At 40.1% G+C, this 126,771-nt stretch overlaps 9 protein-coding genes across 11 annotated transcripts; 2 read left to right on the top strand and 7 right to left on the bottom strand.

Moving 5' to 3' along the window:
- Positions 1–8,001: 8,001 nt before the first annotated feature.
- Positions 8,002–17,884, bottom strand: LOC133952371 (solute carrier family 13 member 2-like). Its single transcript, XM_062386784.1, has 13 exons — positions 17,706–17,884; positions 15,865–15,993; positions 15,605–15,741; positions 14,844–15,088; positions 14,678–14,740; positions 14,185–14,353; positions 13,478–13,600; positions 13,163–13,372; positions 12,892–12,980; positions 11,752–11,867; positions 11,495–11,656; positions 11,109–11,246; positions 8,002–10,778 (listed from the first exon to the last, which is right to left on the bottom strand). Exons 1-13 carry the CDS (start codon positions 17,805–17,807, stop codon positions 10,650–10,652), a joined length of 1,812 nt encoding a protein of 603 aa, XP_062242768.1. The 5' UTR covers positions 17,808–17,884; the 3' UTR covers positions 8,002–10,649.
- Positions 17,885–20,919: 3,035 nt separating this feature from the next.
- slc46a1 (solute carrier family 46 member 1) lies at positions 20,920–26,169 on the top strand. Its single transcript, XM_062386169.1, has 6 exons — positions 20,920–21,426; positions 22,258–22,649; positions 22,724–23,202; positions 23,729–23,812; positions 24,056–24,212; positions 24,373–26,169. The coding sequence occupies exons 1-6, from the start codon at positions 21,124–21,126 to the stop codon at positions 24,425–24,427; spliced, it is 1,470 nt and encodes a 489-aa protein (XP_062242153.1). The 5' UTR covers positions 20,920–21,123; the 3' UTR covers positions 24,428–26,169.
- A 362-nt stretch (positions 26,170–26,531) lies between these two features.
- sarm1 (sterile alpha and TIR motif containing 1) lies at positions 26,532–32,240 on the bottom strand. 2 transcript variants are annotated; one of them, XM_062386168.1, is made up of 9 exons: positions 31,850–32,240; positions 30,828–31,301; positions 29,357–29,975; positions 29,049–29,261; positions 28,868–28,959; positions 28,454–28,780; positions 28,133–28,322; positions 27,817–27,938; positions 26,532–27,550 (listed from the first exon to the last, which is right to left on the bottom strand). In XM_062386168.1, the coding sequence occupies exons 2-9, from the start codon at positions 31,292–31,294 to the stop codon at positions 27,442–27,444; spliced, it is 2,139 nt and encodes a 712-aa protein (XP_062242152.1). In that variant the 5' UTR covers positions 31,295–31,301; positions 31,850–32,240; the 3' UTR covers positions 26,532–27,441. The 2 variants fall into 2 exon arrangements, with proteins under 2 accessions (XP_062242152.1, XP_062242151.1); XM_062386167.1 differs by lacking the exon at positions 31,850–32,240 and having other exon boundaries at positions 30,828–31,840.
- A 530-nt stretch (positions 32,241–32,770) lies between these two features.
- vtna (vitronectin a) lies at positions 32,771–37,349 on the top strand. Its single transcript, XM_062386166.1, has 8 exons — positions 32,771–32,895; positions 33,098–33,217; positions 33,345–33,788; positions 33,896–34,035; positions 34,125–34,281; positions 34,401–34,553; positions 34,644–35,195; positions 36,435–37,349. The coding sequence occupies exons 1-8, from the start codon at positions 32,841–32,843 to the stop codon at positions 36,551–36,553; spliced, it is 1,740 nt and encodes a 579-aa protein (XP_062242150.1). The 5' UTR covers positions 32,771–32,840; the 3' UTR covers positions 36,554–37,349.
- scarf1 (scavenger receptor class F, member 1) lies at positions 36,750–47,420 on the bottom strand. The gene is made up of 11 exons (XM_062386165.1): positions 47,187–47,420; positions 46,377–46,438; positions 46,155–46,256; positions 44,977–45,517; positions 44,673–44,891; positions 42,281–42,409; positions 41,337–41,443; positions 40,596–40,707; positions 40,185–40,309; positions 39,816–39,953; positions 36,750–39,710 (listed from the first exon to the last, which is right to left on the bottom strand). Exons 1-11 carry the CDS (start codon positions 47,285–47,287, stop codon positions 38,611–38,613), a joined length of 2,736 nt encoding a protein of 911 aa, XP_062242149.1. The 5' UTR covers positions 47,288–47,420; the 3' UTR covers positions 36,750–38,610.
- A 734-nt stretch (positions 47,421–48,154) lies between these two features.
- rilp (Rab interacting lysosomal protein) lies at positions 48,155–58,522 on the bottom strand. 2 transcript variants are annotated; one of them, XM_062386101.1, is made up of 8 exons: positions 57,859–58,522; positions 55,765–55,894; positions 54,201–54,322; positions 51,399–51,584; positions 50,853–51,022; positions 50,651–50,776; positions 50,465–50,566; positions 48,155–49,484 (listed from the first exon to the last, which is right to left on the bottom strand). In XM_062386101.1, exons 1-8 carry the CDS (start codon positions 58,210–58,212, stop codon positions 49,355–49,357), a joined length of 1,320 nt encoding a protein of 439 aa, XP_062242085.1. In that variant the 5' UTR covers positions 58,213–58,522; the 3' UTR covers positions 48,155–49,354. The 2 variants fall into 2 exon arrangements, with proteins under 2 accessions (XP_062242085.1, XP_062242084.1); XM_062386100.1 differs by having other exon boundaries at positions 57,853–58,519.
- A 601-nt stretch (positions 58,523–59,123) lies between these two features.
- On the bottom strand, positions 59,124–74,944 carry prpf8 (pre-mRNA processing factor 8). The gene is made up of 43 exons (XM_062385495.1): positions 74,778–74,944; positions 74,032–74,152; positions 73,762–73,930; positions 73,399–73,563; positions 73,063–73,281; positions 72,766–72,978; positions 72,414–72,539; positions 72,170–72,275; positions 71,668–71,858; positions 71,462–71,581; positions 71,192–71,381; positions 70,867–70,986; positions 70,526–70,660; positions 70,242–70,371; positions 69,935–70,131; positions 69,533–69,739; positions 68,922–69,085; positions 68,681–68,807; positions 68,161–68,353; positions 67,767–67,954; positions 67,359–67,597; positions 67,114–67,260; positions 66,756–66,966; positions 66,526–66,642; positions 66,169–66,416; positions 65,878–66,057; positions 65,609–65,744; positions 65,054–65,223; positions 64,738–64,867; positions 64,485–64,631; positions 64,190–64,350; positions 63,836–64,027; positions 63,053–63,290; positions 62,823–62,951; positions 62,444–62,557; positions 62,153–62,326; positions 61,659–61,852; positions 61,279–61,518; positions 61,015–61,156; positions 60,757–60,897; positions 60,525–60,664; positions 60,150–60,352; positions 59,124–59,765 (listed from the first exon to the last, which is right to left on the bottom strand). Exons 2-43 carry the CDS (start codon positions 74,138–74,140, stop codon positions 59,611–59,613), a joined length of 7,017 nt encoding a protein of 2,338 aa, XP_062241479.1. The 5' UTR covers positions 74,141–74,152; positions 74,778–74,944; the 3' UTR covers positions 59,124–59,610.
- Positions 74,945–76,804: 1,860 nt separating this feature from the next.
- Positions 76,805–98,626, bottom strand: LOC133951321 (alpha-2-macroglobulin-like). The gene is made up of 36 exons (XM_062385196.1): positions 98,509–98,626; positions 98,163–98,343; positions 97,908–98,061; positions 97,346–97,398; positions 95,694–95,714; positions 94,071–94,236; positions 93,910–93,994; positions 93,679–93,805; positions 92,295–92,412; positions 92,057–92,166; positions 91,789–91,967; positions 91,340–91,559; positions 90,726–90,789; positions 90,440–90,585; positions 89,134–89,283; positions 88,573–88,713; positions 88,393–88,486; positions 86,704–86,848; positions 86,101–86,326; positions 85,425–85,551; positions 85,154–85,275; positions 84,999–85,050; positions 84,601–84,684; positions 83,946–84,122; positions 83,783–83,858; positions 82,810–82,966; positions 82,486–82,560; positions 79,696–79,858; positions 79,411–79,598; positions 78,856–79,068; positions 78,268–78,380; positions 77,988–78,078; positions 77,841–77,909; positions 77,647–77,752; positions 77,485–77,526; positions 76,805–76,945 (listed from the first exon to the last, which is right to left on the bottom strand). The coding sequence occupies exons 1-36, from the start codon at positions 98,592–98,594 to the stop codon at positions 76,941–76,943; spliced, it is 4,326 nt and encodes a 1,441-aa protein (XP_062241180.1). The 5' UTR covers positions 98,595–98,626; the 3' UTR covers positions 76,805–76,940.
- Positions 98,627–101,911: 3,285 nt separating this feature from the next.
- LOC133951320 (alpha-2-macroglobulin-like) lies at positions 101,912–120,079 on the bottom strand. Its single transcript, XM_062385195.1, has 36 exons — positions 119,957–120,079; positions 119,615–119,795; positions 119,360–119,513; positions 118,912–118,964; positions 118,402–118,422; positions 117,162–117,327; positions 116,993–117,077; positions 116,741–116,885; positions 115,872–115,989; positions 115,633–115,742; positions 115,376–115,543; positions 114,915–115,142; positions 114,288–114,351; positions 114,002–114,147; positions 113,476–113,625; positions 112,840–112,980; positions 112,654–112,753; positions 111,237–111,387; positions 110,647–110,872; positions 109,871–109,997; positions 109,563–109,684; positions 109,402–109,453; positions 109,004–109,087; positions 108,228–108,404; positions 108,065–108,140; positions 107,282–107,438; positions 106,978–107,052; positions 105,854–106,016; positions 105,569–105,756; positions 104,951–105,163; positions 104,360–104,472; positions 104,080–104,170; positions 102,835–102,903; positions 102,641–102,746; positions 102,479–102,520; positions 101,912–102,055 (listed from the first exon to the last, which is right to left on the bottom strand). Exons 1-36 carry the CDS (start codon positions 120,040–120,042, stop codon positions 102,051–102,053), a joined length of 4,353 nt encoding a protein of 1,450 aa, XP_062241179.1. The 5' UTR covers positions 120,043–120,079; the 3' UTR covers positions 101,912–102,050.
- Positions 120,080–126,771: the final 6,692 nt, after the last annotated feature.

The raw sequence follows: 126,771 nt of genomic DNA, 5'->3' as shown, positions 1-126,771 counted from the left end.
AAGTTTTCCAAAATATGTTTTCGGTCATTTAGGGTAGTTCTGGGCTAAGTTTGGTTTTAATTAGTTATTTTATGCTATAAGAAGAGGGCGAAACATCATGGTTGGCAGCTAAGACTGACTCTTGATCGCATATATTAGCAGGACCTCGTCACCACGGCTCCATCCCCCGATAGGTACTCCACAGGCTCCACATTACATCAATTCCTTCATATCCAGGATATTTTATTGTGATTTCTGGACTGTGTGAGTAGGTCGAGATACGTTTTCAGTCTTTATTAACAGTCTATGATTGAATTTGTGTAAAAACCAGAGATTGACAATAACAGTTTTACTGGAGGTTATAATGATGTCTTAAACGGATGTGTTGAGAGGAAAATACAGCTGTCAAAAAGAGTTCCCCTCAACTCTTTATATTGTGTTTTTGATTTATACTTCTGTTGTCACATAACAGGAAGCAAAAGCAATGAGACGGAGTCACTGATCCTTTGAGATCTAAATCTCTGACAGTATAAAAGCTGGCGTGGGAACAGGAGATAATTTTTCTGTACAAACTCCACCATTTGACGTACAGTACATGGGACAGGGGCTTATCTGGAGTGTGAAGAAGTGTTATCTGATCCCAGAGGAGGTGAGAGACACGTGGCACAGGCTCCATTAAATGTAACTTCAACCCCCAACGTACACCAAGCTCATTAAAACTGCCAACAAACCATGGCTGTTGGGTCACACAAAGCCATATAAAGCTGAGGGAGACAAACCTCGTCTGTGATGTGTGTGCATAGGTGAGAGAGAGAGAGAGAGTGTGTGTGTGTGTGTGTGTGTGTGTGTGTGTGTTTGTTTGTTTGTTTGTAAAGAGTTAGTGCCAGATTGTTTGTGTTTCATGTCTGAACATTGGATTTTAAGCAACATAGCATAGCATCGGATATTCTAAAACTGAATTACCTCCAGTTAACTCCATTCATCTAACAACACTTATAACCATTGAGATGAAATAACACATCATCCAAACACATGTTTCTGCCTTTTTATATACAGTCTATGGTTCCTGCTCAAGTTTCGTTCCAATATTTTCATACAATTAACATGTTAATTATTTTTAGAGCAGGGATACCCTGGACCTGAAACTTAGTTAAAAAAACATTTGGGCATTTGGATGCATACAGCTTCATAAAAAATATCAACTGTATCTCTTAATCCATCCTTAAAATTAACTATTTTTGTGCTGTCCACTGCCCTCTTCATGTCGCCCCACAGATTTTCCACTGGGTTCAAGTCTGAGAGCGGGTTGAGACATTACAAAACTTTGATCATCTTTTGTTGATGATTAATATTTCGCGTTAGATTCAGGGTTACTGTCATATTGAAAAGTGGAGATCATCTTTACCCGAGTTTTCTAACGTTTTGCTGACAAGTCGAGTGGTGATTCGAAATATTGATGATTCACTTAGCCTCCTTAGTTCCAGCCGAAGACAAGCATACACCAAAAGAAGAGGCTGCCACTGCCATGCTTCACTGTGAGTTTGGTGTTTGTACAGTGATGTGCTGTGTTGTTTTTGTGTTCCATTTAGGAATTATATAGATATAGATTACGCCAAAGAAGTTCAACGGAAATTTTATTTAGCAAAATTCTGCTTTTTTTCCTTGACAATATTCTTCTGCGTTGCCTACTGCATACTGGCTACCCCACAGCCCAGGTTACCTGTGTGAAGATTAAAGGAGATTGTTGTCACATGTAGGGATCCTCCTGTACTTGCCAGAAATTCCTGCAGCTCCTACAAAGTAGCTGTCGGCCTTTTGGCAGCTTCCATGATCAGTTTTCACCTTTTCTTTTTAATACATTTTCTGAGGAACATCCTGTTCTTATGTCACTACTGAACCATATTCTGTCCACTTGTAAATCTGCTCTTCAGTCTGTTCCTCAGTGGTATATCCAGTGCCCTGCAGCTCTCACCTGATCGATACCTTTCAACAACGAGATCCCATTCATGCGTGGAAACCTCTTTTTGAATATTTGAATGCAACTAAAACGTTGAATGTGATTGATTGATTCTGAACACACCCACATCCCTAATTATGAGAAGTCTAAAGGATATTTTCGCTTCTATAAATCTTTGGATATTTAGGTAGTTTTATGGAGTGTGTTGACTTGTTACTCACGCGTCCCTCACTGACAGCTCGGTCACTTACGAGAGAAACAAGGTTGTGAATATGATTATCTAAGCCTGTGTCTGAAGTGGTTAACACCCACAACAAACATCTCAATTCTCAGGTAAACTAGTAGAACAGGCATACCCAGTGGTTAGATGTTTTCAGATTTAATACAATATAGAAAAGAGAATAACCCAACTCAGACATGTGTTTAGTATGAAATACTGCTAATTTATCTTCTCCTTGATAGATCAAGCTTAACTATTTCCTTTTAAGATATCCTGGTACCTCAAAAACCTTCTATTTGCTCACAAGATTTACATCACAAGAGGGTATGCAAACTTTAGATCAATCTATTGTCCCTTTAGTTAATTGTTTCAATTGAATTTTCACTTACATTTTATAGGTTAATGGTGGAAAAGTTAAAACTTTCAATTTGAATAGGCCTGTTTGGACTATTCATATCCCCTGAGGCTGCACAGTATAAGCAGCAGACAACATAAGCCCATTACAGCTCTCTCAGTGACTTCCGTCTATTCAATCAAGTTCGTCCATTGTCTAAAAAAGATAGAAAAAGGTTTTAACGTAAGAAGATCAATGTGTCAAAGTGTCAACCTGACAGTGTTGGTAGCTGTCAAGTGTTTATAGTTTACAGTGTCTGGGCTCATCTTCATGGCTTAGAGCTAATAACTGATAACTTATAAAGAGCCCAAAAGAAAAACAGTTGAGGTTTACAGTATCAGAAATCTTCCTGACACGTAGCATTTATATGAATGAATAGGTAATTATATATGAATCAGTCACATGTTACATGTAGTGCATATAAATATTGTTAGGAAATTATTTAGATCAACAGACATTTCCCACCTTCTGAAAAGTGTCATACAACTATAAAATTAGCACAGTTTGGATTGAGCATGTCTATATTGTGGATCCAAATTCTTATAAGGAACACTTATTCAGGGGACTTTTTACCCTTGCTAAATTGAATGCATTATTGTGATGTAAACATTTTAATCCAGGGAATTAGACTTTCAATTTAATACATCATTTTAATTGGTAGTATTTCCCAATAAGCAGTATTTACCAGTACTATTGTGTCACTACCATAATACTGGGAATTACTACTATTTACCAGTCAATTTAACTCTAGTTTCTTTGTTGGTTGACAGAATAATGACATTCAATTTTGGTAATTTGACATTTGTTTCAGGAATTGATTTTACTCAGTCTTTATTTTAAAAGAGTCCCCTTAAAGTTAACATACAGAGGAAAATAATAAATGACAGTGCACATATACAGCATATACTTAGCATATATAATACACTAAAGATGTTTTTCAAACCATGTCCTAAAATCTTTTTTATATCATTTGACATGATTTTTTTGACAGTATGAGTACAGCTCTAAAGTTGATAACACAAATATATCAACACATGTCCACATAAGTTTGAATTTGTTTGTGTATCTGTTAATTCTCTAAACTTCCCTTGAATGAGTTCTACAAGGTGAGAGTTTGACGGGGCCATACTTGGAGACTGACTCGCACATGGTCAAAAACTGCAGCTGATAGCACCAGAGGGATCAAACATACCGACATGTTTATTTTAGTTGATGAGCGTATTCCTCTGAATCTGAGCTACTCCAATGAACTGAAATGCACCAGTTATATTTGTGAAATTCTTTAAAGGCTTTTAAAAAATGTCTCTCTTTCAATCACTGTATTTTATGGAGATTCAGAACATCATCAAATTTGTGGAGATTTTAAATATTACATTAATAAACTATTAAGTTATCCTCTAGTTGTAAGTGTTGTTTGTATTTAATGATGGTTCTACATATGTTTTAGTTTCATTTTCAGACCCATCAATTTCCATTATAAGTTAGTAAAAAGTATTTTGATTAGAAATATTGAGTTAAGGTATGAGGTGCTGAGAGTTCACCGAACTCATTAAATTATTATCCAGAGTCTACACTCATTATGGTCTGATGAGAAGTTGCTTTTATATCTTCAAACTATGTTAAATTAAGTTATGTATTTTTCTTCATACTAATAAATAAAAGGTTGTCTGTGATTGGGACTGATAGAACTGACTTCTAAAATTTGTCATAATTTTTCTCAATTTGTTTAATCAATTTCTATCAACTTTCCTCAGTTAGCTTTTTCAGACACTTTATGTTTTTTAGGAATACAATTATTTAAAGTCTTATTCAGCACTTTACAGTAGTATATAAACACATTGCGCCCTTATTTCAGATAAAACATTTTAACGACTAAAGTTCAACTTTAAAAAATCCATATTGAAACTATGATAATTAGTGTATAATTAGAAGAGAAAAGTCAATTAATCTCACTTAAATTGGTCCTGAGTTGGTTCAACGTAAATGACCAGAGGTTGTCAAAACTCAAATCATTCTCAAAAATAAAGGGAGCAGCTTCTGAATATTTTAGAAAGGTATTTTATGCAGTATCATAATACTGGAGATAAAAGCTTGATAAAATACAACAGATTACTTCTAAGTTCATTTAATTTCTTAACAGATTTTATTTGTATAAAGTGTAGAGCTGAACAGATGTCATAATCCTAGCCCCATGTTTCGCACAACAAACTCAGTTTAAGAAAAATGTTAATGAAGTTGCTGATGATCTTTTATGGCTTCAGTTATCAGGAAATGAGAACAGGTTTATATGCTCACTTTAGCATAACTATATACTGACAGTGACATGAGAAGGCTGCCACTCCAACATTCTCAGAGGTGAACCAGCTGTCAGCTCCTGTAGCAGTGCCAACAGCTTCAGAACGGAACAGTACACTGCTGCATGTGTCTCAATGTTCATACGTAAACACGAGGCAAAAAGTTTGAATCATATAGTCAAGTTTATAGCAGAACACAACCAGCTAAAGGAACTCACCTAACTTTGACTCTGCCCTCTCTCTCTTATTGTGGGTTTGTAGTTTCAGCTTGTCACCTCTGTCAACATCTTCAGCTCGTGGACGTGTGCTCCTCAAGCCTCCCTCGCCCTGACAGTGAGCCACTTCGATTAGATTGACTGTCTAAATATGTACAGAGCTGGTTGATGGGCTGGATTCACATTTTGGCAGGTCGGCATATCATCCTAATTCTGTGTGTGTGTGTGTGTGTGTGTGTGTGTGTGTGTGTCTGTTCGTGTGTGTGTTTGTGTGTGTGTGCATGTGTGTGTGTATGTGTGTGTGTATGTGTGTATGTGTGTGTCTGTGGCACTCGTCCAGACTAGCCCAGCAATAAGATATACAGAAAGAAAAACCTGTTCCAGCAGGTTCCAAAAAAGATCTGCCGGTGCAGTCAGTGGCAGCTGGCAGCGCTCCCTTCATTTCCCTTCCTCCTTCCATCACTCTTTCTTTGCCTCACTGAATGGTTACTTGTCTGAGTGGGACATAAGATACACTACTGATTACAGCCCGTGGCAGAGAGCGGTCGGGCACCGTGCCCTAGTTTCTGAGCTCGCCCATGGCAGTGGCAGTCTCAAATGTGATCTAGCTCCACTTAACTGATGGACATTCAAACAAACAGTTGCACATGTAAACACAGACGGGAGCATGTGAGCATTTGGAGCATGCAAAAATGCACCATTTACACTGAAGAGAAGCTGTAGTTAATGTCACAATTGATGGACGTACCTATCATCAGGTTGCTGTGGTCAGCAGGCCGTGGAGTAAACTATAATCTCCACGGCAATGTCTCTCAATGAATTTCTTCTTTTGTGATAAATTCAAACTTGCATTCTTCTCTGAAACGCTCACAGCCAAGGTTCGAAGCTCGAAAGGCAGAGAATTAAGAGGCAAGCGAGAGAGGGAGAGGGGGTAGAGGTATGTCAATACAGGTAGATTCCTATCCTATCCTCCCGATGAACCAGAAAAACATCAGAACCCTTCGCTCGTAGCTATACCTTGAACAAACCCTGTCCTCAGTGAGAGGGCGAGGCAGAATGACAGAGAGACGGAGGATTAATTACAGATTGAATAAACTCTTGTGTTACAGTGCAAGGCCTCTGCAGAGCGAGGCTCCTGCCGAAGGCTTTTTCTGCCAAAGACGGAGTTCTTGAGGAGGGTGTAATGTGGGAAGAGATTCCAGGGGGCACTTAGGTGAAAGTCTCATTGTCTTCTGGGAAATAATTGCTCCAATGCTCGGGCATTCTCAGTTGCAATATCATGTTGTGCGGCGCTTGAACACGTTATGAAACCTTTTATAATTCATAAGTAGTAACGGTGAGTTTACAGTCAGTGTTAACTGTAAAATGGATGAATCTTAATTTGAGAAACTGGCCTTGACATGTAGTTTTGAGACCCCACAGTAAAAACAAAGAACAGATATATGACACAGTGACAGTTTATGTCAGTTGATGATGTTATCATGATGACTCACACATATCCGAGCACGCACTTTATATTCTGACATATGCAAGTGATCTAGACATGTTGACTTGGGCACGCATTGGTTTTTCATGCATATAAGAGTATTTTCATCTATAGACTAAATTCAAAATTAACAGCGGTGACTCTAATTTGTCCGAAGGGGAGAATGTAAATGTGAATGGGTGTTTGTCTCTGTATGTTTGTCCTGTGATACGCTGGTGAGCTGTCAAGGGTGATCCCCCTAACCCTCCTACAACCCTTAGAGCATAAGCAGTATAAATAGGGGAGGGATGGATTATCAGCGATCAAAGTTATCAATAAATTGTATTGGCAATGTTGATCTCTATGTTCTGTCCACCCCGTTTTCCCAAATCACATGACTGCCATTATGATGCTGCATATTTCATGATGTGATGTTCTGTGTACCGATAACAAAATCCACCGTTTGCTTTGTGTCCATCAAGTTGAATTAAATTTAACTGTATTGACATATGAGGAGGACAAATTTGCTGATTTACAAATTTCGGACCTTCCCCCGCAGATACTCCACCTATCACCAGCCACTGTCACCTGGAATTGGCTCCAACCGCCCTGTGACCGTCAAAGGACGAGCGGTGCAGATGTATTGATTTTCTCTAATAAAATTATTCATAAAGCCATGGGTGTAATATCCAATTTTATGTTATTAGAAAGACTGATTTATGAATGTCTTTTGAATACTCTGAGGAAAACACACCTCTGTCCCTGAGGCAGTGAGAGGCTGAGATTTATCACTTCATACCTCAATGTTTGGCTCAGAGTGAGGTAGCCTATGCCTTGGCAATAAACAGAGAAATATGTCGGTCTCTCTGTCCATCATCTCTGTCTTTACCTCTCTTTCAACCGCTCATCCAGTCAACTCCAAACTCTGTGGTTGGGTGTTAACTTTAATGATGCATTTGATCAGTGAGGGAGAGAAAGGATCAAGGTGACTTTGTTTGGCCGGATTGTAGGTGACCAATGTGTGTGCCCATGTGGTGTGAGACCTAACCATTCAGCCATAAGGATTTCTAGGTAGGTGTGTTTCTGAGGAACTATGCCAGAGCAGTGTTGACTCTGAAGATGAGACCATTACTGTCAATCTCTCTTGAATTGCACCTCTTGTTTGCTGCCATGGTAACCATGTTTAATCTAATCTTTGAGGATAGGATGACATGATCAGCAAAATCATGAAACTTTGCTTTGTGAGTTTGTAAATAGCAACTATATGACCACAATCTGACTTTTTCCTTCACAATGCTCCAACAGTTACCAGTGTCAGAGTATAGAGGAAAATTATCGAGGCCAAGGAAGTTCAACACACTGATCTTTAGAACACGCACGCAATGATACAAAACACAACAAATTAAGAAAACATCTTCATCCGCACACGTGCTTCAAACATACACAACACCACCAAGAAGACAAAGCACTGCAGATATAGACACACACAATGTATTTTTGATATACAACAGTCCAAAGTGTGGTAAATAACGACATTAGATACAACTATACAACAAAAAGCACAATTGAAAAATGACAAAAAACACAAAATACTACATTTATCAACTCTTGTTTTGTTTTGGGGTTTCACATCTAAGGGCCACCTCGATAGAATCATTTCTGCCTGATCAATGACTTTTGCTTTGATCAATTATCAAGAACTGTCACGATAACTGTCGGTGGGATGCTGCCGTGTTCACAGAGCAACATTTTGATTGACAAACGCATTATTTACAACCAAAGAATGTCATTAGAATCTTTAGTATTTTAAACCTTGGGTCACAGTCTAGATAATCCCCTCATAGGACAAACAAATCAAAACAGGCTTCATCACAGCAACATACCAAACAATCACAGTACTGTATACTAGTTCTGTATAGAGTCATTACTTTTTCCTTTTTCGGGGTATGTCATCCCATGTAGGTGTTTTCAGTATGATATATTCACAATACCCAGTTATTCAATTGATTCAGGTCCCTTGTTTAAAATACAGGTACAGTTCAAGTGGAATAGCCTTCCAGAGAGTACGATAATTACAGATGCATCACATTAATTCAAATCTTAATACTTCTTACAAAAGGTCCTTAAATTAGAGTACTGACAATCCCCCTGAGGTTTTGAGCTGAAAATGTACTGCTGCATCATAACATTACAAGTGGGACACGTACAAATACAGAAAAATACAGTGGTCAAAAGTAAAACAGTAGATGTCTTACCTCTGATAGCGGACGTCCAACACACTTCCATCCACCTCCCTCACTGTGACAACCAATTTACCAAAAGAGAGAGTGATAGTTTTAAGGTTTTTACATTGCGTGATTCTTTCTTTCAGTCTCCACCAGAGGAGTGGTCACTAGATTAACCCAAAATGTTTTTGGATTTCATGGCTGCTAACCCTTCAACCTCTGTGTGCTGTAGATTCATGAATTTAAAATCCCCTCACATATACCAAATATACAGACCCCTGCCAAGGAGCTCAATCAAATGTTTTCAGTCAGTTTTGGATTTCTGCGACCTCCCATCATCATTTTTACATTTCTCCCACATTGAGCTTTGAAAGGATTTGCCTGCCCTCCTCTTGGATCTCTTTAAATCAATCCGCGACCCCTGTAGTCCTAATCCTATGGAAGGCAATGAGATTTGAGGCCATCATTAACTTTTAATGTTTCAGCCAAAAGAACAGTGTACCACTGGACCTCTAGCAGCAAATATATATTTTCTTCTGACATTGACAAACATCAAAAGATAGTTTAGGTGATTACAATTCAACAAGGTAAAGTGTTAGTAAGTTGCTTTAAGCATCCAATTGAAGTATTAGCAATGTTTATGTTCTCTGTAGCGTCAAGACTCTTCAGCCTACATAGAGTATAAAGGCTGCAGATTTTCCTCACTCAAAAGACAATAATTGTATATGAGGCAATTTGTTGATTTTGTTAATTTTTAAATCTTTTTTGCTATTATTAACTTTGGGAGCTGATCAGTAGGGGCTGGGGGTGTGGATGTGATGCCCCTGATGTAGAGAAATGTAGGTTTGGTGTGGAAAGTGCACAGAAAGTCAGTCAGTGTGTTTGTGTGGGAGAGAAAGAGGGAGAGTGAGGCAAAGAGCTCTGTCTTCCTGTTCTATTCGATACCATTCAGTTTCAAGTCTTAAAAAGTAAACTGCGAAACAGCATTAACTATAGGATTTTTTACATTTGCACACACACATTCTGTGCAAAGGAACACTCTTTCTCTCATAGGGGATGGGGGGATGGCTGAGACATGGTGGCAGTATTGGCAGGTTATTAAGGTGGTGTTTTTTGGTTATTTGGTTTAAAGGGGATGTCATCCCGTGTTTAATAACAAGAAACCATAGACAAATCTTTTTCAAAAGATCTTAAAGTCATTAATATGCCCAAGCTCTGTTAATGCTTTTTACTGTACTCTGTATGATTTTCCTATGTATATTATCTGTTTTAGTAATCCATACTAGAAAAGTGCTATATAAATACAGACCATTGAACATTTATGTATGAACCTGTACAACTCAGATTTAAAAATGTTATCTCCCTGTAAAGCACTTTGTGACTCTTGTGAAATACTTAAAAAAAAAGATTGTAAATGATTGCAAATTATAATTTTTTTAACTTAAGTTTATTATATTAGGATAGTGAAACACTTTATTACACATGCAATGAACTCACAATATAAACATTTGCCCTCAATACATATCTTTTCAGAAATCTCCTTGTTTTTATCCAAGAACACTGCATTTTAAAAAATGATGTCTTGTATGTAAAATACAGAAAGTCAATCTTGGATATGAATTATATTAACTTCTGATCAGTTTTTTTGTCTGTCCAGAAGATAAATTATCCAACTGAACTGAACTCACTTCAGTCAAAACATGAACAAAAAGATTCCCAGGTGTTTCCTACTGTTTCTGAACACACAGTCCACAGTGTGAGTCAGGATGTGAGACAGAAAGCTGCAGAGAGGAACCTGTATCAGCCTTCAGGGACAGGCCTCAGGGCACATCGGGCTGTTCTGATATTGTTCATCTCCCCCTCTTTTTTCTCCCCTGTTTTCGTTTTCCTGAGCTCATGTTCAAGGGGTTTCGGTGACATTAGCCCATGAGGGGAATGTATTCAGATCGAACATGGCCACACCCCACGTGTTAATGGCTATGTTGATGGTTATGACACCAACAAAGTTCAGGATGAATCCAGTCTTAGCCTGATATGAAGAGAAAAACACAAAAAACATTATATTTGGACCTCTGTGCAATGTATTGTCAACACAATCAGAATGGGTCTTACAGAATAATAATTGATAATATTAATAACATCTAGCAACATATACATAGCATTTGTTGCTCAGTCCACTTGAGCTGTTTCCATGGAAATACTCAGAATACTGTCTAAATACAAATACATAATAATGATCAGATACAGGGATTAATATAAGCTTCTTATCTAGAAATTGGATATGAGCCGTTATCCAAAACAGTGCGTGTATGTCAACACACACATTTTCAGGTTTTCTATCTTTTCTGAACAGTCTTACCATGTCCATAACTCTGAGGTTCCCGTAGGAGAAGGCAATGGCGTTGGGTGGCGTGGCTACGGGCAGCATGAAAGCCAGCGAGGCAGAGATGGTGCAGGGTAACATGACGTACAGCGGGTGTATCTTAATGGCAGTTGCCTGGAAAATAAAGAATTCACTCTGATAAGAATTGGCAAGTACACATATTTTGAAATCAGTTTTGATACAATGTCTTGGCTTTATATTTGTTATAATCAATCTTTAAACAAAAGATCCCCATATTTTTCTGTGTCTGTTTAGTTTTCCAGTCTGAAGACTGTGTTTCCATATCTGTCCCTGCTTGTATTTATTATTTGTTTTTGTAGGGTAAGTGTTGAAAAATAGGTTTCTATGTTCTTCTCTCTCACCATGGAGGCCAGTATTGGCAGAAAGAGTGTAGTGGTGGCTGTGTTGCTGGAGCACTCGGTGAACATGGCCACCAGCAGACACAGCAGGATAGAGATGGCGAAAGGAGGAATGCTCTGCAGCGGAACAAGAGTTTCTCCCAGCCACTCAGAGAGTCCAGATACCTTAATCCAGGGGGAGAAAACACATGTCAGCATCCAAACATTTACGAAATATTTATATTCAGAAAAAAAAATGTGGACTTGATCAACTGTTATACCTCACTTCCATGGGCCAACGCAAAACCTCCGCCAAGAAGTAAGAGGATGTTCCATGGCATCTTTTCATGGACGACGTCCCATGTTAGCAGTGGAGAGGGGGCTTCAGCCGGAGCTCCTAGAAGAAGAAGATAAAGAAGCTCACAGTTTACCTTCAGCCATTGGTTAGGAAGGTCATAAATTATGACATATGTGTATCCTTATTGTAGAAAAGCTAAACTTTTATAGTCCACAGATAAGATACTTAGACTTTAAAGGCGCTCTGTGAAGATAAGAAACATGATGCAGTGGTACGCAATGAAAATCATAATAACATCTGGTGCTGTAACTGGAGTCATACTTTTTAACTGATTTTCTCTTGTCCAACGTGACAAATTGACTTTGGCACCTTAAAGTCTGGATGACACCATTTGATGTAAGCTTGCGTCAATCATTGTCGCCTCTCTGTTTACAAAACACTCTTATACACTTTGAGGAGGAACAAAGAGCTTGTTGCTTATGGAAGAGGGTCACGCTCAGCTTAAGTTACAAAGAGAGAAAAAGGTTATCGATGATACAGAAGTGGTTTGTGGAAGGAGTAGCACAGCATGTGCTGTTGCACAGGCTTGACCTTGAGGCTATCGGGCTACAAGAAGGGGAAGGAGCTCGGATAACATTTATTAGAAAGCACTGAATCAGCAAGATGAGTTGCCAGAGGCAGTAAACTTTAATGACTGGACAGACGAGATTATAAAGCTGCGCTCCTATCTTCATATGACAGACCTAACATGCTCCAAACATAAAACTGTGGTGCAACAGTGGATGAACTCTTCCCATCGTGTTTTCCAGACACACACTGTAAAGCCGATGAGAGAATAAGCTCGTGCTCCTTTTTCCTTAAACGTATACTTATATTTCAATTAAAAACTGTGTTCTTTTAATCCCAATTGTATCAATGTTGCTCAAGAAATAGAAAAATAACTGATATAGAAATTCTGATTAAAACGAGATGTCAGTCCTTATAGACTCAGATTTCCCCACCTTAAAAATTTGATTCTAAAAAAAAAGCTGCATCACTACTTTGTTTACATGTCGTTTTATTGTAATGGTGATAACATCAGTGCACCTGTTGTACATGTGTAGTAATCACAAACTTGACCTACCATTATTAGACCAACATCTTGGCAGATTGGACGGGATGCAGAAGAAGAGCGAGGACATTAATATGGCCACAGTGCCGTCTGTGACGTACCTGATGAAGAGAAGATTTAAAATACCTGGTCCACATAATAACTTGTAATTAAGATTTTGAATAACCAAATCAAACAAGTGACACTGGACCAGCACTTAATGATACAACAGGCCGCCTATAATCTACTGATTCCCTGGTTGACTTTATCTTTGGAGTGGAGATAATCTGTTGACTGTACTCACGGCTTCTCTTTGTTGAACAGGACAGTGGCCCAGCCCGGGATGAACCCAGGCTCCCTCGTAAACCACATGACAACCAGCAGAATGAAGATAGAAAGCACACAGCCCTCCGCGAAGCTCATACGGCCCAGCTTTTTGTACTCATCTTTGATCACCTGGTACGCTTCGCTGTCACCAGCTTTGTGTTTGCCGCATCCAAAGGACTTTTTGAAGCTGGAATAACACAATGTGAAAATAAATGATGTATTCATACTTTTCAGGCTTTGGTTGAAATAAAAATCTCTGAAACAGAGAATGACTCCACTTTACTGAACTTACTTGAAACCCAAAAACACAAATTGCAGCCAAAACCAAGAGATAACAAGCATGAGCAACATGTTGGGGAACGAGAAGCCGAACCAACTCGCAAAGGTGATTATACCTCCATTATCTGGAAAGAGTCTGTTTAGGAGAGAGAAAAAAATTATTTCATAAAGTGACAGACCTTAAACACCTTCTGGATAATAAACAAGGACATCTACAACTCCTGTTAAATTGTTGTTTAAGCCAGTGGTTCTTTACATTTTCAAGTCACGACCCACCAGTATAACCAGGCTGGTGTGCATAGACATTCTCTGCTGTGAACAATCAGCAGTGGTAATTTGTAATGTATTGAATGATTTTTCTCTCTACGACCATCAGGCTGCAAAAACTATGCAAAAACAACCGCTCCATATCCCATGCAAGATTGTGCATTAAGAATTAGGGTGCCTTTATCATATAGACGCCCTATCTTATCTTATCCTTTGTTGAGTTTCATAGATAAATCTACTTGGCGTGGCTTTCAAATTGAGAGAACTGGTTCCAGTAGTGAAGCGCAGACAAAATAGAATGTACACTCCAAAGTACCTAATTTTAGTAATCACTTTATGTAAACCACCTCTGTGGGAGTAATCTTTTTTTTGATTTGTTCTTTTTTACAAACTAATACCTTTTGCGTAGACTGAGTCTGTGTGTTTATTTTCATGAGCACAGGTCCTACTCACTTATCAATCTGACCCTTCAAGATGACGTTGGGCGTGGTTCCAGTGAGGGTGGCTGTGCCTCCGATGCTGGCGGCGTAGCACACACTGAGGCTCATGCCTTTCGACATCTTCTTGTACCACTCCTCCCTCTTCAGTCTTCGCACCTTGGCCTCTGGACTCTCATTAACACCTAGAGGGACAGAGCTCAGACATTCAGCATGGAAAAGATATATTTGTTGTGTCCAGTGCTGTGTGTGACATGAATTTACTTCTTGATCTTACAGGCTTTACCATTATCTGTATCGGTTTTACTTATTAAAGACAAAGTCACTTCTAGATTGGTGTTAAACTTTATAAACAGAGCCATCACTTTGATGAATTAAGATTTGTATTCAAAAACACTATAATCATTTATTTGGCATGCACTTTTATTCCTCTTCTTCAGAGGAATGTACTTTACTTAATTTTTTTCTAAAGCAGGAAGTTACTTTAAAGTCAAAGTTAGAAAACATACTTGAATTGACATTGTTTTCTTTGATTTCCATTTTGTCTTTGGTGTCATCATCATCCTCTGAATCTGCAAAAACATAAGGACAACAGTCAACATAACAAGTGACAGGTACATGTACAGTTTACAAAGAATCAAATAAATACTGACACAATCATAAACAAGCACACACCGAAGTGGATTTTGTTTTCCTTTAGTCTGAGCTCCTTGTCATGGCCTTCTTCGCTCATCTCAAATGCCTGATTGTCCTTACTCCTATCCTTTTCATTAGCATATTCTCTCGCTTCAGCATTGGCCTCTGTGTCAGACAGCTGCTGCAGCACAGCGTTTGCAATGGGCAGCATCATGGCTGTTGAGGCCGTGTTACTGATCCACATGGACAGGAAGGCTGTGGTGCTCATGAAACCAATCATCAGACTGGAGAGGACACAGAACAAGTGGTTAGATGATAAGGTGAAGGTCGAAGAAAACGTGAATATTAGGAGTGTAAAACAAAGTTTTGTTTCAATACAATTGAAAATGTCTTCACTGGAGTAAATCTAGTTTATACTACAGTCAAATTTCATTGTTTACCAAAAAATTCCCAAAACAGGTCATTTGAAGGTCATTTTTAAAGATGAGCTGAGGAACAACCAACAAATGAGAATGATTTGTTAAGAATTCAAATGTGTAACTGAAATTAGTAGGAAAAATATTTCTTTTAAACTATTTAATACCTCCCTACCCTTTACCATGATTTTTAAGAGTCGACAGTTTGTCAAACTGATTAGTTTGTTAATGTCAGGCTTCATTCTATTCTGAAAATTCCTGCCAGCAGCAGCCTGAGCCACACATTCACAGAGAGGAGAGACCTCATGCTTCTATGTATTGTAGCTGCAGTATGTTAATGTGTGTGCACATGTTGGTTTGTATAGACACTACAAAGTCTCTTACAGAGAAGGCTTCACTCCTACAACGAGCAGGACTTGAAGGGCGATCCTCCTGTGCAGGTTCCAGTTCTCGACAGCGATGGCCACCAGCAGCCCCCCCAAAAAGAGCATGTTGGAGTCTTGTAGGTACTGGATACAAACCTGAGTGAGAGAAGAAAATAAATAATATCCTGAACTAGTTCTTGGAAATTAAAAAAACAGCCAGTCAAATAAATTCTCAGAAATATTCAAATTTTGTGAATCACAGAAAACAGTTAGAAATACCTCTCCTGACTCCATGATGCCCATCATGGGGAACAGAATGACCGGTAGCAGGGCGGTCACCGCCAGGGGGATACACTCTGTACACCAGTACAGCGCCATGAGGATTATCGCATAGCCACATTTTGCTTCCTGTAACAACCAACAAAGACTTTGCTACTTAAATTCAGACACACGTGACTACAAATGCTCTGGTGTTGATGTCTAGTCGAGAAGGAGAAAACACATCAAACTATAACAACAGGCGAGAGACTCACAAAACTCTGTTAACCTGCTGAGTCATCCTGGTTCAACATTCTCTGATCTCTGATCAGCTGAAAATAGTAGAGATTGTGGACTTTGATTTTGGATTATTGGGACTGAATGATCTCTTAAACATGATCCTAGTTTTGAGTTTATCATGTTCAAAGATTACATGGTACAAAGGGTCAGTGACCGAGGCCTTCCCTCAACGTGTTACAGCTGAGAAACAGTGTAAAGCAATAAACACACATCCGGACGGACGTCTTCCATCTTTTTTGATTACCAAGGCTTACCACTTTACATTTTTAATGCAGTGGTCTTACAAAATTTGGATACAGATTTGGACACAATACCACTTGATATACTGTATATCTTTGTTTAAAATAGACTTTGTGGATTAAGGAAATCAAGAAAAAGATCCTACATTTAATTAAAAATACCAAGTATATTCATTTCTGAAATTAACCTACAATATCCCCTCTGAAGCAAGTAACAGTGTATTAGAAAACAATGGAATATAATAGTATATGATATTCTGTAATAATCTCCCTTTGCCGAATGTTTTACTACTTATGCTTGAACAACTGGTGTCTCCACCCTGAACCCGTGTTATGTTTGACTCTGAATGACATTTTAAATCACTTTCATTACTGCGGCCATGACAGCAGAATCAGCCTTTACTTGCCTCATTAACTTCTAAACACAACTCATCTTTGTATGCGCTGTTGAAATATCACCTCTCATCTCTATTACTGCTTTCCTTATGTTTTACTGAGTTTAATGAAATGTACAGTCAGGGCACCAGGACCTTGACAATGCTTTTTTTCTAGTCATCACATTAGGTTTGAATTATAATCTTTAACACTATTGTTACAGAAAGTATACCTTGCTAAATTCCTAGTTTAGTGGGGGTTTTTTGTGAGTCCTTTGTACAGCACACATTCATATTATAATAACTGATGAAAATAAAGATATTTAGTTTTGTTGACATCAATTTTTAAGCAAAGTGATGTCGTATACTTTTATAACATTTGTTGAAGGTTGGAGTTGAAAGTTGAGCTAAATCTTTCCTACGTTGTTGAGAATCAAGGGCACTGCGCACCATGTATAGATACTGGTTAGTTATCAACATTGCTATAGTTTAGAGTCTCTGGGCTTGAGGGAGAATCGACAGCACTGATAAACTTAACACCTCACATTAGCTGTAGTAGTCAGTCTAGAGTTGACTGATGCTTTGGTGAGCATCTGTGGTTATTTGAGTCATAATCAGCTCTGTGTTTATGTATGCTTATGTTCTCTTTTCAACCCTGTCTGAACTTATCTATGTGCGTGTGAAATTTTGTGCAGCTTGATTGAATGTAAGGGGACTGCTTGCCCTTGGTGGAGGAATGCGATCTACCGCGGAGACACTTATTTAAATCTACATATTCAGCAACATTTAAAGGCTGAGAGTTTCATAGTGGTGGCTTAATATAGTGCATGATTTTTAACTACATAATCCAATCAAAGAAGGGATCATCATACAACACATCCGAGTCAAATATGGTCTGCAGATGACCTCTTTTACAGAAAAGTGCACATATACATGTTCATGTTCTTACTGGAGTCGGACTGATGAGTGGCAGAGGAAGAAGCAGAAGAGGCGTCAGGACGATCACGATGTAATTCCTCCATCGCCACAGCCATGTTAGAAATCCAGGCATGATCGACGAGGTGTGATGCACATCCACGGTATTGAGTCAAAGAGAGAAGAAATATTAGTGATCCCACGGTACAATGTAGAAGACGGTTACATATGAAGTCGGTTTATATACTCGAAAAAGATTAACGATTAACTTTAGAGTGAGGGGCCTGCAATTTGATGGTGTTTTTCCATGTGTTTAGCATTGGGTAGATAACGTAAGAAACCTCGACCAATGATCAACAGAATCAAGATAATCTCTTTGATCTCAACTGTAAAATGCGGTAGCTGCTTCGTCTGTGTCAGCTGTAAAGGATTAATAAAAACAAAACAATGATTTTTATTATCATGACCTATCACGGGGTTGGCGCATCCAGTCAAACACATTCATGCAGACAAACCTTCAGACAATTTATGTAGTAATGGGACATAACAGCTAGGCTGCTTGATTTATAAAGCTCATTTCATACACAGCAGTAAGTTCATGGTGCTGGACAGAGACAGAGAGTCTATTTAAAGTTTAAAACAATTTCCAAGTAAAATGAAAGCAATTAAGAATATCAAAATAAAAGAGGTAAAGTGTTTAAAGAGTATAAAGAGTATAAAGAAATGAAAATAGATAAATTGGTATAAACATTTCAGAATAAGTTTATAGTTATGGGAGAGTAAGGTCAGATTTAATCAGACTTAATCAATTAATATCAAAGTGAGCAAGATTCATTGAATCAAGTACAGATATTTCAAGATAAAGCAGAGAAAACCTCGACCCCTGTATATGAACTACAAAGTGACGATTGTGTTGTTGTGCATGTCTTGCAGGAGGAGCAGGAGAGGAAAAAAAAACAAAGTGCCATCAGATAACAGAGTTAAAGTGTTGTACATAACCCGGATTGGGTGTAACTAATGAATAACAATGTGTTTCCAATGAAACGTCTCCCACAGTGGCTGATATGCAGACAAACCAGATTGTTCTCTTGCTGTGTTGTGTTGTGTTGTGTGTGTGTGTGTATGTGCGTGTGCGTGTGTAAAGGTGAAAAGAGTATTGTGGTATTGATATTTTATCACTTGAGACAACCTTGAGTTTGTATTTTATTGCTGCACTGGCAAAAGTCCCGGACAGTTACTGCACCAGGAAAAGATTCGCTTCTGGGAAAAAACATATAACATTTGTAATTCAAGTTTTGACCTACAAAGGATTTTTTGGGTGAGGTGTGCTGGTCTCATTGGTCAGGTGGAATCAAGTGCATTTATATCATGAAGCAGCAGAAAGGTACTGACCAACCTAACAGAGGTGAAGTGTTCCACTGTTATCTTAAGAGTGTATGTTCTAAATAGTAATATGCACCTATATACTGTAGATGGATAAACAACATGTGACCATGCACACATGTGTTTCCTCTGCCAAATGTTCTCTTTTACGACCATGTAAAACTTATAAGAGCAGTCTTACAATCGTATAACCAATGTCCAAACTCACCTAGCTTTTAGTGTGAAAGCGAGATAGCTCTCTGATTGGTGTATTGCACATTTCACCATCAACCCTTAAAAAAAACAAAAAACCAGTATGAAACTAGTCCACACACTGCGATTAACACAATTTAGTTAAATCCATCAATCATTTTGATCTTTGGCTGACATTGAGTATTTACTCTCTTAATTATTGATTGGTATATTTTGGGTTCACATGCAAGAAAAGAAATTGGAGTGCCACCTCTCATTTCCTTTAAAAAAAATATGGAAATTAAGTCGAGAGAATTAGACAGACTTACCTGAGTCTGTAACTTTTTGCCCATTAAAGTGTCAAAAAAATTATTTAGCTGTTCATCTTGTTAACGCACATCCACAGAAATGAAGCCGAGAGACGTTTTAAAGTGTTTTTTATTGTCAGAAGAGGATTTCATCATTTTAAAAATAATTTCAGTTTGTAACCTTAATCTACCTCATAAACATGGAATTATTATGATTATTATTGCTCCTTAGTCCTCCAGCTTTCTAATTTTGATCTGAATAATAAAATAAGTGATTGACAATTTACAAACTCTGATAGGGTAAATTTCCTATTACACTGTTCTATCACAAATATATAATTGATAACCGCATAAACAAGGATCACATATCCATATCCCCTTTTTGTGTTATCATAAATTAGAACTAATTAATGTTGCAATACTGAATTATGTCTTCCAATGCACACAAATGAAGTTGCAATTTTTCAAACATTTCTTATGATGAGAAGAGAGTTGTATGTTAATGTTTTTACAAGCTGATTCTTTTTTATTAGAGAAAACAAACTATTGGTCTCTAACTGAAGGATAAGTATAGACACACAAAACTCCTGTCTAAATGCAGTGACTGACTGAAAAAACAAAACTCTTTGTCAAGCATCCTAAGTGACTGCTGGGTGTTTTCATTTTAATCACTGCTCTGTAATTATTTTTATTAAACCGAAACTGAAAGGGTGTGTTCATGTTAGCTGCTCAAGTTACCATCATGTGATTCAGAAGAGAAACGCGAAACTACAGACGTTAATAATAAGCCTTCTAGGTAAACTCTGGCTCAGTGACAATGTTTTCTATATATGTTTGAGTTGATCAATTGTATTTAAATAATAATAATAATTTTAAAATGCATAAATCTTGATTTGTGTTTCTGGTATGAAAGAAGGCAATTGGATAACAAATTGATTTATAAGGTGACCTAAAAAACTAAAGTAAGTTCAGACCATACACTCAAATAATTAAGGTATGGAAAAAAATACTTCTTAGTTTTATTCTGCGGTGAAATGACACGTGTGTGTGCATGAGTATCAGACATGATCTCAGTTTCTGTGATGTGCCAGGGTGTCCACACTTTTGCCTCAAGTTGTGTAGATCGTGGTAAATCTATGAGACACTTCTGTAACTTTTTCACATAATGAAGAAAGAGTGTCAAAATCAGGCTATGTCCAATTATTCCTATAGACATATATGAGGGGTTTCTGGATTTAAAAAAATATATATATTCATATATGATCATTTGGGGCCTTAACCCAGAATAAACCACTGACATAAACAAGTGCTTGTGTTTAATTAAGTGTAGTTCACCTCTTTGACCAGATGGTGTCGCTGAGTCCACGCTTTAAAGTGTATTACTTCCTTCATGGAGCGGAGCTGCTTGATAAGTTAACACCTCTAGCTTAAAGTAAACTCAAACTCCGACAGCGCTAACTCTTCTAGCATTAGTATGGTTATCTAGTTAGAAGTTAGAGAATGACAAACTAATTGGTTAGTGCGTGAATCCTCAGGGGAGACTGAGTCCGAGAAGTTCACAGTTCATGTTTACAGTTCCAGCAGCTCGACATGGAGGAGTCGGACACCGCAGCCATTCTTCCCGCTGATGTCCTCAACTCTACATCCGAAGCGGAGGAAGCTGACGTACCAACCACCGCCGGGAGCTGCGACCCCCGTCCCCGGTTCTCATGGCCGCGGCTGCCGCCGGTGTCCGTGGAGCCGGTGCTGTTCCTGTCCATGTTCTCTCTGGCCCTGCAGGCGCCTCTGTCCACTCAGTATCTGTGGGACCGACTCAGCGAGGACCTCGGCTACAACGGCTCCAAGAGGTCGGAGTGCACCAACGGCTCCGTGCCCCCCGACCCCCTGCAGAAGGTGACCCCACCATAGACCCCACACCGCCGTCTGATAACGGCTATTTATCATCGTATTGTCTCGTAGGGCTGCTACAGGGCTGATCGATATGGCTATTCGATAGTTGATTAGTCGAGACTGATAATCATCACGATAGGTGCAACCATAGCTCTATGGGTGCAACAGTAAACAACCGATTTCTGCTGCTGAGTGAGTGTTGTGGTTTTAGTCTCTTATTTGTGTCAATATCAATATCCAGTGTCACATTCACATGTCAGTGTGACCCCAGTACAAGACACTCTGCTGACACATATACAATTTAACATTCAGCCAAACCTCAAACTACTTTATGTGAACGGTTACACTCAGAGTTTTCCACTTGTGTTCAGATCACAAACACCACATGTTAATAACAGGTGTGCACAGGGCCTTAGGTGGTTTAGCAGTGCTTTTGGTCTCCACCTGTTTTCATGTGATCTGAGGGCTGTTATTTTTTAGAGTAAAACATTACCACAAGGTCCAAGGGTGAAAAGGCAGAGGCACATCATGGAAGCACTTAATACCTGTGGCTATCCAAAGAGGGCCTTCATCAAAAACTCCAAAAGAATATAAATTGTCTGACAAGAAAACAACAATCAGAACATTGTGATTCTGCATATTTGTGGCTTGATATGTTCCATGATTATTAAGTCTTAAGTTTAATGGTTTGGGGAAAAATGCATGAAACCTGTTATCAGTTATATCCTATAAGTTTTAACAAAACTAAGACTGTGTTTTTCAACAATCTGTTAAGTCTCCCTGACGAAAATGATGACGATGACCTCCACCCGGCCTTCTGTTTTTTTCCATCAGGAGGTGGAAACCCTAACAGCCCATTGGAACCTGTACATCAGTCTGGCAGGCTTGTCCGTAGGCCTGTTGGTGGTGCCTCTCCTGGGCTCATGGAGTGACCTCGCGGGTCGCAGGCCAGTCCTCATCCTCCCTAACCTTGGCCTGGCACTGCAGGCGTTAGTTTACCTCATAGTGATGTACCTGAAGCTGCCGGTGGTCTATTTTCTACTGGGCAGAATGCTGAGTGGCCTTTCAGGGGATTTCAATGCCATCCTGGCAGGCTGCTTTGCATATGTGGCTGATACCAGTGACAGGAGGTCCCGCACCTTCAGGGTGGCCGTGCTGGAGGCCTGTCTGGGTCTGTCAGGGATGCTGGCCAGCATTATCGGGGGGCAGTGGCGGCGTGCACAAGGGTAAGAAATGTCAGTCAAGTTAGTGCACTTTGCTTTGACTCAAATCCTTACTATATGTTAATTCTTGCATTTAGATACATCAACCCATTTTGGCTGGCCTTGGCCACCAACTTGGCCTCAGCTCTGTACGCCTACCTGTTTGTCCGAGAGTCTGTCCTGCCCGACCCAAGTGCGAAGCTCCTCACCCCTCGCCACCACAAGGCTGTCTGGCGCCTCTACTCATCAGGAGGGAGGAGCAGTGAGGATGGTGGAGGGTTTCATAGATACAAGCTATGGTTTTACACACTCAGCTTCTTCCTGGTGGTGATGGTACATTCCGGCTGCAGGGAGCTGTATGTGCTGTACGAGTTAAGCTCGCCGCTGTGCTGGGGTCCCGCCCTCATTGGCTACGGGTCAGCAGCTCAGCACCTGGCCTACCTGAGCAGTCTGCTGGGGCTGAAGATCATGCAGCGCTGCCTGGAGGACTCCTGGGTGGCTCTTGTGGGTCTGGCCTCCAACATTACAGGGCTAGTGGTGTTCTCTGTAGCTGACACCATTCAACTCATGTTCACAGGTGAGAGGCTCAGATGTGAGTTAATGATCCAGATGTTTTGTAAACAGCTTTCCTTGTAAAGTATTATGGTGGTCGAAAATAAGGTTTTCTAACCAAAAGATGTTCTATTCATAAACAAGAAATCTGGACAATACAGGTGAGATCCATTCAAAATAAAATCACTCTCAGAACAGAAATCAGTGTTTATGTTCTGCTTTATTAAGCATATTTCGCTTCGGCATTTTCAGCTATCTGGTTTTATCCATTGCAGCAAAATTGCACATTACACAGAGATACATTTTTCTTTTCACTCTCTGTTATTAGAGCTTTCCCACCATTACAAGAAAAGTTTTGAAAACAAGCAAACTTCTTCTGGTGGTCAGGTGAAACTGGTCTAACATTATCAGCCCAAAGCATCTGACAGACTGACCAAGCTTTGAACTGAGAATGTAAACGTGACGACCAGGCAAACAAAAAACTCCCTTGTAACCCCAGATCAGTTTACTTGAGCATCAAAGTAAAAACATAATTTTTTGTGTGTCACCAGGTTATGGCCTGTGTTTCCTCTTCATGGCCGTGACACCTGTTCTCAGGTCGAAGCTGTCAAAGTTGGTGGACCCATCAGAGCAAGGTCAGCTGCCATCACATTTAAACACTGCGCATGTTTAAAACAATTGTTTTTATGACACAGAAAACTGTATGGATGACATTAAACCAGTTAATTGTGGGGTAGCACAGCTGTGTTGTTTGAATTAGTCGGTGAACCAAATGTAGGGCAGTGTTGCACCACTTGTTGTTTCATTTGAAGCACATGTCCCTTGATCTAGAGGGACAGCTTGTGTAGTTAACTGTGTGTGCGTTTGTTTTGTTGCAGGTGCCCTGTTTGCCTCTGTTGCCTGTGTGGAGAGCTTATGTTTTTTGGTGGGTAGTGGAGTCTTCAACTCACTGTACCCAGCCACCCTGCACTTTATGAAGGGCTTCTCCTTCCTTTTTGCTGCCATCATCCTCATCATGCCCGCTGGAATAATAGGGTGAGTCTGCTTGTGTCTATGTAACTTGTCTTTTCTTTATTTGACTACTGTGCTCTTGTTATAAGAGGTAGAAATTCTCAACAAATACCTGTGAGATATCAGAAAATCTATATCCACTCCTTAAAAATGTTGTGCTACTTTTTATCATCTGTCTTTCAAGGACTCTGCAATGTTTAGACCAGAGGAGAGCCCCCAGAGAATCCACAGTATCCTGACCTGAAAAGATGCAGCGGATGGAACCTGTCATGTGGTTTAAGTTCCTCCTGGTGTCGGTGTGTGTCCGCTGAGCAGCTCTGGCACAGAGACATCCATCATGTCCGTCTGTGATCCTCAGGGAAACGATTTTAAGAGTGTTTAGTCACATCAAGTGATAAAGAGCAGAGGAAGAAGAATCAAACTTCTGTCTGACTTCGCTGACAATGTCTTAATGATAAGATGTTGGACACTGGAGTTCTTTTTTACATTTGCGGGTCCCAAAATCTCAAATTTGTACTCAGGTTGCGGTGTAATGAAGAAGATTTTATTCATGCTTTTTTTTTTGTGACTTGACACGTTTTCAGTATCAATGCAATGAGTGCCAAAGAATTTTCGGCACATTTCCATGTTTTGTATATGGACTTCAATAGCTTGAATTGTATGCAGCAGAGGAGAGTGCTAGGGGAAGGTAAAGTGCAAGAGGACTCCGACTAACAGTACGTTTTCAATTATGTCATAAAGCAGACTCAAACCACACTAACCTCTTTTGGCACCTACACAAGAATTATATCAAACAGTACAGAGATGAATTAGTGCCATAAAAGAAAACGCAGACACAGATGTTGTAAAAGACTTTTATCTGAAACAGAACATATAAAGAATCATGAAGAAGGAAGGAGATAATTGCTGCTGTTGTTACCGAACATCTGCAAAGACATTTACATAGTCAATAAAAGATACGATTGGCAGTTAACGAAGAGTGATGTGTATCGTTATCTGGATATGAAATGAGGATATGAGATTGGTCACACACTTTTTGTTCCTTCTGGGAAAGCTCTTCACCCAGGTTATCTTACACATCTAATTGTTTCCTGTATGCCTTTTTTTCACACCAATATCCTGTCAATTAACTTCTTACAGATCATTTTTTGCTGATTCTTCACTTATTACAAATCAGAAGGGTTCTTTGGACACATATCATCTGCTTTGAGTGAAAACACTGCATTCTCCGAAACTGGGGACTAGTCAGCAGTATATAAAGTGGTTAAATTGAGCTCCACCTGCATCACTTATTATAGTCAGATAATATACCATTCATTAGTCTTGGTACTTGATGTATGATTATATTACTTTGGTACTTTTGATTGCAAGATTTTATTCACAACAGAGAATTTGTACAAACATATCCAACCGCAACTACGATTAAAACTGCAGCAGCAGCCTGGGATTACTGAGTTACACCTTGACCCTCCTCCCTCCCTCCCTCCTTTCCCCATAAAGCGGAGTGCACAGTCCAAACTCCCTGACCAACACTGGATAGTCCCAGAGCTCAGGCCCATGGCACAACATGCGCACAGGGGTCACAACAAGGTTCCACATTGAGGGAACAAGAGCTGCCAAACAGCTTTAAAATGCACAAAGGGAAGTCATAATGTTAAGTGAAGCATTAACCGGACGACTGTGAATTGATCTGCATGAAGATTGTTTTTGACACGGGGCAGCAGTTTGGTCGGATCATGTGATCAAAGCCATTCTTCAGACAAACTGAGCGACAAAACTGACCAATGAGGCTGTTTGTACTTCATCATAATCAATATGTGCAGTATTCATTTTATTTATTGGAATAGAAGTGTTTTGTTTATTTTGCGATTAAGATTATGACAGCTGTTCACATTTCACATGTATGTAAGTGAAAGATCTTTTCACTGTTTTTAACACATTTTATTGGTTTTCATGTTTCAAATAAAGGGACCAAATCACATTTGTCTTACACTGAAATCCATAAAAACGATTGAGAGTTAAAAAATAAAATAAAGTCCTGTACAACTAGTTGAAAAAATGTAAACAACCGTTTTTAACAGATGCTATGAGGACATTGAAGGCAAATAATATTAAGGCATAACCGGATGAAATCCCTTCAGAACATAAGCTAAAGAAATCAAATCAATTATCAAACATGTGACCATGAACACATCTTAACAAATGCTTTGGTTAATTTGCAAATATTTCATCATGTCTTTATTTCAGCATCAATAAAGAAGGATGCATTTGTCTCTGTTTTGATGTTCGATCGTCACCGGTGTACAGCTACAGCAGTTATGCACCGCTTCTCTTTTATATTTTCACAAACCCTGGTGTTTGTGTCCTATTTCTGGATTTCTTCTATTGAATACACTTACATACTTGCAAGGATGAAATATCAACTGCAAAAGCAGATAGGTAATTACTCAACAGACTTAACACTGGCAGATAAAACCTCAAGTCAACTGAATTAATTACAGTGTTAGGTATTAGGTTACTGTGTTGCAACAAGTGAAGAAAACACTGTAAAACAAATGAAGTCATCATTTTCCAGGAGTTACCATTGCATGATTGCTTGTGATCTTATCTACTTGTACAGAGGAAAGGAAGCAATTAATACTATACGCTTGTATTTCATTGCCTGTACACTCATTACATCTGTTTGGTTAAATTAGGCGTGCACTTATAGCTTGTTACTCATATGTTTTCAAAAATGCTTCCATCGGACTTTTAATCGATCGTAGAGACTGATCATGAAATCACTTCAATGAAAGGACAGGTTCTGTTCTGCCACAACTCAAACTCAAGAACAAAACACACACGTCATATGAGTGTTGTATGAGACTTGATCAGAAGATGAATCTCTATACTTTTATAAGGAAGTCAGTGTCAGTGGAAGCCTCAGAGATTGCTAATAATGATGTTGCTGGGTGTCAGTGACAGCAGATCTATCACAGTTGTTTTCCTGAGAAACAGAAGGCGTACCTGAATATACATATACGGCAGTATGATACTAACATTAAAGGCTTTGAGCTTATTATATACAATGTGAACTACCTTTTTCAATTCCGTGTATTGTTTGCAATATATTTAGTCGAATTATATTAGCACATCAAAAATCGCTTCACATGCATTTGGGCAGAGCAAGGGGAAGCTGCCGACCAGTTCACCATTGGCCATGTAGAATTTGGCATCATTGAAATTTATTATAGCTGCGTTTATGTCAGTTTATTTATTGATCCTGCTCTTTGGGGGTGTCTGGGCCCTCGATTTGGTCCGTGCATTTTTTCAGAAAGCGAAGGATCTTCTCAACGGAGGCCTCCTGATACTCGTGGGACCATCTGTGTCAAAAGAAGGTAACAGGCATTTGATGATTTGAAGATGAATCAGTTGTCTCTGATGGATTTAGAGGATTTACAAATCTTCTAAACATCAATCACAAACAATAGAAAGTTAAAACTTGGCTTGATAAAATATTCATTGAGGAATCTGAGGCTTTGAAAAATTAACATCATATCTATTAGATAAGTTGCACTTAACATGGTGAACATTATGTGGTGAACACCAGAAAGTACCGCCCCAAATAGACAGTAAATCTCTTACTCACTTGACACCGTTGAATTTGAGAACCGATCTCATGTCCTCTGGCAGAGACATAGCATCTGGCCATGCAAAATTATCTATGACAGGGATTATGGTCTTCTTTCCAGCCAAGGCCGTGACTATCTCCTGCAAAGTAAATGATCCTTTTACAGAGTCTATGAGCTACTGAATTTGAAGACATGTAAAAGCACCTTTCACAAATCTGATGTGGTTTATTCCAACTAATACTATTCAGATGTGATATCAAGATAAATGCGGATTATTTTGATTGAGATAAATATAATGAGTCCCAACATTTAGAGAATGAAAAAACTACTGACCTTATGCACCCAATCCTTCATGTCAGTATCACCCATGCACTTGTCGAGTGCGTTGGCCGACAGGACCAGGATGAAGTTGCTAGCTCGCTGGACGCTCTGGATCAGTTTGTCGTCAAATTTCCCGGCCTCCAGTTTCTCCACATCTATGAAGACGCTGTATCCCCGAACCTGCAGGTGAACCTTCAGAAGGCTTGGACCAGGGAAGGAGGAAAAGATCAATGAATACTCACTGAATTTTCAATCCCCACCCTTTTAAACTGGCTTCAATTGAGCTATTTTCACCTCCTGAATCCCCTCCTTTAGTCCTGATTCAGTTCTTACCTGGCCAGCTGGGAGCCGGTGGTCCGACGGTAGCTTATGAACACGTCGGGTCCTGCAGGCTGGGCGTCTGTGAGGCAGGGCTCTGAAGGCTGGCGAATGGCAGACAGTACCTTGGCTCTGTGTACTCCGTTGTTGATGTTGCAGTCATACTGTAGCTGCTGATCGGTCAGTTTCTGGAAGTTATTGCGATCCACGCCTGACTGGACCAGACCATAGGTGTACTGACGGAAGCGAGGGTCCACCTCAACTAACCAGTCAGCCATGTTGTTTGGGTCACATGTGGAGTAGTTGGCATAGGTTTTCAACACACGCAGATCCCTCAGAAATCTGGAGAGGGTAATAGAAAAGGTGAAGAAGAAGTAGAAGAAGACAGGTTTTGGTCCGAGTGTGTGTTAAAGAGGTTTCACCACTTGCCTTTTTCGAGTGAGGCCTGCAGTCATTCCCAGGTCACTGCTCAGATCCTGGTCTGTGATGTTCAGCAGGAGGTCTCCGTCCACTTGCATCTCCTACATGACAAGATCGTGAACTATGTTATGTAGGACAGATGTTGGTGGAAAGGATGAATGGATTTACGACTCCTCAATGTCCGACTCACCTTGAAACGGTCACAGTAGGCACTGAACCCAACCTGCTGTAGCCACTTCTGCACCTCACAGTTTTTCCAGTTTGGAACACATGGCAGGATGCGATATGGAACTTCCTCGTTCATCATTCTCAGTGCCCGTTTGGCGAGGGAACAGGCTGTACCATTACTGGAGTACATGACGATTCTTTTTAGGCCCTGCACTGCTCCGATCTCTTGAAATATCTCGGAACAGAAGACAAAACTTATTCACAACAAAGTTACCAGACAGTACAAACAAAAATATGTTGAGTTCTACGGAAAGTCGACTTCGGCTGTACCTTAGTGTTGCGCTGACGAGACTTGATGCTGGTCTCAACACAAAAGTAAAAGGCTGCGATACACTTTCCCTCCACTCTTGTGCCATCCAGTAAAGGCAGAAAGTGCTGCAGATCAGATGCTGTCCTGCCCTGCATGCAGTCTGCTCTGTCCAATAAATTGCGGGCAAAGTCATCCGGATCCAAGGAAGCAATGAACGGCTCCACCAGATCCAAAGTGCCAGATTTCACCACCTCCTTCTCAATTTCTTTGTTTGCGGCCAATACAGTCACAGCCAGGCATGCATGGAACCGAATTAGTTCGTCCTCTTTGGAGAAAGCCAGAGGGAAAAGCCATTCAGCCGCCTGTTTTTCAATCATCAGTCGCTGGCAGCGGTGGCCCCCGTACATGGCACAGTTAGCCAGGGCCACAGCACAGTGTCTCAGCACTGTGGGATCCGTGCCCCGGCACCAGAAGAGAAGGGCATCCAGGGCGCCATTGGAGATGAGGTGGACAGACGTCTCCTCGGTGTGTTTGAACATGTGCTCCAGGATCCCAGAGACGCTGCGAGCAAGCTGGGCATCTTCATGCTGTCGAGTCAGGTTTAGGATGACCCCCAGTCCGATACGAGCAACGTAATCTCTGTCGACAGAAATGTGTACATGATGGCAGGTGTGTGTAGAAGGACATCAATTCGTAATGGTCATTAGATGGAACAGGTGTTGAGTTAAAAACCAACGGATGGAGAAACAGTTAGTGATGTGATTTGTTGATCATAAGACTATTTTGACAATTTGACAATATCAGAATTTGTAATGTTGCTTTTCTGTTTTGTGTTCATTGTTAATTGCATATATTAAGTTTTGGGATGCAGGTTTGAGAAAATAAACTACAAGATGCCAGTATTTCCTTCTAGGGACATTTTGAAAACTAAACAAAGATTAACTAAAAGAGAATAGAACTAAAACTTAAGATCAATTGAGAGATAAAATGAGCTGTAAAGCCAACATAGCAGGTTTGCACGAAAAAAATTACTTCCTAAATTATTGTATTATTGAACGCTCCCCTTCATCATCACTCCCAGGCTTTTTGCTTTAGAGGAATTGAAAGAGGAAATGAAAGATGCCACTACCTGGATTTATTGCTAACATTTGATAACATGAGCTTACTTTCCTTCTTGTATATAGTTTTACCTTGTTAGTTTTTGTATCTCTCAAATTTGTGATCACAAAACAAAATACTGCCTGAAACACAATGTCAAACATTTGTTGCAACATTGTCGAGAGGTTAATTTTTAGTTGCATATACAAAAAAATATTTACTTCTGCGGAGTAGCACCTAGTATGTTATAGTATTGCATTATATTTGAGTGTTTTTGATTTATTCATGTGCAAACATAGCATGTGTCTGACAAAATAAAATTAAACATTATTGTAATATTTATAAGATATAGCTAGTAGAGAGATAACAGGTTACATCGCAGAGTTGTTGTACCTGTTGTCTGAGATCAGTATCTGCTCCAGCAGTTTTGCAGACTCATAGATGATCTCCACAGAAGGTGTCTGGTGGAGTTGAAGCAGCAGCTCTAGGCCTCCCACCAGCCGGACCCTGTTGCAGATCTCCTCGGCCACCTGACGGCCCACGGTGGGCAGGACCCAGGCCTCCTCCACCAGCTGGAAGATCTCCGCGATGCCCCGGCGGGTCTCCTCCGTATCGCACGAGTCTTTGGCCGACTTCAGCCTCCCGACGGCGGCTCGCAGGGCGGGGAGCGAGACGCTCAGCGCCTCCTGCATGTCGGCGCTGATGCCCGGGGATACCGGTCTTTGGTGGTCGGAGCCAGAGCCTCTCCTCCCTCTCTGCAGCCGGTTGACATAATCCGGCACCGTGAGTCTTTCCGAGCTGAACATGATGCAGAAATATCGCTGGAGCCTCCACAGGAGTAGCGTCAGGGAGAGGAGCATCTACCGGCTGAAACAAGGGAGATCAGTGTCTCTGTATGATGGTGGATCCAAGAACCTCTTCAATACAATACGATACAGTGCTGCAGCTTGTTTGTTTACAGAGATGAGTTGTAAAGCTCCTGTCAGTGAGATCCAGTAAACAGCCCCCTCCCAAAGGCCTCGGATGTAAGTCACAGCTGACCCATCTCATCACGCTGCATCACTTCTCTGTGGATGTCATCCCTCACACCTAAGCAGCTCAAAGGATGTACACAGTCACAGCTGCTGTTGTTTTTCCCTCGTACCAACGATCATTAGACATGAACGTAAACACATCCGTTTAAAGAAATGTGGTTAAAGAGGCCAGATCTCAGCACACTCAAACTGCAGAGACAGGAAGGGTAGCCCTGCTTGTTTACCGGAAATAAAGCCTCTGTCGTTTGTTTCTGTTGAGAGGTTAAACGGACAAAGACCGTCTCTTCATCACATGTAGGCTTTTCATTCCACCGCATTAGAGGAAGCGCCGCAGCGTCTGCTTCACGTAAATTATACGAAATATAGCAGCACCTGACCTACCGCATCTTTAGGTCAGCATCCGCATCTTCTTCAGGGGTCTGCTCCGCCCATTGGCTCTTCACACTGCCGGCTATGTACAAGAAAAGAAGCGCACCATCCTCCCCTGCAGCAAGGCCGGTCAGAACAGGCTCATTGTGAGGACTGCCCCCTGCTGGAGGACCTAGGAAATAGCCCATGAATGAGGTTGGAACCATAGATTGTTTACGGTTGGAACGTGTGAGGAGAGGAAGCTAGAATGGCACTAAGTAGAGTGCACATAATTCCACCAAAGAACAAAACAGGCCTCTTGTGAAACCAGATATAAAGTCAATAGATCTGGGTTACCATTTGCATCCGCTCAAATTTGCACACACTTGTAAAAACCTGTCCCCTGAACTTTTTTGTATTTTCATCAAGATCCCAAGTGTTCTCAGGAAAGGCAAGTATTCCGGGATCCACCTCCCGATCCAGATCCATGCCAAAGTTTTGTGGTAATTCGTCAGCAGTTTATGATTAAACAAACAAACAGGGGGGAAAACATTACCTCATACCATACCTTGGTAAAAGGTTTTTACCGACTAAAAAAACGATTTAGTTGGTAGCACATAAATGAATTAAGTTTGCACTCAGTAAAGTTAACAATTAATAGGCCTACTATCACAATTAAAATTAATTTTATTTGAATAAGTTTTATTAATTTGTGTGAAGCAAGTATTTGTAATATTTGATATACGAAAACATTCACCTAGTTGATCTTAAGATGAAAATGCAGTGATTCCCCAGTATGAATTCAAAAGTTGAGCGTTCAAAGTTCAACAGACGATCATGTGGCTCAAACCTTTGTTTCCTGCTGAGCTCTTTTTTTCTGCGCCTGTTTACTCAGTGGAAAAAGAGGTTTGCCAATGAGGTTAGTAAACAAGGATGCGGGGTGACTGACACATGTTTCCAATGATTGGGAGCACACAGTCCATCGTTACGTTCTCATTCTGTCCTCACACACAGCAGAGGCAACATGAGGCTGCAGGTCGTCCTGCTCGTTCTGCTCGCTCACCCCTTTGCTGCTGAAGGTAAGTACAACATTTTTGATCTGATTTATACTTAACAAAGTACTTCCAGTTGCAAACACTTTTTTTAATTAAGAGCAACATTCCTATGACCTTTATTAGCCAAAGAATGAAGTTCATTACCTCAGAAGAACAGTACGGAAGATGCAGTATAAACACACAGCAAGTAGGAAACAGTTTTCTTCTACTTTCATCTTGTCTTCAGAGTCGTGTATGGATCGCTGTGAGAATGGTTTCGACTCTGAGCGGAAGTGTCAGTGTGACTCGATGTGCAAGTATTACAGGAGCTGCTGCTCTGACTTCGAGGTGACCTGTGGGATGATGAGTAAGAAACCTCTTGGCTTTGTTGGTTCAAAATGCATTACATTACAGTACTACAAAAAAAATACAGTCATTGGTCAAAACTTTGCAACAAACGATGGTCAGTGATGTCATTTTCCCTCTCCCTTCAGCTCGTGGAGACACGTTTTCGTCTCCGGAGGATGCTGATGAAGATGAGGTCTTGGAAGGCACTACTTCTTCCCCCGGACGCTCAACACAGTCTTTTACCACAGCTGGTCATCAGCTGAAGCCCACGCGTCCGCCCATCTCTGACTTCAGACCACAGCTGTCTCCAGAATCCACACTAGACATGACCAAACCACCACGACTGATGGACACCATGTTTCAGAGAGTCCCTGTCAGACAGCAGACACCCGCCTCAAACACTGTCCTCCCTAAACAGAAGGTCTCCTTAACAACGGAACCCCCTAACATTGATACAACAACTCAGATGACCACTGTACCCGTCACTACGCGCACCACTGCAGCCCCCGACCCAGATGCTGAGGTCTGCAGTGGGAGGCCTTTTGACTCTTTCATGCAGCTTAAAAATGGCTCCATCTTTGCCTTCAGAGGTGAGTGACTGGCAATATAACCCTCTCATACTCAAATGCAGTAATCTGATATTTGAAGAGCAAACCTGCCTTTTAATGTAGGATTCTTAACCATGTGTGTTTTCTAGGGGACTACTTTTTTGAACTGAACCAGCAGTCGGTTGTGCCTGGTTATCCAAAGCTCATTAGGGACGTGTGGGGCATCGACGGGCCAATCGATGCTGCTTTCACCCGCATCAACTGTCAAGGGAAGACCTACTTCTTCAAGGTGGGGACGCAGAAAATTATCTTTTCACTTTCCATCAGTGTATCAGACTACCAAATATTTATGTTTTAATACATGAAAACCCTAAACAGGGTAACAAGTACTGGAGGTTTGACAGTGGCGTACTGGAAGAAGACTATCCTCGAGATATCAGCGTGGGCTTTGACAAAATTCCCGATCACGTGGACGCAGCGTTTTCCCTCCCTGCCTCTGGTCATCACGGACGAGAGAGAGTCTATTTTTTCAAAGGTACGGCCGCATATTCCACAATTTGGTGGATGAACACATGATACTGTTGAAAATCAAACATAACATACATGTAAAAAGGGCTCAAAGATGTACATATGGTCTCTTGTTGGTTTCTCCAGCGGATCAGTACTACATGTATGAGTTCTTGCACCAGCCGTCTCACGGGGAGTGTATCACCATGTCTGAGAGCTCTCCGTCCACGGTGTTCAGACGCTACACTGACATTTACTCCGACGTCTATGAAAGTTTCTTCAGCGACCTCTTCTCTGACTGTGAGTTGTGATGTTGTGAATCACTTGTGTGTGTCTGGATGTGAGGCACGTGTCATGTTCACAGCTTTATGTTCTTCCAACCTTCTGTAGTGCCTCAGCATCATAGCAATCACCACTTTATTGACAAAGACTGGAAGGGCCTCAAGTCTCCGGTGGATGCCGCCATGGCAGGAAGGATCTATGTGACTCCCTTGACGTCGTCACGCCGCGACCGCTATGGCCAGGACCGGCAGTGGGATCAGCAGTACAGACAACAGTGGGATCAGCAGTACAGACAACAGTGGGATCAGCAGAACAGACAACAGTGGGATCAGCAGTACAGACAACAGTGGGATCAGCAGAACAGACGACAGTGGGGTCGCGGGAGGCAAAGCCGTTCAACCGGCTGGGGCTCCATGGCTGAGCAGGGCATGAACATGGGTCAGGACTCTGCTGCCAAGGGGATGGAAATGGGTCTGAAGTTGGCAGAGAGAAGGATGGAAATGGAGGAGCGGCTTGGACGAGGCAGGGACAGAGGGTGGGAACAGGAGGGGGACCGATACCAGCAGAACAACAGACGAAATTCCGACTCGAGAAGTGAGAGGGGGCACTTGGAGAGAGCGAGGACAATTCCCATTCAGAGCGTCTTCTTCTTTAAAGGAGGTAAGTCCGCAGAGGAAATGACCATTAACAGAGAAATTACGTTTAGGAATAATCAGACAGAACAGTTCAACAAACTATTTAGTGTCCAAAACCCAGATATTAAATTTATCAATGCTATAACAACTGAGAGTACCAATTAAACGACACATATGAGCAACTTTACTATTTTTACCTTCTGCCAAGAAGATTGTTTTCACCTCTGTCCTATTGTTAGTTTGTTTGTTTTGATCAAGATTACGCAAAACTACTGCAACGATTAACACGAGACCCAGTGGAAGAATGGGGTACGGGTCAGAGAGGAACCCATAAAATGTTGGGGCAGTTTCAAGAATTTCTGTTGCACTTTCTCCAACTGTGCGATATACTGTAGGGCATTTTCAACCTTTTGTTGATTTGTCTGAGAATAATTACTGGATCTTGATTAAAAATATCATGCATGTTTAATGGGCTGATATTTGAGTTTTTGCATGGGGTTCCATAAGGGGACCGTTGGGCCTTGGCAGAGTGTCTGAGTGCCATTCTAATTGTTTAATAAATGACTTTTGTTTATACAAACAGGATATGATAAGCTGTCCACAACATGTCCCATGAGTATTTGCCACTGGCGTGCAATTAAAGCCTCATGGGATCTGTAATCAAATCAAATCGTAATCTTACTTTATTTGTTGAATGAGGGTATTAATTTGGTCAGAGGTGCATGGAAACCTTGCAGGGAAAGTTACCAAAGCAAAATGTTTATGTTGTCATAACATCACCCTCCCTCCATACCAACAAAACTAAAACGCCTCTTTCTGAGGCCCCGTGCACAAAGTTCTGTAGCTTTAACCAAAAATAGTAGGTAAAAGGTGAATTAATGGACATAGTACGTATGGTTAATATTGCCAAAAAGTAACCACTGTGTTATCTCTGTGTATGTTCAAAGTGCAAGGTGATCGAATCAATATAAGGTTCCCATGTAACCTCAAGAACATTATTTAAGTTTTGTTCAATTAGAACCACAGGCGACAGCTGACAGACAAGACAGGAACTCAGTAAATTTAATAAAAAGTTCATCCAGAAACTTTCCCCGGCTCTGTCTCACCACACCAAAGTAATTATAACAGGTTTCACATGTTGTGTATTAGTCCACCAAAAAAAATAAACAGATGCTTGAAATCACTCTACACTGGTTTGACTCTTGAAACCAGTTATAGCTCCAGACAGAATGAATGATTGTCTTGTTTTGTGTGCTTTCTATAGATAAATACTACAGAGTGGACCTCAGCACCAAGAGAGTTGACCCCGCTGTTCCTCCGTATCCCAGATCCATCGCCCAGTACTGGCTCGGCTGCTCAAAAACCAGTAGATCAGAGAAGTAGCTGTTTCAAATGTCTATAATATTGATACATTTGTGTACAGCAGGATCCAGATGAGCGGTGTTCACTGTGATGTCTGTGTCAGTGTGTTCAGTGTTACAAATAACCAGCTGCTCATTAACTTTAGAAAATATTGATCTTTGAAAGTCCATATGCTCCTTGTTGTGGCCAAAGGTCAGGCGGTGGGTTTTCTGTACGCTGCAGGTCATCAGTTCACCTACTTCATCAACACAACCGCTCTGATATAAAAAAAACTATGTTTATATGTAACAGTTAAAGGTTTAATGTTTTATACATTTACAGCTTTTCATTTAAGTCTCCAGTGTGGTAACAATTGAGGAGATCGTAACACTGCCTCCATTCAAAAGCTCACAAAGAATCACAAAGATGTTTTCTAAATCATGTATCTACAGAAAGAGATTCATTATTTCATTCTTTGGTTATTAATTGTAAACATATATACAGTGGTGAAATATAATAAAACAATAAGGGGCGGGGCAGGAGGGGTCATATAATTTGAGAAGAAGAAAAGTGATTATGTTTTCACACAGCAGAAATGTGACATCACATCAGAGGTCAGAGTTCATTGACAGCTGGGCTCATGCTCGAGGACACTAAAACAGTTTTACAATTCCAGTTTTATCACATTACTGATTAGTGCAACAGAGCAAAATTGAACACTATAATGTATTGACAGAATGAAGCAGGTAAATGTAACTGTTTTTTGTCTACTGCACATTCTGTGTACGGAGTCAAGTTTGTTCTTATTTGTGTTTCAATAAAACATCAGCAAATCTCATTCATTGTGCTCACTTCCATTTAACAGCATAGAATTCTCCACAGCTTATTTTTGGATCATTTGTTTGAGATGGCTGGGGCTCAGTAGGTAAAGCAGGTCATCTACTAACCAGTGTTGTGCAAGTTCACACCACTCATGAACTAGTTCAAAGTTCAGTTCATACAAATAAACATGAATAGTTCACGTTCATAGTTCACCATTTAAATTCTGAACTAGTTCATAGTTCAGCTCTTATCCATCACTACCTCTTGCCTTTACTGTCGGAATCTAAAACATCCTCCTGGATGGCTCGCTGTGTGAACAGTCAGGCGGCGGCTCGCACAGAATTTGCGCTTCCGCCTCAGGTGTGTCCCTGACATACACGCTGCGGTGATAGACTGCGGTTAGAGTCAAAGATTAATCAAAAAAAGATTAAATTATCAGGTGCACAATTCAGAAAGCACCGCAAAGTAGTGGAGGAGAAGAAAGAACAATATAGAGGTAAGAATCACCCCGATTGTGGACATCATTAATGTTTATTTCTGTCGACATGGCATGATATGCTATCACTACAGGACTCTTTTGATATTTTTTATTATATATTTGTATTGTTTTTTATAGCTTACAAATTTGTCTGCCTGTGTTCGCATCTGTTCTTTCATGCACAACACTGCTACTAACCAGAAGGTTAATGGTTTCATCCCTGGCTCCTCCGATCTGCATGCTTGAATGTCATCGGGCAACACACTGGATCCTACATTACCCTTTAATTGTTAGCCATGTGTGATAGAAAAACTGTTGTCTATTGAAGCATGTTAATATGACTTTTGATATGAAAAACTCTCTATAAATAAAACCCATTTGTTCTCATCATTCTGTTACAATCCAGAGAGTAGGTGTTTGACATTCTCTACTTTCTAGGTTAAATGTTTTACAGTACTTGTTTGTATACACTTAACAAAACACTGGTGCAAACAAAAGCAAAAAATATCCATATTAAAATAGAGGTGATAAATGCAACAAGTGGTTATCTTGAAATGATCCAAATACCACACCTGATACTCTTTAGTATTTGTGTTCTACCCTAACTATATATTTGTTAATGTTCATTCTATATTGTCTATGCATGAATATCCTGATGTAAGCTGCACTTTTAGATAACCGCTAAACAGGATTACACCATAATTCAAAAATCCATGGTCTGCTAGCCGATATCTACAGTAGTAAAAATAAATATGCATCTGTTGGAATCATACCTGCTGATGACGTGGTTCGTCAGAGGTCACAAGTTGTTGATCATGACATTTTCATAGCAGGGTTCATCAGTCACACTGCCCACCGCTCCTTCGTTGGTGATGACCACTGTGAGACTCGCAGTGTCTCCTGCCGGTCCCACAGTAAAGTAGTTGCTCTCAGTCTTTCCTGAACTGGAATCCTCATCCACAGCCCTCAGACCTGGGTCAGATGCAGCCAGCTCTGGCACGCTCTTCAAAATGGACAACGGTCGTTTGGGGGTGCCATTTTCTGATTGTGAAACTTCACTAAGGGCCACTGTGTCAGAGGAGTTGTGGGAAGCATGCTTTCGCCTGATAGGTTTACAAATGGCGACCTCCCCTCCCGACGGCCCTCCCTCCTCCCACACACTCGCCCGAACTCCAAGCTTCCGTCTGGGTGGTTTGGTGATCCCCTCACCTCCCTTCGATTTGGACTTGCCAGACTCCTGCTCTTTTTGTCTCTGAAGGCTGCCAAGTCTTCGCAGCATGGCCTGAACAGGGCCATCAGAGCTCGTATCGGAGACGGGTCGCCCTGCTTTACCCACTGTCACGTACACTGTGGTGACTTTATTTAAAACCCCGGCCGGAGCATCACAGCCGGATGTTTGCGGCAGGTTCCCCTTATGTGCAGCTGGGTTGGACATAGTCCGTCTTCTTCCCCCTGAGCTTGGGACCTGTGAGGTGGCTCGGGATGAGGTTCTGTCTACTTCCTGGTTCCCTGCCTCACAGCCAGACTCCTGGTTGTCTGTAGCCTGCTCATCCAGTTCCTCCTCTTCCTTTTCCTCGCCCCCTGCTGCATCCTCGTCCCCAGGTCTAGCAGCACCTCCCTGGCTTTGAAGGGCAGAGAGCATCAAAACTCCCCAGGTGGATTTGGGTTTGTTGCGAAGGAGAGCGCCAGGGTCCTGAGCGGATCCTCGGCGCTCTTTGGGGCTGAAGCGAGTGCCCTCTGCGAAAGAGACAGACGGCCGCTTGTACTTGGCGATGCTGGAGGTGCGAGGGATGTTGAAGGGTGAGGTGATGTCCTCGCTGCTGAAGCCTGATGGGTCCAGGAACATGTTACACTTTGAGCTCATCTCCTGGAACTCGCCGCCTGCCAAGGCTGGGATGTCTGTCAAAGTGACATCCAGAACGATGGGAAGTATATTAGATGTCAGTCCTTTTCGCCACAAAAGAAGGCAATATAAAGTTTAGTGAAAAGTATCCCTCCTCCTACCTTCTCTTGGAGGGACGCAGTAGAGAGCTTCACCCTCCTCCTCATCACTGTCGAAGGACGACCCATCAGTCACCCAGCCAGAGGACGGAGGCTCAATGAAGCTGTGGTTGAAGGTCAGCTCTGGGTCATGGTGAGATACTGTGTGTGTGGCATGAAAATAGATTAAATTATATAGCAGGTAATGTAGTCAAATCCAGACAGGGCTTATCTAAGTACTATGTGTCTCACCTCTTTGTGTTAGCCTTCACTGACAATGCACACTCTTCATGATAATAAGAGGTTAATGGTGATTTGTAACATGGCCTGTCCTGTGCTATGGGGTTAGGGATTCTGTGTATGTACAGCTTTGAATGAAGGTGTATTACTTACCGGTGACACGAGGCAGACCTGAGGACCAGTTAGAGATACATGGCAGAGCAGCACTCATGTTTGCCAGGACGCTGTAGACGTGATATTTCATCCGAACAGACAAACCTCCGTCAGCCACAGCCGCCCTAAGAGAAAGGTTTATAAAGTGAGAGTCTCACACTACAGCACAGTGCAACAGCAACATTTGTGTTGATTGTAATAATACAGTAACAATGCGTTTTTACACATATTACACATATGTTACACAAAATACAAAGCTTACTAATCTGCTGTCGCTGAACACCTGTATAGTAAACCTGCATCCTTGGTTATTTGTATGTGCTACTCAAGTAGAATCAGCAGAGCCTGGAGCGGAGGATTGTGTATAGAAATCTGTGATGGAATTATTTTAAAAGTGAGTGAGGTACAGACCTGTCTTTGCTGTCAACAGGGCCTCCTCCACAACACAAACAGCAGCAGAGCACAGCTAACAGCAGCAGCAGCAAAGGGACCAACACTCCTGCAAGTACAGCACTCCTGCCACCTGACGCACACATACACACACACACACACACAATATATGACACATGGATGGACGGATAGACATATTTTAAAATGGATGGATGGATAGACATCCATTATAGTCACACCTTCTCCAGTGACTATAATTCCCCCCTCCACCCTGGCTTGGACTGCCACACACCCTCCTCCAACCACTGAACATTTGAACATTTGAACATTTGAACATTTGAACATTTGCACTACACTGTTACTTTTTTTACTACTGTATTATCCCGCCTATAGAATATTCATATTTATATATTTGTATATATTTATCTTGCTCATAGTTCTTATATTAAACAATACCTGTTAATACTGTACTATTCCATATATATTTATTACTGCTCATAGTTCTTATATCATACAATACCTGTTAATACTGTACTATTCCATATATATTTCTTACTGTACATATCTTATTTATTTACATGCCACTTTAAATACGCACAATACTTGCCTTTTTTTTGCAGTTCTGGCTAGATGCTAAACTGCATTTCGTTGTATAAGTACTTGTACTGTGCAATGTCAATAAAGTTGAATCTAATCTAATATGTTCAAATGGATGGATGGATGGATGGATGGATGGATGGATGGATGGATGGATGGACATACTGTTGGGGCAGACTCCACTGACTGGGTGGCAGTGGACCTCCTCACCACAGTCACACACAGAGGAGCAGTTGAGGCCGAACTGCACAGCAGAGCAGCTGCTGTTACAGCTGGAATCAACAGAGAATCACATCATTACATGTAATCACCACAGCAATCAAAGCAAAAACCCTGCAAACGCAACTCGCTTAAAATACTGTGATGACTCTTAAACACTGTGACCTCATAGAGAGAAAAATTAAAGGAACCATTGCAGAAGGTTCTGTGTGTTTTAACCTAGTAACCTCAAATGGTATACTCCTAACAATAACATTACTGCCAACTACTATGTTTAAGTTACTTAGATTATACCACTGGTTGGTTTGAAAATTCCCCTCGTTCAGGTTTGAGAAAAGTATTTCACATTTGTTTACAGTCTCTCCTCTGGGTTTGAGTTTATGCTTCTAACTGTAATACCATGAGACAGTACCCTGCATTAAGCTGCCATACAAATGGAATTATAGTGGTTAATGGGTTAAATCAAGTATGTCTCACTGAGGGTTAACCTGTCTAGACTAGACCAACTAACAAGGGCGACTACAGAAATCTGGAGTTGAGAGATAAATTAAAGTTTGAAACCTTATTTTTTGTAACATCTGTATGTGTAGAAAAATCTTCACGTTGTGCTTTAAAGTGGATTATCCTGCTGGCAAGATAGCTTAGCTTTTGGTCGTTCATAGGACTAGTTTGCCTGGTGCTTTTCCTCCCCACTACAGTTACATTTCATGACTACTTTATTTATGTTATGTAACTAACCTAAATATCTGAGCTGTTGGAGGAACAAAACTTAAAGTCAGCTAACTGGGTGTGTGTGTGTGTGTGTGTGTGTCGCTCTGTGTGTTTGGGCATGTTGGAAGTGACACCCTAGCCCTGTCCCAAACGAACACAAACACTTCTGTAACTCTCACCTCTCTCCCTGAAAGCCTGGCTGACAGACACATCTTCCTGTCACGTGACTGCAGTTACCATGGAAGCAAGGGCTGCACGGGAAGCGGCAGGATTCTCCAAACATCCTGTCGGGGCAGGCCTCCTCACACCTGGGCAACAGAGAACAGTCACCGAAGACACTTACAATCAACTGACTCACCTTTGGTAGATATTGTTCCACACGTTGAGGACACACACTTTCTACTGGCTGCGTTTGAAATGTGAAGATGCATGCAAAGACATAAATAATACATACAAAATCAAACAAGAGTCGTGGCCTTGTTTTTTTCATAAACAAAAGTACAATAAATATATAAGATGGAAAAGTTTCTTCTCTTCACAATCCACCTCACAGGAAGTTATTCGCATTGACATTATCAAATTAAAACTTCCACAGGGAGATAATCAAATCCATTAATCACATGTGATCAATAAATAGAAAGCCAGTTATGAGGAGCTAGAGGTTGGTTTGTTTTAACCGTAACTACACAATAACTATAACTTCAAAAACTTTCATTAATAATTAGTACCAAATCACATTAGCCTTTCTTGGAAATAGCCAAGTAGTTTGTATTTGGGGAATTATTCCAAAGGTTTCAAGGAAATAAGTTGAAAAATACTGGAACTTTACCAGTATCTGTGATTTGTTGGTCTGAAACATGTAACAATCCACTATATAACCTGCAGTGTAACTTACACACAGTCTGGTCACACATGCTCAGATATGCTTTAAACCTACAGTGCCTTGCATAAGTATTCACCCCCTTTGGACTTTTCTACATTTTGTCATGGTATAACCACAGATTAAAGTTTATTTCATCGTGAGTTTATGTAATGGACCAACACAAAATAGTGCATCATTTGGAAGTGGGGGGAAATATTACTTGGATTTCACAATTATTTACAAATAAAAATCTGAAAAGTGTTGAGTGCATATGTATTCACCCCCTTTACTGTGAAACCCCTAAAAACAATCTGGTGCGACCAATTGCCTTCACAAGTCACATTTGCAAGTCACATACTTAGTAAATAGGGTCCACATGTCTGCAATTTAATCTCAGTATAAATATACCTGTTCTGTGAAGGACTCAGAGTTTGTTAGAGATCATTTCTGAACAAACAGCATCATGAAGACTAAGGAGCTCACCAAACAGGTCAGAGATAAAGTTGTGGAGAAATATGAAGCAGGGTTAGGTTATAAAAAAATATCCAGAGCTTTGAACATCTCTCTGAGCACCATAAAATCCATCATAAGAAAATGGAAAGAATATGGCACAACCGCAAACCTACCAAGAGGAGGCCGTCCACCCAAACTGAAGAGTCGGAAAAGGAGAAAATTATTCAGAGAAGCAACCAGGAAGCCCATGGTTACTCTGGAGGAGTTGCAGAGATCCACAGCTGAGGTGGGAGAATCTGTCCACAGGAAAACTATTAGTCGTCTACTCCACAAATCTGGCCTTTATGGAAGGGTGGCAAGAAGAAAGCCATTGTTGAAAGGGATCCATAAAAAATCCCGTTTGGAGTTTGCCAGTCTCCATGGGAGACACAGCAAACATGTGGAAGAAGGTGCTCTGGTCAGATGAGACCAAAATTGAACTTTTTGGCCTCAATGCAAAACGCTATGTGTGGCGAAAACCCAACACTGCCCATCACCCTGAGCACACCATCCCAACAGTGAAACATGGTGGTGGTAGCATCATGCTGTGGGGATGCTTCTCTTCAGCAGGTACAGGGAAACTGGTCAGAATAGAGGGAAAGATGGATGGAGCCAAATACAGGGAAATCCTTGAAGAAAATCTGGTGCAGTTTGCAAAAGACTTGAGACTGGGGCGGAGGTTCATCTTCCAGCTGGACAATGACCCTAAACATACAGCCAGAGCTACAAAGGAATGGTTTGGATTAAAGAATGTTAATGTCTTAAAATGGCCCAGTCAAAGCCCAGACCTCAATCCAATAGAGAATCTATGGCAAGACTTGAAGATTGCGGTTCACAGACGGTCTCCATCCAATCTGACTGAGCTTCATCTTTTTTGCTAAGAAGAATGGACAAACCTTTCCATCTCTAGATGTGCAAAGCTGGTAGAGACATACCCCAAAAGACTTGCAGCTGTAATTGCAGCGAAAGGGGGTTCTACCAAGTATTGACACAGGGGGGTGAATACTTAAGCACCCAACAGATGTCAACTTTCTTGTTCTCATTATTGTTTGTGTCACAATCAAATTTATTTTGCACCTCCAAAGTACTATGCATGTTTTGTTGAGCAAACGGGAAAAAGTTAATTTAAGTCTATTTGAATTCCAGTTAGTAACAGTACATAATGGGAAAAAGTCCAAGGGGGGTGAATACTTATGCAAGGCACTGTATGTGCACACCTTGGTCCTGTCCATCCGGGGTCACACGTCCAACATTCCCCTGTCTTTGGGTCACATGGCTCGTCGTTCCTGCAATGTGGACACTTCTCCTGGCAGCCGTCCCCGTAAAAAGCAGACGGGCACGGGCGGTCGCACTGTGTACCGTTCCAGCCGGGCTCACAGGCGGCGCAGGCCCCGTCAGTGGCAGAGCAGGGCTGGTTGTCTTTACAGTAACCACAGCTGAGGACAGACCAGACCGAGTCTATCAGTATGTCCCGCAAGCTCAAGATAATAGAAACACACATAATCTAACTTTTACACCTACCTCATTTTACACCCACTGCCATACTTTCCAGATTCACAGGGCTGGTTACAGTAGCCACCCTGGTACCCCGGTTGGCACAGGCACTGCCCGTTACCAGGGTCACAGCTGCTGTGTGTGAGGTCACAGTTACATCGCCGGTCACAGCTGGGTCCCCACCAGCCTGCCTCACACTCACACACACCAGTCCTCTTATTACACAGCGACAGGTAGCAGTTGCAGGTGACGGGGCATTTAAGCCCCCAGTGACCTCTCAGGCACTCGCAGCGACCTGTGAGCTGGTCGCACCCGGGGCCCACTGAGCCGTTGCTGACGCACTGGCACGGTTTGGAGCAGGTCGGCGTCCACCAGCCCTGGTCGCAGGTGCAGTTCCCGTAGCTGGGGTGGCAGTGGCCATGGCGGGTGCACTTGCAGGGGTACTGGCAGAGCGGACCCCAGCGATTGGGGTTGCAGGTGCACTCACCTGTGACAGGGTTACATCGGCCGTGTGGGTGGCACCGACAGACCTGGCGACAGTCTGACGCCCAGAAATCAGGAGGACAGCCTGATAACAAACAAACAAAAACAAAAGCAGCAAACAATTAATAATAAAATACTAATAATTACTGTTAATACACTCTCATACTGTACATACTCACTAGAAATGTACATACACACTAATACTGTGAATATATGCTTGAACTATAAATACACTAAAACTGTGTAACCACTGTATGAAGTGGGAGGATCTAACTAAGTACATTTAAATTACAACATTTACAGTGCATAAGGAGACATTTTCCCTCAACCTCACGATTGGTTTCTCCTTTAATGATGAATGGTACAGGTGTTATAATAATATTTTTATTTTCATTACATACATTTACCTTTGAAACTTTAAGTACATCAAGCTGATAATAGCTTTGTACTTTTCAAAGGGAAGGATTTTCAATTTACTTCTACTTGTAATTGAGTAATTTTTCATTTGTTGTTTATGTAATTTCAATCTATAAGTACCTATAAGAAACCTATAAGAAACTAACAATATTAGTATATAACCACTGGACCATCAACAGCAATGTCTTTTTTACACAATTAAACTTAAACCTATTGTGCAGTTTAATAAAAAAACGTTTTAAACACATGCATTATTCAAATGATGCGGAACATCATGCTAACATCTGCTGTTTAATGTAACTCACGTGTTTTGCAGTGAGCTCCGTAGTAGCCAGGTGGGCAGCGACACACTCCAGGATACACACAGATCTCATCCTTTAGACAGGCCTGCTCACCCTCACACACAGCTATACACACACACACACACACACACATTTATTTATAGAGCAAGTAAAATAAAGCCAAAATAGAGGCAGTGAAATTATTATTTCTCCAGACTGCTTTCCATCAGAACAGTTAAAACTCACGTATAGTGCACTCGCTTCCTTCTTGACGCCATCCAGTGCAACAGACAAGGGAGGAGGGGTCTCTTGAAATATAGGAAATAACTGAATCAGTCTGACAAATATGATACTGTATTGGAAAAATTAACTAAGTATGGTTTAAACCTATGTTGTAGTTGAAAAGTACGTTTTATGACCTATATCTACGTACATATACAACCTTTCCAAATACTTTATCACCTGAACTGTTTTAGGGTCTGAACTGTGTAGGACCTGAAAACTGTCAAACCCTTTTTATCTCTTATTTACTCTCCAAAGAACTGAATGTATGTCTACTCATCTCCCAAAAAAACATATTTAGATTTGTTTTCGGTGTTTAGATTCCTCTCTCAACCTGCGCCTACAGAACCAGTCTGAACTGGTTCTGAGAGATGGCCTTTAGTCCTCCTATATAAGATCCTTGCATTTGACTGTCCTTCATCTTCACTCTGAGACCCTTAACTCCCTGTGTGGATCCTTTCTGCAGAAAGCCCCTATTAAATACACAAAGACAAATCTGGGGTTTACAGCCTCTTGTATTTCCAGATTTCCATCACAATAGGCCAAAGAAAACCCTGTAATAAAACACAGGTCAAAGTCAAACACATCCTTTAGTGAGAAAAACGTTGACGGCAGTAAAGTGTGTGACAGGAACAGCACTTATATTCCCGTTTCTAGGGATGTCAACCTATTTTGGTCACAAGCTTCTGTAAGCGACAGGTTCCTGCTGTCAACACTAAACCAAAAAGTAGTCTAGAGTCTACAGGTGTGAGTGAGGGTGAAGTTTGACTGCACCTGAGACTGTGGCAGACGTTCTTCCCAGTAGGGTCCAGTGTGTGTGAGGATGACGACCAGCAGCAGAGCAGAACACTCAGAGCTGAGAGGACAAACTTCATCTCCACGCCAGACCGCAACCAGAACCTGGAGCCGAATATCTTCCTCGTCTGAAAGTCCAGTCTGTTCCGAATTTCTGTCTTTCCTCTCAGTTTGTTCTCCTTCCAGTCAGGGCACAATAAGAGGCAGCTGTATCTCTCTGTCCCCCCACACCCTTCCCTCCTTCCCTCGCTCCCTCTCTTTCTCGCCTGTGAGTCGTCTTGCGGCTCCAGTGCAGCCAGAGAGGTCGAAGCCCCCAGGTTTCCTCTTCCCATTTCCTGGGGAAGTCAGAGCCACTTCCTTCTATTCAGCCAGACTCAGAGCTTTTTAAAGATGGTTGAACACTAACGAACAAAACACGTCCTACACAGACACACACACACACACCCTTGATTTTTCCCCAGAATCTGATGTTTACAGTCTTCTTGGAGATGATGAAGAAAGTCTCTGTGCTCCTTAAAAGTCATGAAAGTACAAAGATGGTCACATGATCAAACTAGAATGACACTCAATAGAGTTCATACCTCTGTCAAGTACTAACAGTCGCATGAGAACTCAAGGAATATGTTGAAAAACGCCCTGTCTCTCGATGTTAAAGAAAGTATATCTGTTTCCATCCCCTTGATTCAAATCCAGTCCATGATTCGAAGGATTCCTTCCCGGGTCAAGCCTCACCTCACCAATGCATTTTATGTTTATCGGTTGAGTGGTTTATTCATAATCCTGCTAACTAAAAAACATACAAGCTCAGACCAAAAACCTAACCACCTTGGTGGAGGTAAAAATGTGTATTGAAAAAATTGTATAACATGTGCTGCACAGAACCATTTCTGAATCTGATACTGCGTCTGATTTTCAAAGAATCTTGAGGAAAAAATGGAATGACACTATTTTTCTTTTCAATACCAGTGTGTTAAATGGATTTTATTTAAGTTTGAGATTTCAACATCACAGAAAATCCACATTTCAATTGTTTTTGTCACATTTTCAATAAAGTGGCAATTTATATCTTAAATATTTTTGATCAGCATATAATTTCATTATAAAGATGCTTACAAAAATAGATTGCAAACAGAAATGAATAAAAACATGGTGTGATTTGCAGGTCATACATTATCTATGTATAAACACATCACCACTGGTCTGTTACCGGTGTTCTGTCTATTCAGACATTAACACAGGTGTCAGATTAGAGTGTTCAGATATGTTATGTTGCTTTGTCAGTTAATGTTGGAGAGAAAGAAAATTCCCAAGTCCCCTCTCATTTCCCAAAGGAAGTGCACAACTTCCTTAAACAGTAACCGGTCAACAGAGGCTGGTACCCCAGCCTACACACGTGTGCGTAGACGCACACTTATGGCAACAGCATCACATACACACAAGCAGGATGCTTTGGAGCCAAAAAGGAGCTGATGACTGAAAATTAAGAAAATATACTATAACATATTAAGGCTTATTCAAAATGCACCCACTGCTTGAAGAGTCAAGTACTGCAACTACAAAGTGCTTCAAGTCATGAAAAATACATGAGTAAATATTATTATTAGTTATCAAATGAAACAATGCCCTCTTGTGGATTAGAGGTGAACTTAAAATACGGGTTTCCAGATTAAATATTGGGGATAGTTTAATTTCACAATATATATTTTTATAATCTTGTGTCTTTGGTTTTTTGTTGAACCCGAAACAATATTTATTTGTGTTAATTAAAAAATCTCTGACAATAAGACAAAGAAGAAAAATACTATTATTTGTATTAATACTTATCCATATAAAAGGAAGCTGTGGTGAGTTACAAGGTTTCCCTTAATACTGTGGTACACTGAGCGTTTTATACTGAAGTCAAACAGTGTGACTCATATTTATGACCTCTGTGAAAATCAGAGGTCAAGGGTAAATTATTAAAAATATATCTGAAGGGTTTCATTAAAACATTCAGTCTTCATGCTCACATAGTGCTTTTTGTGTTACATACATTGCTACTCAACAACCTCCTGACCTCTCTACTGAGCAAAGACCAATAGAAGATGATGCGACCGAAAGGAGAAAACGGTGTCAGGACTCGTAGGATCTCAGGTTCAGTACCGGGCTCAGGACTTCGGTCGCTGCGCCGTCTCATCATCAGCGGCCTCTGAGTCTCCGATGATCTCCCAGCCAGAGGCGGAGTTGCTCATGTGGGTGGGGCTACGGCCGTTGCCCGACCGCGTCAGAAAGCCAAAGCTGCAGAGTAGAAAAAACAGGCCTGAGGTCAGATCTGTAGACGGGGATTACAGCTAAATATAGAGCAGGACTGATGAGGATCCCTGCAATGTGACAGCAGACAGCGATAAATGCAACGCTTTGATTCACAGATGATGTCTGTTTTATTTCTGATTCACCTTTAACTCAAGCTGAAGAGTGATTCAGTTGTTAAGAGTTTAACTAATCATCATCTATAATATCTAATCTGTACTTGTGTCTCAGAGTTTTGGTAATAAAGTGATAACTCTATTTCAGATGACTTATTCATAGATACTGTGGGATCACGAATCAATCTTAGCTACAACCCAGGTCCTGTTCTTCATCAGCTCAAACTGTCTAATGTCCTCAGTCCAAACAATTGAACATTTCTAAAAAGACACACTAAATCTAATCCAAGAAACATGAACACGTGTTAACACATCAAATCTACTTAGTTGAGTTGCTGAATTACAGAATTCAAATTATCTCTCCATGTCCATGTCCCCTCCCACCCCTGTGCCAAATGTTGTTTATGTTGCAAATAATTGATGCCGGGAAGCAGATAAATATCAAGATTATATAAATTCGAATCAAATCAAGACATTGTGAAACAAAGGGGACTGACAGCAGCCAGGTGCACAGGATACAATGTTCCGCGAGCAGGTAAAAGGGACAGATTACAGGCTCTGTGACTCTGTTTACAGCTGGACGCATTTTGCAACATGGGAAAGTCCTTCAGGCTGAGTTTGAGAACCTACTCTCTCTCTCTCTGCTCAAACACTTGTTTTGGAACTCATTCAGCGACATTGTGTAAATACTGACGAACAAATTGTAAGCACATACAGCAAAGTTTGACCGAGATCACCAATACCTTTGTGTCCAAATGAGAATAACACTTTCTCGATTGAGATGAAAAGCATGACTTGATGCATCATCACATATTTGTATTTTTGTGCCCTGCAGGTCCAAGTTGTACTCACAGATTTCGTATGCGTGACTCAGCTGGTCTGTCAGTGTCCGTGTCCACTTGTGGACCGTCTACTTCTGTCTGTCCAAAGAGAGATCTCCTCTCCTCCTCATCACTGGAGAGAGAAAATAACAACCGTGAACAAACCGTACTCTTCTCTTCTGAACACCTAGACTGACCCATTATTGTGTGTTGAGACCTGCTGCTGCACTCGTTCGCAGAAATTCCGAGCATCTTGGCCTTGATGAGCTTTCTCCTTTTTTTGATGGCTGAGCGGACAGCTTCTAAGAGGAATCCCGGACACCTCTCCTCATTCAGGATCTCCCTGCAGAGACAGCAATCACATGTCAAATCATAAGAAACACTATTTGGTCCACACACACTGCGACAGGCGGACCTACCTCTGATAGTAGTTGAGCTCCTCCTGCACCAGGAACAGGTTGGTTTTGAGCTCGTTCCTCTCGAAAATGATGTCACGCACCTCCTTCTTGGTGAAGCACGGCCGATCGGGATCTTTCTGATCACCGGTCGTCTTTTTCTTTGACTCATGAGCTGTTTGACTTGGACTGGACTGAGGAGCAAACAAAGAGTCAGGTTGTCTTTATAAACTGGAGGAACCATGTTGAATCTTGAGTTTGTTGGGGGGAGAACCAAGCAGAAATACTTTTGTTGTGATTGATTGAAAGAAAATGTTACGTTGACACATGTCAATATTAGATTTGACACATTTAGCTCTTTGTAGTATGAATCCTGAGAAGCTATAACATAATATATTTCAACTCTTCAATTAACCGTGTCCTTTATTATATCCTATATTCCTAATACGAACAGGTCTTTAAATAATCTACATTGACCCTGTTAATAATGTCTTTGAATTTGAGAAGCAAACCCACACAAGAACAGTGTTGTAAATTACAGTGTTGGCAGTTTAAATGACAGAAACCTACAGGGCTGTTGCTGTTGGTTCTGTCCAGCTGTGCTTGGAGGTTTTCTATCTCATTGCTCTTCTCTTTCAGATCGGCCTCCATGTCGGCCTTCCTCTCCACGGTGCTCTTCAGCTGAGCCTGCAGCACTTCCTGTTTGTGTCGCAGCTCTGCGTTCATCTTCATGAAGCGGTCCAGCTGCTCCTGGAGCTACACACACACACACAGATATACACAGATACATATTAAATTTTGTTTCATTTTGAATTTGTCTTAAATTTTCGGTCTATCTGGTGTTTTTATTTTGACCTGGGAACCCTTAAATAAATATTCTTATTATCAAGTGGATTTATCTGGTTAAATAAAGGAAGTCCCAGCATGTAGACCAATTTTAAATAGGTTTAAAACACACCCAGTTATGGCTGCTATTTAAATCATGTGGTATACATGCCTTGACACAAATAAAGACACGTGCAAACACTCATACCAGAGCACACACACACACACACACACACACACGTACGTGCACACACAGACACACACACACACACACTATGCAGCCGTGTAGGGGAGCAAACTCCGCTCAGACCCTAACCCTAACCCTAACCCTAAAGTGCAGCTTAACCAGTAACTATGTGGATAATCCCTGCACTCTCTACCTGACTGTTAACTTTCTGGTTGTTTACAGCAGTGGTTTACAAGATGGAACTTCTCTTTGACATCACATGTGATGCAGTAAAGTGTGCATGTGAAGAAGTCTATATATCTTCAAATAATACAAAATGTATAATCATAGCATGATAAGAGATATAAAAGAGGTAATTTTATCTGTTTGGAAAGTAAAAAAGCCTTTAAGGAGAAATAAACCTTTGAAGCCACAATCATACACATCACGTTGTTTGTGTGTCTACGTGTGAAAGGTGCAGCAGCTCTATATCTCACTGTCTCTCTCTCAAGTCTAAAACCTAGTGCTAACCAACTGTTTCATCAAGTAAATGACAAGATGCTTGGTGTGAAGATTTTGCCTTTTTACTAGCACCACGGAGGTTGTCTTTTCATAGGACTAAGACTACAAAACGGATTACCACAAAACTTGATTCAAGGATATGTTCCAGGTCCGGAGAGATCTGGATCAGAGGGCGGATCCAGGAAATACTTTAACTTTCTTAAACATTGCTGGATAGGGTTTGTTGTGACTTTCTCGTTGATGAAAAATCAGATAAAGGGGAGAGCGGGGTAATGTGGGACATCGGGTAATGTGAGATACCCCCTGTATCTAGGCAACGGAACACATTTGTGGTCATTTGACCATTATGTTTTCAAGCCCCTCCCATTCCCCCCTTGCCATGAAGGAGAAGTTGATGCTGGTGCTGTGGAAAGTTTTTTTTTTTTTTTAACAAAAATGTGTTTTTTGCATGTAAAGGTACATTTTCTTGCTTTGAACTTAATCAACTGTTGTGTCAGAAATTGAATCAGGTAGAAAAACTTATATAGTACATGTGATTGATGCTAGCTGAAGATTAGCCTGAATTGCTAAGAGATGTTGTTTTTTCTAAAACGGTGGCACCCTGAAGCACAAGTCAAGTTTAGTCTTAAACATATTTTAGTGTTATATAACATTATATATGTTTTATTTTTTATGTCATAAACATTGTAGAAAAGCCATCATGCTAAGAAACTACACCAGGATGACAACCTGGGGCCAAACACCCCTCGCAGAGATGTAGAGTGCAGCCGCTGAGGTCATGCAAGGAAAGAAATCCTTAAGAAAAGCTGGAAGGGATAGAAATATTGATAAGACAACCCTCAAAAGATTAATAAAGAAAAAATGAGAAAGGGAAAGTAAAATAAGTAGCCTGGGGTGCAGTAGCTGAGGTAAAGAGAATGTTCACAGATGAGATGGAGGAGGAGCCAAACACTTGAAACAACTAGCTGACCAGTTCCATGGCCTTGCTCCAGTTGGGTGCCATGAACTGGCATTTGAATACACAGAGAAATACAATATCCCTGTCCCTGCCAATTGGACAGAGAAACAATGTGCAGGTAAGCTAGGGTGTGCAAGAGATCACATGAATCATAATATTCATAAATGTGCTTAATTGACCAATCCCCATGATTCTGTTACTAGTCCGATATTAGTGGTTGTCAATCTAGCTGTCGGGATTTTAACTATTACAACATGTGTTGTTATGGTAGTTTGAAAGTGGAAAAAGTAAGTGGACCACTTTACCCCGTAGCTGGGGTAAAGTAAGACACAAGACCACTTTTTTTAAAACAATCATATTTTCACTGCCCTTTGTCCTGAAGACATTCTGATCATTTCCATTGATAGAAAACATCCTGAATTTATGGGAAATGTGTAAATTTGACTGATATATCATTTTAGTTCGCCTAGAGGGGAGCTAATGTAAAAGATGTCCCACATTACCCCGCTCTCCCCTACTCATGGTGTGATATCGATGAGTGTTTTGCAATTTCTTGTGGATCCAAATTCAAATCTGGAACAGGTGCATTTAAATGTGGTTTAAGATTAAGATGCATGTATTAGTCCAAAACACATGCACAGACATGCAAAGGCACACTCATGCAGTAAGGTTAATAAGGTTGTAGTCTTTTTTCAGTTACTGTATTGTGACAAATAGGTCAAGAAATCTGAAACTACCAGCATCCTGTCACTGAGCAACATAATGCAGCCTCAGCTGTGAGGATTGTGGTTGGGCCTTGGTGGAGATATGCGCTCTACTGAGTGGCATTCTAGTTATGAGAATGTGTCCACGTGCAAAGGCAGAGGAAGCATCACACACACAAGCGTCTGTGTCTCCTTACCGCCTCCACCTCTTTGGAGATGGTGGTGATCTCCTGAACCTTGGCCCTCAGCTCGTCCCTCTGCTTGTCCACCACCTGCTTCAGCTTCAGCATCACCTCTCGCTCCTGCCGCTGCACACGGTCTGATCATGGGAGAGAAAAAAGTGCCTTGACTCGTATGTGTTATGAAAGCACTTGGCAGGTTATTTTCATCTCGAGCCAAAGGTAAGATCATAGCAACTCTGTAGCTTCGGAGAAAATATCAGTGGAGAGAGTTTTTTATAATAAAAAATACGACATAAACATGCTTCATCTATCAACAAATAGTCTTTACATAAAAGGTTGTTACCAAATTTCCTCAAAACAACTCGATAAGTGACAGAAGATACTGACTTAAAGGATCAGGTCACCCAAATGCTAAAACACATGGTATACTCAGGAGCATGTAATATTCCCATGCCGGTTATTTTAGTTTTTGTTGTTAAAATTAGGATAGTTGTAGGAACTGTTTTTTCTTTAAAAGGTTCAACACATCACAGTGAAAATCTTATCTACAGTAGCAACAGAAACTGAGATGTTTTCTTTTGTATTTTGTTTCATGCAAACATGCCACAGATTCCACACATTCCACTCTCCTCTGTTGTATTAGTGAGGAGTAACAAATCTTGGATTTCTCAAAACTTGGGCAAATAGAATCTAAGCTATCCACAGCTTGATGCCACACATGCCAAGATGTTTTTCATGATCTGCATACATGAAAAAAAAAAACAGATGTGTCATGTTCCGTAGTCCCAAAACTAAATTCTTCTACACAAACAAAAAGGCAGCACATGAGAACTCAGCCAGTTGAAGCACTGGAGCCCTTTTCCAATTCACCTGCCACATGACCTTCTGTCAAATAACTCCAGTTGCATGTTTTTCCTGTCAGCACAAGAAAACAAGAGCCCCAAAAGTGATCCCCCCCCCCCCTTCATCTGGCTCACATTACTGTTATGAGGCTTCTACATGCTGAAATACGTCAGTCCACTTTATCTAGCGTCCTCTTTGCGTTTGCAGAGTAAGCACAGCCTCTTGTCTGAGTCCTCTCTAAGAACATCTGCTGCTTAATCTTAAAAAAATGTACCGCACAACTGAAAGTGCAGCAACCAGTTTGACTACTATCAGTGTCCCTGTACATGACTGTTTAACCACCACTTTGAATCTGTATTTTAATTGGTTGAGATGAAAACCATATAATCAAATGACCTTTAGGGTGATTTGGCTTGGATAGGGGCCAGGGGTTTTCTAGGGACCAGGAGGGCAAAATTCCTTAATCTATTTAGAAAATCTATATGTCTGCCCATAAGACTATGATAGCCACATTTATTAATTTTATGTTACGGCTCTCACTTATGTTATAAGTGAGAGCACTCCTGAAAATAGGGGAGCCCCTAACATTTCCCCTTTCGTCCACTCCTTTCATGATTCCCACAGGGTTTTAAAAAGTGCAAGTTCATTTCTTGAACTTGAAAAGTCATGTGAGTTTCAAAACCAGCAACATGCTTAACATTTGACTTTACTTATTTGATCCTGGACATGGACATACCTTCTTGTGCATAGCTGCCCTTCAGCCTGCTATGCAGCTCCTCCCTGTCCTCCTGGAGCTGCTGCACCTGGACCTGCAGCTCCTCACACCTCCTGCTCCACTGCTGCTGCTCCTTCTGCTGCTGCTCCTGCTGAAGAGGACGAGACAGACTTTAAAACCTCAACCTCAGAGACAGGATATAAAACTTATAAATAAATAAGATCAGAATTCTAGGTGAGCTGTAAAAGCCTCTTGAGCATCCATGAAACCATCATGGATCAAAACGGGTCATTACCAACAGGGTGTGTCCCTTTACAGTTGAGTCATCACAAATGTTGTGTGGACATCTGAATAACAACCGCACCTTGTCTTTTACTTTCTCAACCATGCTTATAACAAAATGTCTACAGTGTAATGACACTAAAGTGTGAAGTGCTCGACATACTGAAGGATAAGTAGCAAAAATCTGACTTTTTATAATTAAATCTAGAACTGGAAACGATGTAGCTTAAACACTATAGAACAAATATTTTAGCATTATTAGTTTAGCTAGTTGAGTTAATCAATGTAATTCCAGAAATAACTGTGTTGCTTTTATAAAGCCCTTTGAAAGATTTGTTGTTTCACAACAATGAAGCTCTTTGTGAGTTAATAATCCATAACACATACAGTACAGTGTGATGGCATACTATGGGAGTGCCTGTCTGCACTTATATCACAGCATTGTTCACGTGGAACAAAAAAATATTTTACTGATCACCATAATAACTGTTACCAATAACATGTTTTTGTGTGTCTCTCTGTTGTTGCTTTGAGTCTTTATTGTCAAGGTCGGCTGTGGCTCAGGAGGAACCAGAAGGTTGGTGGTTCATCTCTCCCATGCTGAAGTGTCCACGGGCAAGACCCCGAACCCCTGCAGTAAATATGTCAATGTTTCTGGTTTGCCCTCTATGATAGTTGACTCAATACATGACTTATACATAACAAACTAAATGTCTAACATCTCCAAAGCATTATTTTATGTTTCTATTGTTGTGTGAGGAAGAAGATCGATAGCCCCTGCTTATCTCTGATTGATTCGCCCTGTTAATCTCCCCTAACCCTAACCAATCAGTAGTCTTCATGCCTAAACTAACCCATTAACAGTAGGGAAGGGCCTAGGGTGGAATACATTATAGCTCTTCAGATTAACTAGATTCTTCCGCCAAAACAATAGCAAATATTATTATCTGCACTTAATCCTCCCAAAGACAAATATAGTGATTTAACAGTAGAAGTCTTATAACATTGACAACCTATACTACACTGATAAATCCAAATGTTAAATATCCTCACTTTTCAACCACGAAACTGCCATGTAGAGCTGCAGCGAACATTTGATTTATTGATTAGTTGATCTGTGGAACAAAGATAATTAATAGTTTTGAGTTGTTTTCTAAAAAGAACATATATAAAAGTTTCTGGTTTCTTGGCTTTAGCTTCTTGGTGGAATTTACATTTTTCTGTTTCCCATTTAATCACAGTGATCTCAATATCCTTGGTTTATTTGCACAAAACCAAATATTGCAGGTAACATTTGAGGATGCAACTTTATGATTACCCAGCTGGTAATAGCAGGTTGGGGTAAATGTCTGGGGAAACAGATGACTCCAGATAATATCCAGGTTCACACAATCGTGGTAACACATAAAGCATGAATATATAACTCTTGTCATATAGAAACAGCCTAATTCTATCATGTTTTTATTGTATTCAGAAGGCAGTGGCCTCTCTCCTCTGGCCTTTGTTGATAGTTTTAAGAAACAAACTCAAGAAATATTTCTACCATCTTACATTTAATTAATTGTGTCCCTTTTTTAAACACCATTGTTTTTATTTTCACTTATTTTTATATCTTTTGCTAGTTTATTGCTTTTATCCTGAGTCTTTGCTTTATTGATAACCTGTTCTCATCTCATTTCATGTCTTTGATTTTATTTTAAAGCACTTTGAGCTGCATTTTATGTACAAAAAGTATAAATAAAAAGTATTATTGTTATTATGTATGGGCTGGAATCGTGTTTACAGACTGCAGGGAGGATTCACACAGCTAACATGTCCGTGTCTCACCCGTGCCTCATGTCTGTCCTCCTCGCTGCCGCAGTCTTTACCGCCTCCACGTTTCCTGTGCTGCTGCTGCTGCTGCTGCTGCTGGAGCTGGATGGCCTCGAAGGTCTTCAGCAGCTCCTCTTCCCTCAGCTTGTGAGCGAGGTTCCTCGACGCGAAGCTCTCCAGCAGCTCCAGCACCGTCACGATCCTCGGCACCAGCCCCAGGACGCTCTCCTTCCCGTACCCGTCGATGAGCCTCTCCACCTCGGCGCCGATCAGCTTGGCGATCTCGTACACGTCGTCCAGCGTCAGAGCCGAGCAGGACTTGTCGAAGCAGCTCCCCGTGGCGCCGCCGTCCCGCTGGGCTTCGTGCGCCTCCATGTCTTCCTCCTTGTTTTGTATCGAAAGCGACGCTGGCTAGTCAGCGCAGCGTGTCAGCGACACGTAACGAAAGCAGATGATTGTGGAGGTGCACTCTTTCACTTGTGCACGGCTGAGTCCACATACGAAAGTGATGTGACGCTCCTCTTCCGACAACAACATGCACAAACCTGCCGATGTCACAATAACAGCCCACATTAAACACATTACAAGAACATCGCGTACTCACGATCCACTGTACTACAGGGCTGGACAGTCCCAGAGAGTGATCGTGCAGCCTACATACACTCTGCAGGATCCTCCTACTTCTCTGTCCAATGTAATGTGAGCACACACGCATAACAGCATGCAAAAGCTCAGTAATGGAGGCAGCGGAGCGTGAACATTGGATTTCCTCTGCAGATCTGTAGTCACAAGTATTGACCTATGGCTGACTATTTAAAGTCAATCGAATTATAAATGAATGAAGTTGAAAGAGGCAAGAAACGCAACCTGTACAGGAAACACCTAAAACCTATAATCCCAATAGGAGGCAGTTAGGTCAGTCCTTACATTGCAGGACGTTTCAAAAACCGTGTGTAAAAAGAAGTGTGCTTGCGCATGTCACTGAACTAAACCAAGCTCAGTGAGTTACTGTTGACCTCTGCTCTGACCGAAGAGGGAAGCAAGTTTAAACAGTTCCCCTGTACTGTCAAAACAAAAAATCCATACTTCTCTTCCCATCACATGTGTATTTTTACATTATAGATATAACAAGGGGGCCGGCCGGAGAAACTCCAGAGAATGTCCAATGCAACCGACGCCGACAGTTGCTTTCTTACAAATAGACAGTCTGGAAAATAGCAGGAGATTATCCAGATTTCAGTGTGGGTCTGAAAGTAGCTTTATTACAGATAACATTAAAACATAGCAAATGTTTATAAAAAATTTGATTTTTATTTAAACCCAAGCTACAATGTCACATGGTGTACAGTACAACATAGTAACTGGCATGAAAATACAGCTTTCATTTCTCAAAAGAGCTGAGGGAAAGTAGAAATCTTCCCCGTTTAAAGATGATGTCATTACCAAATATTACACTGAAAGTATTTTATGCTGAAAACTACACACAGATGCACATAGGGAGGAGCCACATGATTCAAGACTTACTCAAGGAAGCCTTGACCAAAACAGGGAGGGAGACAGAGTGGGCAACAAGAAAAAGAACAACATTCGTAGAAAAAAAAAGAACAAAAAGATTAACAGGTTTCTAAAACTTCCTGAAGCCTTTTCATAAAAAAAATTCCAACCATCACAGTTATACATGTTCGATAGAAAAATTACAGCGGCTCTTCTGGTCCGACTCAACATGAGGATGGCAGAGGTATCTACAAAATGTATCGGGAGCGATGTGTCGACTCAAGCATACATGTCCTCTCGGTCGGCGTTGTAGATCTCGCCCTCCTGCAGTGAGGCGAAGTTGAGGAAGTGCGAGGGCCGGTGGACTTCATGGTAGAACTCTTTGGGGTTGGCCAGCTGGAGGTCGTACTTCATGTTGGGATCATGGCGCACACCTGTTGAAAGAATGGATATTTAGTGATCTATTCTGCTAATCCCGGTTTGAGCACTCAATTATAGCAGTCTAGCCTAAATACATCATGATGATGTAATTCAAACAATATACTGTCCATTAATGTGAGGAATGAAAAGACTTTTTGCATTTCAGCATGATAGAGATTTTCAGCTGTGAACCAGTGTGAAAGTAAAATCAATCAAACTGAAACTGGGGCACAGCGGAAACATCAATGTGTGCCAACGATTTGTGTCACAGATGAACAGAAGATCAGGCACTGAGGATATCACATATGTAACCTGGCAGTTTGACGCAAATTAATCATCCAATGAAATAGTACACAAAAGCTTATCTGAAAAAAAAAAAAAATACTACGGCTACTGACCCATGAAGTTGTAGTTCCAGGAGACTTGTCCAGGCACCATGAAGAAGGCCAGGAAACGATCCGAGAGCAGCATCTGCACTCTCTCGTAATGGGAGGGCAGGTAACCTTTAGGGTTGTTGCCCTTGTCTGTGTTCTGACGACCCCACTCGTAGCCGCTGGGTGTTAGCTTGTAGGCTGTGAGTGTGCACGAGCCGGGGGTGAAGCTGAAAACCATAATCAAAAATACATTTAAGTACCAGTTCATTTCCTACATACCGCTTCTTGTGATAGCTCTTAAGTCCAAAAAATATTTTTTTCTAATTCATAGTAAACATCAAGCAGCTTAAATAATAAACAACAATTTATAGACGGATAGCATCTTGTATTAACACCTACCTGCAGGTTATGATGATGGTCTTTTCTCCGTCCCATGAAGGGTTGTCAGCCATGACCTTAGCGTGGGTGGTGACGTCCTGAGGGGACAGCTGTGGTGACTCATTGGGCTGGGTGTGGATCCAGCCAAGGGGCTCCATTTCCTGTTGAAATAAAGGAAAGAAGTTAAAAACTTGAAAGGAAAAGAGTTGGTTCAACTACTGAACATCAATTTGTCACACTCCAGGTGTCTTACTTTAAGGTATTCATGGCCAGGCAGCTGGTTGGGCAGGTGGACAGTCTGGTGCGTCCCCCATTGTGGTACCATGACGATACAACGGATCTCCTTCACCTGGGGGTTGTCTGGTGGGCTGGTGCCATACAGGTAACCTGCAATCTGGAACACAGTGCAGATTCAGAACGTGTTGAACAAGGACTGAGAGGGTTTCTTTAGTTTGCACACACGCACATGATGAAGGGCCCTAGTGGAGAAACGCAGACGCAACATTCGTACCTGTGCTCGTAGATCTGAGATACAGATGAACTTCTTGAGGACGTTCTTGGGCAGGATGTAGGTGTAACCCGTCTCCTTGATGTCATCAGACGACACGTAGATGTGGTTGGTTCGGAGATGGAGGTTAGCAGCAGAAATAGCCCTGACAGGTGACAAACAAGGAACATTAAAGCCGAATGAGATTGAAACCAAAAGAGTTAAACTTATGATTGCCATAATAACAGTTGAATTCAACACACACAAACTTAAACACTGCCTGCATACCTCACTCTCCACTCAGTCTTGGATGAGAAGGTCTGCGTCTCGTAGTTCGAGGTGGTGGAGGTGATGATCTCGTCACCATGCTTGTTGACAGTGCGGGTCTGTGTGGCGGTGAGCTGCGACTGCTCTTTGGTCTGTTTCTCAATTTCAGCAATTTGCTGGCGCTGCTGTGACGGTGCAGAGATCTCCATACCCAGGATGATGTCACGAATCTCAGACTGTGTCAGTGAGGCCACGTTCACACTGGAGGGAGAAAGGAAGCATTAACTACTTAATGCAAGTCTGATTTTATTCTGTTATATTAAAGATATTTTACAAGTAATATCCGAGCTACATTATGCCTTCATTTTAGCTCAAGAATATCAATCCAAAACAATACTCACTTGTTCTTTTTGCCATAATCAGCCAGAATGAGGTCCTTGAGTTGCACCTCTACCTTGATCCACTCCTCATCAGTAAGTGTGGGCCAAATGTGGTGAGGCTCGGTAATCGTTGTCTTGTCCGGCTTGAGGATCACCTTGGCTCTGTCGTTGTTGACGTGGAGCGCTCTGAGAATCAGGATGAGTCGAGAGAAGGCCTAGAGATGGAGCAGACAACCAAACACAAACTTATTACACAAGCGAATTAGTTGATTTAACCAAAGAAAAATAGCACCCGAATGGCTGGGTTGGTAAATAACCTTAGATCAGCTCAGGTTTGTTAGTACCCATCATTTATGCTGATAAATAAGCACAGACTCTTTCTAACAGCTTGATTCGTAATTTCCCAGTGGGATCAAATACAACAGAAGAACTTCAATACAGATGTACACATCTATATGAATTTGATACCATCCATATAATCCTGATTTGAATCTCTTGTGCAGGGTGAAACTCACTGTGTAAGATGAGATGGTCTTGAGCCAGTCGTCATAGAGGTTGAACAGCACCATCTGAGGCTCTGTAGCCTTCAGGATCAGGTCTCCGAACTTCTCCACCTTCAGACAGGCCTGGAAAGGCAGCTGCAACTCAGAGCCCTTGATCACAATGTTGGGGAAATCAAGCAAGTGGACCTGCACAAAGAAAACAAATGGTATTAGGACAGGAAGGCACAGACCGTATGTATCCAAACAAAAAGATGATGCATCAAGGCTCCAAAATGATTTTCGCAGTTCTCAGTGCGACCTCACCTCCAGAGGGTCCAACATGCCCTTCCTGGTGACAATGATCTGTTTCGGCTGTTCTTCTACAGGGAGGGAGCGAATCAGGGCAGCCACTTCTTCAGCTGTCTTCCATTTCGCCAACTACAGAGAAAGAATTGAAAACTTTAGTGACATATACCCAAAGGGGTAGAACCGGTTTTAAGTGCAAGGGTAATGTATTTGAGGACTATTTTGTTATCATGTTCAAATTCAAAATCATTTCATCCCAGTGATATATGCTGAAGGTATTGTACTGACAAAGAACAGGACAAAACAAACTATAAAAAGACACTAAGAAGCCCTTCTCTTAAACACAAACCCAAACTGACCATAGTAAGAGTTCAAGATAGTTGTAGTAAAGTTGTACCTGTCCCAGACGTTTCTGTCCAGCCCACACAGATGTGTGAATGATCTTGAGGAAGAGCTGACCAGTCCTGGGGTTGAAGATGAAAATGGCTCCATTGATGGGCTTCGTGGTCAAGTTACCCTCAAATGTCTGTTGTCATTGACAAGGAAAACATGGGTCATTTTAATATTCCTAAACAAAAAGCAATATATTTATTTTCAATTGATAATAAAAAAGTTGTCGGCCCTCACCTTGTGGATGGTGACCCTGTAGACATTGGTGTCATCCACAAACCAGATGATCTGGTTGGAGAAGAGTTCGCCGTAGTTCTGTGAGGACAGGTAGGGCTCAGTGGGCTCTGAAGAGTACAGCTGCAAACCTTTGCGGATGCGCTCCCTGAGCACATACAGGGCGGGGTTGGCCTTCATGATCTTAGCCATGGCCTGCTGGATAAGAGGCTTGCTTCCCGGGAACCAGTTACCATAGGCACTACAGAGGGAGAACAAATTAAATAACCAAACATGCCGTATGAGCTCAAGTGCGTTGACAGTTGTGTTCATATACAACAACTTAGCACATTGGTGTGAAAACTTAACAGGCAGCTGCAGAACATTTGTGAACATGATCAAGTGGATGCTTATTTCTAGGAGATGGTGCCAAGCATTTATTTGTCATTTGTCTAGATATCTATTAATTTTATTCTAGATTTCTAGTTGTTTTTAAAAACCTTAAATCCACAAAGATGTACTCTTATAACATTATAATATTACTGTGTCTTGTCTTTTTAATAGCATTATAATGCAACTATGGAAAAGATAAAATGGTTTACTGACTTAAGTAAAAAAATATGTGAATGTGAAGAAAATAGAGATGGCAAATCAGATTATGTTGATTGTGTAACATATTTTCCGTGTCCTGTACAAAATAATGGACAATCATGCAAAAGCTAATCTATAATAATAGCATTGATTATGTTAATCATCTAATATTGCCATCATAACTGGTCACATAGCTGTGCTTTAACCAATCCTTACCTGTGGAGGTTGTAGGCTAGGTCGATAGCAATGAGCACCCCAGTTGGGGAGGGGTAGATACTCATGTTGTCAGTGGTGTAGTCCAGGAACTTGGCCCTGGCGTAGCGCTCGATGTCATGTGAGTCGTAGTCACCCCAGCGGAGCTGAATGTCAATCCAGTACTTCTGCGTGGTCGTGCTGTCCATCACATCTCTGTAGAAGGAGATGAACAATTTTATTCATACAAAAAAAGATAACTGCCTTTAATGCATCACATCTCATGTAAAAGGTCTTCCTTGTACTGGGGAGAATTCTTAGCATTCTCCATCTTTTTCTGTCAGTATCATACTGTGAATAATGTTCCAGAAATCATACTTTGAGTCAGCGAGAAGAGACGGTCTAGAGACATTCCACTTGTACGATGCAAAGAGGAGGATATCTGCACAAGACGAGTTCATTTTGTACGACTTCCTGGGGTGAATGGTCTCCTTCTGTACAGTCTCAATCTCCAGGGCATCCAGTTCCTGGTCAAACACCTGTAAAACAAATTCATAGCAGTTGGTCACAACGTGTTTTATTTGCAGTAGCATCTTGACATATTGACTGAGTTTGTCAGGATGCAGAAGGAAAATAAAAAGGCAGATTTACAGATTTAAAGTACTGGACGTACCTGACAAAGATCCATGACAACGCTCTCGTGAATCTTTTGCCACAAGTGAGCCCTGAAGATCTGAATGAGGGAGATCTTCAGTGTGGGGATCTTTCCGTGCATGAAGATTCCAGTCAGGTCAAGTTGCACCTGGAAACCCACGTACACCTAGAAACAATAAGAGGGTTAAAACTGTTAGCCAGTGCAGGAAGTGTGAACCACAACCACCGTTAATGTCCATGACCTGTTAAGAGATTTTTTAACTTTTACTAACATTGGCTCTGTTGATGGTGGGTGACCACCACAGTGTGAACCGACGGTTGGGGATTTGGTTGAGACCAGACCTCTGAGCATTTGTCAGCTTCTTCCATTTCATAGACTCCTCAAAGCCACTGGCCTTCTCCCTAAAAACCAGAAACAAAGTTGAAGTTGTTTTAATGAATTTAATTTCATGTGAAAGAAATCAGGTCCTTTGCATGTGCACAATCAGAGGGGAATAGAAAAAGCAGGTAATGCGATTGTTGTGAAGTGCCACAGTCCTCAATTCCTATAATGCATTAAAAGCATTTTTTATGTTTAAGTGCACTCACCAGAAGAGACCCTCCCATGTGGGGAAGTAAGTGCCTTTGAAGAGTGTGTGTTCCAGGATGCCTTCCACACCACCCAGAGCCTGAATCATGTCTGTGCGGTAGTTGTTCAGGTTCCACAGTTTGCCATCGTGTCTCTGATGAGTCCACCAGAATGGATTCTGCTTCAGAACCTGCACTCAGACAAGACAGGAAAGCGATCAATATCCACATGGACGTTGGCATTCAGAGCAAAATATTTAATTTATCATATTTGTTGAGGAATTTTTGACCATCTGCACACATTACATCCGTACACCATTAGGAGAATAGTGCATGTCTTATTAAAAACTTCCTCCCTTCTTTCCCGACAATACACAAGGTCAGGTTATAGCTTTAAGGCCAACTAGCAGTATATTGTAGTGTCTACACTCGGGGACTTCCACATATAATTCATATGCCCCAGACAGAGAGGTTTCGACTGTTGCATTTTTACACCAGTGACATTATTGCATCTGATAATAATTCAGTTCTTAATTAAGTGGTGCCCATTAACACACCAGGGGGTCTCCATCATACCTGGTACTGTTTGAAATCAGTCCTGACTCTCCAGCCTTTGTCATAAGCCAGTGTGTGTCTGTCTTTCTGGAAAAGGGTGTTGATACGGGGGATTCCCCTGTCCCACGAGTCCTCCAAATCCTCAAGGGTCAGACGCCTGAAATAGAAAAACACAGTTATCATCTAGTTTCAGCTCTCTTTTCTTATACACAAATAGTTATCATTGTAGAACAAAGGCTCAATCTATCCTCGCTATTCAACTTTAAGAAGCTGACAATTAAAATCCTTACCTGTTCTGGGCGATGGCCTCCTGTCTCTTGAGTGCGTACTCAGCCCAGACCCTCTGAGAGTCGATGAACTCACTCTCCCACGGCTGAATGTAACGATACAAGTTAGGAATCAGCTGGTCCTCTTCATGACTCATTCCAGACCGGAAGTGAGTGATGCCCACATCAGTCTGCTTAGACCACCTGGGGCAGAGAAATAAAAAACAATTCATTTGGATGTGGCACCTTGACTTAATATATTTACAATAAATCTATCTACGAGGAAAAAAATATATATTCAGTACACTGCCTTACCGTAGGTCTGACTGTGGGATGAGCACATGACCCATGGACAGCATGCCAAGGCCACCCAGCTCTTTGGGAGTGTAGAAAACTACAGGGGGGAAGCGACTAGGCATTTTGGAGTTCAGACCGATCTTGATACGTGTCTGGATCTTGTTCTCACACTTCACCAGCAGGTCTAGAAGCTCCTGGGTGTTGACCACAGCCTCACGGAAGTATGTCATCAAGCCAATCAGGGCCGTGTTCCATTTGTTCACAATCTGAGGGTAAAAACGACATGCTGAAATATTCAGATATTGGTTTTTTTCCTGACGATTGCTTTTTTGTATTTATCCACTGGAGTTTTGGGGCATAAAGTTGTTTGCTGACCTTTGTGAATGTGGTGGATCCAGAGGCCATCAGGATCTGACGCACTCTGTTGTGGAAGCGCTGCATTGATTCATCATCCACACGCAGGAAACATTGTGCGGTTCTCTCTTTAGTGACCTACACATGAACAGAGAGAGAATGTGGTCGTCACCATTTGAAAATAAAATGAAGCAGTAATGGTTTTGGAAGATGCCAGTGTCAATTTCTTATTTTGGGCTTTATTTCCTCACCTCATTCTGCAGGTTCCACACACCATCCTTGTGAGTAAATTCTTCGTAGCTGGTGCGGCACTTGGGGAGAATGCGACACTCAAAACCACACATGTTAAAGAGCAGGTTGGGGTTGTCTTTGCTGTAGACCGACACAAAGCTGTTTTCCCATTGGATGGTGGTCACAGACCTGGGAAGACGATTTTTGATGTCCCAGAACACTGCGCGTCCACTGAGGAAAATAAGATAGGAAAGGTTACAGCCATTGGTCAAACACTTTATATGCAATTTGACAGAATGTGTATAATGTTCAACACTAAGCCTTAACATTACAATAAAAGTACTCGTTTATTAGTGACAGTCTTGAGGTGGAACTCACAGGTTGACATCGTGCTTCATCAGTCTCATGCGAGCATCACGGGGCCAGCACTTCTTGTTGTTGTAACCAACGATGTTCTCATTGTTGGGGTCGGGATGCTCTGTCAGATACCTCTGAATCAGATCCCTGGCCTCGTCAGCAGAGAACCTGGAAGAGATTGATTTTTTGAATAACTTATTCTAAACATTTTGGCAGAAAAAAACAAGACCAGTAAGGAAGGGTTGTGATTAGTTATTAAATCCCACCTAAAGAAGATGTGGATGCGATCAATATAGCGGCAGTAAAGCCTTATTGGGTGGGCACTTTCTGTAGCCGTATCCTGGAAACTGAGGAAGTCGTTTGGCATCTGAGGTGGGCCGGCCATCTCACTGGCACGGTGCAAGCCTAGCACCAGCAGATCCATCACCAGGCCATAGTACTGTACAATGAATGAGGCAAACTGGAGCCCTCTGATGATGCCATAGGAGTTGGTGTGGTTCATGTCCTAGACAGAGAAAAGACAGGAGACAATGTCCAAAAAAAATTCCTTATCAAACAGCCATTAAAGAACATCTTAAATGCATAAAAATGAGATATATATATTGGAAACAGTTAATCAACTATGTTTAAATTCTATTTAGTCTAGATAATGAGCTATACACGACCTATTTTACCTTGTAGTTGATGACCACGTTGTTCTTGGCTGTCATGTAATCAGCGATGTTGTGGTCGACAATAAGACGCAGCAGCCTGTTGAGCAATGTCAGATCAATCTTCTCATACATCTTCTCATAGCGAGACTCCAGCATCACGTTGCACTCTCCCTCAGCAGTCTCCCACACATCCTGTAAGTTGTTGATGCCTGAGGACAAGAAACAAAAAGCTCTTAAACAAAAGGTTGATCGTTTTTCACGTTAACATAGCGGGATTGTCCAACCTGGAGCCCCCGTGATTAACAAATCAGTTTCATGCCACTTAAATCCAGAAGAAAATATTACACAATCAGATGATCAAACATCATACAATAACCCTCTATTATTGGTTATTTTCTAACATGACAAGCCTGACCTTGGCACCACTTGTAGACGAGCAGTGGCGGTGGTTCGGTGTCAGCGGGTTTGATCCAGGGTGGAAACAGGCGTCTTTTATCTGCCTCATACCACAGGTATTGGTCCAAGTAGGCGTCTGTGATCTTTTCCAGGGGCTCCACATCGTACACAGGCACCAGGTGGCTGTACAAGTCCATGAACTCGATACCCACCTGCAAAAGACAAAAACATTCAGACACTGGAAAAAAGCACGATGGGTAACAAACTATGCTGCTGAGAATACTCATTTTGAAATTTCAGGACACAAGTAAGACAATTTGGAGTATTGAAGATATCAGGTGAATTTGTATCTCAAATTAACCAAAATAAAAGCAATATCTGAGTGGTGACAGGCCAACTGCATCTGCAGCCAGATATAAAAGTCGCCATTCATTTTAATATTCCTCTAGTTCTTACGCACAGACAAGCATACCAATGCAAGTGCGCCTTTGTAAGAGGATGTCTATCAAATTAAAGTATCTGTTTGTGTTGGTCCTGACCTCTTTGAAGGCTCTCTGTGTGAGCAGGTGACGTTTGATCCTGGACAAGGCCTCGTGGGGATTATCGTAGGCCTGTTCTATCAACCCCAGCTCCTCCCTCTGACTCTGGTTCAGACGAGACTTTACACTAGGAGACAGAGATCAAAATGAATAATATAGAACATATATTCTGACACTGGTATGTTGCCTGGTTTGGCTGAAACTTTGCTGATGACGTTGGTCGTGTGCGAATTATGTTTACCTGTATGCTTCTTTGAGCCTCTCCAATGCCAGGATGAGCAGCTTGGTGTCATGTTTGTAGGACAAAGGAGGAAAGGGGATGGGTGAGAACCGCCGACTCTCCAGCCAGTGAACAGTGGTGGTGTAAATGGCCACTGCCTCTTCAGCTGTGATGTAGGGACCATCCTGTGAGTAGAAAATGTAAACGTCAATTAAGAATGTGGGGGAAAAAAACAAGGTATTTGTGTATCAAGTTTAGAAAATATAGATGAAAACAAGTTACTGATGACAAAATGTAAACTTTCAAACATTAGAATCAGGGTATACATTTACAGAGCCAATATCTGAATGGTGAAGAAAAAAACTGCTGCTGCAGCCAAAGACAAATAAAATAGCCACCATTCATATTAATATTCCTCCAGTTCTTACGCACAGGCAAGCAGACCAATGCAAGTGCGCCTTTGTAGGAGGATTCATTCAAAACTTGGAGTTTGATATGAACTAAATATATTTACTGTACTAGCAAATGTAGGGGAGGGAAATTTCTTTAAGGTTCAGAAAAAGCAAAGAAATACAATGAATGGATTCATATATTTGGACATGTACACGTGAATGAGAGGGTCTGTCGGTTACCTTCAGGTAGTTGTGCTGTCTCTCCTGCTCAGCTTTCAGGTACAGACGAGTCAGTCTTCCCAGGTTCTTCTTACACACGGTCTTGTCCACAGTGGCTCCGCGACGGATTCGCTCACGGTTGTAGTGGGCTGTGTTGGTCCACCAATCAGCTTTGGCCTTCACATAGCGCAGGATCATGTTCTCAATTGGAGTGGGCAAGCCTGGCACCTGAAATGATGGGAAGAAAGAATGAATATTCAGCGTTTCATTCTTACTCAACAGATAGCTTTAGGTGACATTAGCCTCAAAGCACTTGACTCAAACACTTCAGGTGCTTGAGAAACTGCAGAGTTACACAAATCCTATGATCAAATGTCCCCCTTAACATACAGTACAGTGAGGTCGTCTCTGTGATGCACTGACCTTCCAAGGGATGTTGGCCTTCCAGCACCTCCAGGACTCACTTAGGTGCTGAAGGATGGTCCTGGCTTTGTTCTGTTTGATACCCTCAGGCATCATGTCCAGGATGTCATGCATCACTGCAGCTCGTAGCTCGAGGTCAAAGTGAGACTCCACACGCTGTTTGGTCACTGTCTTGGCCACACCCTTTGAGTGACGTCCTGTGATAATTGAAAAAAGCTGCTGTTTAAACTGCTAGTTCCTTCCAACCAATACCTCAGGCTGTGTGCATCACACCAATTGTTTCTCAAATAAATAAAATTGTATGTACCTTCAAACTGCCTGGCAAGCAGATTCCCAAGCCACCTCTCCAACAGTGGAGTGATACCCCTCATAAAGAACAGCCACACTCTCCAGCCGGGAGCCCAGAAGCCACAACCTGGACCCTTGCCCACAGGACCCTAATCAAACAAACACAGACAGAGGAACCAAAACTTGAATTATGACTTTAGGTTTATGAAGTGTGTGATTCTGCATATTTTCTAAAAGGTGCTAAATGAATGATCTTTAATTCTTAGACAGTGGGAAGATCAACATCCTAGTAAGTGTACTTACAGTGTTGAACCGATAGTAGATGAGATGCTTCAGGTCTTTGCACATCCGAATCTGTCTCATCAACTTATACTTGTAGCGGTACATGCCTGTCAGCTGGCCAACGTGAGCAAAGATGTACTGAATTCCATCGGACAACTACAATAAAAAAGAGAAGTGTGTTAGATTGACCAAGTGGGAACTGATTGTAAAATAACCAAAACCATGTCCAAATAACATGAAATGGCACCACTTGAGCAGTCAGTGAGATTGCTTCCAGAAGAAAAAGCAAATATCGTGGGCGAGTGTAGTTATCCTTTAAATTAGACGGTATATGCAATGTAAACCCCATAGCCAGAACCAACCTGGAAAGCATCAACGTTTCCCAGTCTATACTGCACGTGGCTGTCCACCACCAGCTTGCTGAGACGCAGCACCTCTCTGCACAGATGGAAGGCATTGCCGAATCTGGACTTCTTACGTTCCTGTGGGACACAAACATAAGAACAAATTGGTCAGTTAATACTGAAACTTTGTGCTTTGCACAAAAGATGGAATGACAAAACAGAAATGTCTTTTTATACATAATCCCTCCCACAATGGGAAAAATGATGGATTCTGCTAAATAAACTCGTTAAGCTTAACATGAAATCAATTCATACACGGGTCAAGAGATGGATCAAATTGTACCTTTGTTGTGAGTGTCTTGACAGGCTTCAGGTTGAAGTTGTAGTCGAGATGCAGGTAGTTGAGGTTCTTGCGGTGGATAAGCAGATTGAGCATGTTGTAACCCTGTCTGCAAACCTGCAGGCCCACCTCCACCCAGTCCAACTTGGTGGACTGAAAGAACTTGGTAGCTTTGAAGGAGCGGAACAGATACCTGAAGACAACAGAGGGAACATGTTAACAGGTCATAAAAAAGATGAGTTAAAAAAATAAGAAGTGACTTATGATTTTCACCTCTTCTTCTGGGCCTTGGGTGGTCTGTGCTTCAGAGCATTGAGCACATAGTACTTGAGAAGTTTCTGGTATGATACACGTACTTTCACGGGCTGTCCTGCAGGACAGTGCTCACGGTACCTGTAAAAACACCCACGATAAAGCACTTTTAGAAAATTACCATTTAACACCTCGATAAGACACGATCTTGATCCAACATGTCTCACCAGTTCTTGATCAGGGGGATGTCAATGGCACGTCTTGTGCGGCCGGATCGGAGGTTGAAGGGTCTTGGCGACCACAGCAGAGCAATGCCATTAGCTGTGTTGTCTGTATAGAGTGGAGTCTCTTTGAGGAAGGGCTCCGCATATTCAGGAAGCTCAAATTCCTCATCATCATCAGGCAGAGGCTCCTGACTCTGAGTGGGTAACACAAGTAAGGCAATTTTGAGTATTGAAGATGTCAGAAATGGTATTAGGGTGAATTTTTATCTCAAATTAACCAAAATAAAAGCAATATCTGAGTGGTGACAGGCCAGCTGCATCTGCAGCCAGAAATAGAAGTCGCCATTCATTTTAATATTCCTCTAGTTCTTACGCACAGACAAGCATACCAATGCAAGTGCGCCTTTGTAAGAGGATGTCTATCAACCTTGCTTGTGTTTTGTTGCAAGTGCCATATATTAAACGTTTCCAAGCTGCCAATAAGTGGATCATCAGTCACACTTACCTTGACAGAATGTCTGTGTGAAATGGGGTTGATCAGCGGGTCAAAGTAGAACGCCGGCAGATCTGGGTCCTCTGTCTTGATAAACACCACATTTGGTGTGTGATACCTTAAAAAGCAAGGTCACAAGTTTTAGGATAAGCAAGTTCAAGGGAGTTAAAATTCATTACATCCAAACTATTTTGCTGCAATGTATTTTAATTACTTTTTTATTAATAAACAGTTCACAATTTAAGCAATTTCTTACCAGGTAAGGTGGACATGGTGTGGCAAGTTGTTGTACAAGTAGGGGAAAGCGATTTTGTACTCTGTCCTGATGGGCTGTCGGATGATGATTTTGTTGATGTCATTGAACTCATTCCAGTCTTCGTCTCTGTGGGAGAAACAAAGGGGATCAGCTATGGCAAAAATCATTTAGCATCTGTTCTTACCTTACATTTGAGAGAAAGCAACTTAGGCATTTAAATAGATGAATATTTAAAACAAAGTTTAAATGTTTTTGTTGACATCCATGAGGATAAAGTGGCCTTGAACAGTCATAGCTATGAACAGCATAAAGTGTATAGCTCTGTCGTTTATTGAAAACAGGGTGTGCTTACTGGAGGTTGATGTCCCGCACCAGTGGCTCAAACTTTGGTCCCCCAGGGATGGCCATATTTAAGGCCTTAGAAGTGAAGAAGGCCTTGAGGTCAAAGAGATAGAAGTAGTTGAAATCCACCAGATCTGTCAGCAGCTGATTAGCTAGACGGTACAGTGTAGACATCATGGGCAGTGTGAACTGCCAGCGACGGTAGGTGGTGCCATTCACAAACCTGAGGACACAAATTTATTATTTTTTCATTCTACCAGCAACACATAAGTTTGTAAAACTTAACACGTCTGATGGGTGAGCTTACTTGGAAGTGTCTTTGAGGGGCTGGTGCTCATAGAACCACTCAGCAACTGAACTGTCCTCTTCATTATCCAGCTCCATCTGGATGGCCTCCAGTGGCTCCACATCAAGGATGTTGTCAGCGTAGTCCAGCGGCGGCTCCTCATCATCAAATGGTGGGAAACGCATCCGCTTGAAGTGCCGGCGGTCACGCTTCTCACGACGCATCATGATCCACATGGTTCTACGAGGAGTATAAGCAATTACTTCAAAATACACACGTATGTATTTCGCTGGTTTGTAAGAAAATGTGCTATGGAACTGAGTTCTTAGGAGCATCCAACAGCACACTATCACTTACCCCCACTGGGCAATGTAGACCGGCTCTATGACCCAGGGTATTTCATTCACAAAGGAAATAGCTCCAGTGATGTGGTAGAGAACAGGCACATCTCTGATCTGTTCCCAAGGCATGGGCATGTTTTCAAGCAATTTCAGAACTGCGTGTGGCATGTACTTGAGGGCACTGTTCAACAAAAAGGAAAAGATACAGGATGAGCTATGGGAGGAGTGGTTGGATTCCATCTACCACAAACCAAAGTTTTGTGAATTAAGGCAACATATACACTTCACTTTGTAATTGGACATCTAGAAAGGTTACCCTGCAAACAAAAATTTGGGGACTTTCAACTAGACATATTGTTGTTTTATTATTCATTTTTACCCAAGGTAGACCCTCTTGTCATGGCGAAACTTTCTATTAGTCATGTCTCCATGGTCCCTGATGATCTTGCGGACATGCTCAGGTGGCATGTCTTCCTTCTGAGCATCCACAAATCCAAACTTTCTCTTTTCTGAGTAGCGCTTTGCCTGCAGCTGCTGCCATTTTCTTGCTGTGGAGGACATTTAACACATTATAACTACCTCACACGCATGACCATATTATTGAACATAGAACCATATATTTTCTGTATTTTGAGGGAAAAAGACATGCCTTTCTCTTGTAGTTTCTCCTCAGACATGTAGTCTGGCACTGTCACAGGAGGGGGTACACCTGGTGGCATTGCTGGAGGGACCCCTCTGTAGGGGAAGGTAGCCGCCATGGTGCCTCAACACTGAGAATAAAAAACATACACAAAAAAATATGAAATACTAACCAGTTTTACGATATCAGTTAAGTGTGTGTGTAATCGTGAAACTAAGGAAAGGTTAATGAAATACAAATGTTTGTTTTTATACGAATAGGTCAAACATTGTTTATTACATTGGCACAATGAACTCTCCGTCCGGCTGTATTACCTAATACTCCTGTTTTCATACTACCACATAATATACACACTAAGCAAAGTGAGTGAAAAGGTTGTAATAAATCAAATTTGATGATTCGACAGACAATGATACTCGTCTATTTGCACCAGGGAAAACATCAACCAGGCCAAGTAAACTCTTATTCAACTGGTTTAAAACATGGCTACGTGAACAGCGGATACATAAACGTGAAACCATTCTGTATCATCAGATTTTATTTGTCTATCATTGAATATATATAAAAGTGAAAACTATCACAAATGGATGAGTTGCAGCGAGTCACATCGGAGTTTCAGTGAATATTAAGCGACGTTACAGTCTTGATGTTGAGATGGCCCAGCGTGGAGGAAGCGGTAAGCTAGCTAACTGCTAAGATTAGCAAAGCGGCTAACCACTGCATGTTAGGGTGCAAACAAAGAAATGGTCACAAACCTCGCTACCTTCACTCCAGCAGTAATTTCCTAAAGTTGACGACGATCTTATTCGATACACGATCGGCTACCACCACATTTCTCTTTCCTTCAGGACTGTGCGGTCTTTCTGCGATCCACCGGTGTGTTGACTTGTGTTCTGGCGGAGGCGCGACGAACAACGGCGGCCACACGATGGTCGCACTTTAGAGGAATTCACAAACGACAGTTACGCCAGATGTACGTACTTGCTATTGTTAACAACCATACCCCTAGTGGGTTTACGTGGGAAAATACGCAAGCGTAATACAAGCGTAGTTTGGCAAATGCCCGGATGATCGAGTTTCCGGTGCACTACTGCCGCCTACAGTGTTGGGGTTTTACAATAAATTGCAGGTTCAATTCTCTCCGAGATCTATGGTTGAACAATGATTTGCTAATACTACAAAAATAAAGTAGTGTTTTGACAATTAAAATAAAAAAAAAATTCCTTCACTAATTGTGTCAGGGTTTCATATTCTTCACAATACCCTATTTATACATGTCATGATATACACCACCATCATTATGACTGTTGTGGCTTTGTGAACATTGAAGCTGGGTTTTATTGTTATTTAATGTTAAGGAAATATAAGCTCAAAGTGCAATTTCGTCACAATATTGCAAGAGAAAAAAATCATGACAATTCTCAATAATTTCATTCAGTGATAATGTCACGGTGTCATACATTGTTTCTTCTTTTGACGGTGAGTAAACTCGATGCTCTTTCATCCTTCTCTCCGAATACTACATTTTGAGAATGATATGTTACTATTACATGACTAAAGCAGTGGTGTGAATGTCAAAAGTCCTTTGAATGTTCACTCTCTTCCTTCAGTGATGATGTGTGTGTTCCATATCCTTCGTTTCTTTGATGGCCAGTCTTTCCTACTCTTTCCCAGACGCTTCTCCTGTGAAGCAGCAGTAGCAGCACCCTCTTCTGGTTGCAAAGAAAATTGTAAAAAGCTTACAGCAACTGGTATTCGCAGGCGGTCTCCCATCCAAGTACTAACTAGGCCCGACACTGATAAGCTTCCAAGATCGGGCGTGTTCAGGGTGGTATGGCCGTAAGCGAAGGACTCAAGCCACAATACCTAATTTATTCATGTGAACCACCACCATCATGAATACTATTGTTGCATTGTGACCATTGAAGCTGGGTTTTATAGTTATTTAATGTTAAAGAAATAGAAGCTCAAAGTGCAATTTTGTCACAATATTGCAAGAAAAACAAATCATTAAAATTTTCAATAATTTCCATCAGTGATAATGTCACGGTTTCATACACTGTTTCTTCTTTTGATGGTGAGTAAACTCGCTGCTCTTTCATCCTTCTCTCCAAATATGACATTTTGAGAATGATATGTTACTACTATATGAATAGAGTAGTGGTTGGAATGTCAAAAGTGGTTTGAATGTTCTCTCTCTTTCTTCAGTGATGATGTGTGTGTTCCATATCCAGTGTTGTGCAACTTCACACCTCTCACAAACTAGTTCAAAGTTCAGTTCATTTCATAGTTTAAAGGTGGTAATTGAGAATGAAAGACATAACTTGTTTTTTAAAGAAAATTGTATCCATCACTACCCCTTGCCTTAAACTGTACTTCATATGTATCAATTCCTAAAATAAATATATTTTTTTATCATTATTGTTATTTAATCTGGATAGATAGATAGATAGATAGATAGATAGATAGATAGATAGATAGATAGATAGATAGATAGATAGATAGATAGATAGATAGATGGATAGATGGATAGATGGATAGATTGATGGATGGTTGGATGGATGGACGGACGGAGTGATGGAGATGATATTTGTTTTATATGTTCTTAATATGTACTTTATATGCTCCACCCTAGCAGACATGAGGATACTCAACTTCCACACTAAGCTCACCTGCACATGTGTTTCGCGATATGTGTATGAATAAATTAACTGCTGAAGCTGCACCAGCAAACATTTGAAACAGTGTAAAACACACAGTAAAACATAAGAGAACTAAGTGGGACATTCACATCACTTTATTTTATTCTCCATTAGTTTCACCTCAAACACATACAGTATATAGACAGAAATGTGCTAAGCATTTGTGTTAAACTGCAAGTTTGTGGGAAAACCCAAGCACTGAAAACTCTCCTCTCTTCAAGCTGCAAAAAGGAAAAAAAGAAAAAATATTAGTATTTTATACCATGTGAAGTCCAGAGTTGTTGTTGACATCATTACCTCTGCCAAGGAAGTTATTTTTTACATCTGCTTAGTTAAGAGCATTACACAAAAAGAATTGAAAATAATTACAATAAATCTTGGAAGAAATATATGGTATCGGTGATGAAGAACAGATACAGTTTTGGTGCGGCCCAAGGAACTATTTTTCACTTTTCTTAACATTGTGAGATATTGTGCTTTTCAAAAATTTTCTCAGACAATATTCATGGATCTTTTTGAAACAAATCGTTTATTTTAAGGGGACCAATATGTTTGTGTTTGTGCAATTTGGTGATGATCTAAATTAAAAACCCAGATGCAGTTAATTTAAATGTGGTTTCAAAAGGGGATTGATGCATCTTTGTGGAGTTACTCTCGACTCAGTGCCATAGAGCCTCATGACAAAGGTTCTGACCAATTAAAGACATTATTACCTTTTGTGGTTGGGTCAGAAAGTTCTTGTATCATCATGTATTTTTACCTGCAGCACATGTGTGGATGTATTCTGTCTCAGCCTGGTCACCTGAGCAAAGAAGAACAGAAGGAGAGATGGATTAAAAAAAAATAGAACCTTTCTTAATATATGCTTGATCTGGTCTCTGTAAAGGGACTTAGGGTTTGTCTGTGTGAGTGTTATATTTACTTGGCTGGTAGTAGTCATACATCTTGACCACGGCTGGCTTCAGATTCTGCACTGGCAGCTCCTGGATGAGACGTAACTTGTAGTTGATGGGTATGTCCTTTGGTAGCTGTTGGTTAAAAAGAAAAGACAGATGACACAATAAGTAACAATCGGATAATCCTTATCTCTTGACCCTCACTGTGAATTCCTCTTACCTCCCGGATGTACACCATAACATGATCCTCCTTTTCCTCAACACGATCCACCAGCAGGGCACCTTTGAGCTGTGGGGGAGAGGATAATCAACTTGGTTTCTCATCAATAACGGATGTAAAATAGTCTAAGTTACACTAATAACTCACCTCCTTCAAAGACTGTGGATCTGGGACAAAGCCAGAGAGCCTTTTGATGTCCAGGATCACCATGTTTGTATTATTTTCTTTTCCATGGTAGCTGCAATAAACCATAAAGATGTGAAGTCCCATACCTTCACCATTGTCCTCACAGTTAGGATATGCTGGAGAATGTTGGCATACTGGTTCATCCACCATCAGGTACACACTGGTATGTACAGAGCATTGTTTGACAAAAATGTCAGATCACCTCCATCCTTAGTGTAACATGTAGGAGTAGATTACTTACAGGCACTTTAGCAACAGACTGAGTTTGTTTTTGGCGCAGTCAGCCTCTGGCTTGATCTCAACACTGAAGGATGTGACTTCAGTCGGAGTTGGGATGTTGTAGTTAAGACTCATCTGAGAAATAGGGAGACAAGGGAAAGTATATGACTAAAAATACTGAAATAGAATATCAAGAATTTCCTTTCCTCAAATTTATAAAACAGAAGAACCATATTTTGAAGGGAGTCACATTTACTCATCCAGATTTTAAGTTGTTGTAATAAGGGCTGCTGCACACTACAGGATAATCTGGATGATTTTTGACCCGATTCACCGCTTCTGACAATTCCAGGGGCGATCAGTCTATGTTCAAGTCATTTCCCAGGTTGTAAGAGTTTAGGACCACCTGGTCATTTCATTAAAATCAAATCCAGTTATTAGAATAGTCAGACCTGTTCATTTATTTAAAATGAGAAGCAAAACTCACTACATACAGACACCACATATAATTGGAGATGCAGCCCTTTCAGACTCTCTGCACTGCTACTGTTAGCCTGTTGAGGTGAGCATTTATCCAACAGAAGCAGTTAGAGCTCTAGTGTTAACTGACCTGTATTGAAGCACAAGCGCTGCCCTTCACCTTCACGCTGTACTTTCCTATCACGTCCTGTAGCCTCTTCTCCTGGTACAGCAGTTTGTTGTCCCTGTTCACATCGAATGACAGCTGACCACTGGGGGACTGGACCATCACTGTGCTTGAACCATCTGGACTGAATACCAGAGTGGAGTAAAGAGCCAGAGCCTGAAGAGCCACCACTGTGTCCTACAAGACACATCAAATACTTTATATTACTTCAAATCTTTACACATATAATAACTTGTGTTTAAACATACAGCAGGAAGAGGTGGAAGGTCACCTTTAAAATTTAAAAGCTGACAATGGTGCATGGTGAAAGTAAACTAAATTTTCACTTTATCACGATACGAAATTAAATTGAATTTCATATTAATTTTTTTAAGAAAACCTATTATTTGGAATTTTACAATTCAATACATTTCAATTGGCACACACACACACACAGAGACACACACACGTGAACACATGGTTTGTGGACAGCTTCGAGCACACAGCTAGTCAATGAACCATTCTTCTTTTGGCTTGTACCTGTGTGGACGAGAAGCCTCCATAATAGTTCTGCTGAGCCGTCAGCCACCTGACAATGCGAGAGGTGTAGCCCAGGTCTTCAGCACTGGGCGAGGCACTGAGCTTGGCCAGCATCACATAGGAGCTGATCTCTACAGACAGAGAGGCCGATGTTTCTGTTGCTGTCTGAGACCAATGGATGAAACCCCCTAAAAAACATGCATCCACAAACATACAGGCATAAGGTCAGCTTCAGTGACAATAAGTGAAGGCAGACTGATTTCCTTGAGGAGGACAGCAGCTCGCCTTGTTTGTGTCCAACTGTGTCAAGGTGCGTCAGGAGGTGAGCACGGGTCTCCATGTCTCCTGCCAGGGTAAAGACGTATGCCAACAGAGCTGTGGTGTAGGTGTTGCTGAAGTTATTGGCGGACTCCTTAAGGCAGGACAGGCTCTTCTTCACCACAGCATCCTGTAACGCATATCTTAGATTGAGAAAGTATGTGCCAATACATAACAACAATAAAACTCAGAATTTAGATATTGTCACTACAGATATTGTCTTCAGTCCATCTTCAATTAAATAATGAAGAAAGATACAGAAATAGCTAAACAACTACCGGTGTTGTAAACCACTACAAAGACACGACATTATTTTATGAAGCCTAAAACAAAAACTAAAAGAAATGTTTGTGTTTAGATAGTTTTTTCAATCTGAACTCTCCATGAGTTACAAGATACATTTATAATCCCACACTCATGCAAATTGGGGAACTTTGTCCTTGCTTTTTGACCCATCTGGTGAACACAGCAGGACACACAGAGCAGTGGGCAGCCATGCACGGCGCCCGGGGAGCAGATGCTTGGGGAGTAAGGTGCCTTGCTCAGGGGCACTTAGACAGTGGGGTGAGTCCTCTTGGACTTTTGAAAAGATCCAGGTGTTGTCCATCTAGGTATGTTTTGTTGTCACTCCGTAGAATTAAACCAGAGACCTTCCAGTCTGATGTCTTCCCAATTTTCTGCTCTGTCCAATTTTTCTGCCACTAGGCCACCGCCTCTCCAAATTTATAGGTTAGGTTTATACATTGTAATAGTGCATATTATATTGTTAATTGTGAATCAGGATTAATTGTGACCCTCACAAAAGAAAATTGCAAACTAACGAGTGGCAAGTGGGAAAATGTATGTATTTCACTCATTAGTACAAACAAAACTATTAATAATTAAAAGTTAATTCAGTTTAAATTTGTGTAAAACTTTCTTTGAGACATTAGCAGTTGGTCAAACAATCTGAGTTTAATACTGTACTGAAACAGATGCCATACAATGGGAAGAACAGAAAGACATTTACGTAGTTTTCACCAATCTGCATAATGCCTACACAATGTGTGATATCACTTTGTCATCTCATGTGCAATATTACTATTCATGCACAATAATAATTTCATAGCAGGGTTGTTAGCATGGAACAGGATTAAGTGTTTGACCCCTTCACCCTTCTTGGCATAGAGGGGTGCTTTCACCAGTGTTGTGCAAGTTCATACCTCTGATGAACTAGTTCAGTTCATACAAGTAAACATGAATAGTTCACCATTTAAATTCTGAACTAGTTCATAGTTCAGTTCATTTCATAGTTTTAAGGTGGAAAGTGAGAATGAAAGAATTAACTTGTTAAAGAAAACCTTATCCATCACTACCCCTTGCCTTTACTGTTGGCATCTTTATCAGACAGTGTGTAAAAATCCCTCAGATGATAATAAGGTGCATAGGAGGTAGTTGCTATGTCTGCTTTCTCTTGGCATCTGTATATGATACAGGGAGCTGTTGTGTTGCAGTTATGGCCTGCCCCTTTAAGAAAGTTTGTAGTGTGTGACGTAGTGCACCTGGGTATTGTGGGAAAAGACGCTAAAAGTGTGTGTATAACGAGAAGTGACGGACCACCTAGAGGTGATGCGAGTGCTGATCCTACTGTATAACCGAGAAATAAAGTGGCCTCATTCCAAGTAAAGAAATCTCCTCCTCCTTATTCATGGAGCGGCGCGGACGGCTGGTTACCGGCCAGATAGCGAGCCAAGATAACCCGTGAGCTGAGACACTGACCAGAGGAGAAAACACTTGGAATACGTTGCTTGTTTGGTCTGCATATGTGTGCCATGAGTGATGGGTTACGTAGTGCGAAGGCGAGTTAGTTGGTTTAGATTAGGCTACATCGCAGATATTTTACGAGCACTGAACAACGACATGGTGCAAGCATTCGATTTAAACAGCTTCTCACCTGAGGAGAAAGTATTGAAATGTCCTAAGGGTCAGTGAACAGGTAGGGGTGGGCCACCTGGCAGTTCCAGGCCAATTGTTGTAGGGTTTTGTGGGATGGCAGGCTCTCATTGGCTGATGAGTTGGAATATCAAGGGTGAATGAGGAAGGGGAGAGAAGAATACAGTGGTGCATAGATATATATATAAAGGCTAGATGTCTCATCCGCTTTGCAGGCCAACGGAGTGGAATGTCCACACATGGCGGCCATCTTGCCAAACTCAGCTGACTCACCCATAACATTGTGTTGGTAGTGGTACATGTACTTTTAAAATAAAATAAAAATAAAATAATTATTGGTGTATATTTGTAAAGGAAAATCTTGTACCTATTTTAGAACATTATTCTATTTTTTAGAACATAACATAATTATCCATAAGTATGCAGTGTCACACCTAGATGGCCGCCATGTGCTGCCGTTCGACTCCGTTGGCCGAGACATCTAGCCTTTATATATATCTATGCATTGGTGGATGATAGGAGTGTCGGAGTTACAAACAAGAAGTGTGTCGTGTTTATTGGACTTTAATAAAGTTACACACAAAGAGAGAAGTTTCCTGTCGTCTATACGCGAGGACGCTACAATAAGAACATGTTCAGCATTCAAATTCATTATTTGTCATTGAGTTGCGTTCAGTTCATCGCTCTCATAAAAGTGAACGTGTTCAATGAACGTTCTTTGGTTTATTCATGCACAACACTGGCTTTCACCACATAACTCTTTTTTTCAAAAAAAGCTTTTGAGTGAAACAGCATGAGATAATTTTGGGGAGGGAGTTTACTCACATCAGTGGACGAATTCATCTCTAAGAAACCGGCAGTGATGTAAGCAGTAAGCGTCACTTCATCAGACACACCACCCTGTTGGAATGGAACAATATTCACATGTTGCTTTACTGTGTGTGCAATGCACAGGGACCCACTTAACAAACGTGATTTTGCGCTTGCAGCCACATTCACTTAAATTCCATTATTTAAGTGAATCCATTACTTACCAAACGAATTTCAGCCACACATTGTAAATAAAGAACAGCAAGATATTACTCAGTGATAATAAAAGGTCTATAGTGATATTGTTTTAATCACAGTCTACAGGTAAAAAAAGCTCACCTTCATCCTGTTGTTAAAAAGTTTTCCTGACTGTTTGAAACAGCCATTTTCAAGTTGTTTTTCCTCCAGCCAAGTTTTAGATGATTCAATATTCCTTGGGTCAATGTAAGTGAAAGATTTTGCTTTGGCAAGAGATCTCAACACGAAAGCAGTCAGCCTGAGGAAATCAAAAAAAAAGTTAGACACTGACAAAAGGAAAATAAGGAGACGCACTTGTTCTGTATCACGCTTCATGATACAGAACATAACACAATATGGTATAGGTCATAAGTTTGGCTAGTTCATGCATAAGTTACCAACTAGTGCAGTGCCCATTTTAAACCCGCCTGTTAGGAATGGCATGTTCTTTTGTCGTGTGTAAAGGCTCTAGAGCTACTTCAGAAATATCCCTCGTCATTAGTGAGTCCTTCTCAAACAGTTCTACAATTAACTGTCATTTTTTATTGTTTTTGTGATGGACATTGGGTGCAAAGCGTTTTATAAACAGTCTATGGTGAAGAGTGAAGTTAGAAAATGTTGTGTTCATTCTACCTGGTTTATCTGCAATTAAGATGGTAAATTCAAAATTGTCATAGAATGAAACTGAATTTGATTGATAACTGTTACTTTGTGTTTTATGTACAATTTGAAATGATTAACTGCATTGCTGTTATTTTTGTATACATCACAAGTTAGCTATTTCAGAGGTCTGACACAATCTTCAATTAACAACTTTTCAAAATAAAAGCTCTTCAATTCAACTTTATATAAGGCTTTGACTGTTGTTGTCATGACGGTGATCAGCACCCACAATCCGATCAACTCAGATCACAAACTGCACATAAGCACACTGCCCCGCCCGATGACTGCTAAAGGGCACTATCCTGGGCCATTAATAATTCAAATGCCAAGTGTGATGCCAACAGAAACACAGACAGCTGTGGATTAGTAGTGGGATTTCTATGGAATTCTATGTACATCAGTTATTTCTCACCAAGTGTTCCCTGTTCCTGATCCAAATGTGCTGTAAGCTCCATCAATATGTTTGTAGTTCAGCTGTCTCTGGTAACCTGTGGAATAAAATAAATAACATTTTTATAATGCATAATGATTCACACTCGTCCTAGATTATTCAGCTGAAGCTAACTGAAGCTCACCACTTGACAGGAAGTTGGTAGACTTCTCCATGATGGCCGGTGTCAGCTGCTGTGTGTTTTTCAGGTACTGGAGGATGTAGATGTTTGGGGCCAGGAGCGCCATGTTCTGCTCACCACATCCATACGGCATCCTAAGCAGCCCATCCAGGTTTTTCAGGGCTCGACCAAGGATGTCGCCTGCACAAATACAGTGACTCACTAAACATGTAAATGACTTGACACACTGATATAAAACCATGTTTACAAGCTTCAAACATAGCTTTGCATATTTCTGGGAACTGTTGGGTTTCTCTACAAATGGAAGGTCTTGACCTTTTAATGTCATAACCATAAAGATTGAACTGAACTGAATACCTTTTATTATAAGTCATTCTTCATTTTGCCCTGGATTTTTTGTGTGAAGCACTTTATGACCTTGTTTAGATAGGTGCTATACAAATAAAGTTATTATTATAATAATTTTATTGACTAAATAACTATTTTCTGTAGAATGTGCGAAAGTGCCATGGTTGCATTATACAAACAAATAGAAATCTCTCAAGAAGGACAATAAAATCAACATCCAAACGTCCATTTTTACTATCAATGTCCTTATTTCTGAGGCAACAAGAAAAAGGTGAACTGTTAATTCTGCAAATTGAGTTTATCCGTTTACCCAGAACTGATAGTGAGGCACGAGCTGATCCATCGATCACATTCTCAGGGAGCTGTAACTCTACTTCCTCTGTCAAAGCCTCTCCTGTGTACAGACAGAGAACAACCACCTTAGGGACAAACTCAAGCCACGGTCAGGATAAAAACAAAGACGTCATTCAGATTAATGAACAGTTAGTGGATCCTGAATCATAGCAGTTCTGATGGAGCAATTACATGAATGAAACATTGGTCTGTCTTGATGCACAATAATTAAAATAATACATTCGTATGGACAAACTGTATGAAAATGCATTTAAGTAATGACTTTTGAAGATTTGGAGATGCTCTCATTAAACTTGGCCGAAAATCCACAATAACCAATCTATGCTTCCTCTTTGCAACTGGTGGTCAACTTACCTTTTGGACAGAGCAGCAGGTTGTGGGTCTTTGTGATTTCAGTTCCCTCAGCCTGAGAGGTAAAGAGATAGGGAATAATAAGAGTTTCCAACTTGTATTTTTTTTTAAAGGCTTTGGAATAAAGACCATTGCTATTATGTATTGAAGACAACTACCTTTACTATGAGTGTTCGAGTGACCACGTCGATGCGGCCTCTTTCTGGAACGCTCACAATCTCATTGTCACAGGAAGTGTGAGATGCCACAGCCTCAGCACTCACCGACACATTCACAACCCCTTTGAAAAAAAGTGAATCCAATAAATTTTACAAGTATTTTGCCGCTGTGATGGATTTCCCTAATTCCACAGAGATTTAAAAGATGTGGAAATAGGCACAGTAATTCAACTACTTTGGCAAAAATGTGGATGAAAGCTTGAAGACTCACCTAAAGCTGTAGGGGACATGTTCCAGCTGAGGGTCAAGCGCTCATTGCCACACAAACAGGATGTGTACTTATCACCAGAGAGGGGGGTGAGGGTGTAATCTAAGGAGTGTGCTGGCGTCACAGAGACCTGTTCAAGAGACACAACAATATATTTTGAAACTGCTGATGTGAAGCGAATGTGAACAAATCCTCAAACCGCTGCATGTTTGGAGACATACAAACCTGATTACTCAGTCACGTTGATACTACTAAATTAGGAATAAACCAAAATGCGGCCGTAACCACTATTTACCTTTAAAACATTAGTGTACACATGAATTCAATATATATTAAAGGGCATCATCAACATTTCACTTTATGTGTAGGATGCCCACAGGGTCTCCACAGAAGGGTTAGTGAAGTATTTTGAATCTATATTGTTCATAACAGTTATTAAAAAAAAAATTGGAATCAAATTATGATTTCACCATGAATTTGGCTACATGAAGTAACTTCAACAACCCTGCAAAACATTCCCTTCAACCTCACGTTTGTAATTAGTGCCAACTTGCAAATGTTTGCAGGCGAAGCTAGAGAACATAAGATCTACTAAACATCAGAAAGTTAACTTTTTCATTATGATGCTAGATTGTTGCTATGCAGACATACGTTTACATGTTTTTTAAACCCCCTTTACCATGATGCAGCTGGAAAGGTAGTTGAAGATGGTTGCCTTCAGTTCAAAGTGCTCCCCCCGGATGATGGAGTAGGGCATCGTGAGCTCGAGGAAGAAGGGCTGGAAGACGGTGATTTCTTTTCGAGGAGCCAAGCCAAAACCCTGAGGGGACAAACAGAAAGCCTCCGTCTCCCAGGTGGTAATGGTATCAGGGACAAGGAGGGACACATCCTTCGTCCCGGATGCTCTGGATTAATAAATACACAGAGACACAGATACTGTGAGCTAGAAAAAATTGACAAATAGACTATAAAATCGTCATTTCAGATTAACCAGGTAGCATGAACACAAAGTTTTCTAAATTCCCTCTGCCTGTTTATAAAAAAAGTTATGCACACAAAATACAAAAAATGTACAGTATGTTGTAAAACTGTTTTCGATGGACTCATTAATAAGAAGAATTCTCTGGTATAATATAATGTTTATTATATTATATATATATGTATAATATAATAAACAGTTTGCAGGGAGAAGCAGAAAGTCAGAAAGAAAAACTCTAATTTACACATCCAACAATGTAATAATGTAAAGTCATACTAATATTCGATGCGTATGCAAGCTCACCCGACTTCAACCAGGTCCCATATCCAAGTCTCGGGGAAGAAAGTACGGACTGTCTCCAAAGCTGGAAGAGGAGAGGCTTGTGCACGATGACCATCAGACCTGGACAGCATTTTCATTTGCATTCCAACATTTTGATGTGCAATACCTGAAAAGAAACAAGAACATATTCAACTGGAGAGACAGCAGTAACCAGTGGTGGGATTTTTAACATAGTAAATTGACTTGGTTTCTGTACTTAAGTACATTTTTCATGATGTGTACTTTACTGGAGTAGATTATTTTTGTATGTTGTAATAAATGAGAGATCTGTATCTCTGAACCATTCAGGACATGAAGGAACATTAGACACTGCAATTTTTAATGCCAGCAAAGCTGCAGATGGAAAATGGATTTGACCAGCCATTATGATGAATAGGCAGATGGTTGAGAGAGATGGCAACAGATATGTCAATGGAAAAGTTTACCTATATTGTTAAAGGAAAGAAATATGGAGCCTTGTCATTTCCTATCTTCAAAATGGTAATGTTGGTAATCTCAAGGATCCAGAGGATGATTAACAAATAAAATAAAGAGAGCAGACTGTTGGATGTCCGGAGCGGTGGGGAGTCCTGTTAAATGTTAAATTGCTAATGTGTACTATTATTAGTTAGCCACTTATTATATTGTGTTTGTATTATGTGCTGCTCAGGTTATTTTATTTTTCCTATTATTAGATGCAGGGTGGGGTGGCAATGTTGATTTAAAAAATGTGTATCATGAATGTACTGATATTGTAGTGGTTGGGGGTTTAAGGGGCAATGGTGTGTCTATAATATTGTTAAGTATATGTCGAAAATCAATAAATAAATGTAGAAAAAAAGTTATTATGAATAGGCTAGACTCAGCATGTGCTTTTACTTTCAATAATTACAACTATTTAAAAGTAAGTACTTACTTATATATGGAGGACCATACATGACTTAAGTAAAAATAAATAAATAAATAAATGTATTAATAAATACAGAAATAAATAAATAAATGAATCAATAAAAAAGCAAATAAATAAATGCTCACAGTCAGGACTACTGACACCTAAATCATCCCAATTAAAAATAACCTTAACTAACCCTATGAACTTGAATTAGATCATTTTACGTCTGAACTGGCTCAACGCTGCAGACAGCTACTGGACACCAGTCAGCATTGAGAGGCAGACGTAGGGCTGGGTCATTACACTCCTGTGACCAATCCTGCATGAGACTGCGGTTAGGCCCACCTTTCTCATTAGCATAAGGACACTGCAAATGAAAAGGAAATGTATCAGGGAATAAATAAATGTGCAAATATATTTAAGACATTTATTTTGACATTTCTCTTGGTATTAACATATTTATTTATTTATTTCTGTATTTATTTATTTCCTTTTTTATTGATTCATTTATTTATTTAATTCTGTATTTATTTATACATTTATTTATTTTTACTTAAGTCATGTATGGTCCTCCATACTTATACAAGAAAAAGTAGAAACAATAGAAATTATAATGTGGTCCTCTTACTTTTACTTGAGTTTATTTTAGTTTAATCATTTATACAGTTACTTGAGTAAAATGTTTTCAGTACTTCCTCCACCACCGGCAGTAACACTGTGAATTGTTTTATTGCTCCAGTATGTGTATCTTAATAGTGCAAAATAGTTAGCATACTTACCAGGTTGGAGGTATGGTTGGTATTCTGTTCCTCTGAAGTTGAGGCATGGAGGCATACGGATAAACAAGTTTGTAGCCATCTTCAGTCCAACCCTCTAGACATTCGAACAACATACAACCATTAGCTGCGTGTAAAAAAAATGAAATCCTTTATTATGAAGGTATCTGTATGTGGATTTACCTTGAAAACTTTAATTGCATCAGTTCTCTCAGAAGGTTGTAGATGAATGGATCTTCTTGGTCTCACCCGCAAGCATTCTACTTTATCACGTACATCAAATGGCATACGAGACGCTTTGGAGACAGGTAACAAGTTAAAGATCTGTAAAGAAAAAAAGGTTCAAAGCTTGAAACTGCTGCATGAAGATCTGATGATTGTATTCATGGCTTTAGGGCAGCTCCATCTCAAAAGGTGGTTTTCAAGTACAAAACACTTGTTATCTACTACAGGATTGGTTCTGAGACATGTTTTGTGGATTCAAACACAATTAGAGAATTTTCCTTTCTGGACGAACTATCCCTTTAAAGGTAACATAATTAGCATTGAACTGCATTAAACAGCTATGTTACACTGGTGGTAACAATGAAACCTCCCTGGAAGAGGGACAAGAAAAACAATCAGGACATAAAGCCATATCCTCTGGGTAACTTATATTATAAAGGGTGGAAATGATTTTGCAGGGGAAAACTAGAAAATATAAAACTTCAGGATGTCAGCATCTATTTGTAGAGGAGCAGTTACCTTGTCTGCAGTCAGGCCCTCCCCTGGTCTCATGATGAGGACGCTCTGGTCGACAGCCCTCACTCCACACAGGGAGTCTGGTTGGGCCTTTAGTTGCATGGTGGTCTCCTCTCCTGGGACTGCTGAGGATGGAAGAAACTCCAGCGACACCTGACAAACACAGAAAACACACATCTCACCATTTGGACTTTATTGGAATAAGACTAGAGCCTATAATAATGATAGTGGGACATTAATGTATATACTACCCAAACTTCTTAAAATGTTAAAAAAATGTCACAAAAGATTAGGGAGGTGGTATGTGTTCCAGAGGTGAGTGGCCACATGGCAGATTGACCTGTCAGAGTTTGCTGTATAAATTAACTCGTTGGCTGATGTCCTGTATTTTAAAGCTTGATCAAACTTCAGGTCAGATGGGGAGAGCTACAGACTTGACTGCTGACAGGGGTGATTGTGCACTTTTATACAAACTACAGTTTTGGTTATGCTGAACTATGGTGACTTATTATTCCACAAATGAACACCAGAGAACATGGTGGTGACCTGCATGTGCTGTTGGCACGCTTTTGTTGAGGGCAACCCCATGCAGCAAAACCAATGTTTGGTCTCAGTTATTAAGGATATAACAAGCTAAAGTTATCGTTGCCACACTCCACTGCCTGTTGTGCTCAGGCTGGTTCTTCCTTGTGGTGATGGAGGAGGTCAGACCAGTGGAGCTGTCATAAATGATCTATTCACTGTGGATTGGCTGACTGAGATGTTGATCGACACTTCATGGCTTAAGATGAGGGACATGAATCATGACAAGAGTCAACTTGTCGTACACAGATGACAACACAACATGTCTGGTTTGTCACTGAACTCAGGTAAACGTAATTCATCTGATGTGAGTGTTGTTTTTCTACATAAAAACACTTTATATAAGTGCTTCTAAGTGCCATCTAAATTAATTTATTGATTCATAAATGCTCATTGTGGCCTTTCAAATCTAATTCCCTGTTTGATTTGTATTATTGGCCATATATTAATAAGAAACCTTGTTTTGATCCGCTCCTATTTGCTCGAATTCTCTGTCCTCTCCTCCTATAGGACAGGGCTGCATATGCACACACACACACACACACACACACACAAACTGAGCGGCAACACAGTGAAAGAGTTGAACTTGTTTACTACTTTCTCAAACTAGCGTGCTACTCCATATCCTAGTGGAAAGCCTGGGTACATATCCACATTATGTAGCAAACACCTTCTGCACATAAATCTGGCAAGCGCAGCTGGTGCCTCATGCTTCTTCTATACTGACCTTGTGACTGAAGCACTTCTCTACGGAGAAGTCAGCACTGTTAGCAATCACTGTCTCACTGGGAAGGACGGCGTAGGCTAAGACCTGGACTTCTGGCGCCATTTCAGGATGCACATTCAACTCAAAGGAAATTCCACCCTCAGTCACTAAAAGGTGAAGTTAGAAACAACAAGTATTATCCACATATCTCCATGTAATTAAACAGCAGTACAAGTATATTTTTATTCCATGTAAATCTCAAATAAAAGATTTTCCAGACTCTTGATTAAAGCCTGTCTCTTCTCACCTGGAAGGTCTTGAACTTCAATCTTTTTAAATCCTTGCATGATAAGGGCTCCTCTGGATAAGACCTAGAGAGTTTGAGATAAAAATGGCAGGATTAATGAGTCATGCAAAAATAAAACCTCATTCCCTAGCATACTAGGTTTTTTGATTCAATTTAATGAGCCTTTATTTCTTATCAACATTTATTGAGGGAGGCTCTCATTTGAAATCAAGTCAATTGAGGGGATACAATAAAATACACATAAACAGATACAGTGAATAAATTAACACAGTAAATATGATGCATAGAGAATACAGAAAATAAAACAATTTAAGTAAAACCATGTAACACATTAAGAAGATACAGCTAAATGGCTGTCAAGCATGGATTCAAATTCCCCTGGGGAATAATACGACTTATTTTAAAGACACTCTGCAATGACTGCCAGGCAATGGGCTCAAAGAAACTAAAAGCAGTTCTACCAATCACTGTACAAATGCGAAGGGTCTGCAATGATCCTTTAAGTCAGATGTCAAAAACTGATATGAATGTAATTTGAAAATAAATTTTCCATGACAATATTTCTGTGAAAAACATCTTCTGATAAGCTGAGAAAAAGTTCACCGACAACTCACCAGGTAAATCATCATTACAGAGGCTCCTTTCTCTCCAACGACAGTGTATTTGATGGAGATCTCTTCTTTTGTGTCACAAGACAGTGGATTTGTCTTCTTCACCACCTCCAGGGAGCTGACTGTTTGGGTGTCAGCAGAGGGAGGTTGGCTCATAGACACTGTGTGGTGGCCAGTCTCGTAGTATTGAGTTCTATAAATGGAGTATGCCTGTATTTCTAAACTAGATCGTAGAAAAGAAACAAGATGAAGTGGAGGAATACATTGGAAAGTGAGTTCAGTTATCATAAAAAAGCTAAATGTCAAGGTAAAGACAGTTCTTGTTGCAGTATGGCCACTATATAATGGTGCACCCAGTACTGCTGCTGTTCTTTTATAAAACACCTTAGCTTCTCACTCTTGAGCCGTGTTATCATTGTCATGAAGGATTTTTTATGTGGATGACGAGTTACCTCGTCCTTAAGTGCAGGTTGATCTCTCCATTGAGTTCAGCTGTGGAGAATGAGAAAGTGGCCACACCATCGCTGTCAGTGGTGAGATTCTGCACTAGACGGTAGGACCACCTCTCAGTTTTAAACAGGTAGACCTGCATGTCAGCTATGGGTGTATCATTGAAGTGAACCGCTTTAACCTGTTAGGGGCAGAGTGTTGTGTCAGTGAGGATGCAGATCGCTTCCGTCGAATGAAGGTGACGACGTGAAGGGAACAATCTGCACTTACTTTTCCTTCCACATTTGATCCTTTGTCATAAAACTTGGGTGTGTCGATGAACATCAGCTTTCCAATAACATTTGAAATCTGCAGTCTCTTCATTTGTTGGAGGGAAATACCTATGCAGGAATCCTCCATGTTACATGGATGTATGCAACATGTTGTTCAAGTAAAATATACTGTATAAATTTACTACAAAATACCTCTTTGATGTATGAATAAAATATTAAATATTGCAAAGACTTGCCTGTCCCTTCCTCTTCCACTTCAACATCCAGATCCAGGTAATTTTGAAGCACCCTTTGGTCGAGTTTTGTGAAAGTTGTCATCTTGAAGGTAAAAGTAGCACAACCTTTCTTTCCCATCTAAAATCACAATTGAAATAAAATTAGATGGATTTAATTCAAATCTTAACTCCTTTCATTCACTCAATATTCACAGTCTGAGGGTCATGCACTTCTCAGACAACTACATTCTGCAGAGTGACATGCAAGTTTAACCTGGCAAATGTTCGGAGCACCATTGTAATCACCTAGTAACCATTAACAAATGCCATCGTAATTAACGCAACTATTTCGGACAGAAACTTCCAAAATGAAAAATAAATAAATCATTAAAAAATATCAATAATAAACATATACATGAATCATTATAAACAATACGTACAGTTTGAAACATGAAAGTTTTACATAAATACATATCTACATATATATATTTTTTATTTTAACGATTATGTATTTATGTCCATAAAATCCACTACCATCAACTGGCGGTAGGTATTAATCAGTGTGGTAGAACAAAGGATATTCTCCATCTTGTCCTATGTTCTAAAAAGGGAAAGCGTTTAGTTTAAAAAGGCAAACAGGTAATGGCGTCTGATCTACTGTGGCGGGCCACATTGCTTTCAAAGCACTGCCATACACGTCAGGAGCCAGTCAGATTTATCTTCAGCCTCTGCGCACCCTCATGTTCGGCTTGTATCATTGATTACAAGACCAAAACACTCGATGAAGCTAAGGTCCCGAAGAACTTAAAACGTACATGGATGATTAAACATCTTTTCCCAGGTACTCAAATTAAATATTAATTTAAGTTTTTTCGAAATGAATTTAACTTATTTTTTTTGTTTTGTTTATCTCGTAAGCATGCAACCTTCATTTTCACATCATTTTGCTCTGTATTTCTGTGTCTGTATGTTATTGAGGTGGGGAGGGGTGGGTTTACCCAGTCTAACGCTAGCATATAAAAGTAAATAAATAAATAGATATGGTAAATATACAAAAGTAGGGTGAGGGAAAGGGCTGTTTATATATTTATATGTAAGTATCCATTTATTTTTACATTTGTTCATTCATTTATGTATTTTAAACTTATTTATTTACTTATTTGTTTCAACATTTATGTTTAGTTTTTTTTCTCTATTTCTGTGTCTGTATGTTAACGAGGGGGGTGGGGTTGACTCAGTCTACTGCTGGCTTTTAACACTAATAAATAAATAGATAAATCAATAAGTAAATGAATAAATTAATATTTGAATGGTGTACATGTCACCTTATCAACACTGATACATAGAAAAACATAGTAACACTTTGCTTATTGTTTTTGCTGAGAGATGATTCTGTCAACTCTACCTCCTTTGTCTCCTCGTAGCATGGGGGTGTTATGTCATGCAGTCCCGTTATAGCAAAATAAAAGCGACCAAGAGGTCGGCAGACCTTAACTTTGACACTGCCTGGCACAGGTTGTCCATATGTATACCTACGAAACAAATTGTGTTTGTTGACAAGTAGAAAAAAAACTATATCTTATTCAGAGTTACAGTATTTTGAGAGTAGACATGTCAAGCAAAAGATTTGACTTACTTTGCACATATTTCAGCTTTTATTTCTTCCTGCTCAATACTGACGACATCACCTGCCGTTATTTTTGCATCAAATTTAGGCAAAACTGTTGATGAAATATGGTTATTACACATTGCAGGTAGATTGAAATGGGATTTATTTTTTTTAATGCCATAATTTACCATATTTCTCCACCTTGAAACTGTGATATATCTTTTTCCGACCAACGGTCACAATAACCTGGTACATTCCTTCCTGGGCCTCAGAGTTCAAGGAGTAAGAAAGTTGCAGTATGCTGCTATCGGCTGTTCTATTCAGCCACTGTGCAACTCGGTTATCTTTAGAATCCTGTTTCATAAAATAAATGGGAAGGAAGATGTGTTTATAACACAAAATGAAACTCATGTAAAGGGATGTCACAAAGAAATACAGAGCTCAACATGCTGCTCAGCATTTCATATTCTCCTTCTGAGAATATCAAATTTAATCCCGCTATAAGCCCACACTTTAATTACATACAGTATTATTTTACCGTAAAAGCCTTAGCAACATACTGTCCAATTACAGACACTGTATTTACAGAAACAAATAAAAAAAACATTGAGTCTAGTCTTACAAGAAATGGTCGGTAAAGGTAGATTTACTGGCATTGAATAACTTTTCCCTGTCATCGAACACTGGTTGACAACCACAACTTGAATTAAGATTTTTCATTCATCAGAACATTCATCAGGGTCCAAAAACATGGACCCTTTAAAACATGATTTAAAGGGTCCATGTTTTACACCTTTCGGGGATTTAACTTGAGGTATTGATACTCCTAAGATGATTTATCAGTGGTTCAAGTAAAAAAAACTGCAATGTGAATTTCTACATCCTCTCTTCTCCCTCCTCAGAAGCTGGACTGGCATCGGCCGAATGGGGTCGCGAGAAGATTGCGATTCCATGATGACATCACACGGACAGGAAATATGAAACGTAACATTCCTGTAACATATTTCTTTGAATGGACTCAGTGAAAAAGTCCGTGGAGTGACTGTATTCATACTTTGAGGGTCCCTACTGACCCCTACAAGTAATTACAGATAGTAAAAGCCCTGAAAATATATTTAGCAAAATATGGGCCCTTTTAACAGTTGTTCACATTTAAACCCTCTTATGTCAGTGAAGGCAAATTTGATAGGTTAGTAGCAAAATCTTTGAAGCTTAATTAGGGCCCAAGCACCTCCGGTAGGAGGCCCTATTGAAATTGCAAGGATTATTCTGAGCTTAGTGAAACGTGCTCAAAAAGTTTCTAAAGTTTGCAGTTAATTAGAAATGTGTGAAAATGCCATCAAAACACGAGCTTCTGTAACTTGAACATAATTTATCCAATCGTGTCCAAACTAGACATGTAAGACAAGAGTCGCAACTTGAAGACAGCTATACAGAAAACGTGACTTAAAATCACAGCGCCCCCTGGTGGCAGCAGTAAATGTCTTGTTTTTGATATGTCCTACACTTGGACGTATTTCTCCTCATCCACTTTGCGAAACTATGTCAAACTATGTCAAATGGGTCTCAAGACATTGATAATGTGAGCATAAGGTTACTGTGACTTTACATAATACGGATTATTAATTTATTACTAAAGTTTTAGAATTTTGAAATACGGACATAAAACATTTTGTTGGCTTTGTCACTCAGCACATGCGGCACTTGAGCATTTTGAGAAGTTTACATTTTAACAATATGTAAAAGTCCTCCACTTCCCGTATTCAGTGTGTTAAAGTGTGAGTGTATTATATTGTGGATGTTAGACTTACCTCAACTTCAATTATATTGTACTGAAAGATAAGAAAGAAAATGACAAAATAACTTTGTTGGAAGACAGGTTGCTTTACATTGATCTCAACAGGCAGTTTCCTAATCAGGGTGGGTAGCAAATCAACAACACAATAGAATCGAGCAGCTAAAGCTCTGATGTGTCGCTATCAATTATCTAATGCAGAGACCAACAAGGTCAATGTAGATGACAACTATTATAATACACACAACCTGAAAATAGGCTTTTTCCATAGATAACCCGCTCTTCTATTTCTACTTAATTTGATCGCTAAGTCTCATAGGTGGCACTTTAAGTTTTATTTTCTACAACAGTGATTCTCAAATGGGGGTACGCGTACCCCTGGGGGTACTTGAAGGTACTCCAGGGGGTATTTTTTTTTAATATATTTAAAATTAGCATCCATTCAAGAGAGCCTTCCCTAAACAACACCGTGAGAGCTTGTGCCTCTTCGGAGGGGCGCTAAAACGTAAAAGTTTTCCGTTGTGAAGTTAATGATTCATAACAAGAAGTCCGCGTCTCTACCGGTACCCTTTCAAAATAAAAGCATGTAATACAAAAGCGGAAATGAAATTGTATGACCTTAAAGCGAGCAAATATTTCACAATAAAATAACAGAAAGACACTTCAATAATATTAACAATAACATAGATTGGGTTATTTACCCTTTTTGTTTTTTCTGTGGGGAGAGATTAGCCAACAGTGGCATTAAGCCACCACATCTTCAGCGGTATCTCCAGACAAAACATGAAAGTCATGTTGGTAAGCCACCTGAGTTTTTTAAGAGGAAACATCCAGAATTCAGGTCATCTCAAGACATGATGCGAAAAGCCTCCCCGGAAGCAAACGGAAACAAGCTACCTGTCAGTATTCTTTTCGATCCTTAAAGAAGATATTTTAAGATGATAAATATTTTAAAAAATATGTTTTGAGCTAATCTTTTATTTAAAACTAAGTTAATGATTTATTTTTTGGGAAGAAGTGTTTGGCTATAATTAAGTTCATGAGTTCAGTTTGAGAACATATCTTTATTATGATCCCAAAAGAGGTCACTTTAAGTTGATAATTATTTTGAGGTGCACAAATCTTTATTTATATTGAGATAATAATAAAAGTCTTTAGTTATTTTTATATCTTTTTATTTCGAAATAGTTCAAGAGAGACCACTACAAATGAGCAATGTTATGGACATTGATGGAGTTTTAAATTTGAATATGTCTAGTTACAAGGCTTAATAAATCACATTACATCTTTCTTTCAACCAAAAATGCTTTGGGCTGGTCAGGGGGTACTCGGCAGAATTTTTTCTTCGAAGGGGGTATGTCACTGAAAAAAGGTTGAGAACCACTGTTCTACAATAACATGTGAGAAACTAGTGTTAGAGCCCTGCAGGTCTATTGACTCTGCAAACAGAGTCCTGCTTGTCCTATTGACCCTTCATCAGGAGCTGAACGATTAGCGACCTACAGTAACTGGGGTTAGAGAGCAAACCTATTTATGTCACTTCATTACATAACTGATGTTCAGTTTAACCCATTGAGACAAATTAAACCTGCACCAATGTCACACAGAATCACTGATACTCTGGTTTGTGAGTGGAATCTACAAGATGGAGACAGTTCAAATACTCACCAGCCGATTGGCGGGTCTCATCCTGCTGTCCAGTGTGACGACTCTGAAATGCACTGAGAAATTCAAAGAGGTTACATGAGGCTTTTGCTAAATATCCTGACAGGCCACTTCAACTGCGTTCTGCACAGAGCTGATAACGTAACTATCAAACCTGAGATTACAATAAGAGGCTGTTACTGTTTGGCTTTAAAAACATTCTCTCTATTATCTCTCTCTTTCTGATTCCCTCAGGAAGCCTCCAACACATCAGACCCAACTTGAATTGAAATAAATACCTGAGTAAAATTAAAGCAAAACGTGATAAAACAAGATTAAATGTATTTTCTTTATTGATCTGTCAGATATTAATTCTGTCACCATACGCCACGATTATTCTATTATTCTTTTCATACATAAAACGTGTAAGCTCGTAGATCAGGTGTGACCCAGGTTTTTCCCATCACGCCCTGAGGCCTTGACGAGTATCTGCCGTCCCTGAGCCCAAAATTCCTTTGATTCTAAAGGAGAAAGCTGTCTATAACTGATATACAGCATTCGGCACATCAACATAGATCAAAATTACTTGTTTGTCCAGGGAGGTAGATGGGTTTATCTGTTTGGACAAACGTCATTGGTTGGTAGACAGTGGCCTTGACTTTCCTCACTTCTTTTGAGTAAAAGGTTTTGCCTTTCAACTCCACCTCAAAGTTGTACACCTCTTGATTCACCAGGGGAACCTGTGAGAGAAACGTATTTTGTAGGCACCAGGATAACTATGTGTGTTAATACTGAATAAATTAACATGTCTTTTGAATCAAAGCCTTTCTCATGATCTGACCTTAAAATCAACACAGTCATGAAACTCCTGATTGGAGGATTTTTTCAGAAGGGTTGTGTTCTTTACAGCAGAAATCAGAGTGATTGTCATGTCCAGAGTCTCGTTGGGCTTCAGGAGACTCGCACAAAATTTGGTTTCAGCTCCAGCCTCAAGAACTGCAGGGATGGCTACGATGTAATGCCTGTAGACACAGAAACATAAACACATGCCATTGGGAGGCCTGTCACACTGGATCTCAAAAACAGGGAACACCAATAAAAACTTCTGGAGCAAATCAACAAGATCTAAACCCTAGCTTGAAAAGAAAAGTACACACACACAAAAAAAACACAACAGGCAAACTTACGGTCCTGCCATGACTTGAGCGACACACATGCAGCTCAAGAGGACACAGAGTGTCCATGTCCACATCTGAATCCCAGGACGACCCATGACTCACTGAGATGATCCTCACAGTCAGCGTCTGTTAAATAGCCGCTGATACAGAACCCCCACCACCCCACCCTCCGAACACACACACACCCACACACAGACATATGCCCACACACATATCATGCAACTGCTCTATTTAATTTTCGGTAAGTCTTGACTCAAAAGTCAATCATTTATAGACTTAGCATATAAGAGTGTTTTTAAGGTGATATTTCACAGAGGGTGGACCTGAGAGAGCTGACAGCCTCTGGTGCCATTGATTTGATGTTATGTGTCTGGAGCTGCTATCCTGAATCTGGTGTTGCGATAAGATGAACATCTTTATTTGACTGTCAGCATGCACGTTAGACCAAGAACCTCTAATTCATCAGACTTCTGTGCAGAGGCTTTTTCCTCATCAGTCTCACTACTGTTAAGTCAAACAAAGTCTAATATTCAAAACTATATAAGATCAAAACCACAAAAAGTTTTTAAAAAATAGGTTCTGCAGGACCAGATTATAACCAGTAACAAACTAGAAAGGATCTCGCATCATTTATAAAAAAGATTTTATGTTGTGATGAACACAAAGCAGGAGCTGGAACGTCAGAACAATATTCTAACTGGGTGTAGATGTTCTAAAGCTATTATATTGTCAAAGTGTTTATCTTGTAAATTTTCCTGTAACTCATTGCCAGAGATGATGTTGTATTGTAGAGTACATTCCATAATTTTTTTGCCTCCTTTCCACTGGTCAATCAGCATTCACTCTCGGATCAAATGACGCTGCTGTAGAGACAGGTTCATGAGTGATGGAAAGGTGATAAGTGGGTGAACATGCTAAGATAGCAAGACAACAAGGTGAGAGAGCATCTCAATTGTTGGTGTGTTTGTGACATAGAACATGACACACTAGGGGGAAAAAACTGAAAGACAAACTCCTCTGCTAGCAACGCAAAAATAGTGAATTTCCTTTTTAGTGTGTTTACAATGACTTTAAAAAACTGCGTACATCCACTAACGTTGTTGTAAAAGAAGGATATCACAGCTGCAGGTATCCTTGTTGGGTTCTGCAACGTTGCCCTTTACCCAGCAGGGGATGTTTGGTTTTGGCATGCTAACCCCTCTGATTTAGGTCAAAGTAAACATTCTTTCACCAGTAAGTAAACCTGTGGACTGATAAAGTCCTTGAACTTTGCTGATGGATTACAACACACAAAGCGATGTGAGATTCAATCTATTTGTATGTGCTAAAGTCTTTATAAAACATAGACATATATGCAACTGAAATGAATATGCATGCAATTCATGCGGGCACTGATTTGTATCTGTATGAATCAGTCCTCTTCTGTTCGCAACTCTCTGCAGCTGCTTCGGCATATATGACCTGGAACAGGATGTAGTCTGATCCAGTTTACACTCAGATACAAGTACATATCTGAAGGTAAACACCGACTTTGATGACAAAGTCTTCAGATCAGTCCTCATACACACTGGTAAAAAATGTGTAATTACGCAATTAAAGCCCCTGATCTGATCAAGCAAACACGTCCTTTATGACCCATGCTCTACTTTTGCATATGGTTTCTTCTGTTCAAACATGAAGTTAATTATGCAAAAGAGAGAGAGAGCACAAGTACAGCCTATTTTTGAGTAAAAGCAGATGGGTGAGACCAAAAACTAAACCGAACACGTTGTGTATGCCTGTTGGAGTTGGATTTTTTTAATTTACACTCACCCATAATATCATTGAGGTCTGCAGATCAGATGCTTCTGGAAGTCCTGGGAATGATATCAGGCCTTTTCGGTTGTTTCTCCTCCACATGAGGACCTCACCATAGTCTATTCATGAAAAATTTACTTCTTTCTCACAAATTGTGCAAACCTTGGTTTTATGAATTTAATTTAGAGGAAACATACCGGGTTGAAGTGATGTGGTTCAGGCTGTGGGCACTGCTGGTCAAAACAGTTAAAAAGCAAATTTCTCAACAAATCTGTGCTTTTAATCCATTTGTTCACATACACAAGTGCAAAGCAAACCTTAAGTCGATAACACTACATGCAAAACGATATATAGTAAATGCTGCAGCTTAGGGCAAACAAAAAGTAAACTAACATTAAACTAACTATAAGGCAAGACAAGAGTGGTAGATTTTCATCTCGGCTGTTCGTAAAATTCCCATTGTCATGTGGAGTTTGAATTAATGGCCAGTCTTTCCTGCTCTTTCCAAGACGTTTCTCCTGTGAAGCAGCATTAACAGTACCCTCCGCTGGCTGCAAAAAAAATGGAAAAAGCTTACATCACCTATAAAAGAAAAATCATTACAATTTCAATAATTTCCTACAATGATAATGTCACGGTGTCATACATGGTTTCTTCTTTGGATGGTGAGTAAACTCGCTTCTCTTTCATCTATCTCTCCAAATATGACATTTTCAGAATGATATGTTACTATTTCATGAATAAAGTAGTGGTTGGAATGTCAAAAGTCGTTTGAATGTTCACTCTCTTTCTACAGTGATGATGTGTGTGTTACATATCCTTGGTTTCTTTGATGGCCAGTCTTTCCTGCTCTTTCCAAGACGTTTCTCCTGTGAAGCAGCAGCAACAGCACCCTCTGCTGGTTGCAAAGAAAGTTGGAAAAAGCTTTCAGCACCTGGTATTCCCATGTTCACTTTCTTTCTCCAGTGATGATGTGTGTGTTCCAGATCCAGAGTTCAGCAACTTCCCACCTCTCATGAACTAGTTCAAAGTTCAGTTCATTTCGTAATTTAAAGGTGGAAATTGAGAATGAAAGACATAACTTGTTTTTTAAAGAAAATTGTATCCATCACTACCCCTTGCCTTAAACTGTACTTCATATGTATCCATTCCTAAAATAAATATTTTTATTATTATTATTATTATTTAATCTGTTGGCTGTGTGTGTGTGCTTGCTGATTATCTGGACCAACACCTCCCGAGGAGGAGAGGTTGTATCTCAATGGGAGATAGATAGATAGATAGATAGATAGATAGATAGATAGATAGATAGATAGATAGATAGATAGATAGATAGATAGATAGATAGATAGATAGATAGATAGATAGATAGATAGATAGATAGATGGATGGATGGATGGATGGACGGAGTGATGGACATGATATTTGTTTTATATGTTCTTAATATGTACTTTATATGCTCCACCCTAGCAGCCATGAGGACACTCAACTTTCCACACTAAGCTCACCTGCACTTGTGTTTCGCGATATGTGTATGAATAAATTAACTGCTGAAGCTGCACCAGCAAACATTTGAAATAGTGTAAAACACACAGTAAAACATAAGAGAACAAAGTTGGACATTCACATCACTTTATTTTATTCTCCATTAGTTTCACCTCAAACACATACAGTATATAGACAGAAACGTGTTAAGCATTTGTGTTAAACTGCTCGTTTGTGGGAAAACCCAAGGACTGAAAACTCTCCTCTCTTCAAGCTGCAAAAAGAAAAAAAATTTCAATGAATCTTGGAAGAAAGATATGGTATCAGTGATGGAGAATGGAGACAATTTAGCTGCAGTTCTAGGAACTATTTTTCACTGTCTTTGAGATTGTGAGATATTGTGCTTTTCAACCTTTTTCTCAGACAATATTCATGGATCTTGATTAAACACATCAATCTTTTTTAGGTGACTGATATGTTGGTGTGTGTCCAATTTGGCGATGATCCAAAAAAAACCCAGATGCAGTTAATTTAAATGTGGTCTCAAAAGGGGATTGATGTATCTTTGTGGAGTCTGATGCATCAATGTTCTCCACTCTGTGCCATAGAGCCTCTTGAGAAAGGTTCTGACCAATTAAAGACATTATTACTTTTTGTGGTTGGGTCAGAAAGTTCTTGTATCTTCATGTATTGTTACCTGCAGCACAAGTGTGGATGTATTCTGTCTCAGCCTGGTCACCTAAGAAAAAGAAGAATAGAAAGAGAGATGGATTTTTCAAAATAGAACATTTCCTAATATATGCTTGATCTGGTCTCTGTAAAGGGACTTAGGGTTTGTCTGTGTGAGTGTTATATTTACTTGGCTGGTAGTAGTCATACATCTTGACCACAGCTGGCTTCAGGTTCTGCACAGGCAGCTCCTGGATGAGACGTAAGTTGTAGTTGATGGGTATGTCCTTTGGTAGCTGTTGGTTAAAAAGAAAAGACAGATGACACAATTAGTAACAATCGGATAATCCTTATCTCTTGACCCTCACTGTGAATTCCTCTTACCTCTCGGATGTACACCATAACATGATCCTCCTTTTCCTCAACACGATCCACCAGCAGGGCGCCTTTGAGCTGTGGGGGAGAGGATAATCAACTTGGTTTCTCATTAATAACGGATGTAAACTAGTCTAAGTTACTAGCCTGACGTTGTCATACTCACAATTCTAGTCAGAATGTGAGTCTGATACCGCTCCATTGGGCTGTGATTACATTACATTACATTACATGTCATTTAGCTGACGCTTTTATCCAAAGCGACTTACATTTTTAGAACACTCATCATTTTTATGAGGGGCCATCTAGGGGTTCAGTATCTTGCCAAGGACACTTAGGCATGCAGATGGGATAGAGTGGGATCGAACCGGCAACGTTCTTGTTGCAGAGCACCCGCTCTATCCCACAGGCCACGCTCTCCCCCGTGATTATGGGGCGTGTTACAATCGAACCAGAAAAAAAATGCCTTTTGTCTCAATTGAATAGACCTACAACCAATCAGCAACGTAGTATGTGACGTATGTTAAGCGACTCATTGTGAGTTATTTATTAACGCCGGGTTCACACCGGACGCTGAAGCGACCGTTTCGGCGTTGAGTCTATTGTCTGTTAAAGAACAGCGAAGTTCTTTAACATGGATGACATTAAATTAATAATTGAACTGGAGAAGTGCAGTGAGTTGTATGATCCTCGGAACATGTTGTATAAAGACAATGCCAAGAAAGACAAATGTTGGGACGCTGTTGCTTAATGTTGGAGCAACAAGTAAGTATATGCTTTTAATCTACTGGATCAACGGGTGATATTATTAGCGCTGCCCGGCGGTTCAGCGACGCTTCAGTGTCCGGTGTGAACAGCCAAGCACCGGCGAGATAGGGATTAGCGCGGTGTGGCGCTTTGGCGTCGCCTCCAAGTTCTCTGTTTCTCTTTCAAAATAAATGAGCTGTCGATGTCTTCTAAAACAGACTCAATGGCAGCATCTACACATCTCAGCTCTCCAGTGGCAGGCATGTTTGTTGAAAATGAATTCAACCCAAGCGCACTTTGATGACGTGGTTGATTACGTTACTGTTGATCATCTGTCCATCATCGTATAAAGCCCGCCCTGACAATCTGATTGGTCCGGTCACTTTCGAACCGGGCATAATTTCTCCCCAACGGAGCGACTCCAGACCAAACTTCCCGACCTCAAATGTTGTGGGCGGGGCTAAGTTCCTCTGGCATCCAGGCTAATAAGTTACACTAATAACTCACCTCCTTCAAAGACTGTGGATCTGGGACAAAGCCAGAGAGCATTTTGATGTCCAGGATCACCATGTTTGTATTTTCCTCTTGTCCATGATATCTGCAATAAACCATAAAGATGTGAAGTCCCATACCTTCACCTTTGTCCTCACAGTTAGGATATGCTGGAGAATGTTGGCATACTGGTTCATCCACAATCAGGTACACACTGGTATGTACAGAGCATTGTTTGACAAAAATGTCTGTACGCCTCCATCATTAGTGTGACTTGTGGGAGTAGATTACTTACAGGCACTTTAGCAACAGACTGAGTTTGTTTTTGGCGCAGTCAGCCTCTGGCTTGATCTCAACACTGAAGGATGTGACTTCAGTCGGAGTTGGGATGTTGTAGTTAAGACTCATCTGAGAAATAGGGAGACAAAGGAAAGTATATGACTAAAAATACTGAAATAGAATATCAAGGATTTCCTTTCCTCAAATTTATGAAACAGAAGAACCATGTTGTCTTCAAGGGAGTCACATTTACACATCCAGATTTTAGGTTGTTGTATTAAGGGCTTCTGCACACTACAGGATAATCTGGAAGATTTTTGACCTGATTCACCGCTTCTGACAATTCCGGGGGCGTTCAGTCTATGTTCAAGTCATTTCCCAGGTTGTAAGAGTTTAGGACCACCTGGTCATTTCATTAAAATTTAATCCAGTTATTAGAATAGTCAGACCTGTTCATTTATTTAAAATGAGAAGCAAAACTCACTACATACAGACACCACATATAATTGGAGATGCAGCCCTTTCAGACTCTCTGCACTGCTACTGTTAGCCTGTTGAGGTGAGCATTTATCCAACAGAAGCAGTTAGAGCTCTAGTGTTAACTGACCTGTATTGAAGCACACACGCTGCCCTTCACCTTCACGCTGTACTTTCCTATCACATCCTGTAGCCTCTTCTCCTGGTACAGCAGTTTGTTGTCCCTGTTCACATCAAATGACAGCTGACCACTGGGGGACTGGACCATCACTGTGCTTGAACCATCTGGACTGAATACCAGAGTGGAGTAAAGAGCCAGAGCCTGAAGAGCCACCACTGTGTCCTACAAGACACATCAAAAACTTGTTATTTCAAATCTTTACACATATATTCACTTGTGTTTACACATAGAGCAGGAAGAGGTGGAAGGTCACCATTAAAAAGTAAAAGCTGATAATGGTGCATGGTGAAAGTAAACATGATTTCTACTTTTATCACGATAAGGAACTATTTATTTATTTTTCAACCTATTATTTTGAATTTTTACAGATAAGATAGGATACTATTCCTAATTCTACTTACAATCTAAATCATAAGGTAATTTATGTAAAAACAGGATTTAGAAAACCTCTTGAATTGATACACACACACACACACACACACACACACACACATGGACACATTGTTTTCACAGGACAGCTCTGAGCACACAGCTAGTCAATGAACCATTCTTCTGTTTGGCTTGTACCTGTGTGGACGAGAAGCCCCCATAATAGTTCTGCTGAGCCGTCAGCCATCTGACAATGCGAGAGGTATAGCCCAGGTCCTCAGCACTGGGCGAGGCACTGAGTTTGGCCAGCATCACATAGGAGCTGATCTCTACAGACAGAGAGGCCGATGTTTCTTTTGCTGTCTGAGACCAATGGAGGAAACCCCCTAAAAAACATGCATCCACAGACATAAAGGCATTAGGTCAGCTTCAGTGACAGTAAGTGAAGGCAGAATGATTTCCTTGAGGAGGACAGCAGCTCGCCTTGTTTGTGTCCAACTTTGTCAAGGTGCGTCAGGAGGTGAGCACGGGTCTCCATGTCTCCTGCCAGGGTAAAGACGTACGCCAACAGAGCTGTGGTGTAGGTGTTGCTGAGGTCATTGGCGGACTCCTTAAGGCAGGACAGGCTCTTCTTCACCACAGCATCCTGAAAAGTATATTTTAGATTAAGAAAGTATGCGCCAATACATAACAACAATAAAACTCAGAATTTAGATATTGTCACTATAGCTATTGTCTTCAATCCAACTTCAGAACCACTCAATTAAAAAATGGAGAAAGATACAGAAATAGCTAAACAACTACAAGTGTTGTAAACCACTACAAAGACACGTCATTATTTTATGAGGCCTACAACAAGATAGATTTTTCAATCTGAGCTCACCATGAGGAAAAGTAGCCGTTGTTATAGTTAGGTGCGGTTTATACATTGTAATAGTGCATATTATATTGTTAATTGTGGATAATTAAAAATTAAAAATTGGATACTAACAGGTTGGCAAGTGGGAAGATTTCTGTATTTTACTCATTAGTACAAAGAAAATTATTAATAATAAAAAGTTAATTCAGTTTAAATTTGTGTAAAACTTTCTTTGAAAACATTAGCAGTTGGTAAAACAATCAGAGCTTAATACTGTACTGAAACAGATGCCATACAATGGGAAGTATAGTAAGACATTTATGTAGTTTAGTCACATAACAGTTTTGTGGTTGCTGTGTCGAGCAAAGCCACCAGATTTGAAATCTGAGGCCGTCATCAGCTTGTTACTCAAGTCAAACAGTAGAAGTATTGTTTCAACCAATCTGCATATTGGCAACACAATGTGTGATATCACTTTGTTATTTCATGTGCAATATTACTATTCATGCCCTATAATACTTTCATAGCAGGGTTTTCAGCATAGAACAGGATTAAGTGTTTGACCCCTTCACAATTTTTGGCATAGAGGGGTGCTTTCACCGCATAACTCTTTAATTAAAAGAAAGCAAAAATGATTTGTTTACTTTATCAATGGAGTGGCGATTGGTGCACATATATGTTTCATCTTGTAATTGCGAAGTTTGGAGTGAAACAGCGTGAGATCATTTTGGGGAGGGAGTTTACTCACATCAGTTGACGAATTCATTTCTAAGAAACCGGCAGTGATGTAAGCAGTAAGCGTCACTTCATCAGACACACCACCCTGTAGGAATGGAACAATATTCACATGTTGCTTTACTGTGTGTGCAATGCACAGGGACCCACTTAACAAACGTGATTTTGCGCTTGCAGCCACATTCACTGAAATTCCATTAAACAAACGAATTTCAGGCACATATTGTAAATTAAGAACAGCAAGATATTACTCAGTGATAATAAAAGGTCTATAGTGATATTGTTTTAATCACAGTCTACAGGTAAAAAAAGCTCACCTTCATCCTGTTGTTAAAAAGTTTTCCTGACTGTTTGAAACAGCCATTTTTACGTTGTTTTTCCTCCAGCCAAGTTTTAGATGATTCAATATTCCTTGGATCAATGTAGATGAATGATTTTGCTTTGGCAAAAGATCTCAACACGAAAGCAGTCAGCCTGAGGACATCAACAACACAGTTAGACACTGACAAAAGGAAAAAACTTTGTGTTCATGCTACCTGGTTTATCTGCAATGAAGATCATAAATTCAATATTTTTGTAGAATATGAAAGTGAATTTGATTGATAACTGTTACTTTGTGTTTCATAGAAAAAATTTATGATTTACTGAACTGCTGTTATTTTTTTATACATCGCATGTTAGCTATTTCAGAGGTTTGACACATCTTTTCAAAATAATAGCTCTTTAATTCAACTTGATATAAGGCATTACAGCCCCAAAACAAAATTTGTGCTTTGACTGTTGTTGTCATGACGGAGATCAGCACCCAGAATCTGAGATAGTGGAAGAAACATGATCAAATGATCAAATAGATCTGGCAGGACAGATATATTATTGCCCACAAACTGCCAGTTGGCAGCGACAGCTGTAGTTTATGTGAGGAGTCAGATGAAGACATGATCAACTCAGTTCACAGACTGCATGTGTCCTATTACACATGCCAAGTGTGATGCCAACAAGATGAACGGTTCCCGAGATGTGTGTTCCACATACAGAAACACAGACAACTGTGGAATAAGAAGGTAGATCAAATAATTCTATGTACAACAGTTATTTCTCACCAAGTGTTCCCTGTTCCTGATCCAAATGTGCTGTAAGCTCCATCAATATGTTTGTAGTTCAGCTGTCTCTGGTAACCTGTGGAATAAAATAAATAAAATTTGTATAATCCATAATGATTCACACCAGTCCTAGATTATTCAGCTGAAGCTAACTGAAGCTCACCACTTGACAGGAAGTTGGTAGACTTCTCCATGATGGCCGGTGTCAGCTGCTGTGTGTTTTTCAGGTACTGGAGGATGTAGATGTTTGGGGCCAGGAGCGCCATGTTCTGCTCACCACATCCATACGGCATCCTAAGCAGCCCATCCAGGTTTTTCAGGGCTCGACCCAGGATGTCACCTGCACAAATACAGTGACTCACTAAACATGTAAATGACTTGACACACTGATGTAAAACCATGTTAACAAGCTTCAAACACAGCTGATACAGAAGGCCATGCACTAAAGGAGTTTTGGTATTTTCCTTCAACTGTACTGAATTCTTACATATTGAAATTGTGTTCTTTATTCAAGTATTATCTGAAATCACAAGTGCTTCAGCAATTCAACACCAATCTGCACATTTGTAGGAACTGTTGGGTTTCTCTACAAATTTAAGGTCTTGACCTTTTTGTCATAACCCTCAAGATTGAACTGAACTGAATACCTTTTACTATAATTCATTCTTCATTTTGCACTGGATTTTTTGTGTGAAGCACTTTATAACCTTGTTTAGATAGGTGCTTTACAAATAAAGTTATTATTATAGTAATTATTGAATAAATAACGGTTTCCTGTATAATGTATGAAAGTGCCATGGTTGCATTATACGAGCAAATGCAATCTCTCAAGAAGGACAATAACATCCAAACATCCCTTTTTACTATCAATGTCCTCATTTCTGAGGCATCAAGAAAAAGGTGAACTGTTAACTCTGCAAAATGAGTTTATCCGTTTACCCAGAACTGATAGTGAGGCACGAGCTGATCCATCGATCACATTCTCAGGGAGCTGTAACTCTACTTCCTCTGTCAAAGCCTCTCCTGTGTACGGACAGAGAACAACCACCTTAGAGACAAACTCAAGCCACGGTCAGGATCAAAACAAAGACGTCATTCAGATTTATGAACAGATAGTGTATCCTGAATCATAGCAGTTCTGATGGAGCAATTAAATGAATGAAACATTGGTCTGTTTTGATGCACAACAGTTCAAATATTACATTTGTATGGACAAAATGTATGGAAATGCATTTAAGTAATGACTTTTGAAGATTTGTAGATGCTCTCACTAAACTTGGCTGAAAGGCCACCATAACCAATCTATGCTTCCTCTTTGCAACTGGTGGTCAACTTACCTTTTGGACAGAGCAGCAGGTTGTGGGTCTTTGTGATTTCAGTTCCCTCAGCCTGAGAGGGAAAGAGATAGGGAATAATGAGAGTTGCAGAGTTTCCAACTTGTATTTTTTTTAAGGGCTTAGGAATAAAGACCATTGCTATTATATATTAAAACAACTACCTTTACTATGAGTGGTCGGGTGACCACGTCGATGCGGCCTCTTTCTGGAACGCTCACAATCTCATTGTCACAGGAAGTGTGAGATGCCACAGCCTCAGCACTCACCGACACATTCACAACCCCTTTGAAAAAAAGTGAATTAAACCCTGTTTGAAACTTGATTCACAATTATCTCACATCCAATAAATTTTATAAGTTTTTTACTGCTATGATGGATTTCCCTGATCACAGAGATTTAAAAGATGTGGAAATAGGCACAGTAATTCCACTACTTTGGCAAAAGTGTGGATGAAAGCTTGAAGACTCACCTAAAGCTGTAGGGGACATGTTCCAGCTGAGGGTCAAGCGCTCATTGCCACACAAACAGGATGTGTACTTATCACCAGAGAGGGGGGTGAGGGTGTAATCTAAGGAGTGTGCTGGCGTCACAGAGACCTGTTCAAGAGACACAACAATATAAATTTTGAAACTGCTGATGTGAAGCGAATGTGAACAAATCCTCAAACTGCTGCATGTTTGGAGACATACAAACCTGATTCCTCAGTCACGTTGATACAAATAAATTAGGAATAAACCAAAATGCGTCCGAAACCAATGTGGATCTTTAAAATGTGCATCTTTCATCATTGTATATATCAACTGTTTAAATGAGACACATTAGATCCTTGTTTAATTCATAACTAATTCATAAGGTGTGATGTACATTCATTAGTGTACACATGAATTCAAATTATATTAAAGGGCATCATCAACATTGCACTATATGTGTAGGATGCCCACAGGGTCTCCACAGAAGGGTTGGTGAAGTATTTTGAATCTCAATTGTTCATAATAGTTAGTAGAAAAAAATTGGAATCCAATTAAGATTTCACCATGAATTTGGCTACATGAAGTAACTTCAACAACCCTGCAAAACATTCCCTTCAACCTCACATTTCTGTTTCGTTCCAATTCGTAAATGTTTGCAGGCGAAGCTAGAGAACATAAGATCTACTAAACATCAGAAAGTTAACTTTGTCATTATGATGCTAGATTGTTGCCATGCAGCAGACATAAGTTTACAGACTTTTTAAGCCCCCCTTACCATGATGCAGCTGGAAAGGTAGTTGAAGATGGTTGCCTTCAGTTCAAAGTGCTCCCCCCGGATGATGGAGTAGGGCATCGTGAGCTCGAGGAAGAAGGGCTGGAAGACGGTGATTTCTTTTCGAGGAGCCAAGCCAAAACCCTGAGGGGACAAACAGAAAGCCTCCGTCTCCCAGGTGGTAATGGTATCAGGGACAAGGAGGGACACATCCTTCGTCCCGGATGCTCTGGATTAACAAATACACAGAGACACAGATACTGTGAGCTAGAAAAACTTGACAAAAAACTTGATAAATTTGACTATAAAATCGTCATTGCAGATAAAACACGTAGGATGTTTTCTAAATTCCCTCTGCACCATACAATGTGTATAAAAAAAGTTCTGCACACAAAATACAAAAAGATTACAGTATGCTGCAATTTTTTTTCGAGGCGAACTTATTAATAAAAAGGAATAATTATCTGGTATAATATAATATAATAAACAGTTTGAAGGGAAAAAGCAGAAAGTCAGAAAGAAAAACTCTGTTACACATCCAACAATGTAATAATTTAAAGTCATACTAATATCCATATCATATACAAGCTCACCCAACTGCCACCAGGTCCCATATCCAAGTCTCGGGGAAGAAAGTACGGACTGTCTCTATAGCTGGAAGAGGAGCGTATGGGGCACCTTGACCAGTTGGCCCGGCCATTCCCACTCCCATTCGGGCTACAGGAACACTGCTATATGCAATTTCTGAAAAGATGCATAGAAATATTCAACTGAAAAGACAGCAGTAACCAGTGGTGGGATAACGTAGTACATTTACTTAGTGACTGTACTTAAGTAAATTTTTCATGATGTGTACTTTACTGAAGTAGATCATTTTGTATGTTGTAATAAATGAGAGATCTGTATCTCTGAACCAATCAGGACATGCAGGAACATTAGACACTGCCTCTTTTAACTCCAGCAAAGCTGCAGATGGAAAATGGATTTGACCAGCCATTATGATGAATAGGTAGATGGTTGAGAGAGATGGCAACAGATATGTCAACGCAAAAGTTTACCAATATTGTTAAAGGAATGAAATATGGAGCCCTGTCATTTCCTATCTTAACAATGGCGATGTGGTAATCTCAAGGATCCAGAAGATGATTAACAAATAAAATAAAGCGGACTGCTGGAGCGAACTGGGGAGTGGCGGTGGGGAGCCACTGGAAGTATTAAATTGCTAATGTGTACTATCATTAGTTAGCCACTTATTATATTGCGCACAGGGTTTTTGTTGTGCGCACAGGTACAATGAGGACAGGTAAGATACTCCGGGGGTCTACCACCCGGTCTACTATTGGGTGCTAAGTATTTATGTTCTTTTTTTTTGGTGCCACTGATAGTCCTTGTTGATCGCTGTGTTGCTTTCTGTAAATAAATACTTTCTTTGCTTCATATCGGGTCCTGGCATTTTGCGACTGCATCCTCACTTCCCCAAACCTGTTGCATTTAAGTTATGTCCTACTCCAAGCCACCAGGGGGGTAACAATTGTGTTTTTATTATGTGCTACTGATTGTCATTATTTCCCTTTTCCTATTATTAGATATGGGGTGGGGTGGTAATGTTGATTAAAAACAATGTATTATCAATGTACTGATATTGCAGTGGGTGGGGGTTAAAGGGCAATGGTGTGTCTATAATATTATTTATTTGTGGAAAATCAATAGATAAATGTAGGGAAAAAGTAATGATGAATAGGCTACACTCGGCATGTACTTTTACTTTCAATAATTTACAACTATTTAAAAGTAAGTACTTACTTATACAAGAAAAAAAAAAGAAACAATAGAAATGCTAATGTGGTCCTCTTACTTTTACTTGAGTTTATTTTAGTTTATTCATTAATACTGTTACTTGAGTGAAATGTTTCAGTAATTCCTCAACCACTGGCAGTCTGGCAGTCTGACTATGATTTGATTTTGTGCACCTAATCCAGTATGTGTTTCTTAACAGTGCAGAACATTTACCATATTCATGATGGCCACCTTCGTGGTATTCTCTTCCTCTGAAGTTGAGGCATGGAGGCATACGGATAAACAAGTTTGTAGCCATCTTCAATCCAACGTTCTAGATATTCGAAAAACATACAACCATTAGCTGAGTGTAAAAAACAATTAAACTCTCTACATGTCGGTAACTGTATGTGGATTTACCTGGAAAACTGTAAACGCATCAGTTCTCTCAGAAGGATGTGGATGAATGTATCTTCTTGGTCTCACCCGCAAGCATTCTACTTTATCACTTACATCGTATGGAATATAAGACGCTTTGGAGACAGGCAACAAGTTAAAAATCTGTAAAGAAAAAAAGGTTGAAAGCTTGAAACTGCTGCATGAAGATCTGATGAGTGTATTCATGGTTTTAGGGCAGCTCCATCTCAAAAGGTGGTTGTGAAGTACAAAACACTCGTTATCGACAACACGATTGGTATAGAAACATGTTTTGGTTTTCTGTTGTTTTTTTTTATGTCTGAAGATAGGTCACTAATTACCTGCACTGTTTACCCATGACACTCCAAAAGTGTTTTGTGGATTCAAACACAGAGAATTTCCCCTTCTGGATGAACTATCCCTTTAAAGGTAACATAATTAGCATTGAACTGCATTAAACAGCTATGATACACTGGTGGTAACAATGAAACCTCCCTGGAAGAGGCACAAGAAAAACAATCAGGACAAAAAGGCATAGCCTCAGGGTAACTGATATTATTAACCGTGGAAAAGATTTTGTCGAGGAAAAATAGAATAGAACTCAAAGATGTCAGCATCTATTTGTAGAGGAGAAGTTACCTTGTCTGCAGTCAGGCCCTCCCCTGGTCTCATGATGAGAACGCTCTGGTCGACAGCACTCACTCCACACAGGGAGTCTGGTTGGGCCTTTAGTTGCATGGTGGTCTCCTCTCCTGGGACTGCTGAGGATGGAAGAAACTCCAGCGACACCTGACAAACACAGAAAACACACATCTCACCACCTGGACGTTTTGGGAATGAGACTAGAGCCTATAATAATGACAGTGGGACATTTATTATATTCTACCCAAACTTTTTTAAATGGTCAACAAATGTCAAAAAAGATGAAGGAGCTGGTATGTGTTCCGGAGGAGAGTGGCCACATGGCAGATTGACCTGTCGGAGTTTGCTGTATAAACAAACTCAAACTGGCTGAAGTCATGTATTTTCAAAGCTTGATCAAACCTCAGGACAGATGTGGAGAGCTATAGACTTGACTGCTGACAGGGGTGATTGTGCACTCAAACACCTTCTGCACATGAATCAGACAAGCGTAGCTGGTGCCTCATGTTTCTTTTATACTGACCTTGTGACTGAAGCACTTCTCTACGGAGAAGTCAGCGCTGTTAGCGATCACTGTCTCACTTGGGAGGACGGCGTAGGCTAAGACCTGGACTTCTGGCGCCATTTCTGGATGCACATTCAACTCAAAGGATATTCCACCCTCAGTCACTAAAAGGTGAAGTTAGAAACAACAAGTACCATCCACATGTCTCCATGTTATAAAACAGCAGTAGATGTATATTTTCATTCCATGTAAATCTCAAATATACGATTTTCCAGACTCATGATTAAAGCCTGTCTCTTCTCACCTGGAAGGTCTTGAACTTCAATCTGTTTAAATCCTTGCATGATAAGGGCTCCTCTGGATAAGACCTAGAGAGTTTGAGATATAAATGGCTGAATAAATGAGTCATGCAACAAAAAACTAATTTCCTGGCATACTAGATTACATGTAGAGGTATTTTTGTATTTAATTTAATGAACCTTTATTTATAATCGAGATTTATTAAGGGAGGCCTCATTTGAATTTAAGTAAATTGAGCGGATACAATCAAATAAAATAAAAAAACAGAAGCAGTGAATAAATTAACACAGTAAATATGATGCAAATAGAATACAGATTATAAAACAATTCAAGTAAAACCAAGTGAAACACATTAAGAAGATACAGCTACCAGCATGAATTAAAATTCCCCTGGGGGAACTGAAGATATCATTTTTAAGATACTTTGCAATGAGTTCCAGGCAGTAGGCGAAAATAAACTAAAAGCAGTTCTACTAACCTCTCTACAAATGCAAGGGGCCTGCGATGGAAGCCTTTCATTTGAACACTTTTGATATCTGAACTGATTTCATTTGAAAATACATTTTCCATGTACATATTTCCGTGAAAAACATCTTCTGATGGGCTGAGAAAAAGTTCACCGACAACTCACCAGGTAAATCACCAGTACAGAGGCTCCTTTCTCTCCAACGACAGTGTATTTGATGGAGATCTCTTCTTTTGTGTCACAAGACAGTGGATTTGTCTTCTTTACCACCTCCAGGGAGCTGACTGTTTGGGTGTCAGCAGAGGGAGGTTGGCTCATAGACACTGTGTGGTGGCCAGTCTCGTAGAATCGAGTTCTATAACCAGAGTAGCCCAGTATTGGTTTATTGCTAACCTAGATCGAAGAGAGGAAGTGAAGGCATACATTGGAAAGTGAGTTCATTTATTATAGGAAAGCTAAATGTCAAGGTAAAGACACAGTTCTTGTTGCAGTATGGCCACTATACAATGGTGCACCCATGATCTGCTGCTATACTTTTAGGAAACACCTTGGCTTCTCTCTCTTGAGCCGTGTTGTCATTGTCATGAAGGTGTTTTTGTGTGGATGACGAGTTATCTTCTACTTACTTGCAGGTTAATCTCTCCATTGAGTTCAGCTGTGGAGAATGAGAAAGTGGCCACACCATCGCTGTCAGTGGTGAGATTCTGCAGCAGACGTGAAGACCACCTCTCACCTTCAAACAGGTAGACCTGCATGTCAGCTATGGGTGTATCATTGAAGTGAACCGCTTTAACCTGTTAGGGGCAGAGTGTTGTGTCAGTGAGGATGCAGATCGCTTCCGTCGAATGAAGGTGACGACGTGAAGGGAACAATCTGCACTTACTTTTCCTTCCACATTTGATCCTTTGTCATAAATCTTGGGTGTGTCGATGAACATCAGCTTTCCAATAACATATGAAATCTGCAGTCTCTTCATTTGTTGGAGGGAAATACCTATGCAGGAATCCTCCATGTTACATGGATGTATGCAACATGTTGTTCAAGTAAAATATACTGTATAAATTTACTACAAAAATATCTCTATGATGTATGAATAAAATATTAAATATTACAAAGACTTGCCTGTCCCTTCCTCTTCCACTTCAACAATCAGATCCAGGTAATCTTGAAGCACCTTTTGGTCGAGTTTTGTGAAAGTTGTCATCTTGAAGGTCAAACTTGCACAACCTTTCTTTCCCATCTAAAATGAAATAAGATTAGAGTGATTTCATTCAAACTTAAACTCCTTTCATTCATTCATATTTCACCTAAGTAGTTTCTCACTATTTACAGTCTGAGGGTCATGCTCTTCTCAGACTACTATGTTCTGCAGACTGACAAGACAGTTTAACCTGGCAAATTTCCGGAGCACCAAAGTAACCACTTAGTAACTATTAACAAATGCCATTGTAATTAACGTGAGTATTTAGGACTGTAACTGCCAAAATAAAAAAGGAATAAATAAAGAAATCCTTCAAAAATATCAATAATAAACATATACATAAATAAATAATTAAATACACAATACATACAGATTTAAAGCTGAATGTATTACATAAAAACATATATCAATTTTTTAATTATTTTTCTATCTTCAAACGTACATGGAATATTCAACATCTTGTCCCCGGTTTTTAAATAAAATAATAATTTATGTTTTTCTAAATGCATTTAACTTACTTATTTATTTGTTTAATCCTGCAAGAATGCAACCTGCATTTTCATTTCATTTTTACTGTATTTCTGTGTCTGAATGTGAATGAGATGGGAGGGGTTTACTCAGTCTAACACTGGTATATAAAATTAAATAAATAAATAGATTTGGTAAATTAAGTAAATGAATAAATTAATATTTGAATGAAGTACATGTCACCTTACCAACACTGATACACAGAAAACATAGTAATACTTTGCATCTTGTTTCTGCTGAGAGATGATTCTATCAACTCTACCTCCTTTGTCTCCTCGTAGCATGGGGGTGTTATGTCAGGCAGTCCCTCTGGATTATCAGGAGTAGCTATAGCAACATAATAGCGACTAAGAGGTCGGCAGACCTTAACTTTGACACTGCCTGGCACAGGTTGTCCATATGTATACCTACGAAACACATTGTGATTGTTGACAAGTAGAAAAAAAGCAACTATATCTTATTCAGAGTTACAGTATTTTGGGAGTACACATGTCAAGAAAAGGATTTGACTTACTTTGCACATATTTCAGCTTTTATTTCTTCCTGCTCAATACTGACGACATCATCTGCCGTTATTTTTACATCAAATTTAGGCAAAACTGTTGATGAAATATAGTTATTACACATTTGCTACATGGCGGTAAGATGGAAATGGATTTTTTTCTTAAACAGCCATAACTTACCATATTTCTCCACCTTGAAACTGTGATATATCTTATTCCGACCAACGGTCACAATAACCTGGTAGGATCCTTCCTGGGCCTCAGAGTTCAAGGAGTAAGAAAGTTGCAGTATGCTGCTATCGGCTGTTCTATTCAGCCACTGTGCAACTCGGTTATCATTAGAATCCTATTTCATAAAATAAATGGGAAGGAAGATGTGTTTATGAAACTAAATGAAACTCATTTAAAGGGATGTCACAAAGAATTACAGCACTCAACATGCTCCTCATTATTTCATATTCTCCTTCTGAGCAAATTTAACCCAACTATAAGCCCACACTTCAACTCCATACAGTGTTATTACTCAAACTACTCTAAAAACCTTAGCAACACACCAATTAGGCTAATGTCCAAATAGAGACACTGTATATACAGAAACAAATAAACATTTCATTAACAAAAATATTTAATATAGTCAGACAAGAAATGCTCTGTAAAGGTCAATTTACTGGCATTGAATAGCTTTTCCTTATCATTGAACACTGGTTGACAACCTTAGATTGAATTAAGATTTTTAATTCATCAGAACATATTGACTTGATATAAAGGGCACATATTTGACACCTTTCTGGGATTTAATTTGAGGTATTGGTACCCCTAAGATGATATATCAGTGGTTTGAAGTAAAAAAAAAACTGCTGCAACATGTATTTCTATGTCGCTGAATAGGGTAGCGAGAAAATGGCGATTCCGTGATGACATCTCACACGGAGAGGAGGTACGAAACGTAACGTTCCTGTAACATATGTCTTGGAATTGGCTGTGTGAAAAAGTCCTTGGAGTGACTGTTTTTCATACATGAAGGGTCCCTACTGACCCCTTCAACTAATTAGGTATAGTAAAAGCCCAGAAAATGTATTTTGCACAATATGGGCCCATTAAAAAGGAAAAGGCACAAATATATAAAAAGATTTAACTTTCATCAATGTGGTAACAGTTGTTCACATGTAAACCCTGTTGTTTCAGTGAAGCCAAATTTGATAGGTTGGTAGCAAAATCTTTAAAAGTTTATTTACTTTTAAAGTTTGAGAATTTTGAAATACTCATATAACATTTTTTTGGCTTGTTTACTCAGCTCAGCTTTACTCGTGCACTTTATGATTTTGGGAGGTTTACATTTTACCAATATGTAAAACTCCTCTACCTCCAGTATACAGTGTATTAAAGTTTGAGTGTATTATAGTGTGGATGTTAGACTTACCTCAACTTCAATTATATTGTACTGCAAGAGAAGAAAGAAAGAAACAAAGAGAACTTTGTTGAAAGACAGGTTACTTTACATTGATCTCATCTGGCATTTTCCTAATCAGGGTGGGTAGGAAATCAACAACACAATAGTAACGAGCAACTAAAGCTCTGATGTGTCGCTATCAATTATCTAATGCAGAGACCAACAAGGTCAGGTTTTATTTTCTTCATGAACATGTTGCGATATGAGACACTAGTGTTACTAGTTTCAATAGACCTGCAGGTCTATTGACACTAGACCTGCAGGTCTATTGACTCCGCAAACAGAGTTCTGCTTGTCCTATTGACCCTTCATCAGGAGCTGACTGATTAGAGACATACAGTAACTGGGGTTAGAGAGCAAACCTATGTATGTCACTTCATTGCATAACTGATGTTCAGTTTAACCCATTCAGCCAAATTAAACCTGCACCGTTGTCACACAGGATCACTGATACTGTGGTTTGTGAGTTGAAATACTCACCAGCCGATTGGCGGGTCTCATCCTGCTGTCCAGTGTGACGACTCTGAAATGCACTGAGAAATTCAAAGAGGTTACATGAGGCTTTTGCTAAATATCCTGACAGGCCACTTCAACTGCGTTCTGCACAGAGCTGATAACATAACTATCAAACCTGAGATTACAATAAGAGGCTGTTACTGTTTGGCTTTAAAAACATTCTCTCTGTTATCTCTCTGTTTTTGATTCCCTCAGGAAGCGTCCAACACATCAGACCCAACTTGAATTGAAATGAAAATACCTGAGTAAAATTAAAGCAAAATGTGATAAAACAAGATTAAATGTATTTTCTTTATTGATCTGTCAGATATTTAGTCTTTCACCATCCGCCACGATTATTCTATTATTCTATTGATACACGTGTATAACTGATATACAGCATATTCGGCACAACAACATAGATCAAAATTACATGTTTGTCCAGGGAGGTAGATGGGTTTATCTGTTTGGACAAACGTCATTGGTTGGTAGACAGTGGCCTTGACTTTCCTCACTTCTTTTGAGTAAAAGGTTTTGCCTTTCAACTCCACCTCAAAGTTGTACACCTCTTGATTCACCAGGGGAACCTGTGAGAGAAACATATTTTGTAGGCACCAGGATAACTATGTGTGTTAATACTGAATAAATTATCATGTCTTTTGAATCAAAGCCATTCTCATGATCTGACCTTAAAATCAACGCATTCATGAAACTCCTGATTGGAGGATTTTTTCAGAAGGGTTGTGTTCTTTTCAGCAGAAATCAGAGTGATTGTCATGTCCAGAGTCTCGTTGGGCTTCAGGAGACTCGCACAAAATTTAGTTTCAGCTCCAGCCTCAAGAACTGCAGGGATGGCTACCATGTAATGCCTGTAGACACAGAAACATACACACATGCCATTGGGAGGCCTGTCACACTGGATCTCAAACACAGGGAATACCAACACAAACTTCTGCAGCAAATCAATAAGATCTAAACCCTGTATTGAAAAGAAAGTACACACACATAAAAAAATAACAGGCAAACTTACGGTCCTGCCATGACTTGAGCGACACACATGCAGCTCAAGAGGACACAGAGTGTCCATGTCCACATCTGAATCCCAGGACGACCCATGACTGACTGAGATGATCAGTCAGTCAGCGTCAGTTAAATAGCCGCTGATACAGAACCCCCACCACCCCACCCTCCAATCACAAACACACACCCACACACAGACATATTGTATCCCCCCACACACTCTCATGCAACTGCTCTATTTAATTTCCAATAAGTCTTGACTCGTAAGTCAATCCTTTATAGACTTAGCGTATAATACTGTGTCAGAGATGCCTTTAAATATATTTAATATTGTGCATTATGGTCTGAATAATGTAAGTTTAATATTCAAAAAGTATATAAGTTCAAATCTAAAAAAAGTAAAAAAATAGGCTCTGCAGGACCAAATTACAACAAGTGACAAATTAGAAACTAGAGCTGGAACGTCAGGACAATATTCCAACTGGGTGTAGATGCTCCAAGCTATTATATTGTGTATTGTGTATATGCTGTTGTATAATGGAGAAAACATAAAGACATACTCCTCTGCTACCAATACGAAAAAGAGTGAATTTCTTAGTTTGTTAACAATTAAAAAACATATATACATATATCCCAAAATGTTGGTGTAAAAGACGAATATCTCAGCTGAAGGTATCCTTGTTTTGTTCAGCAACTTTGCCCTTTACCCCTCGGGGGATGTTTGGTTTTGTCTTGCAATCACCTCTTTACCAGATTTTTCAGTCCAAAGAAGACTTTTTTTCACCAGTAAGTAAACCTGTGGACTGATAAAGTCCTCAATCTTTGCTGATGGATTACAACACACGAAGTGATGTGCGATTTGATAAAGTCTTTATAAAACATAGACATATATATGCAACTGAAATTAGTATGCACGCAATTCATGCGGGCACTGATTTGTATCTGTATGAATCAGTCCCCTTCTGTTTGCACCTCTCTTCAGCTGCTTCGGCATATATGACCGGGAACCAGATCAAGTCTGATCTTGGTTACACTCAGATACAAGTCCATATCAGAAGGTAAACAGCGACTTTAATACAAAGTCTTCAGGCTACTTTTAATACACACTGGTAAAAAAAAAATATATTTACACAATTACAGCCCCTGATCTGATCTAGCAAACAAGTCCTATGTGACCCGTGTTCTTCTGCTGCATATAGTTTCTTCTGTTCAAACATGAAGTTAATTATTGCAAAAGAGAGAGAGCACAAACGCAGCCTATTTTTGAGTAAAAGCAGATGGGTGAGACCACAAACTAAACCAAACATGTTGTGTAATGTCTGTGGGAGTTGGAGTTTTTCTGTGAGATTATTCACTGCACCTCTGAATACTATTTATGTGTTTTATTTTATTTTACTATTTTTTTTCTACTTTATTGTTTAAATTAATAAAATGTATCTGGCCTGTTGTAGCTGCACAGCACTTTTGTCAACGTCTATTCATGAAAAATGTACTTTCTCACAAATTGTGCAAACCATGATATGAGTTTATGAATTTATTTCAGAGAAAACATACTAGGTTGTAGTGATGTGGTTCAGGCTGTGGGCACTGCTGGTCAACACAGTTAAAAAAGATATCTCCTTCAGCATTATATAATCGAATTGGATGTTTTAAAAAGAGATCTTACTTACCTGATTGTTAACCAACACCGACAACGCCACCTTTGAGCTTTCACCTAAAGAATAAACAAAACTACCAGGATAAACCTGATTGATCCCCACAATTATACTATCTCTTTAAAAGATTGTTCCCCATAAATACAAAGATCAGTCCACAAGTGAATACAGACACGTGTGTTTAAATTATAAAAATATAAAAACAACTAGGGCTACGTTGTAGCACTAGCGGGCCCGAGCACAGGCGATTTCAAGTACGATGCGGTCGGGGAAAAGAGAGCGATCGATGACCAAGCACACGTCTCCGCCTTGCGTGCATTTTAAGCTCTGCAGCAAGGATAAACGCTTCACTTCCTGTAGCCAGCAGGTGGCGCTATGATTTTAAGTCATGGTGTCTTTGTGGATGTCATCAGGTTGCGACTCTTGTCTTACATGTCTAGTTTGGACTCGATTGGACCAAATATGTCTGAGATACATAAGCTTGTGTTTTGATGGCTTTTCATCAAACTTTGACGTCACGCCACGGTCACATGGTATGACAAAAAATCGATCTTTCATAACTTTGGATCTCCATTTTGCTGTGATGACACTCGTCTACATTTTAAGTTGATCTGATGAAAGCCCTACGACAAGTACATCGAAGTAAAAGTGTGGAATGTGGCCAAAATGGCCACCAAATCCAAAATGGCGGGGGCTTCCTGTGTAGTGTACCATATCTGTCCAAGAGAATTATTTCTTTGTCATGAAAAGACACATGTCCCTATGTATTTTTGTAAATGTAGACCAATCGTAGTGCCGGGGCTACCCTTTAGGGGGCGCTAGTCAGTTATTTTCCCATTCCCATTCCTTAAAACCATTTGAATATCTTCAGGGGTTGCTGTTGATACACACACATAGTTTGAGGGAGACGGACCCATGAACACGGAAGTTACAGCGATTTCATCATGGCGAGCTGATGAACTTTGATGCCACTCCATTCATAATCCCCATGATGAAAAGTCACAGTAATCTTATGGCTACATTATCAATGTCTTGAAACCCATTTGACACAGTTTGACATGTTTTCGCAAAGTGGATGAGGAGAAATACATCAAAGTGTAAGACGTACTAAAAACAAGACATTTCCTGTTGCCAGCAAGGGGCGATGTGATTTTAAGTCTTGATTTCTGCTTAGATGTGTTCAGGTCTCGACAATTGTCTTACATGTCTAATTTGGAGCCGATTGGACCAAATATGTCTGAGATACATAAGCTTGTGTTTTGATGGCTTTTCATCAAACTTTGACGTCACGCCACGGTCACACGGTATGACAAAAAATCGATCTTTCATAACTTTGGATCTCCATTTTGCTGTGATGACACTCGTCTACATTTTAAGTTGATCTGATGAAAGCTCTACGACAAGTACATCAAAGTAAAAATATGGAATATGACCATAATGGCCACTAAATCCAAAATGGCGGGCTTCCTGTTGCATTTTTCATAATGGTCCTTGAGGCTTTTTTGTGCATCTGGTCATGATACACAACTATCCTAATTTTCGTGAGGATCAGTGAATGCTAAATGAGGACCTTCTCCGTAGGTGGCGCTGTTGAGCCATTTTGCCACGCCCATTTCCAAATTCTCCATAATACTTGAATTTTCCCCACTTTCTAATTTAAAAAAAAGTTTTACAACTTTTTGAGCACGTTGAAAAATGCTCAGAATAATCCTTTCAATTTCAATGGGGCCTCCCACCGGAGGTGCTCGGGCCCTAATTATTTGCTCAGAATTTCATTTTTTAAGACAATTCTGTAATATGAATTTTTTTTTTAAATGGAATTTTTATAACAGATATACACAGTTGGAAAAAAAGAAACCCTCTAGAGCAGTGGTTCTCAAGACTTTTTCAGTGACGTACCCCCTTTGAAGAAAAAATTCTGCCGAGTATCCCCTAACCAGCGCAAAGAAAGATGTAATGTGATTTATTAAGTCTCGTAACTAGACACATTCAAATTTAAAACTCCATCAATGTGCATAACATTGCTCATTTGTAGTGGTCTCTCTTGAACTATTTCGAAATAAAAAGATATAAAATAACTAAAGACTTTTATTATTATCTCAATATAAATAAAGATTTGTGCACCTCAAAATAATTATCAACTTAAAGTGACCTCTTTTGGGATCATAATAAAGATATGTTCTCAAACTGAACTCATGAACTTAATTATAGCTAAACACTTCTTCCCAAAAAATAAATCATTAACTTATTTTTAAATAAAAGATTAGCTCAAAACATATTTTTTTAATATTCATCATCTTAAAATATCTTCTTTAAGGATCGAAAAGAATACTGACAGGTAGCTTGTTTCCGTTTGCTTTGGGGAGGCTTTTCGCATCGTGTCTTGAGATGACCTGAATTCAGAAAGTTTCCTCTTAAAAAACTCAGGTGGCTTACCAACATGACTTTCATGTTTTGTCTGGAGATACCGCTGAAGATGTGGTGGCTTAATGCCACTGTTGGCTAATCTCTCCCCACAGAAAAAACATAAAGTGTAAATAACCCAATCTATGTTATTGTCAATATTATTGAAGTGTCGTTCTGTTATTTTATTGTGACATATTTGCTCGCTTTAAGGTCATACAATTTCATTTCCGCTTTTGTATTACATGCTTTTATTTTGAAAGGGTACCGGTAGAGACGTTGTTATGAATCATTAACTTCACAACGGAAAACTTGTCCATTTTAGCGCCCCTCCGAAGAGGCACAAGCTCTCACGGTGTTGTTTAGGGAAGGCTCTCTGCTCTGGTTTCGCCTTCTGTGGTACTTGTCCCTCCGTGTTTCAGCAGCATTGCTGCTGCACTTCAACTCGACTCCATTGTTGAAGTTTTCAAGGCAGGTGATGATAGGTGATGACAGGTGGCGTGTGCCAGGTTGGGTCAAACCATCGGTATGGGGGAGACTCTGTTTTTTTTAGGATAATTAAATTAAAAGCCTACTGAATATACAATTTTGTTCATGAACTTACACTTATATTTTTATTGAATATTTGTTGAATAACAATTTTTCAAGGATTTTTGAATGGATGCTAATTTTAAATATATAAAAAAAAATCTCAAGTACCCCCTGGAGTACCTTCAAGTACCCCCAGGGGTACGCGTACCCCCATTTGAGAATCACAGGTCTAATGAATATAAAGACACATATAGCTTCCAATAATAGCTGCCGGGTGCATTATGCGTTTGTGTGGTAATCCAGAATCACTGGCTACATCATACTGCTTTATGACATGAAATACTTAAATATTCCTTTCAAGAATTGTTTCACGTTTTTTATTTCAAATTATACCGCTAATCAAGGACATGATCGGTTGATTCATTAATCAAACATTGTTGCTCCAGTTAAATGTTAATTTATCTTTTCTGTTCTGGACACACTGTACTTATTTTAATGAGTGTATCAGCCAACTCTGTTTCTTGAACTTTTTGCATTCATAGGCTAAACAAAAGAAACAGCAAGAAGCAGCCAATGCCAGAAAATTGGAGGCTGAGAAACGAAAACAGGTCAATAACTGAAGTTTATGAGCAAATTGTGTTTTTCACTGTTGCTTCAGTTGTCACATCTTACAGAATCTGTCTTGTCAGCCCGCTAATGTTTTGGCCCCATTTATTATGTATTTAGCAATTTATTATGCCTTCTTAGTCCTAGTAAATGGATCCTTACTATAATTTTATTTTATTATTTATAATGTTTTATTATGCTTTGTTGTGTCCTGTCTGTGTGGTTTGTAGGATGTCTGTCAAACGGATCCATCTTTCTTAGACTGCAAATCAAATCGAGCTGCGGGTACAAATAAAGTAACCTGAACGTGAACTTTTGTTCCTTGGTTTATGACTATGATTAAAATAACACCTCCTGTTAATTAGGGCGTTTTTATTTTATTAGCGCCACCAGCAAAACCAAGATACCTCAAAACATTTTCAGGCTGCTGCTGCATGGGATGCATTTATAATTATGTATATAATATAAGAATTGGTGTGAAACATATTTTGGTGTCTAAATGATCTGTTCTTTCTGCCAAAGGAAAAGGAGATGCAAAGACTGCAAGCTGCTATGCTGAAGCAACAGGTGGGTGTTTTTCTCTCAAATGATTTGAATAACTTGAAGATGGTCTCTAACGAATTAACGCTCAAACTATCATTTAAAAATATTATTAATTATTTTGGGGTTTTAAATCTCTGGGAAATTTTCTTTTCTTGATGATTCAACACTTTGGTAATTTAGTTCCTTGTTTGTGTTTTTATACCAATATCAATATCATCGGGAATAATACAATCTCTTGGCTGCAGGAGAAAGAGCGTCTGAAGCAGCAGAAGATGGACGAGACACAGCTAAACAAGGAGAGGAAACTCAAGCCCAGACGATTGGAGCTGGAAAAAGCAAAGGCGCTAAAGAAGCCAAACGAAGACATGTGTTTGGCAGATCTTAAGGTATTCACGCACAGAGAGTCCGTACATCAGAGTGCCTACATATTACCAAAGATAGTCTCCATCTGTGGAATGTACATCATACATGTATGTGGAGAGATTAAGAATTCAACCAGTAAATCAGTATTATCACTGTAGGAGCTATAGGCATGAAGATTAGATGTTTTGACAAATTTATGGTTTCATTGTTTTACTATCACATACAAAAATAGATACTTAATATCACTGAAAGCTTCTACGTTTGATTAAAGAGAGCAGGTATAAGTCAGAGTACTGCTACCAAGTGGCTACTGAAAGCATAACAGGTTCTACTGATCATATACTTGAATCTATATACTGTATTGTGGACTAGTATTTATAACACATTTTACCTATATAGTCTGAAACAAGAAATACTTGGGTCAGATAGATTCACAAATCATTTCAAAGTATAATATAACATAGAGCTTTATTTTTTTCTTCAGAGTCTTCCAGTGCTTTCACGAATGGTCTGGTCTTGCAAGGAAGCACCATATCTGACTGCCTGATAGTGCTGCAGTTTTTTACTTTAACATTGCAAGAGAGGATGTTTCGCAACATTTTTGCTAATTTCTCAGAGAATGATTTATGGATCTTTGGGAAAAAAACAGGACTGGTATTTATGTGCCTGTGCAGATCCAAATAAAAATCCAGATGTAAAGAATCTAACTGTGGATTTGTCAGGG

This window comes from Platichthys flesus, chromosome 4, assembly GCF_949316205.1.
Source record: "Platichthys flesus chromosome 4, fPlaFle2.1, whole genome shotgun sequence".
NCBI lineage: Eukaryota > Metazoa > Chordata > Actinopteri > Pleuronectiformes > Pleuronectidae > Platichthys > Platichthys flesus.
Note: the sequence above shows the minus strand (reverse complement) of the source record. Positions and strands in the feature narration are given on the sequence as shown.

Coding starts and splice junctions, on each gene's coding strand:
- LOC133952371 (XM_062386784.1), bottom strand. CDS start 17,807: ATGCCTGGATTTCTAACATGGCTGTGGCGATGGAGGAATTACATCGTG. Junction 14,354..14,677: donor AGAAAACAATGTCAATTCAA/GTATGTTTTCTA, acceptor CTGTCCCTCTAG/GTGTTAATGAGAGTCCAGAG. Junction 13,601..14,184: donor TTGAAGGGTCAGATTGATAA/GTGAGTAGGACC, acceptor TCTCCTAAACAG/ACTCTTTCCAGATAATGGAG.
- slc46a1 (XM_062386169.1), top strand. CDS start 21,124: ATGGAGGAGTCGGACACCGCAGCCATTCTTCCCGCTGATGTCCTCAAC. Junction 21,427..22,257: donor CCCCCGACCCCCTGCAGAAG/GTGACCCCACCA, acceptor TTTTTCCATCAG/GAGGTGGAAACCCTAACAGC. Junction 24,213..24,372: donor ATGCCCGCTGGAATAATAGG/GTGAGTCTGCTT, acceptor CTGTCTTTCAAG/GACTCTGCAATGTTTAGACC.
- sarm1 (XM_062386168.1), bottom strand. CDS start 31,294: ATGCTCCTCTCCCTGACGCTACTCCTGTGGAGGCTCCAGCGATATTTC. Junction 29,976..30,827: donor ATACTGATCTCAGACAACAG/GTACAACAACTC, acceptor TTCTGTCGACAG/AGATTACGTTGCTCGTATCG. Junction 27,551..27,816: donor CTCAAATTCAACGGTGTCAA/GTGAGTAAGAGA, acceptor CTTTTGACACAG/ATGGTCCCACGAGTATCAGG.
- vtna (XM_062386166.1), top strand. CDS start 32,841: ATGAGGCTGCAGGTCGTCCTGCTCGTTCTGCTCGCTCACCCCTTTGCT. Junction 33,789..33,895: donor CTCCATCTTTGCCTTCAGAG/GTGAGTGACTGG, acceptor TGTGTTTTCTAG/GGGACTACTTTTTTGAACTG. Junction 34,282..34,400: donor GAGAGTCTATTTTTTCAAAG/GTACGGCCGCAT, acceptor TGGTTTCTCCAG/CGGATCAGTACTACATGTAT.
- scarf1 (XM_062386165.1), bottom strand. CDS start 47,287: ATGAAGTTTGTCCTCTCAGCTCTGAGTGTTCTGCTCTGCTGCTGGTCG. Junction 41,444..42,280: donor CCAGGCTTTCAGGGAGAGAG/GTGAGAGTTACA, acceptor TGTTGATTCCAG/CTGTAACAGCAGCTGCTCTG. Junction 39,954..40,184: donor AGGTCTGCCTCGTGTCACCG/GTAAGTAATACA, acceptor CCACACACACAG/TATCTCACCATGACCCAGAG.
- rilp (XM_062386100.1), bottom strand. CDS start 58,212: ATGGAGGCGCACGAAGCCCAGCGGGACGGCGGCGCCACGGGGAGCTGC. Junction 51,585..54,200: donor TCTCCAAAGAGGTGGAGGCG/GTAAGGAGACAC, acceptor GTGTGTGTGTAG/CTCCAGGAGCAGCTGGACCG. Junction 50,777..50,852: donor GAGCTCAACTACTATCAGAG/GTAGGTCCGCCT, acceptor CTGTCTCTGCAG/GGAGATCCTGAATGAGGAGA.
- prpf8 (XM_062385495.1), bottom strand. CDS start 74,140: ATGGCGGCTACCTTCCCCTACAGAGGGGTCCCTCCAGCAATGCCACCA. Junction 70,987..71,191: donor TCAAGACACTCACAACAAAG/GTACAATTTGAT, acceptor TGTGTCCCACAG/GAACGTAAGAAGTCCAGATT. Junction 65,745..65,877: donor GAGGCCATCGCCCAGAACAG/GTAAGGATTTTA, acceptor TTTCTATTTCAG/GCGTCTGACCCTTGAGGATT.
- LOC133951321 (XM_062385196.1), bottom strand. CDS start 98,594: ATGGGTCGTCCTGGGATTCAGATGTGGACATGGACACTCTGTGTCCTC. Junction 98,062..98,162: donor ATGACTGTGTTGATTTTAAG/GTCAGATCATGA, acceptor TTTCTCTCACAG/GTTCCCCTGGTGAATCAAGA. Junction 91,968..92,056: donor GATCAAATGTGGAAGGAAAA/GTAAGTGCAGAT, acceptor TGCCCCTAACAG/GTTAAAGCGGTTCACTTCAA.
- LOC133951320 (XM_062385195.1), bottom strand. CDS start 120,042: ATGGGTCGTCCTGGGATTCAGATGTGGACATGGACACTCTGTGTCCTC. Junction 112,754..112,839: donor ATGCGTTTACAGTTTTCCAG/GTAAATCCACAT, acceptor TCGAATATCTAG/AACGTTGGATTGAAGATGGC. Junction 104,171..104,359: donor AGTCTGTTGCTAAAGTGCCT/GTAAGTAATCTA, acceptor GGTTTATTGCAG/ATATCATGGACAAGAGGAAA.